General features: G+C 39.6%; 4 protein-coding genes across 6 annotated transcripts in view; 3 read left to right on the top strand and 1 right to left on the bottom strand.

Moving 5' to 3' along the window:
* The window catches only part of gabra3 (gamma-aminobutyric acid type A receptor subunit alpha3), a 48,192-nt gene extending 1,569 nt beyond the window's left edge, over positions 1–46,623 (top strand). Inside the window, exons 3-12 of the mRNA XM_071528167.1 lie at positions 302–327; positions 6,270–6,391; positions 10,647–10,714; positions 27,901–28,121; positions 33,168–33,250; positions 34,148–34,291; positions 37,081–37,233; positions 39,761–39,966; positions 46,127–46,165; positions 46,303–46,623. Of these exons, the coding sequence (XP_071384268.1) occupies positions 302–327; positions 6,270–6,391; positions 10,647–10,714; positions 27,901–28,121; positions 33,168–33,250; positions 34,148–34,291; positions 37,081–37,233; positions 39,761–39,966; positions 46,127–46,165; positions 46,303–46,623 (1,383 nt within the window). The remainder of the gene's footprint in view (positions 1–301; positions 328–6,269; positions 6,392–10,646; positions 10,715–27,900; positions 28,122–33,167; positions 33,251–34,147; positions 34,292–37,080; positions 37,234–39,760; positions 39,967–46,126; positions 46,166–46,302) is intronic.
* A 17,308-nt stretch (positions 46,624–63,931) lies between these two features.
* On the top strand, positions 63,932–88,937 carry LOC139651303 (transmembrane protein 164). Of its 2 annotated transcripts, XM_071528171.1 has the most exons (6): positions 63,936–64,756; positions 80,502–80,551; positions 82,936–83,002; positions 84,308–84,386; positions 86,637–86,737; positions 87,404–88,937. In XM_071528171.1, the coding sequence occupies exons 1-6, from the start codon at positions 64,319–64,321 to the stop codon at positions 87,608–87,610; spliced, it is 942 nt and encodes a 313-aa protein (XP_071384272.1). In that variant the 5' UTR covers positions 63,936–64,318; the 3' UTR covers positions 87,611–88,937. The 2 variants fall into 2 exon arrangements, with proteins under 2 accessions (XP_071384273.1, XP_071384272.1); XM_071528172.1 differs by lacking the exons at positions 80,502–80,551; positions 82,936–83,002 and having other exon boundaries at positions 63,932–64,756.
* Positions 88,938–92,988: 4,051 nt separating this feature from the next.
* Positions 92,989–115,809, bottom strand: ammecr1 (AMMECR nuclear protein 1). The gene is made up of 6 exons (XM_071528169.1): positions 114,506–115,809; positions 107,813–107,923; positions 105,240–105,354; positions 99,369–99,459; positions 99,157–99,253; positions 92,989–98,194 (listed from the first exon to the last, which is right to left on the bottom strand). The coding sequence occupies exons 1-6, from the start codon at positions 114,973–114,975 to the stop codon at positions 98,080–98,082; spliced, it is 999 nt and encodes a 332-aa protein (XP_071384270.1). The 5' UTR covers positions 114,976–115,809; the 3' UTR covers positions 92,989–98,079.
* Positions 115,810–121,982: 6,173 nt separating this feature from the next.
* Positions 121,983–142,264, top strand: LOC139651304 (chromosome-associated kinesin KIF4-like). 2 transcript variants are annotated; one of them, XM_071528175.1, is made up of 31 exons: positions 121,983–122,151; positions 123,916–124,060; positions 124,650–124,764; positions 125,179–125,369; positions 125,509–125,598; positions 125,802–125,968; positions 127,068–127,162; positions 128,139–128,258; positions 129,909–130,084; positions 130,248–130,309; positions 130,437–130,569; positions 130,852–130,910; positions 131,444–131,549; positions 132,012–132,119; positions 132,489–132,647; positions 133,123–133,226; positions 133,383–133,527; positions 133,761–133,871; positions 134,107–134,190; positions 134,450–134,563; positions 135,388–135,543; positions 135,688–135,785; positions 135,993–136,122; positions 136,245–136,415; positions 136,538–136,657; positions 136,787–136,864; positions 137,859–137,960; positions 139,482–139,649; positions 140,117–140,242; positions 141,010–141,129; positions 141,519–142,264. In XM_071528175.1, exons 2-31 carry the CDS (start codon positions 123,938–123,940, stop codon positions 141,726–141,728), a joined length of 3,741 nt encoding a protein of 1,246 aa, XP_071384276.1. In that variant the 5' UTR covers positions 121,983–122,151; positions 123,916–123,937; the 3' UTR covers positions 141,729–142,264. The 2 variants fall into 2 exon arrangements, with proteins under 2 accessions (XP_071384276.1, XP_071384275.1); XM_071528174.1 differs by having other exon boundaries at positions 132,465–132,647.
* Positions 142,265–144,179: the final 1,915 nt, after the last annotated feature.

Here is a 144,179-nt window from a genome sequence, read left to right as displayed (position 1 = left end):
ATCAAGGTTGAGTGGAGGAGCCACTTTCCTGCCTTCACGCGGCTAAACAGGGTTGATGGAAAGACCACAGCCGGGTTTCAAAGTCTTTGCAATCAAATGAGCAGCACACTGTGACCACACTGGGCCCCAATGCAAGAATGGAAACCTAGGCCCTTTGCTGTGGCCAAGGATCATTAGAGCCACAACCGTCCCTGAAAATAAAAAAAAAATAACAGAAAAATGCAGGAGTGTGGTTGACAATGGACCTTCGTTATGGAGTCCAACTACTCAAGTTAATAAAATATACACCCATATTACCCAGGGTAGCCTAATGATTGAAAGTTCAAGGTGCCAATGAATGAATGAACCTTGAATTTGATACCTTGAATTTGCTTATTATATAAGAATAATACCCTAAACAATAGCAGTAGCCTACATTTTTTGACTGTCATATAATTTGTGCTGTTAGTTTTTCCAAAAGAAAACATTTTAACTATCAGACTCAAACTATCAGACTCAAGATCTTATATTAAAACCATTTAATGGCTTAAATTTAAAATATTTAGAACTATGTCAGCAAAACTTTACATTTAGAACTATATATATCAAGTGATAGTAAGTCTTTTATGCATTTATGTAAAATGCAGTTTAACATGACTTTTTAAAAAAGCAATTTTTGTCACAGTTTTTTTCTTGCAGTTAACCACGGTTCAGCTCTCTTGCCTCAGGTTAACATTGTGCACTATTAGGTGCTTCATTAGGTTTGAGGTGTTGCCGGACTTGGCGGTTATACTCTTGTCAGAAATATTGCACTGTGTGCTGTCGCTGTCAATTTTATTAAAATATAGGCAGACCTTGGACCATGTCTGCAACATTGTGTACTTCCAAGACTTGAAGGTGTAGAGACGCCTGGACAAGTTTGTTTTTCCTGCCTGTGGCAACTAGTTACCTTGTGAGCCAATCAGCAGTCACTTTAGTAAAAGATCAGGTATAGTTAGTGGATGAAAGACCCAGCCCCACTCGGCTGATTAGTCCAATTCACACATGCATGGTCAAGTCTCATAAACTGCCTGATTATGCTGCTGAGTGACAGATCATGACAATGCAGACTAGACTTATTTCTCAGTGATTTCACAAGTTAAATGGATCTGTCCCTGAACTTGGGGTATTCTACTATGTAACAGAGTCTATAGCTGTATAGTAGAACGACTAATCATCCACCTTTTCAAATCAATGTCAGAGTCTAATAAGATGTGTTGAAATTGCTACTAATACATGATCTGTACCTGTTGTATACAAAATAGGACTTTATATGTCTTTGCAATAACAAAATATAGGCTCCAGTATTTGCTGCAACAGCCAATGCCTCGACATATCGTACTTTCTCACCTGGCAGGATATCTCTCCATGCCTACCTATCTCAGTTAACCACGGTTCAGCCCTCTTGCCTCTGTATCTTCTCTCTTCTTTTGAAATGTGTAGTTGATATTTGGCAATTTTACAATCTGGTTATTTCAGTAGACCTTCTGTTTTCTTTCTTTTGTGTTTTTTTGGTTTGTATCGGGCCTTTTGCAAACAAGGTTCACACAGCATTGATTACTGTCACCTATCTCATCAAATATTCACAATTCACTTTTAACCATCAAATAACTTCACAATGAGAATAATACAATCAGACAACTTGACAATTATTTAAATCGAGTATTATTTATACACTGAACCCATGACCAATATCAATATTTTATAAATGCAGGATATACATAATTCAACATGTAATTGAAATGCAAGCAGGTAACACGGCTGAGTAAACTGTAGTAATGCTGGGTGGAGTGAAACATTTGAGGCACCTGGCTTTGCACCTGCAGCATGCAACTGTCCTCACTGTTTATGCATAAGCCGTCACCTTCTCTGCTCCTATGCAACTTGTTAGAGAGTCATACAAAGATTAATTCAAATAGGGTCAGTTATCGTAAGAAAAAAAATCCATGTTTTGCTTTCTTCAACTGTGGTAAATTCTGAATGATATTGGCCAATCACTGAGATGTGGGCGGAGTTCAAGATTAGAATTACTTCTATTTTTGCTGATTTTACTCCTCTTAATGAGATAGTGAGAATAATAAAGGCGAGAGAGGAAGTAAAGGAAGTGGCAGGCTTGATTATTGAATCTATTATTGAAAATTGTGTCAAATTCAGATAGACTGTCCTATTTCTCTGCCTTCATCAATGGGCTGTGGGCTGGTTCGCTTAAAACGGCAGGCTGATATTGGAAGAGGTTAGGCTGTGTGTGTGTGTGTGTGTGTGTGTGTGCGTGTGTGTGTGCTGCAGTATGACAGGCAGATGTTACACACCACATGAGTACTTTTGTTTTTCTCAAGTGGATTTGTAGTGTGAAGCTGGCACTGCAACCAAATGGTTTTGTTAGAATGGTTTCTTAGAGACTAAAGGTTTCTCATTAATTTTTGAATTTTCCACTGCTGCTGTCAGAGAGGATATGGAGGCTTTTTGTTTAATATATGATTCATGGTAAGTGAGATATTATCTACTGCAGTTGTACTATTGCAAAGTCCTATAGCCATTTCTAGTTTTCTTGTGTGTTTTTGCGCCACTTCTTGATACAGTATATGAGGGAAATATAGAAATGTAGAAATATATATTTTTTTAAAAAGATTTCTGAATAGCAGTTGTTTTGGATTTGTGTTAGAATATTAGTGCAAAAGTTACATTTGAGCATATTTTTTTGCAGAACTTATACTTGCCATTTCACAATAACGTGACAATATATTAGATAAATGTTGTACACTCCACATCTGTCTTTAGAGAATAGGTTGACTGTTTGACAGCCAGAAGATGCCAACCTATGCCCCACTCAATAAGGTGCAAGTATTGATCAGCACATGCATTTAGAAAGGTGATTATACTTTGCTGGCATTAATTCAAAGTTAGTCCTTTAAAAAAAGTGTCAACATCCCAGGCAATAACAATTGAGCTTTCACCCAAATTGTTGTATAAATTATTATTAATTACTGTTAGGGCAGCAGGATGGCCTAATGATTAAAGAGGCTGCCACCCCCCCACCCCCTCTCCCATTCTCACACCCACACACATGCGCGCACACACACTCTCTCTTCCTGTCTCTCTCAACAGTGCATGTACTTCCTCCTTACCTGAAATAACACTAGATCTTGTCTTTCTATTTTGCGCCTCATACATCTTTTTGTCTCAGTTAATAGTACTGTACATCACCGCGGACCATTACAGGAGGAGGAAGCGAGCCTTGGGACATGAGGGAGCAGCGATGCTTAATTGATATTTATTTATCGCCCACAGAGTACATCCATTCAGAGATAATGGCCGCTTTGGCAAACTGACGGGGCTAGAGCCATTTGCAAAAATATCTCAGAATTATGATGGGCTTCCAACTGGGAGTGTGCAGGAATGTCATTATTAAATTCTCTCTCAAACTGCTAAAAATTACATTCAAATACATTTTAAGTAGTGACCTTTACTCAGGAGGTAATGTTTTAATGCATGGGGTTGTTGCTTAGATGGACTCTAATGTTGAATTATTATTATAGGATAGACTAAGTTACAGAAGGCCATTTTAGGTTGCCAAGTAATGACAGATGTAGTGTTTAGAACAAAGAATCTAGTGGAAAATTCAGATTACTCGCACCTGAAAATCCTCAAGCTCCATCCTTGCCGACCGGTACACGTCTGTTTCTGTGATGGTGTGTCAATACTTGGAGTGATTGTTGATGGATATTATAGGTCAGCTGCTCAGGGGATCTTGGTTTAATTAAAGATAGTCCTAATTAACTCATCAGCGTTGTGTCTACAGTATAGGGGCCTTTTCATCTCACCATCATCTTGGTCTGTGGGGAACTGTGGGCCCAGTAAATTAATAACCAGTGGCTGACAGCATATGATGAATTCTGTAACAAAATGTTACCGTATACATTTTTGAAAAGAATAATTACCTTAAATTCATGATTTAGTATTCTCTATAGATTTTGATGATCCAGTCTGTTAAAATGTTGTAACGAAAGGCTTAAATTACTTACTATTCCTTCAATAGTACCATAATTGTTTTAATTCTAGACTATTAATCATTTTTTAATAGTTGTCACTTTTTCATACGCAGGATCCCATTTGTTATAAGATGTTATTCAGAGTAAAAATTCATAGGCAGAATCCTTCAATCCTTGTGCAGTCATATTTTGCAAATACTGTCAGTGAAAAGGAATAAAATTATGATAACCAAGTTATGGGTATGCATCCTTTCTAGTAAGACCCCTGATCTATTGGCTAGCCTCTTTGAATGATCTGTTTGGCTATAAAGTCACCCAACAGTGAATTAATAGTATAGTGATGTAGCCATTCAAGCAGTTGCAAAACATACAAGAAAATGTATTTTCTTTACCGATTTGTATTTGTTGTCTTGTTAATCTGGTTTGTTAGATTTAACTTGTATACATTGTTCACTTCTGAGGGATACATCTCAAGTGCAGTGATTTCTCAGGATGTATTTGTTAATCATATGGTCTAGGAAAGTCTGATCAATTTTCAATTATTGTGAACAACTCGATCTCAAACCCAGAAACCAGAGAACTAGGATTTAATCCCGTGTTGTTATAAAGATGTAAAATCTTCAAAAAATTTGACTCGGATGAAGATTAAGATTCCGTTATTTAACATATCATTTCTCCTAGATACCCACATGCGTAGCCAATACACATTCATGTATTTGTTCAAAGAGGTGACAGCTGAGGGTCACCCACAGTGCAGAAATTAGGAATTCATTGCCTTGCTCAAGGGCATTTCACATTAAATTAACCTCTTAGAGCTCACAACCCATTTTTACGTTACATGTTAACTTACTCAGTTATGTTTAATATTGATAACTAGAAGTCCTTACCTATTCAAGCAAGGGCATAAATGTAATATACACAAGTTGTGCAACTCCATTAACCTCCAGGCCCCCTGAGGGTAAAACAGGCTCCGTCATTCAGTTTCCAAATGAATTTGAGTCGTAATGATTGATCTGGGTATTCTGAGTATTGATCTGGTAAATCTACTCAGTTAACAGTAAGATGTTCTTTGGTATATCCTATGCTAATATACATTAATACTGGTCAAATATTTCTGTTAGACTGTTAACTTATTATAACAGTTAAACGTGGGTTGTGAAAATGGGATTGTTGAATATGTAACCAAGTGTGAATTTTTAGTGAAGTCCACAAAGTGGTAATTTAATGCCAAAAATGTTGATATTGAGACCTCAGACTAGTTGTTTTGTTTCCCTGGGAAACTGTGCATGTGGGTTGTGTTTTCCCCACAATACAGACATGCCCCAAGATATCCTTAATTCAAACTTGCTTCTTTAACTCAGATTTGCAGTTTAAGTGTATTTTTAGATGGGCAGAATATCCTCTGAAGAGAAGATGGAATAAGGCAACCAAGCAGTATTTTTAAGAAAAACACAATCATGACTTTTCTGAATAAGAATAGGCCCTAAACTAAAATGGCTTGCTGTAGGCATGAATAAAACAACTCTGTTGATTCATGAAAATGAATTTAATTGATTTTTTACAAAACAGTATAATCCAAATATTGATAGTAGCCTAAGGCTATACAAACGCGTGGTAGCCAAAGGTAGATCACTGACTTGAGGATTGGATGGTGAGAAAAAAAAAAAAAAAAAAACTATCAAGTGGATCAAATTTACAGTATTAAATTATATTCGGATAAATATAGGCCTTAGCCTATTTCTAGATGAAATACTGCCTTGGCCATGGTCACAAATTAAAAAGATTCATCCTCTCACATAATTTATTCATACTTCAATAGTGCTACAGTATCTTCTGTATATCTCATATCATATCTCAAGTTGAGGCCAGTGGCAATATTAATAAACTTTGAACATTTTTGATTTGTGAATAAAGTTAGTTTAAGATCCAGCAAGTTATGAAAATGTGTGTTTTAATGGGCACTGTGTCCATACCATACAGTGGTACCATTGTATCGATTACAAAAGGATGTAACTTGATATTCTTGAACATCATGAAAAAGGTTTCGGGCCTCTAGTAATACAGCTGCAAAGCAAATAGAATGTGTAGAATGGCTATAAAAACCTCTAATGTGCAAATTGAGGTCATATTAATGCAGACTTTTTCAATAACCACATCAGTGTCAGTGTTTTGGAACAAAAAGTTTAACTATTTATTTTTAGGCTCTTGAAATGTTTTTTGGGGTTATTTTTGACTCCCCCTTCTTTCCATTTCCACCTGCAGGGCGGTAGTCGGGCACAGAGAGCCGTTGCCTGACGACAGTAAAGACAACATCACCATTTTCACCCGAATCCTAGACAGGCTGCTGGACGGATATGACAACAGGCTACGCCCCGGGCTGGGAGGTAAGCTACATGTTAGATGTCCCACAAACCTCCACACACCTCCACACACTGGACCAGGGGTCAGTGGGATCTGCACAGGCCCTGACTGCCCACTGTGTGACACTGCTTGAGCTCAATGACTTGGAAACACTGAGGATGGCCATAGATCATTGGGCTAAAGTGAAATATACACATTACAGTAAAAGGAAACATGTATATAATATCTTTACACATTATAATTGCAATTGTCAGATGTAATCAATTTTGAATTTGGCATAACATTTTTCTAATCATACACACATATATCTATATATATACATACTGTATATACAGAGAGAGAGAGAGAGAGAGAGAGAGAGAGAGAGAGAAATATATACCGCTAGGACCTATACAGTGTATTTCTCTTGCTTCAAATCAGTCATGCATCATTATACAACTGCAGGGCTAGACCTGAGTAAATTGGTCACTAGTTGTTTTTCCAGCTGATTTAGTTGAATTAACTGTTGTGGCAAAGGCAGCACATCTGGCTTGTTCACACAACCACTAGCTGCTTCCCCAGACAGACTGGCAGAGTTGAGAACAGGGCTACTGTATTCTGTCACTACTGGTAATAATTGCATTAGTGTTGCTAGGCCCTTAGATAACTATTTTCCAATTGTAGTTTTTATTGTATAGCTTGGCACATAGCTTAGCCTTTAGCTAGTCAGTTAGAGTCATGAGTCACAGAGTCAGGCTTCTCCAACTGGTTAGCTGCTAGCTAGCGTGTATTATTAGCACTCAGGTCACTTTGTGCAGTTCAGGAAATGTGCCCTCCCAGACCCTGGGGTTGAAGTCTCTGCTCAATCATGCCCAAATGGCAAATATGCACATATGTCAGTGGAAATCCCTCTAATTGATGCCATGCTATCCAAATATTTGGCCCCTAAGGACAATGAACTGCTGACCAGCAAGCCCACACACACAAGCAGGCCTTGCCATGTCCCAGCCACCCAGCTGGAGTGGTCATGTCTGCTCTAGTGCCTCTGCTGCAGCCATGAGCGTGGCTACCAGGCTGCAGACCCACCAGGCCGGCTGACCTGGACTCCAGGGCGGTGACCAGGAAGCGGCACCAGGCAAAAGACGCTTACATCTCCAAGGGCAAGGGCACTCATGCTGAGGTCCTTCATGGTGCAGTGACTTCACATACATGCCTATATGGTGCAGTGAAGCCAAGTGGGCTTTTCCACCAGGCCCTAAAGGCTGTCCAGTCTGTCTCTCACACTGCAGATATTTTGTAGGTGAATCGCTGAATGACATTTTCTTTCCATGGCAAGCTGAGGGACTATTGTGTCTTTCTACAATTCAAACAATGCACAAAACGCTCTATACCCAGTATTTCTTGAGGAGGTGGCCTTCCTGGCAAATCCCCACATCTAATTTTAAGTATTTGTCAGGAATAGCAGAACTCCAAGTAATTTGCTGTTTCAGATGGACCTAAATTGTGCAAATATATTGTAAAGATCTACACTTTTCTAGGTGACAACCTGTAACCCCGACCCCATAAGGCTTAGGATTTTTGGACCTCACAAAAAAATTTGCCCAGGCTACAGCTGTGCACACAGACTCACCAATGTTGGGTCTCTCCTTATTCTGCTCAACATGCTCAGTTCAAGCCTAGGGCCCTTCCCTGAAGAAAGCATTGCGCTGTCCCCTAGGTCAAGGACAAGACAACCAATCTTCATCCATTTGGCCACCCCACATAAGACCTCTACAATGCCCCCCAGCCAGAGACCCACTGAGAAACCCATCTCAGACAAACAGACTTGGTAGCAACTGGAAATCATCACTTAATTCCATTTTCAGCAGCATCTACAGTATTAGCTGGCTCCCATGCTCTGGTTCTCCGTTGTGCACATAAACAGAAAAGGGGCAACTCATTTTCTTCCCCTCCCCTCCTATGCCTGCCATGCAAACTGCTGACTTGGTGTTGTGATCATCACGTATTTGTGAGGGCCATTTGCGTCCCAGGAATGATTAATGTGGAAGAGGATCCCCTTTCTCAAGGGGGCCCTTTGCCAGAAGATTGGAGACTTTACCTGTGGGTGGTCTCCTAGATCTGGGACAGATTCAGAGCTGAAGATCTGTTCGCTTTCTGAGAAAACGCTCATCGCTCCTAGTCTCTGCACCGCTGGGAGCAGCTACTCTGTCTCACCAATGGCCCAAAAGCCTGCTTCACACATTTCCCCCAAAGGAGCTGATTCAGCCCACACTAAAGAGGCTACATTTTGATATGTCACCACTTTCTTGTTATGCTCTACTTAATGCTACACTATGTTAAAATCATTTGTAAAGTATTTGGTGTTCATTTCTGTAGAGCTCATGATTAATTAAGGTTCTTTTTTTAATGTGTCATGACTCACTTACTTTATGATGATCAATTTGACAAATGATCAAATCGACATCATCCTAAATGACAGAGCATTATGACAGAATAATAGTCATTCTGGAGCTCATAATGCATGCTGATGTCTAATGATACATGTAATAAATTATAATTTAAAGAAATATACAGGCCCTAGCAATATATAGTGCATAACAACCTCATAACACAGGCATGCCACATTCATATTACATTATGTCATTTTCTAATGTGATTATAATGTGCCTATGGTCCCGTATAATGGCAACTAAAGTGTTACCCTAAGTTGAATAAAGAAAGCATACAGACCCTGCATGCTAAATGCTGACATCCTGCATTTTATCCCTGAGCCAGTCCCTTGGGGACTGTTAAATGTTTTTGGGCCAGGCTAACTAAAATTATTTTGGGTCAAAAGGGATGTCTTCTCTCCAAGGAAATAGACCTGGGCCTGGCCCAAAGCAGATTTCATGCTGTTGTGGAGCTGAAAAACTGGCTTGACCAAAAACAGTTGTAGTTTTCCTGGCCCAAAAACATTAAACCATTGAAAAGCCTCTGTGAATTTGCTCACAGCACCATCTTTGGCCCCTGATTTGAGATTGAAAACTTTATCAGGCCAGGATAGTTGGGACAGCTGGAACCAATGCTATCTAGCAGTGCCTGAGTCTCCCTTTATAGGACATCTCTAATATTGGTGGCCCAAAATGATTTATCCATTGATATGTCATCACAAACTTGAAATTGAGGGAGTATGACATGATATGATTTTGACAAATGTTGATGCACAAATAAGAATCCATGTGTTCAGCTGTCCAGAACAGCATGAAATCTGCACTGGGTCAGGACCAGGTCTATTTCCTGGGAGACCAGGCATCGCTATTGACCTAAAAGTGTTGTAGTTTGCCTGGCCCAAAAACATTAGGTCTTATATATCTACTATGAATTAGCTTTCAGGACAATATTTGGTCCGTGACTTGAAAACCCAATTGTGCCAGGCTGGAACCAGTGCTATCTAGCTGTGCTTAAGGCTCCATTTAAGGGACACCTGTCATATTGGTGACTCAAAATAATTGAATCCTGGATATAGTGTCACAAACTTGTAACAGTGTGGTATTATTTCAACCTGACAATCTACCTTCAAAATAGTAATACTAGAAACATGTCACATATTCGACCACAAATCCCTTTGGGCCAGGCAAGAGGCAATGTGTTTTGAAAATATGTGAGCTTGTACTTATAAATCAGTTGTAGAAGTGGCCCAAAATGATTTAATCCATAGATCTCTGGTCTGAATACACTGATTAATATTGTGGTGATCATCTATCTCATAATTATTGATATATAACATAATATTTTACAGGGTTCCCAACAGATTTAGATTTCCCCTTAAATTATCAAATAAGATGTGAATGTTAAAAGGAGGACAGCTTGTGTGAGAATGACTTATTATTTCTCACCCTTTAAGTTCTCCAGTCATAGTGCCCACAGTAGAGCTGTGGGCCGGCCAGCGGTTAGCCAGACACAAAAATCACCCCATCATATAACCCAAATATGTTTCTTGTATTCTTATTATTTGCCATAGTTCTTGTTTACCTCGTGGCAATAATAAAACAAAAGCTTTCCCTGTAAGTAAACCTCACCAGGTAAAATACTGCAATCTCCTGAGAGAACTTAACCCTTGTTTATGTTCTTTTGTAGTTAGGTATTAAACATTGAAGGGGTTTTTTTTGGTGCATATTGAATTTTGGCTTTCTGAAATGCAAACTGGCTGACTTCCAGGTAAACAAAGACAGAGCTGCAGTATGGCTTTATGTATAAAGACTGCACTGTAATGTTTTCCTGACTCCAACCACCAGCTCTCTTCTCTCCTTTCACTGTCAGAGAGTGTGACAGAAGTGAGGACGAACATCTATGTGACCAGTTTTGGGCCGGTGTCAGACACAGACATGGTGAGTATCATCCTCCTCTTCCTCTTCTTCCTCTTCTTCAGTTTGTTGAAGAATCTGCTGCAATTTGTTTCATCTGATCTAAGCAGGTTATCGGTCTGCATTCTGTTTAACTTGTAATTGTATTCATGAGCTTATTGTTGTAGTTTGACAAAAAATACTTTGCATTGAGATGAATTGTCAATGTGCATGTAGGTCTTAAAACTATTACTGTTCTCTTTGGCTTGTGCAATAGATTAAATTCCTTCTCAGGATCAAATTTGGACTGAATTTTAGCTCTTGTTTTCCTAGGATGGTTCAGTTTGCAAACAGCCATTACTGCCTCTAATTGAACAATGTTTTCCCCACTGATGGAGCTTCTTTGGATGTTAGAGCTCAAGCACAGCTTCTCCATGCCATCAAAATATCACATTCATTGTCAGTGGAATAGTATTATATCACTTTAGACTTTTGGTTCTCTTGTCTATAGCTTTGGAAGAGAGCTGTTCACAGGATTGCTGCGTGGAAAATATGAAAATATATTAGAGCGACAGTCAAAGCCAGTTAAAATCTTTCTACATGAACTATCAAAGGGCTAGACAATTAGGGCTGGCTGATTAGACAAAAACAAACAAAAAAGTAATATCGATTTCACCAATCTTCAAATTGCATGAGTTGCAGTTATTTAATGATCCAGTGAAATGGATTGTGCCTACTGTGAAAATCATAGCAAACCAAGGCAAACTGTTGCCTTGGTGGCTGGTTGCCTTTCTCCTCGCTTTTTCACACTGTCCCTGGCTACAGTTTGACACACTGCAGCCATTTTAAACCAATATTCCTTTTGTATTCAAAGGAAACTGCCTTCTGCATGCTCCGTGCTCGACCTGTCCGCTTGATGTTGTTCCCACAAAGTTCCTTAAAGATGTTTTTGACACTGTTCTAGTAATTTATTTATTGTAAATAGTTCTCTGGCCACTGGCGCATTGCCCTCTACTTTCAAGCATGCAGAAGTTCAAGCCCTCCTGAACAAAGCTAGTCTAGATCTAGTCTTAACAATTACAGACCTATCTCTTTTTTATCAACAATTTTAGAAAAAGTTATTCTTATATCAGAGCACAGCCCTTCTCAAAGTTACTGGCGTCCTTTTAACAGGAGATGCAGGATATTGTGCAATCTTTGTCCTGTTAGACCTTAATGCAGCATTTGATACTTTTGATCATGTCACATTTAAGAGGGGTACATCGCTATGGTAACGCGTAAAAAAATAAATAAGCACAATATATAATTTTCTCCCGGACGGAGAGTAGATATCTAAAACAGTTTGATTTTGTTGGGGGGTAGTTTTTTGCATTAGTCCTTTTTCCACAATGACAGTTATAATACAGTATTTTGGGTAACTTTAGATTGACAATATTGTTTAACAATACAATAAGATTGGGAAATGCAATTCTCATTACGCTGGAACGTTTGAAAAGAAAATGCGCTTCGGCGACAGAACCGAAAATGATATTGTGGCCAGCTTCACGGAACTCCCCGCCTTCTGTCCTTTCCCACGTTGTGAGCTACTTCTGATTGCACAACGCAAGACCCGCCTTAATGGGATGACTGACAGGTGGACGCCTGTGACAATGTTAATGCAGTCCTCTCGAAAATGCATTTGAATCAGCGGTGGCGAGGGTATTAAATGGCAAAGACAGGAGGCGCTGTTTCGCTTTTTACATTTGGATAACCATTTACATTTTGCCACCTTTACAGCATAATATTGTCTTTGATAATGAAATGTAAAATGCCCTATTAGAGAGTGCAAAACCATATAAGGTAAATGATATATCAATTATAATTTTGACACCATTATTGCATAATCACATGAAACATATCTATGCAGTTCGGGAAATGCATTTTAATTTTTCAATCATTTGAATAAAGCTAAAAATAAAGCGAATCTCTGCAAATCTCTTTTTAAATTAAATGTCAATACTAATATAGGAAATGTCAAATGCAAATGACATTACTGAATTTGAATTTTGAGCCAAAAACTGCACATACAAGTGGCAAATTTAAATTCAAATGTGGGATTACATGGCCATTTTACATATTACATTTCCATCTGAATTATGCATGCGATATGCTTCCATACTTTAACAGTGCATGTTTGAAATAGCCTCCTATGGTGTTCTAGTATTGTGGAGAAAAGTTTTCATTATAATCAAACCAAGCAGATTTTAAACATTAGCTCCTATTTGGTCAGATTGTCCATAAACATAATGGCTCAAAAGCAAATCTGAAATAGCTTCTCTTGTCCTTCCCAACTAAATAAATATGATTCAAACTCAGTTTTGGCAAGCAGGTCAAGAGGGTCCTGCAGTCCTTCTGGTTCATTCAACAAACAAATACTTCCAAAATGTTTAGTTTAGTTTAGTTTAGTTTAGTTTATTATTATTATTTAGTTCATTTGTCAGGGACCATGTGCAAAGAGAACATTGATTTCAGATCAAATCTAACTGATGTGGAGAAGGTCATCCATGCTTTTATTCCTTCTTGTTTAAACTGCTGCCACTCTCTACACTCCTGCCTCACACGTCGCTTTCACACTTTCAGCTCGTCCTGAACATAACAGCTGCCACGGTTCTGTTTCCAGATGTGGAAACAACATCATCCTTGTTTTAAAATTCCTGCACTGGTTAGAAGTTAGTTTTAGAATTGAATTCAGGATTTCACTGATCACTACTGAGGCAGGGCCAGGTCTGGCCCCGGGCTACACTGCACACCTTTTCACTCTGTAAGTACAGAGGCACAGCATAAAATCCTCAGGCGCTGCCTTTCAAGCTTCTCTGCAGTCTAGACTAAAGTAAGAGATGACTGGGCTTTTGCCATCAGGGCCTGCAGTCTATGGAACAGCCAAGTCAGTATCATCTTGTAAATTACTTCTGAAGTACATTTTTACAGATTTCTATTTTTTATGCCATGTACTGCTGCAAATTTGGAAAATCAGGTCAAATCTAAATTGTTTTCACTTCTAAATCTTATTTTCTGGCTATTGCGTTATCAGTTTACTGTATTAAAATTTTCTGTACTTCTACATCACATGATTAACCATGCCACTCTACAGCTAACAGGAGAAATAACTCACTCAATACCCTGTTCGGTACATTGTTCTGGGAACAATGAAATATCTAGCTAGGCCGCTAGCTATGGTAACAGACACAGTCAGACCACATTCATCAATTGGCAACCACAGGCAATGCTAGTGACATTAAGTTTTGCTAGCATGGTGTTAATTTATCACCTCATAGCTTTTTTGGAAGCAGAAAACTACACCATTCCCATGTCATTACTACGGTGTGCAGTTTGCTGGAGTAGTCAAGTATTCCTAGTTTCCATTGTATTAAAACTTGAGAGAATTATGTTCCTGGAATAAATCTGAATCTCAGGTGTTAGCAGGGAAACAAAGCGTTAGCAGAGAATTGTTAGTGGACATTTTCCAGAGTTAATAAGCCCAAATCATGCTCTGTTTTGCGAAGAGTTTCTTTACCAGACCACGGAGCGGGGCCGGCCTATAATAGTATTTGTCCTTGACTGACTGACTGACTCACTGACTCCCCGTTGTTGAAACGCACATGTGCCGCCCCAGTATTGCTACAGCTGTTTGGTCAGTTTATAGAAATGGATCTAAATGGATCTCTCATTGGAGAGGTGTCAAACACATGTGAGTTTCTCCGATAGAGAATTAACATGAGTGCATTGTAGATACTGGCATATTCCCCCTGTTTTACCATTGGATTCCACCGGACACACTGCTGTCACTGTAGGTAAGGACAAGCAATTAATCCTATTGAAATTAATTGCTTTGAGTCTACCATATGTTTAGCTTCAGAGCACTCCAGTCCATTTTCCATGCCACATTTTATGTCACAGCAGCTGTTTCAGGGCACAGTGCATTGCCCAAGAGCCTGAAAATGTTGCCCTACGTCCCATTGACTTTCAGCAGGCAGGAAGAATCTTCTGGAACGTACATGAAAGGAGAGTCCAGTACCATTTATGCACAGAAAGTCTTGGGTCAAATGGCTTGTTTTTCTTTTCTTTTGAAAGTTAGACATTGCATAAGCAGAAGAATTAATTTGTCAGCTTTGCATTCGAAATGCGATTTATAGAGGCCTTTTGCTCATTTTCCTTTACTTGTATGCTTCAATGATTTACTTGGGTACAAGTCAATAAAGATTACAGACTATGCTTCAGAAGAGGGTACTGAGTTTCCATAGTTATTGTTACATTGTACCAATGAATATGTACCACATTTAACTCAATCAAAAGGAAAGAGTCAGTGTAAAAAAAAATAACTGTCAAGTTAAGTCAGTTCAAGTCAAAAGTATCAAGAAAGCACTCAGAAGAAAAAAAAACCTCCAGCAGAAAGTGCTTTACAGAGCAACTAAGGACACGACCAACACAAACAAAAGCAAGAGAGAGAAATCGCATCACATTTTTAAGATACAAAGCTAGAGCTTATGTGTGGGTGTTTGTATGATTATATGTATGTGCAGACACATAGGAAGCTCCCAGGCAACACTAGGACAGTCCACAGAAACGAACAATTTGTACCAGATTAGCAAAAGGAGCTCTGGGGGCCTTTAAGCAGAGGAGGGAAGGAATGGCTGTTATACAGAGGGAGCAAAGGCACACTGTAGGCTCTACTAATTAAATAGGTGTTGAGTCTGGACTTAATTAATGAGACAGTGTCTGAATCCCTGACATGGGTAGCTGTTTCCAAAGGGAGGGCACCCTCTGAGGGTGAGTGGGTGGGAGGGAGGGTGGCTCGGTTTTTCTTCTAAATATGGAGAATAACAAGGCATCCTGCCTCTCTGCTGCGGAGTGGAGAGCGGAGCAGGTGCAGGTAAATCGGTGAAGCACTGTGTAGTGAGGCCTTTTCATGCTTTTTAAATTAAATTTTAGACTTTGTAGCCACTTCGTTCTGCTACTGAGAGCCGACGAAGGGAAACCTACAGTAGATCAGGGTGGTGTGATCATGTTTTCTGGTTCACAAATATCCAGGCTACTGAGTCCTGAATCAGTTGGATTGTTTTTTTGAGTGTGGAGTGGGACAGCCCAGGAGTAGTGCATTGCAGCAGTCAGTTCTGGAGGAAACAAAAGCATGGACCAGTTTTTCTAGGTCAGTTAAAGGAGAGGAAATGCCTAATCCTGGAGGTATTTCAGAGGTGAAAATCTGCTTTTTTGGATATTGCCTTGATGTGGTTGTCAAGGGAGAGTTCTGGATCTGAGACAACAGATTAATTTGGGCTAACTATACAGATAAATAAAGTGAGAGAAGTGAGAATTTTACTGCTAAGGGCTTTAAAAAAAACACTTCAATTTCGTCTGCTTGTTACTGTTATTGTGTTTTTACTGCGTCATTCTGCGTCGTTCTGTCAAAGCTAGTTGTTTCACCATAGATTATTTTAATAAGCCTCTTTTATCTCTTTTATGAGCCATATATACCTGGTAGATAGATCATAAATCAACATAAAATAAAATACTATTCTATAAAATGCTACCATTGCTTTTGATGCATAGTTTTTCTACTGTCTGCCAGGGAACTGATGCCAAGAACTCCAGATTGGGCGAATATCTGTGGGTTTATCTCGCATAATAGTTAATGTTTCTGCATGTGAATATGCGAATGGATGTGAAGCTGAGCCTTTATGTTGAAAAGATAAGTGTCTGCCTCTATCATATTTAAGAACATACTCAAGTCAACATTGATTGATTCATACCAAGTTTTGGTAGGCTTTTACTTACCTTAAAGCTGGAAACAGACATGACGGGATTTATTCAAGACCTGTTTTCATATTGAATGGGACAGAATTTAAGGTGTGAAGGATGGGTTTGTTTTTAAAATCAGCCAAAGTCTCTTTAAGAGAAGTCAGTTCTTTCAGGCGTCTTCTTAATGCCTGCCAGGCAGTAAGTCTGTGACTAACAAGACAAAATCCCTATCTCTTTGAATGGGGAGCCATCTGTGTTTAAAGGTCTGTCATATATATCATCATTTGCATTTAATATTTAGGAACACTGACGAATTATATACAGCACAGAATGTTAAACTGTGTTCCAAAGGACAGTGTTGTCACAGAAAAATTTCTATTTTCCACTGAATGACGATTCTATGCATGCGCCACTCAGTGCCTCACTTCTCAAAAAGCTTTTACATTTGTAAGACAAAAAATTCTTACATACCATACAACTTAATTTGCTGACTTCACTTCATTAATAAGAATCTAAAATTATTCAGGCCGATGAAAGTCTTGCGTCCATCAAAGCTGTACAGGCACTGTGAACCTGAAAGTATGATTAGCAGATTATCTTTGTGATATTATGCACACAAAGGTGCGGCAATTGGCCGGTTCTGCTGACGGCATGCCTTGTGCCAGGGGTACTCAAAGTTTTTTATTGAAGGTCCACTTATGAATTTTACAGAAGTTCAAAGGTTTGGAACAATGCCAGGAAAACGCACCGACATAAATCAAAGTCCATCACTTGTCCATAACATATTGAATGTGTGTACTTAAAGTTATGTTTATGTTACATATGGTGGCTTGAATCAGTGGAGAAATGGCTGTTTGCCTGTAACCAGTGCCTTGAACCTGGGCACTTGAGCACTGACCCAAGTGTCCATTGGTCAAACTGTTGCTGTAGGAGTTTTTAACAATGTTCATCATGGAAAATCCAGATTCACATCGATATGTGGAACCAAACATGGTGAGCACATGAATGGCCACCTTCTGAAGGTGGGGAACATTTGGTGCAGTAACGCAATCGGCGACCCGCCTCGCTTTGAAAAAAGTGGCAGAAAGGAAGTGGAGCAGTAATGTGTTGTTTGTTGCCAGGCAACTAAAGTAGCGCTGAGTTGTCCTCTTGACAAGTGACGCATAACACACGGATTTTATCCGCTCAAGTTAAACTATTTTCAACTCTTTGCGCGACCAAACACTGCAGAAAAATCCGCGATCTGCTGCTCAGCCGGTGGTGAGGGTGGAATCTGCGCCCTTCCATAGTAAATAGTGGCATTTTGAGCGGAAACCATTCTGCAATGTGAATGCAGCCGTAGCCATCTTTCTCCAAACTGACGACGGGTGCTCTGCACACACAAACACACACACAAACACACACACAAATGGCTCAGTGAAAGTAAAAATCAAGGATGGTTAACTTGCGTTCTGCAATGTGTCAGACATGCGCTTGCGGCCTCGTGCACACAAGTGAATGCACGTTCAATCACACAACGCATCGGACACTAATGTGACACAAGGTCCGGTCCGGATTGATTTGTAGTTCGGTCTCGATCTGGATCTTGGTGGAGTTTGAGACGCCCTGCCTTATGCAGTCGGTGCCACCATCTTTAGCGTTACAGATTTTCCCATTCAAAGCTGTTGGAGTGCCCTGTCTCCTCAATGTAATGCTGTTTCTGGATCAGCACCTTGTTTGTGGGGGAGGGGTGGAGGAGATGCAGCTTACTAAGCCCACACACTACTGGGCTTGGCATTGAAAAGAAATCACCAAAGCTGGAGAGAGCCACTGCACATTCTGCAAAGGCCCTTAGGCTATTACTTATTAAAAAAGAGTGTCATTTACTGTATTATTTTGAGCACATTCACTGCATGAACTGCAGGTTACCGTTAACTCAATAACTCTTTGAGTATCAGAAGTATTTATTTAAGTAGTTAATTTCTTGAAATGGATTATGAATTTGGACCATTAAACGCTTGGAGAAAATGTTATAACTGAGATTTTCTGAGATAGAGGACAATGTATACCCAAGGCATCTCACAGTTTATGTCGTGCCCAAACAGAGGTCCAATTACCCATCTCTGTAACATCAAGTGTCCCAGAACTGTCTGCTCTTCCCCCACCCTGAGGGCCAGTCGCTCAGCCTTCACATTGGACCCCAATATGCCACATCTGCCTTTAGTGTCCCTCCATCGCAACAGGAGGGAAGTTAACTGCGTGATCAGAGCGAAACCTAAATATTAGAATAACGGGGCACAATATTCTGTATCGTCTGTATGGAGCAGTTACAGTATCTGAACATGGCAGATTTCCACACTCTCTGTCACATCAATCCTGAGAATGTGGGTTATGTTCTTGACGTTGATGTATGGAAAGTAGGTGGTTGTGCTGCTCCACCTCTAGCCTCCCCTTCTCTCTTTTTCTTGCTGTTTTTTCCTCTCTGTTTCTCCTTTTCTCTCTCTCTCACTCCCTCAAGGTTTATGGAGTGCCATCACATTCTCATGTCTGCAGTGTCGTGGCACATTTACCTGTTTTCTGGCAGGCCTTGACAGGTCTGGTCTGATGATATGGGGAGCTATTTAGCCTGTCACAGGTACTGTGTTGAAGCTTGCTTGACAAAGATGTCAGCGCTGGTCTGGTAGGCAGCCTTGATCCCACCATGTTTTGCTCTTGTTTCACAATCACTTGTCCTAAAAATTTCTGGAATATCTGGGTTAGGGTTAGGGTTTCAGCACACCAGTGTATGCTTAAACCTGCAATAAGTAACATCAGACCTTATAACCAATCCTGAAACTAACGTGTGCTATATGGAGATTTCACTGAGACATCATGATATAAACCAATATCCACACAGCAGCCAGCTGTGTTGCTGTTTTCACCTTTTTTATAAAAGCTTGTTGTCAAATTCTGCTTCGGAACGAAGCTCCTCCCGGTCCATTCAGTAGATTTTCATCTTTTTTTAAACTAGCTTGTCTCCTCCCTCGCTGTTTAAATGCGACCCTCACCCCCTCCCATTCCTTAAAAAAAAGTCTCATAATGGAGGAAACGATGAAGCGAGCGAGTAAACTTGTTGAACTAGTAAACTTGCCACCTACCTCTTCACTTGTCATTTTGGGACTTGTAACCCTAAAGCGACACTGGTAACCGGTGACACTTCTCAGCAGGTATGTTTAGCTTAGCTATTAGCCTTTATCCTTCCATTTGTTCGTAGGCCTCTGTAGTGAAGTGGCTTTGCTGTGTGTTAGTTACAAAAGTGTTGCGGTTTCTGTCGCCCTCTAGTGGTCAGAAAAATTGCTTTCAAATTCAGAAAACTAAGCTGCAAAAGAGTGCTAGTGCAAGACATAACAAATATATCAGGTCTCTACTTGTCTGTTGTTTTATTTACCTTCCTTTTACACTTTTATTTTAAAATAAATAGTTGTAGAAAAATGAGAACCATTGTGGTGAAAATGTTTTTTGTTTTTTTTTACTCTGTATGTACTTACTCGAATTTGCGCAAAATGTGTTGGACTGACTTATGGCAGTCTCAACCAAAACAGAAAGACAACTCACTTTGAATTGTGCTACTTGTTCGTACAGAAACAAATACACAGACAAGTACAGATGCTGTCCAGTCCCATGGCGCCTAGCCGTGCCTCAAGTATCATATTTCTGCTTATTCAACAAAACTATTCTCTTATTCATTCATTATTATCTATTAAAAAAAACAGCAACAACAGCAACAAAACCTGGACATGGTCCAAATTCCATCTACCAAATTGAATATAATTTTATAACCCTGTGATACCAAACACTAGAATACCTGAATTGTTAAAGATCCACTAAGGTCCTTCTGCATCAATCATTTTGCCCTTGTTCAAGGGGATGCAAGCCCAATTAAGTCCTTTTTCCGGAGAATTAAGTGGGATCAGGAAGAGGTGCATTTTAAATTAAAACCATTGCCTTCCAGTCTCCAGTACCTTTCAGGAAAACTCATCTGATGCACTCTTGAGAAAAATCTATACTCTTAAAATAGGGCTTGCAGGTCATCATGTCCCCCATTGTCACAACATGATTCATGTGCAGGGAGGGAAGGATTTTTAAAAGCAGGACAGGCAGAGTCTTTTTGCATCTTAAGAGTCTGTATTTTGTTACCTTATTTATACTTCATCAAGCCAATCTCAAAGCTGCACCAGGCAAATGGCAGCCACTGGTAACTGATTGAATTGAACTGTTTAGGAACTTTTCGCTCTCAAGTTTCGATTTGTTAGTTCCTGAGCACAGAGAAGAAATTAATTTGGGCAAACAGGGTGTTCAATGTTGTCTCAATTAGGGCGGATAGGATGCTCTCCTATGTTGCAGCCTTACTTTGTGATTTAGGCTAATAAGACGTGTAGTGGTTTCTACATTAAAGTCTAGTGCAGCTTTAAATCCATGTGGTGTAGTTGTGGTGCAACACAAGTCTCCCTCCCTCTGTTTCCCTCATAAATTCAGACTCTCAATTCAATTTTGCTTAGTCATTTCAATGATTATTTAATCTCTCATTTTGTTTTAAACTGTGATAATGTGAACTACTTCACTCTTTATGAGTATACAGTAGTATATGCTCTATGTGTATAGTCCACATACTGTAATTCCCTTCTACAATTAAGTAGTATAAGCAGTATAATCTCTATTAGAATGCAGTATTTGTACTGTAAGGCTTTGAAAATTACATTTTCCTAAATTGTCCTTGTGTTTTAGAGTCAGCTAAACAAAATCCACTGGAACCTGTTTGTGTTTTTTCCATTTCTCTGTTTGCATAACTTTGATGGATGGGAGCAATATGAGAGTATAATGTGATTTGCTCTGATCCAACCATACTTTGATCAATTCCTTCTTCAAGGCGTGATACTGGACCACTTGAAATATCTTGTTTCTTCCTCTCTGGAAGCAATGCTAAATCACACTGATTAAATCAAATAATGTGGTTAAGACCAAAAACACAATGTTTTAAAAAATGTAAATCAATCTATAAGTCAAGACAAGGTTATTTATATATCCCTTCATCACAACATGTTCAGTGCTCCACATCCTTGTTTGTTTGCTGCCATCTGAATTGAGGATGATTTTCATGTAACAAAATGGTAGCGTCTGAAGTCTGGAACCATCTACTGCTATTTCGTGTTTATGCCTCAGAGCTGCTGAAGCTGTTGAACACTGAAAATAATTGGGATGGGTATGGGATTCACAGCTCATCGCAAGTCTCACACAGGTTACACTCCCAGCAGAGAAAGGTGAGATGCACACAAGGAATGGAGCGAGAGAGAATAATTGACAAAGGGAGAGCCAGAAAGACAAGTAATTAAGGCATTAATCAAATCTCTGACTAATCATTACAGCGCTCAGAGAGTGAAGGAGTTCAGAGGAGCCAGACTAATGGCTATGCGGCCTCTAGCAAGCGGTCTGTATCATTGTGGAAACTCCTGTGGGCCTTGTGGGTCCTGACCTAGCTTTTAGTAACCAAGTCTGTTTTTTTTTTCTTTAATATAGCTGCAGGTTGCTGCAGGTAGTGAGAATGTTGGGGGTTGAAAAAGGCTACTGCTGTGACTTTGTCTTGTTTCAGTATAAAATACCACACTAGCCAAGGGTGGAAATAACTAATTACGTTTACTCACATTACTGTAATATTTTCTAACGTCAGTCATTTTACTTTTACTTAAGTACATTTTTGCGCAAGTATTATACTTTGCTACATTTTAAATCACATCCATTGACATCCAAATTGTGGAGCCATTCACAGTGAGAAGACAAATCTGGCTTTACTTTGTTTGTGCACTTCATTTTGTAATTTCTAGTTTTTCCAACTAAAAGAGTGTGGTTTGAACTCTGTGAATCTTTGAATTCTCTTTTCTAAAAAGTAACTCAGTGACTTTTACTCCAAGTGCATTCAGAATGAGATACTTTTGAATTTTACTTAAGTAGATTTTTACACCGGTACTTTTACTTAAGTAAAATATCAGCAAAGTAACAATACTTCTACTTCAGTAAGACATTCTAGCACTCTTTCCACCCCTGACACTAGCGAATCAGAACATCACTCCTGCTGTAGCCTCGTCTATCCTACAGCACCACTCAACACATGCACATAGTCTGTTAGATTTCTGCACTTAAAATTGTGGAAACAAGCTCTCTCACATGATACAGTAGCTTGCCAGAGGCGCTAAATTAAATCCACCAAGCCAGACAGTCAGCTAAACTAGAGATAAAGAATATGTGTCCCTCAAGCTGGAGCCAAGTAAAACATCAACATCACACAGTGAGTTACTGTGGTTGAATGCTCACTGATTTCAGTTTCCTGGACTGAGCAACTTGCCCAGGTGTGTCCATCCCTGCCTTCACTGTGCCCTCGGAGATGGCATTCGTTGTTTGCTGGTACATTTTAGAGCAGAGATGCACAATACTGAGAGCATGGTCAATAAGTGATATTCATCCCTCTGCAGAGAGCTTAACAAATGAGATATTTTCACTATATAGACAGTATAAGTTGAAAATCTTATCAGTCACATATGAAAATGAAATGTTAGTAACATGTTCTCAGTTTCAAGTAATTTCTCAATTAATGTATCAAGCAAGTCTCTAATCAAAATTACGACTTCTGTCAGGCTTGAGTCTAAGTCATAACTTGACTTAAATCCCCATCTATGCTCCCATAGACTACCATCCTCTGTCCTACAGCCAGTAGTTTGTTACGACTGCTGTCTATTTTCTAAAAAGACACTTATCTTTGGACAGCCGTATGTATGTGCCGGGTGCGTCGGAGGAGAAAGATTAAGTCAAAATCTGCAGACTTCTGCACACTGTCTTCACTTACAAGGGTTTCATTTCAAGACACAACGTTTCGGTCAAGTGACCTTCTTCAGGTATCTCTGACTTTCAGACTGCTGTCTGAAAGTGCAATTTAAAGATACATGCTGGGAAGAAAAACAGTTTTTGGAACTTTGATAGCTAACCTTAAGTCAAAATGCTGGTGTATTTTATTCCAGTGTTTTCGAACATTACAAATGTTACAAATGAGAAAATAATGTTTTCAATCTCATAAATCACAAAGCCAGTAGTTAGGTGATAGGACACCATATTAGAAATACAGAAGAAGGTCTTAATTTGTTTTAAATTAGCACAGCACTGCTCATATTATACAAGGGGATAATGTTGTGTCTATGCATGGCATTTTGTTTTTAAATTGGAAAGCTTTTGTGTAACCAGCATGGTACCGGTAACTTGATTTCTCATGCATATTCTTCAGATCATGCAATTCTATGCTGTTTTATTATGTGAAGTGTATTGAAAAATGCATTTCACCAAGCCTATTTAAGTGACACCAACAGCCATGAATTGCGGGTTGTGCAACATCAGTAATGTGTCCTGTTCTTTGCCTGCTTGATTGGCAAGTGTTTATAATTAGGCTAATTTTGAACATAATTTACATTTAATGGGCTAATACATTGTCCAGTCACTCCCACTTAACTAATGCTAATTAGCAAGCAAGCCTTTGTATAGACAGTGATGCAGGAATGGATTTATCATCCATCTATAAAGCTGTTTACCTGTTTGAAAGTGTTATAGAATAGAAATATTTCTTTGTTTGCCAAACTGCTGAGAGATAATGATGATCTTGGTAACACTCGATAAACTCTTCCTCCTCCTGAAGTTATGGAAAGTAATAAACCTATAGGCCTCCAGTATTTTCTACTGTCAATTTATAAAACAACAAGCAGAAGAGACAACTGCAGACTACTGATGAAAGTTGCAAAATTGACCTATCAAGAATGATGCTAAATGATCTTAGGCTGTGGACCGCTGTTAATTAGACAAGTTATTGTGTCTCACTGTTAATTTGAATATTGATTCATCCATGGTGATAAAATGGTAAAATGGTCAACTCAGACTAATTGTATAATGATTATCTGTAAAATAATTTGATTTAACGCATCCAAAGCAGAAATATTTGAAAGCAAACATGGCAAAGTGCATAGTGTGAGATCACCAGGACAGCCATAGCTGTCAATCAACTCTCCCTCATTTCATGTTTTCAATATATTTTTTTTTCTTTTTCAATGGGTTGAATTCACTTGTTTGTTTGTGTACAATGACCTGCTGTAGTTTGTTCATTTGAAAATGGAAAATGAATAGGGGGTTTTCAAAATGACATCAATTTACTTAGATTTAATGGGTAATTCACTCAAATGTGATGATATAGGCAGGACATGATGGCTGTAGAACTACAAGAGAGAAGTAGGACTGAAATAGATATAACAAGAAGTAGACTAAAATGTCCAGATCTGTTGAGTAAAACAAAATTAAAACTAAAAATTGATGACATTATTAAAATGTGACGTAATAACTAAATGTTCATAATTTAATGAACTCATTAATTCAAGTTAAAAGGCTGCATTAATATTATATCAGATACTAGACACAACCTTCCTGCCATTATCAGGGACCCAGACACTGCCTCATTTTTAAAGTCTAGACTCAAGACCGATTCATTCAGCACAGTCTACTATGTGACAATCCTATTTGTTAAAAATGCTCTGTAAACAAACTTCACTTGAAACATTTAATTGTGAAACATAAGAAAATAAGTGATTCCCACATCTCTGTGAAACATCAAATTCAAATAAACTAGATATATTTTGCTAAATTCAGATCAAGTGGCAGAAGAGACCAGGTTCATAGAAATCAATCAATGCATCACTGTTACACACTGAAGAATGTCATACATCTCTGTTTTTATTGTCTATATCCAACAACCAAGGTGATTCCATTACAATTCACCTATGACTTAAAAAGTGCTTAAACCTCAGTGATACAGTAGCTGAAATACTGCTGAAGTGGGCCAGAGCCTCACTGGGCAAAGTGAAGCTTTTTCACTGGAATATGTTGGATTTACTGTATGTCAGCTTATGCCAAAGCATATGTCTACAGAGAGAGCAGAAAATTGCAGTTTTAAATGAAAACACTGTCAAAACACTATCAAATTGTTTTGTTTAATTTGTAGGTTTCTGTCAGACAAATGCATCAGACTAGGCTACACTTGAATGTCAAGTCAGCTGTAAGGCAAATCTAGTCCAGCGTTTCTACAGCTGGAGGTTACACATTTGATGAGTAATAATGAATAGTTGTAACACATTTGTCATGACTGCACAAGGATTTCATGACAGCTACATGGCATAATTCATTAATACAGTTTCCATCCTTGTGTCAACATTAGGTTTTCAAAATATTTGTCATTTGTGAAAATCAGTGTAGCAGTGATTTCATTTACTGAGCAGAATTTCCAAAATAAAAATCTCCCTGGTGAGTGCGATGCTGATTGTTACAAACTACCCATTTGTATCCACATCTGTGAAAAACAGGTTAAATATGATGTTATATGTTTTTTACAGTGGTTTTGTACAATTATTGAATCTGTATTCAAGAATGCAGCAAGTATTTATAAAGCTGCCATTCAGGTGTCATAAATGTGTTATAAACTGGCATCTGAATGAAGTGCTACAGTACCACCCATTTGTGATCCTCACTCACGTTAAGAAGACAGGCCAACCCCAACCCTCCTGTTTCATTTGGGTAGATGCTCCGCTCCGTCTCCTCTGTTGAGGAGAAATCAATCACTCCATCCCTGGAGGAATACCAGCTGGCATTTGAATTGGGTGTGCCATTTGGCCCTGTGTGGTGATTGACTCTGCTTTTCCTCATTCTTTTCTTTCAGTCTTCAAATTAATCCCCCATCTTGACACAATATCCCTGTCCAAAAAAAACAAACAAATGATGCCTTGGCCCAGCTAAGCCAAACAGGAGTGCTCTATGTATTCATCAATGGATGTTGGCATTGGTTGGGATGAGAGAAGTGTTGTTGGACCTAATAAAGAAAAGGCAGAAAGAAAGAAAAATGATCCATAGCAGGAGTGTAACCTTGGCACCAGAAGCTAAAAGGGCCCAAGGTCTTTATGTGCCAAGATGTAGCAAACTTTCTTAGAGTGCAGCAGCTAACTCTTGGTCCAAGAGCAGGCATAACATTAAATCACCATGTGGTGTGTGTGCTAGCTCCTAATCCCCCGTGTGTGTGTGTTCATCGATCTTCCTTGTGCTGTGGTGTTTGCACTGGGCATCTACTTCATTACCACCTCAAGCTGATATAATTAGCATACAGCAGATAAATGACTTAAAAGGGATGAGCTAAATTCTTTTTTAAAACATTCTTAAAAAGCTAATAGACGTCAGGGAATAGCTCAGAGAGAACTGAAGAGAAAGTGCAGTTAAAAGAGGGAAATAATGTGGTATGGAAAAGAAGGAAGTGAAATCAGTTGAACCAACCATACCTTTGTCAAACTCACTACTTCTCCCTCTATTTCTGCTTTTTCTGCTTTTAACTGTCTGTGAAACTCTGTGGGCTTTATTTAGAGGGTTTGTGTAAAAAAAGATGAAGTGTAATTGTTTCTGCTAGTTCAGTTTACAGATGTCCATGTTAATATGGCTACACACCCGTCCTGATGAATATGATGGCTTGCTTTGCTAGACAGAGACACTTCTTGTTGTTGATGCCTCTGCAGAATGGCTTCATCAGGTTTTATGTCTTTGCTAACTTACTAGTGAACAGTATAGTAAGCGAGCCCATATACTGTACTTGCAAAAGCACAGAGCGAATTAGAAAGAAACACATCTGGGATGTTTTTTTATTGATTTCCAGTAATGTGTGTTGGTGCGTGAGATACAGACAGCTTTCTTCAGTCTCAAGAAGACTGCAGTCTGCCACAGCCGCAGTAAGCAGCTGATGAGGGAATTCTGTTGCTAGGACACCAAGTTCTATTGAATGAATGATGTGAAATAAGTTCACGATTGACTGGCTACTTCCTGAAAACAGATGTACTGTAGATGGAGTTTCATAAACCAAACTGCATGTGCAATGCTGATCTAAGGTTAACCATATAGTTAATCTTGGATAGGACAGGCTTAATATGAGATTAGTATTTGCAGTATTTTTTAAACCCAATTCAGGATTGCATTCTTAAAATTGGAACTAGTAATATAATCCACAGGCATTCTCAAACTCAGTAACATAATTGAATTACATTCAGTTCATTTGTGACTACATCACATGCAAAATCTATTGGAAAATCCCAAATATCCACAATTTGAATTGTGTTGCTGTCATCATCTGCAGCCATTTTCAGCAATTTTTTTCAGCAACTGCAAAGTTAAAGTCTACAATCTCACAATCTAAATGCCTTTTTTCCCTGCAAACATGCTTCCAAAAAAGCATGTTATAATCTGTTTGTAACAGTAGATTATAACATGCGAAGGTACAGTACATAAAATAATGATTACCTCTTTGTAATCAGTGCTCCGTCTAGTGTGATTTGTTGTTCCCCAACTCTGTATATTGAAACAGATCATTCTCCCTTTCTTTCCCTTAGGAGTACACCATTGATGTGTTCTTCCGTCAGAGCTGGAGGGACGAGCGGCTGAAGTTTGACGGGCCCATGCAGGTCCTTCCCCTCAACAACCTCCTGGCCAGTAAGATCTGGACTCCTGATACCTTTTTCCACAACGGAAAGAAATCTGTGGCCCACAACATGACAACTCCTAACAAGCTGTTGCGACTAGTTGACAACGGCACTCTTCTCTACACGATGAGGTGAACCACTGTTGCACTTACCCAACAATCCACACATTTGCTGGTTGCCATGATACCATTTCACCCGCTGCTACATGTTCTGCTAGTCGTCAGGAGAGAAAATCCACAGTAGGTGTCACCTGGGGTTGAGAATCAAATAGACCAATAAGGTGACCTGTACACAGATGTCCCTTGATAAATGAATTGGGGAATGGAGTTGTAGAGAGTCGATGCAGCAGCTACCTGGAGCAATGTGTCCGACTGTCAGAGAAGTGACTGGGATCCAATCTGGCCCAGCCACACAAACAGACGGGTAACTAGACTCAGTGAATAACACTCACTTGATCAAAGGATTGTCACTATGCGTATTCAATACCTTAAATACATTGTATATAGCATCAGGTACTACCAAGAGATACACATAATAACAATAATAATAATAATAACTTTATTTGTATAGCACTTTTCTAAAAACAGTGTTTACAAAGTGCTTTACAAAAAATAAAACGCAAAAGCTGCAACAATAGAAAATAGGCATAAAAGGTAACACATGAGGTAGACAGGTATAACCAAAAACACACAAACACACAGAGACACAACCAAAAACAGATCGAACTTTACATAAAAGTGTGTGCCGAATTTTTTTTATAAAGGAAGGAATAAAAGGTAATACAAGAGATAAACAGGTACAACTAAAAATAAACAAACAAACAGAGATACAATTAAAAACAGATGGAACTTTAAATAAAAGGGTGTGCCAAAACACAAGAAAGCAATAAAATGGAGATACAGGTACAAGTAGGCTACGCTACCGTTCAAGAGTACGGAACCACCAAGAACTCTCCATTCCCCCGAAAGAGACCGATACCCCAATCCACCAGGGCAGCACCGAACCGATCAGAAATACAGCCGAGACACTGACAATGCCACAAACCAATACCTCCACTCCAAACGACTGCTCCACTGCTGGATTTTCAAAACTCTGGGTAACAGCCATAATCTAGGAAGTCCATATATGCTGTGCAAAAAAATTTGTTGAGATTGAATCAATTTTGCGGGAGAAATAGCGAAAATAGGATTTGCATATAACTCATAATGGCAAAAAAAAACTATTGTGGCAGAAATGAAAAAGCGTGATCTGAGGGGGGGGAAATTGATTCTAGACCTTATGGTTCAGGAGTTATCAGCCAAAATGTAATCCCCCATCTGGCCGATCAGTGTAATCTTTGTTGTAGTGGGGGGGATTTGAAACCTATCCATCGAATTTGGTTGCTCTACGAGTTACAGTCTCTGATGCACAGATCGTTTTAGGGCAGGGAAAGAAGAAGAAGAAGAATCCTAACAAAAACAATAGGGATTGAGCTCTATGGGTTTTTTACACCCCCAAAAATAGAGTAACAGTAAAGTAAAACAATGCAAAAATGTACTGGTTTCAACCCATCTAATGTTTCAGTCAAAGCAACCTTCCCTCCACCTTTGCGTCAGCCTTGTGACTTGTAAACATGATGCTTATGATGCTCATCCAGAAGGTCAGTGCTGATTTTTAAGGTTGCTCATGTGAATTTAATTGCTTGTGCTTTACTTGAAACGGTGAAAGAATTTAATTCTTAAATATGTGAGGTCCCTCATGAGTTCATTTGATGTGGTGGCATTTCTGCCAAGGCTAGAAATAACATTTGATCTCCAATGGAGTATTGCAAGTCTACCCAGTTTGAAGCCACATTTCTGTTCTCTGTTCGGAGCTACCAAAAAAACATGAATTTCTGTACTAACCATTATATGTGTTTCTATTGTACTGGGGTTTATTCAGATGCTGTAGTTTATTCATGATGAATCAGTTTAATTATACAAAAATTCTTTTAGACTCTTGCCAGCTATTTCAACTGGAAAATGTAAGAAATATCATGAGAAATGATATTGTTAATACATATTATAAAATGCCTGAATCTGAACTTTTTTAATCAGCAATGGCAATCATTTTGTATCTATCTTACCTTCATAATGGAGCCTTAACTCTTCAATTATATGGGCCTGATTGTTCGAATTTAGATTTTGTTGTATTGATGCAGGTATTGGATTAACACTGTCACAATGACACGGAAAACATTTGAATTGTTTGAGCAAACATATATTTATTAGACTTTTGAAAATCCATCTATATGCAATCCTTATAGCAAGTTCATATTGGGTCATGTTAATGCATCACAATAGTACTTGGCCTTGATTGGCACGCCTCTCTAAGCAACTGCTTAAATCCATCTAATCAGCTTGTTTGCAGCATTTATATTGACAAATGCTCTGGAAAGCCTCCATTCTGCAGGCTTGCTTCATTTGAATTGAAGGAGCTGGTATTGTCTGCCAATAATGGTCCAGTGCTGTTCTGCGTGAGAGAATTTCTCACTCACATTCATTTCATATAACCTAAATTTAAGCCAAGCTATGTGTGGTTGAAATAAAGCATGAAACACGTTGTTGTTTCCCTGTGGAAGAGAATACTTTATAACAAATTTATGTAAAATTTAGAGTATCCCCTTCAAAGGCAGTGATATTTCTCTTTGGTTGAACATTTTTGTAATACACAACTTGCAGTGAAATACCTGTATTGGAGTTCATGGATGATCAGCCACCAAAAACAAATATAACTGTGTATCCATTTGTTGCAACAAATGGTTTAGGGTTATGAAAGTGTTTTGAACAATCTCAAGGTCCAATGGACCAGTAGTGAACCATTTAATGAATATTGTTGGATGTTGAATATACGTTATATTCAATATACTGTATAGGGAATAGAGTATACATAATGGATGTACTGTATAATCTCTCGTCTATAGTATGCCTTGTACTGTCCCTTTATACTTCATGTGAGGTTCTGTCATCGTTGCACCATGTGTGCACCTTCAGCTTCCTTTACTGTGGTCTGTGATCAAAGTAATTCTATTTCTGATCTGTATAATTTCATGCCTTTGTTTTGTTTCTGTCAGAATGTCAGTACAACTTAGTAATGAGATGAATTTAGTCTACCAGGTTTAAGTAGGATATGTGTGATGCATTGCTCTCATTTGATTTATGTTGTATTCAGTTAATTTGTGTAGTTACTGAGCCAATTATCAGTGATGAGGCTGTGCCAGAGACAAGAGGGCAGTAAGACAAGGACACTGTGTTGTTACAAGTGCAACACACGGTGCAAATTAGAAACAATAACTTAATTTATAACAATCTATTGTAGCTTTATTAATAGAGTGTGGCTGCATCAAGATTCACATGTGGGTCATTCTGCAACAGGAATCTCCTGGACTAGAAATGTCACCCTCTGGTCCCGTATGACTGAGACAGTGACGAAATGTCAGATTCTACACATTAGCTTGCTTCGTTTATCATAGTTTTCATGCAGTATATAGGTTTACATATTACATGTGCAGTCTGTACACACCACAACTACAAACAATACCTACGTGTAATAACTTTCTGAGTGCTCAAGCTACATTTTGCTTTCGAAATGAGGATTTCTAACAAACAGCTCTCAAATTTACATGCACAGATAATTCTGTTCTTAACTGGTTTTAGGTTGTTGCATGTACTGTAAACATAATTAAGTTCAAATAACCTTATACTCCAGTTATGAGAAACTATACGTAGGTTTTATAAGTTGACATTTTGTTTGAATTCAGCAAAAGTAATCCCCATGTTGGGTGAACAAGAAAGAGCAAGGTAACATGTCAGAATTTCTGCAATGCTGATAGTGCCATTGCTCTGCTATTTGCTTTCAAAGTAAATTTTATGGCTCAGACATCTGACCGAGCAGGAGGGCTTTGCTCTGAGTTGTCAATCACCTGCACACTCACCGCCGCTGGCTGACTGTGTAGGAGAGGGAGGGGAGCGGGGGGCTGAGTGCGTTCATCTTCCTGTTTTCCTTCAAATTTGCCTAAGATGCCTGGCTTACTCTGATATTAAACGTTTTACTGTGACATGTAAACATCTTACTCCTTTCATTTTTGGTTTATGCTGTCTGCACAAACTCAGACTTGCATAGGGTTATGGGTATATTTTGATGTCAACAAAAAACATGGCAGCGAGCAATCTTCCCTACAAGCTAAAGGCCAGGCAGTAACTGCATAAGACCAAGACAGAGTGAAACTGAGAATATCTTCATCTTCATTACCTCCAGGAACATTTACAATACAGTATTAAATAATTACAATGAGAAAAAGAAAAATTATGTAGTTTGAATAATTTGCGGGTTATTTAATAGCGAACATTAAGAAAAAATAAATGAAAAAAGAAAGATCTAAATAGTAACATGAACAATATGGAACAATATGGAAATCAATAAAAACAAAATTAATAAATACCTGCTTGCTGCCAGTTCCTCCCTAACCACTAAATCTTCCCTCTCCTCTCGCAACAGCTCCCCTCACCCTCCCATGTGTCCCGATGCGAACGCCTCCTACCTAGCCTGTCTTGCCCCACCAAGATCCATCCTCAACCCTCCATACCACTCATAAATCCTTGATCTCCCATAGCCTTCCCATATCTATTCCCATAGGATGCTGTACTACCCCTCCCCCAGCCCTTTCTCTCTCCCCTCTCAGCCCATAATAAACATCTCTTGATCTCTTGTCATGATCAAACACCCCAAGGGGAATGCTGTTTGCCTTTGTAGGGCAGCAATATTTGCTATTACCGTATGGAATATCATGTCTTTCCCCTGTAATCAATCTCAAATGGGGAGGGGGTAGCTGACAGCTGCACCTTTTATTTAGTTTTTATTTTATTCATTTTTTTTTTTTGCTTGTGAACTGCTCTGTCTATGGGCGGGACACCAGAGATGGACAGGAATATAGGGGACAATAGGGATGCTCCATGGTATTGTAGGATATCAAAGGTTTATGAGAAAACTATCATAGGTTTAGTTTTCTCATGTGACAGGTTGCATTAAAAACGGCAACCACAACCATATTGCAGCCTGACACTGTTTTCTCTCTCTCTCTCTCTCTCTCTCTCTCTCTCTCTCTCTCTCTCTCTCTCTCTCTCTCTCTCTCTCTCTCTCTCTCTCTCTCTCTCTCTCAGGTTGACCATCCATGCTGAGTGCCCCATGCACCTGGAGGATTTCCCAATGGATGCGCACGCCTGTCCTCTGAAGTTTGGAAGTTGTAAGTCAGTCCAGATGGTCACAACAAAAGACAGCCTAACATAAAGTCAGGCTGAGAGTGACGGTAGTTCTCCGCAGGTGCTGGGTGCCTTTCCTGTCCTGGAATAACTTCAGAGGGCTAATCAAACTGTAGTCGCCACTAAAGTGATGATACTGAGCGGTAACTGTCGTGCCACAAAGCTTTCCTTTCTTGAAACACTGTTCCCGCATGACAAAGTTCCCATCAGCATGGCAAGAGCCAACCAACGGCTTGAAGTCTGTGACAGTGGGAGTACGCACATAAAGATGAGCCAGTCCATAGAAAATAAACAACACATTTAATTAGCTATATTCTGTGCTCAGACAATGTGTGCAATTATTCACCATTGTTTAAAGGCAACTCTCCTGTCCTGATGGAGACCAGCTGGGTCGAAACGTTGATGTAATAAGAAAATACTGGGAGCGTTACTGCAGTGTGCAGCTTGTCTTTTCTTCAAACTCTGTAAAAAAAACAACATTTATTATAAATACTAAAAGCAGGTGTAAAATTCAAACGAAGCCAGAGTGCAGAAGTATACACAACCTTGTTTCATTTTGGGCTAAATGTGTGTTCAACCCTCATTTATTTCATTTCAAATGTTACTCAGTATATCTCAATGGGACTTTAGAGTGTCTACCTCCTAGAAGACAAAAGAAAATGATCACTCTTCCACTGCTATATTTAAGAGGCACAGGATGCACAGCTCAGTTTCACTTTTGAGCTTTTGTTTTGCTACAATACATTTTGATCATCTGCTGTAAAGCATGGATAGATAGAATAGTTATACATTGGGGTAAAATGGGAAAAATATGCCTCATATTTTGACTTCACATCCACATGTTTCCCCCCCTGTTGTTTTACCTTCTCTCTATTGCACAGATGCTTATACCAATAATGAGGTAATCTATCTGTGGACCCAGGGAGACGAGAGGTCTGTAGCTGTGGCGGAAGACGGCTCCAGACTAAACCAGTATGACTTACTGGGACATGTTATTGGCAAAGAAACCATCAGTTCCAGCACAGGTACACCACACACTGTCCTGCCTCAGCCCAGGTGGCGTTAGGCTGCTATCAAGGTGCTAATAGTGAAACAAAATCAGAATCAAAGTTTCGTGAGATGAATTTTAAGTCTTTTCAGTTTCTGTTTTGCATAAAAGTTTTGGTAAATTAATTTATCCTCCTTCCTCTCTGTTGGCATGTACTTGCACTCATTTTTTGCCTTTTTATAAAGTAATTGATCTGCACTGTTTGCAAGCTTCTGTCATCGGTTGGTTTCAGCTTTGCATTATTGGGGTCCAGAAAGAAAATGATGACTGTTTTCATTTTTAGGAAAACTATTCAGCAGATTTACAAAGATAATATGAGGAGGTTTACCGGAGGTGAAACTCTATTTTCATTCTGTTTTGGGCTGTAGTCCAGAGTCAACTTTAATAAGCACAGAATTAAAGGAAAGTCTGCCAGCCTGTACTTTTGATTAGACATTCATTTGATCTTAAATTCTCCTTGCCAAAACTGTTGCAGAGGCCCTTTATCTGTCACACACAATCAAATCACTTCTTCATTTCCCCACTGGGGGACTTAAAGCTTATGGTAGCACTTTAACATAAAAGGATGAAATAACAAGGTAAGGGCTGGGAAATGACACAGACTAGTGACAACAAGGTAATTCACAGTAACGATCTGGTAATATCTAGCAGGGCTTTACCACCTCAGAGAAGGTAGCATGTTGTTTCATTACAGTTATCAGTAGTTGCCTCATCATTTCCATGAAATGGTTAAAACTCTGCAGCAGCCAAATAATCTATTTTTTATGAGTTGTTGGTGAAATAAGTTGAAAAAAAAGAAAGATCTGTGCTGTTACTGACAGTCGGCAAGTAATTTTCAATGAAAATCTCTCAAGCAAATAACATTTTTCGATGTCAATTACTAGCTCTAGGTTACAGTGCAAGGAGACTGTAGAAAGAGCTAAAGTATCCAAGTACTACAAAGCTGTAGATAATAGCTTTCTTCAATGGGGCAGTTGGCAATTACTGAAAGAGCGCTTAGCTTACAACGGAGCAACACTGGCTCCCCAGTCCTGTGAGATTTAACCTCTTCTGGGAGGCTGTTTGCTTGGCTCTCAGGAGGGGAGCAGTCACAGAGATCTGCCTGACTTAAGGTGCGTTTAGAGACCAAAACCACGTCCAAGCATTGTTGGATGGTACTTTCCAGGTTTGCCCAGGTGATAAGATGTATGGCATCGGCTGTTGGAATGAGTGTACTGGTGTGAATCCACAGAGGACACTTTTCTCGAGCTCATCGGTATTGTTTTGCTGTTTGGAGATAGTGCATGAATTCCTTTAGCCAAGTGGACTGCAGAAGAATAACAGAACCTGCATCCAGCAGTTTGGGGGATTATTATTTTGCTGGTAGTGTCAACATGATTCCAGTCACAACACTGGTTCAGCTCCTGGATCTCAGACATTCGCATTCCTACTAAGACTTTAAACCCGATGGACTACGATTTCAGCCAGTTGAGTGGAAGGTTTTGAGCCAATTCAACCGTAGTTGGAGTCAGTCCAGAGAATCGTCTCAGGGAATGAAAGGCTGTTTCTCTCCTATCCGTGCAACACAGATTCCAAACATGGCATTGACAGCTGGTGCTTAGGGGAACGCAGAATCTGTCCATTGGCTGCAATGAGTGGAAAAATATGACTTGAAGGAAGGGTTGAATATCAAGGGTTAGAATGATGCAGACAGAGATTGTTTGCACATCTCCAGAAAATTAATCATCAGATCTGGACCCCAATTACACATCCAATTAAGATCCCTGCTCTCCAAAAGCATACTTTGCCATACCTGTGAATACCTACTATATATCCTTTATCACGACATATTAGCAGATAAGACTTGCACATTACAGCTGTTAGTCTAATAAATCTGTGTTATTACCCAGTTCTTGCCCTGTTCTTTTAGGACTATTTCTCAAGTGCTACCAAATCAAATTATTTTACCAGCTGTAGGAAAAATAGGTTGAACTGCAGATTACAAGTGTGTATTTTAAGACACAAAATCTATCTAATTGGCACTGCCTAATCTCTAGTTATCTGGAAGCCTGTTAGTGCTGGTATGTTATTGCTCAGTCCAAAATTATCCGCACAAGAATCAATATGAAGGCTAATGGATTTATTGTGCAGAGAGATGTGCAGAGATTTTGGAGATGAGCGCCCTTGGGCATGAGTGTTTTGTACAGCCTTCTTTTTTTCGCAGACAGTACCTTGTTTTGATACACATTAGCACTTACTGTCACCCATTTCCATTATGTGAGGAATAGAGGAGGTGCTCCTTGCAGTGACCTTTTAATTCCCTTGACAGAAAGAACAATTGGATCACCAAATCTGTGCAAAAGTCTTTCAAGTTAGCAATATCGTCTGCCATTTCAATCCTTCCAACCCTTTAATTTCCTCTCTTTCCTTACTTGCCTGAATTAATCATAGGTCAAGTTGAATTGAAGTGAAATGGAGGGAAGGGAAGTGGATTTTTCTTATACAAAGTGCACATCACAGCCTCACACTGGAATTTGGAATTATTTTTAGCACATTTTGTCTTTCTCCAGACAACATTTTCTGTCTTGTCATATGGTATAATAGATCCCCTCAGGAATTGAAGACAATCCCCTGAGCTGCTTTGATGATGTACATGCTCATGTATTAAATCTAATTTTGAATATTTCAGCCTGTGTTGTTCTGAACTGAGCATACCTGTATTAATAATTATGATCCTCTGCATCTCTCTCTCTCCGTCTCTCCCTGTTTTTCTCTTTTAACCCTCAGGAGAATATGTAGTGATGACAACGTATTTCCATTTGAAAAGGAAAATTGGCTATTTTGTGATTCAAACCTACCTTCCGTGCATCATGACTGTCATACTGTCTCAGGTCTCCTTCTGGCTAAACAGAGAATCAGTTCCTGCGCGCACTGTGTTTGGTGAGTGCCATCTCCTGCTTTCTACTTAACGATTCATTCAACCAGTCCAATAATTTAGTGACTGGCAAAAAAAATGGACCTATTAAATTATGAAGTAACAGCAAAACAACTGTGCAGTAATGACAGTGTGCATCACCAGATGCATTCAGCAGACTGGATGTGGAGAGTATAAAAATGTGTCTATGGAAAGTACTAATTCACATAGTGAGGTGTAAAATGGAGCTTGTTGCCCATTCAGGTGCAGTTGGGCCTGGGTGGGTGATGATTTGTTTTAATGTGCTTGAATTGCAACATTGCCGTGTGATTACCTCGTCAATTGCAAAACCACCTAATTAATTAAAGATTAGTGGGAGCAAAGTTGGAAAGAATGAGGTCGGAGAAGGTGCAGTGGCCCACTTTGAGAGGGGAGAGGTGATAGAGGGAGGTGTTGCAGTTACAGCTCTCGAAAGCAATCTTGGACTGCTTTGCAGACTGCAACAGCTAGCCAAGTTTTAAGGGTTATTGCTTCCTGAGCTCTAGGTAATTTTGGCAGGGTGTCTCGTTTTATCTACAACAGACACATCATTTTCAAAACACGGCTAATCCTGCCCAAATCACCACAGGGCCTTAGGAAGGGTCAGATTCCACTTCTCACCGTGATGGGACAAAACAAACCATGACCCACTTTGAGTCGGTGCGTTAAAGACAGAAGTTAGTCGATTTTAAGTTTAGCGGGAAATGACAGAGGAACAGAAACGCCCCAATCAGTCCTCTAAAACAATGTCATGTTAATAATGAAAGCACCAAAACATGAAGCAAGGAAGAGTTCATTCAAGGTTTATACACTACTACCTTCAATTTTCTTAAATACAAACATGTTTATGGCTATTACTTTTTTACTGGCTATTACTATTAATGGCTTAATTATTACTTAATTACCTACATATTTAACATTTTCTCTGTTCTGTCTGATTAGATTACTATACTCTACTATATTCAAACATAAGACTGTCCACATACAGTCATTTCAGTAATTTGCCCTTCTTTCGCTTCTTTAACGGAAATGTACAGTTTTGCTTCATGAAATATGAGTGTGCCATTGCAACCCAGTGCATCCCGCCACCCCACTCCCAACCCACGAGGTGTATTGACATTTTTTTGAATAATTAGTATTTTGAACAGGGAATGAATTGAAGCATACATTCTACATTACAAGTAGAAAAGCAAAGCAAAGGATTATTTTCAACAAGATGGTCAGGAAGCAAAAGCTGTAGTGTGCTGGCCTTTTCTAATGCATTTTAAATAACTAACTACAGCTTGTTCAATCATGCCTCCCCCTCCTACACACACACACACACACACACACACACACATTCACACACACCGGCGTGAACCCTTTTCATTGTATCCTCTGAGCTCATCGCAATCATTTCAGTGGCGCAAGGATTCCCCATTTTCAGAGTACAATTCCTTTCATATGAGGAAAGAAGCCTCAATCAATGTCATTATCTCAGTGGTATGATTGAAACATTTACTGTGAAGGATGCTGCTCCCAGAGGCATTGACATCTTACATTATTTGTTCTCATTGCCATATTGTTGGGCTGAAATAAGGATCTTTTCACTGAATTCTCCACTTTTGTGTGCTGCCATAACAGTCATTGCGGACTAAAAGTTTGCTAGATACAACCAGTTCTGAGTTGTTCAGGATTTAACAGCTGTGCAGCATTTTTAAAATTGATATTTAGTTAAACATTTGTTCCCTGGTAGGTTGCCCGGTTGTGTTTGGCAGGCATGACCTAATATGTTTTTGATGGATAATCAGGTTTGCAATTTTCTCATTTACCCAAGCGAAATGCCTGATTTATATTTATATGAATATCCTCATTGACATTACAAGTAGCTCTCCATTTCGTGTCTTAAAACTGTCCGATGGAAACCTTTATGCAACCTTTTTACTGTTAACATTTTGCGAATAGGGACTACCTTCCCTCTGGAATGATGAAAGGAGAAATATCTCAACATATATAACATAGCATACTATTAAGATGCTAACATGCAGTCAAGTTGGGCAATATCCAGTATCTGTATAATAAAGCGATCTCTATCCTTTATGAATGTGAATAGTGATCTATCAATCTTATGAGTCACAAATTCTGATTTCTCACCCAGGGATCACCGAAATGAGTTGACCTCCCTGCTCTGCAGCACAATATTAATTTTCAGAGCCTATTTTATTTTTCAACCAATGAGATGGGTGGGAACAGGTGAAGTGATTGCTTTTATCTGCTTGGATGGGCACCCATTCTCTGCTCCCCATCTCATTCCCAGCAACACTGAACATAAAGGCCAGGATGTACAATGATCTATGACAGTTTTCAAGTCTATACGGCAATGAATGAATTTCCAGATCTGTGATTTTTTTTTTCACTATCTGTGTTTGAGATTTGTACTAAATGAGTACTGCAGTACCATGGTGATTGTGTGTGTGTGTTTCTGTGTTTGTTAAGCATGTCTTCAATAGAGACTCTCTATGCTGATCTTTTCAGGAGTCACCACTGTCCTAACCATGACCACACTGAGCATCAGTGCTAGAAACTCCCTACCTAAGGTGGCCTATGCCACTGCCATGGACTGGTTCATGGCAGTGTGCTATGCCTTTGTCTTCTCTGCCTTGATTGAGTTTGCCACAGTCAACTACTTCACCAAGCGCAGCTGGGCATGGGATGGGAAAAAAGAGGGCATGGAAATAAGGGTGAGTGAACTTTTATTTGTATAGTGCTTTTCAAAACAAATGTTACAAAGTGCTTTACAGTGTAGAAAAAGCAAGTACAATTGCATGAATGAAATAGATGCATATGCCATACCAGAACAGTAGTAGTTAGAGTGTATTGCAGCACAACAGCACAACAATGCATCGGCATACCTCTTACATCTTGTTTTACTCTTTGTGCATTTGCTGGTGTTGCAGAAGTTACTAATCACAAACACGTCGCCATCCTCATTAATCTGCAGAATAGTTTGCCTCAAACGAGTCTGTCTCCTTGGTTCTTCTCCCTAGTTTTGAAAGTTTTTTTTTTTTTTTTGCTTATTCATTTCTAGATTAATTGCTCTCTATCTTTTCCCTTGATAACCTCGTGAAAAATGAGTATGCTCAAAGTTGATGGCTTAGAAATGCGGTATGGCAAGCTGAGAAAGCCCTCGTTTTACATTGGTGTAGCGATGGGGACAAATTGCACTTTGGAAACACTGATAGAAAGTTCCCTCCTTAAAACAGCCCTGAGTACTCTATAAAGACTATAAAGAGACCCTTTATTTATTCATTAACAGCCAAATGGAACAGGGATGGTGGGGCGGAGCAGCGAGAGCAGAAACAGGGGTAAACTCCCAGAGACAGTGGCCCTGATTTATGACGGCAGCCTGTGCTCCGCTCTTATCTTAAAATGAGTGTAGGCTCGTTCTCTCGCAAAAAGATGGTATTATGGCATCTAGTCTGCAGTCCACTGCATGTTATAGATGCACAGAATGACAAAGTGAGTGTGAATTACTTATTAAAACCTATTTGACTTTTTTTTTGTTTTAATTATATCATATATAATGATGAATTATAACTTACAGAAATTGAATTTGTGAATAGTCTGGGCTAATGCTGCCATCATTTTTCTTCAGTCACTTTGTTTTGTTTATGAAGATAGAGTATGGTAAATTAACTTCTTGTTGCATCAGTATAAGAAAGTAGAAGTGCAGACGGCTACTGAGCTTTGTTGACGTGCATGACTCTATTTAAGGATTGGATTTCTACTTCCAGCGTGTTTTTAATTGGAGGGAGCTGCCAAATGTTGGGTGTGGGGGTCCAAACAACGTGCTGCTCACTTTTGATCCTGCACTCATACTGAAGCTAGGAGGAAGTTTCATAAATAAAGCCTGACAAGTTTCTTATGATAATCTCAACGCTTAAATTTGCTATGATGTCTATGATGTTTTATAACTGATGGTTACTATGTCCATCAAATAAACAGGCTTTGATATAGATCAGAGGCATGAGGGAGTATTGAGGTAGGTGCCGAGATGTAGGGAGGAAAATAATGCACTTGGTACTGTGATGAATGTATGAATATACTCATTTTTTCTTGAATTAATTTAGATATAGTATACATTTAAAATAAGCCCATTCATTCCGTTATTGAAATGAACAAATGCATTATTTTCCCATTTTCATGTAGACCCTAAATGAAACAAATGTTGCTAGCCTTACTCTGGTTTCTACTGGCCAAGCTGAAAAGTCTACCACAAAATGTTTTTTTTTCCTGTCAGCAAATATAGATTAATATTTAATGGTTTGCCCAAAAGCTTTTTGAGATCAGTTGCCTATAATAAGTGCAAGTGCATTCGGTGGTGGAGGGAAACCAATGAAAATGTTGAAAATATGTTAAAGGATAACTTGAAATTGGTTCATATTTTCATTACTTTAAATAAAGCTTCATTTTACACAATTCCAGTTAAAGTAGTTGGTTGGAGGACCTTGTAATATTAGACAGCGTTTATTTCAAAATATTTACTTTGAAACTAAGTACTAAGACATAGGAAAAATAGCAGATATCATAACGTGATAAAAAACACTGGAAAATGATCCACAGTGATGTGAAACAGCGAGGGAATGCAGGAAATTAGCAAAAACTCCAATCACACTGGAATTGTCCTTTAAGTAAAACTACTCTGAAAGGATTCACATCTGCCCTCTATCTTACATTCATTTAAATTGAAAAGCCTGTTTGCACAGGAATCATGAAATTATGCCCTGTTTGCCCTCATCACTCTCATTCATTTGGTGAATGGTGACTAAATGTTGCCAATATTCCACTACAATAACCATATTACTAGCAGATCAAAAAACGGGAATACTTCTCTTAGCCACAGTCGCAGCATAAGGAAGAGCATACTCACCCACTGCCGCAGACAATGCAGTGCCACAAATCTATTTCCCGCTACTAATGTACAAAATGTTTGCAGCAATCAGTACAACTTCTCCAGTCCCTTTATAGCTTGACATTTGGTCCTCTAAATGATTGGCAGAACTGGATATTGCTGCCATGAAACTTTGCAGTCGGCAGGGATAATTCTCAGAATTACATTGCAGAGTGGAGGTTTTTTTTTCCCTTTGATGCCTTGTCTTAATGGCAACAGCCTGTGCTGTGTTCTCGGGGCTGTGCTGAGCATGCAGTTGTCATGATAGATAAAAAGGAATGGGGTCACAGAGGGAGACACGGCACTCCCATTGCCATCCTCACTAGTATAAGCTACTGGAAAGCAAGGGAATAAAACCGCACACGCTTTATCCTTGTTTGACATATTTTACATTAAAAAGTAGCCTATATGAAGGGAGACTAGAAGGATTTTTAGTGTTTTTTTAGGAGAGGCGTCGTAGCACAGTAAGAGAATATGGTGAGAATACGAGTCATACACAGTTATCCGAGGAAGGGCTTCAGCCACCGCTCTTACCGGAACCAAATGATGACTTCATTGGCCCCGGGCGCTGTCTTTTTTAGGCCTGAAATGGTGAGCCATAGCCGAGTCAATGTGAACTCATTTGGTGGTTATGGAGCTTCATTGCTTATCTTCCTCTTTTTTGTCACATACATCCTGTTCGACCAGCGATCTACCAAATTAGTTCTCCCCTAATTAGCGAAATGAGCTGGTGAGGAGTTCGGTTGGAATGAAAGCCTGGATACTCTCAGCCCTCCGAGGCACATGGGCATTATCTGGTGGTCTAATCCACTGAGTGAGGAGCCCTGTCCCATCATGCACTTAAAGTGATGTTGAACATTGGTAGTACCTTGGGTTGTGCAGCTGCCTGGCCATGATATAACCACAAAATCAGCAATTCTCTGTTACTTTTTTTTCTCTCTCCATTCACTGCCATTGTATGGCGAAACAGGTCTGAAAATCACACTTCTAGCACACAAACGAACGCGAACAAAGCAGATTCTGACAAATGGAAATAACATAGTCATGTTGCTGAATTTAATTTAATTTATTTTAAGTGAATCGCTTTCTTTATGGTTATTAAACTTTTTGGTTTGAACAAGTGTAACAGCGAAATCCGGCCAGAGGAAACTTATCCCAATGCAACGAAGAAAATAGTACATTTACCAATCAATAAAAGTGAGACTCATTTTTTATATATTGGCAGAATCTGCTTTGTCAAAGTCCTGTCTCCCGCCTTTTTTTCACCTATTTACAATTATTGGTAATTTTACTATTTCTTGTTCCATTGGTATAGGTTTCCTCAAGTTCAACATCACCTTAATGCTTTCTCTGAATGACGCAACTAGGATTAACAATTGCAATACAGTCATGTGAAATGATGTCACATGAGACAATGACTAATGATCCCTAAACTGTGATTTCATAGCACACTGTTTCAATGTCGTCATCAGAGGCAGGATTTAACCAATTCAGTGCAGTAAACTTGCAGTAAATACAAGTTAAACATTCTCTATCTGGTGGAAAACAGATACCTTTTTGTCAGTGGCATGCTGTTTTAGGAAGTGAAAGTCTTTGAGAGGGACAAAGAGGGAACAAAGGAGATAACATACAGGAACAAGTGAGAGGGAGCAGCATTTACCTTGATTTGGGATTTTAAAGCATATTTAATTAATGCGGGCCGACAGGTAGCCTGTAACACACTCTGCCCTCCGTGTTGAGACCAAGCTCAAGCCACCGCTACAGCGATCCGTATTCCCAGAAATGTTGTAGTTCAGTGCCGCTACACACACACACACTCACACACACACACACATTCAGAAACGGGGACATTCTGCCTCGATAAACAGTGTCCACATGCTCATACACACACATGCTCACATACTTAAGGCTATAAAATATGCCAACACCTCATCTCCAGTCTTAGACAGAGACAGACTGTCACAAGGTTTAGTTACACACACACACACACACACATGCACACACTGAGCTCAAAAAAGCAAGACATTGCACAGCACATTTAGCCCCAAGATACTTAATCACACTAATAAAGAAATTTTGATGTAACCATTTCCAGAAGTTACAAAGACAAGGTCAATAGATGCATTGTATTCAGGAGTATTTGTGCCTGCAGCTCGCCGAATGACTTTGAACAGTGCGTAAGAATATTTGGCTTGGAGTAAATTGTGTTGCGTCACATTAAGGTCATAAAGACATAAACACAGCCCGATGCTATTTGCAGTTTCCCTAATAATCAGGCCATAAATTGCCGCCGATGACGACCGCCGAGCCAAATAGCTTATTGACAGGAATGAGCTTCGTGGGGCTTGTATGTCGGGTTGGTGGGCAAAGAACATTCCTAATGCCAGGGATTAACGAGTTTAGGTGGCTGTGATTAGAGTCGTAAGACACGTTTTAATAGTCGGCCAATATTCCTGCTGATCTAAGCCGTCGCTGTGATAGAGGCGGCGTTGTTAGATCCGGAGGAATCGATATCGTACGAAAGCATCTAGCCATCCGGGGAGCATCACTGCCAGGATACTCTCTCCCTGCGCTGATATTGGCATGAGATAGACCCTTCAGACAGAGGCTCACAGTTTCTCTGTTTGATACAATCAACTTTCTGTAAGCTCTGTTAGCTCTCTGCCAGACCCTCCCTGGTTTCTGCAGAGCAGCACTTTGTGTGCGAGTGAGTCCAAGCGCAGTCGACTTCCTATTGTCCTGCTCTGTGACTCACTTGTTTTAGGGTGAAATTAATGCATTTTCCTCCTCCATCCAGCCCGCTTACCAGGTTAGATCGCTCCATTGTCCTTGACGCAGTAGTCTGTAGCTTCGGGTTGGTGGGAGATTTATAACACCGGTGTTATGACCTACTACACTGCTAATACTGACTTTTTCCGCTGCGTATCACACTTTAAAAGCGCTTTTCCCGTATGTTTTAGCACAATAGCAACACACCGGTTTTATCTCAACCACAAAACATTCTTGTAAATTCCTTGTCATATGTGAAAAACTCCATTCACGAATGTATGTATAATGAGTCTTGAGGATATAGACATAACAAAACAGTTGGCGATGAGCTGTGTGCGGAAAGAGACCCACCATGCAGCATTTTGGAGCGAAGGAGGGGCGGGGGGGGGGGGGGGGGGGCGTTGAGTTGAGGGAAGAGAGGAGATTAGTTATGCTAATTAAAAAGATGGAGCGAGAGGAAAGGAAAGGAAATTAAATGAGGCTGAAAAAGTAGAGCAGAATTACAGAAATTCTCAAAACAGTAGTGAACGTTGAAAGTGAAACATGACGTAGGCTGCTTTTATGTTGCTGCAGATCTTACGGTGACCACTGTGGGTGTGAATGTTGTGCAGAAGAAAACTCCCCCAGTATAGCCTCATACACTGCATGCCACCGCTCTCAATATGAAAGACAGTACAGATGATTTCCCTCCAGTAGTAAGAGGAAGCCAGTTTCCCCTAGCCAGTTTTATCTGTTTCCTCTCTTGCCTATAGACGCCCCGGCTGCTCTCACTGACACAGACACTGTGATTTTTGCTCTGTTTCTAATCCCGCTCTCTCTGCTACTGCTGCCAGTCTGCAGCATCAGACGGCAGCTGAGCCTGACCCTGCAACGATGCAAAATAGGATTGTTCCCATTTCCACGCTCTTAATTTTTCCCAGCCTGATCATTTTGTCATGAATTCTGTCATGGCCTTTTGTCACAGCTAAAGAAATATCTGAATTTAAAGAAAGATGTGATTATGATTAATGATATGATTATGTGATTCAGATTTGGTATGATGCAGATTTGGAGTGCTAACAGTTGAAAGTGCAGTACAACAGTAACATGTTGTGCTGTACTTCCAGGTAGATGATAATGAATGGAGTTGGGTCATTTGATATAATTGGTAAAACTTTTTTCTTTTCTACTTTTCTTTTCAGGAACCCTTTCAGAGTAACATTGCCAGGATTAAAGATATGGTTAGGCTTTGTTTTGTTCTCTAAGTGTGTCGTGTCTTGTGGTGTTGCTTCTATTTCCTCTTTATGAGTCCAAATGGAAGTATTGTTGAGTTTGGTGCTTCTGTCCTGACGCCCTTTACTGCTTCCTTCCTTTTCAGAGAAGAGAATCGGCCTCTTTGTCCAAAAAGGCAAACAACACTTTCAACATTGTTGGAACTACCTACGCCATCAATGTAGCTAAAGATCAAGGTTTAACGACCATTTCCAAGAGTGCCACCGCAGCGTCCGCTAAACATCACTATCTCCAAAAAATGGAAGACCCTTACATGGAGGCCAAAAAGTCCTACAACCGTGTCAGCAAAGTGGACAAGATATCACGTATCATTTTCCCAGTTCTTTTCTTCATCTTCAACCTAGTCTACTGGGCCACATATGTCAACAGAAAGCCCGCTATTATGAAGTCAAACAACCAAAACTGAATTTGACCAAGTAAATACGCTAGGTTTGATGGTTTGGTTTGGCGGTTAGACAGGTTTGCAAGAGGCCAAGTCCATTACATCCTATTGTGTGTGTATGTATGTGTGTGTGTGTGTGCGCGTGTGCGTGTTTTGTGTGTCTGTTTTTTCTTAAAAGTTTGATATTTTGCACGTCTGTATAGGTGGAAGGCAAATTTTAGCATAGATTCACATATAGTAGCGGACCTTGGAAAGAGGAAATCTTCACATCAAAATGTGTTTGTGTAGCATTTATTTTCCCCCTCCACACTGAACCCTTAGCTCTGGCCCTCTTCCCTGTCGTGACGAATCAAACATCGCTTTGCTGTATCTTGATCGCTTGCTGTTTTGTAGAATAGTCCAATGTATTTTCACTATATTTTGGACATGCTTGCGCTTCTCTTAGAACTGAGTTAGGGCGAGCATGTGTAGTGTGAAGTTTTCATTATAGCTCATTACAGATGATAAGGTCTAGACACATCCATTGAGTAAAAACCACACACACATGCATGTAGGCACGCACACAGTGACACACAGCGGTGCATCAGAAAATGCCAGCAGAGCCATTCGTAGGTTGCCTATTGCTATATTGCGCTCTCTTAGCTAGGGGCGGCCTGTATAGCTCCATAGGAACATCATTAATAATTGTCAGTGTCTGGCCTTCAGCTTGTGCTGAATCTCAACAGACCCGATGCAATATCATCTGGAATTGCTTTTGTGTCCCATGGGCCTGCCTATACATTTTCTAGTCCAGTGACTCTTATTGTTTTAACAGGCTGAGTATGTTCAACGACAGAGAAGCAATGTGCCTTTGTGAATACCCACATCATAAGGAAAAAAGGTTTTGACACACACACACACTCACACATGCATTTACAACACACGTACACACAAAGGTCTGTGTGTACATTACATGCAAACACATACTGGTGTCCGCAAGGTCCGTACGGTATGTGGCTATGTCTACTTCTGCCACCCCCCCACCCACGGCCCATGGCATGGTCACTGAGTGTAAAATTGCCCATTAGTGTGGAAGGTTAACAGACCTCTGCCTGTGAAACAATGAAGTAAAGAGATTAAAGGATCCACCATAGTCTCTAAAAATTCTCATGTGCATTTACATGTTTCGGCTCGCGGTGCTGCGTCTCCGTGAGCTGAGCGGTCATAAGAAACTGACGCCATTACCTCAGACTGAAGTCTAATTTTGATTCCACAGTTTATTAAGTTTTCCATTGGACTGAGAATGACATCTGATATGTTTTATACATAAATTCATACCAGATACGCTTTGCTTCTTTCCTTAAGTATTTTTTATGAAAGTTTTTCAACCCTGGTGCCTGCCCACGATTTCCTTTATTACATTGCTGTTTCTGTATTAGAAACTGTTATGGGTTAGATTATGATTTCTCTGCATTTCTCCCTTGTCACAGCCACGATTTTGATTCAGTTGTACTTTTGCTCTTTTTTAAATTGGTTGTGTAAAGTATATTGGTGTTGATTTATGTAAATTTTATTGTCTACATATGCTGTATTGTTTTTGTTGTTGTGTTTTTGTGTTTTGTAGTAGACAACAAAACTCAATATGTCACTGACATATTTTTAAACACATTTTGGAGACCCAGCTGGAGACACACATCACTGGAAAATGCTGTCAGATCATTAAAAGTTTTTAATTTCCACGTTTCCTCCAAAGGTAACAGAATAAACCTCATTTCCGTTGTTGTAATTACCTTGGAGGGCAAATTTATAGATTATTTTATTATTGTTACAAAGTTGCTAATCAGACGTTGAGATTGTTTCCAGCTGTCTCCAATTTTTGTTTACTTTTTGCAAAGTGACGTGTGCATTTCCGTTATGTGTTGAGTTTTGGTATATATTTATACAGATGTGTGATTGTAAAGTTTTTTTTGTTTTTGTTTTGGGTTTTTTTGCCAGATGCACTCTTTGGATAATTTGCATTCATTTGATTCTAGAGTTTATGAAGACCAATGTACTTTTCAGACCCCAACATATACAGTATTTGATCTCTCAAGCATCTCTTCAGACAGTCTCTTCAGCGGTAAGCACCCTTCATTAGGAGAATGAATGCAATTGTTTTGTGGCTTCTCTAAAGGTGTTAAACACAAACCATGTACAATGTATCAAACATAGGTTAATGCATGACAATCTGTACATGTGTATGTCTGCAACCTCCAATAATGATGTTTGTCACATTGAAATAGGGCTTAGTATCAATGTTTCTGTAGTTTATTCCAGTTACTCATTAAGTACCTGATCATAACTTGAGCAAGGTCTGCATAAACTCACTTAAGCTCTAGTTGTTTGTGGATATCGATGTGAAGTTAACACAATATGGCTGACACAAAGTTCTGGAAGTGTTTTTACCCTTCATTTTGTAGCACACAGGTTTTACCAGAGGTTTGGTTCAGTGTGGAAACACACATTGAACTGGCTCTACATCCAGATGGTCAAAGGACTTGTAACTCAATTTCAAAAATTAGATTAAGATAACAGTTTGTGTCGGTTTGTACCAGCCTAGGAGATGCATGACTTCCACAAACTATAGTACTTGTTTTACACTTTGTTCTGGTCGTGGAGTAATCGATGTAAAGACAATTCCCCGCTTCAGAAAACCCATTCAGGTCACATTCCAAACTTGTAATTGCAGGTTAAAACCTCAGGCTTTTCCGGTAAACCCTAATTTCTTCCTCATTGTTCCAATCATTGCAGAATTAAGGCTTATAATTCTGTTTTGTAGCTCGTTATCCTTCAAAACCTGAAACATTCAGAACTAATGGCCATTAGCGTAGATACTGAATTGCTGTCTTATTCAGTGGAAGACAGTAAATTAGACGAATGACAATTTATCAATTAAATGTGTTAGGTGGGGAAAATGCTTGACAAACTGCACTCTTGCATCGATTTTGAATTCATTATTTGACGTTTTAATCAATCAGACCTTCATCGGTAATGAAATGAAGCACACATCAGGAAGAAATTTTTAATCATTTCATCCAATCAAAAAATGGGTCAACGGTCATCATCCAATGTGCATGTGTAACATAGAGATCAGATAAATTCACAACATTGAAAACAGATACATATTCATTCTAGGACACACTCAAGAGAAAGATAATGCACATTATATATGAATACTAACTAGATAGACATTATAAACATAACAAAAATCAGATTTGGTTTGTGAGAAACTCATCAGATTGTTACATTACATTCAGATTAAATTCATCATTAAAGCCACTTGGTGCCAATGCTTGCAAGGCGAATATAGGGAATGTTTCCATTTTGAATAGCAATTTTTCAAAATTTCCACATTTTATTGGTAATTTTACTTTCTCAGCAGCATGGATGAGTAAGTTTGAAATGTCATGGTGAGTAAAATGCAGCGCTAAACTCCCTGTCATTCCTGTGACGTTCAGTTTTGCACTGTTTACGTGTGACGACTTGACCGCCTGTCTCTTTTTCAGGCTCAAAATGAGATGTTTGATCACTTTGACTCAAATTAATTGGTGTGTGATACACATCTATGGAGGGTGTTTAAAGTCTCGCTGCTGATTCAGGGTCAGATGACAGAAAGTGCTAATGCTTCTTTATGGTTCCTCTGAGTCGGTGTGATCTGGGGAGATAAGCAGTTATAGAAGCAGTTCATTTGCTCTCCATTTTGGATCTTCCTCATAAAGATCTGCGTGAGATTTGAGATGCATCAAGCCCATTTCTGCTGGTAACTGCAGTTGTAAAATAACCTCATGAGAGAATCGTCCTCTGACTGACATCCTTCTTAGTCTGCAAAATACACACACGTGCACTGCTTGGGTTGAGCCAGTTGACATGGTCAGTTTCTTATATAATATGGTTAACAAAGATCCATTCACATGAGAATTTCAGATCTTTGTTAAAAGTTTTTGTGTTATCAGTTCATTCAATTCACATTCATCACCAAGAACAGACAAAAAATTTAATCAAAACATCTGAACCATTTCCCCATGCATATTGTAGGGGTTATTTTCAGGGGTTATAAATACAGATTTTTTTTTAAAAAAATACTAAATTACTCAAATTAGGAGGGCAAATTTGTCCCATACAAATAATTCCTGAATAAAATAATTTTTTATAAAGGCTAAACATTTATGAATTTGGTCAACTTGCAATATCTTGAGTTAATATGTGCACTTTTTTGTCTCCAGGACATGATGCAAGATGGTTTACCACGAGATACTCATTCTATTCCATTTGTGATGTGACTGTTGAATGTTTACTACACTTACTATTTATATATTGTCAACATTTTAAATATATTTGATTTAATTTGAAGTCTAATGTTTCAAGTGTGTGGGATGATGACCTTTGACCCCTTTCTCAAAATGGTTATAAATGCCCCTATGTTGTCTGCTTCACTCCAGTTCTGATGAAGGTCTGATAGACTGAAATGTCAAATTATAAATTCAAAATCAATGCATGAGCACAATGTGTCGGGATTCTCATTTCTATGAAAGACTTTGACCCCTTTTGCCTCCTTTGCATCCCAAACTGCTGTCTGTGGGAAGCAAAACTGGGGAAAACACTTCCAGAGCCACACAACCACGACTTCTGCGCTCTGCAGCTGAACTACAGTAGAACCTCTTTCATCCAGACTGCTTACCTCAGAACTGACAAGACAACTTAATGGCCATAATGAACAAAATATGCAGTGATGCAAAAAATGTATGCTTTTAATTGCAGCGATTCCATTGAACAGACTTGTAATGGGAAAAATAGATGTTACAGGGTGTATTGGAAAGTATGCGCACACAAGTTGCATATTAGGACGAGGGTTTTGGTCTGGTATTTTAAAGTACTTAACGAATCCAAAGATTTTCAACCTCTGACTGACCTCCTCTCCTGAGGGGTTTTGATAAACAAGGTTCTACTGTATTGTTGCTGTATGGATTTGGTTCAGAGTGTGGTAATTCATCTGGGAAGGCTTCTCCTAACTGGGCCAGAGTTAGCTTCAGCAGAAACATTTCATTATATATATATAGATATATATATATATATATATATAAGATATATTAGAAATATATGAATATATTTATGCTAATCAGCACAGCATTAAACATGATATATGTTTTATACGACATAACCTCTACAGCATTGATGCAAATCTCTTGATGGGTAGAAAGCCGTAGACAAATAGATAAACTAAACAGATTATTAAAACTAAATGGCAACAATTCTAATTGCTCAGAATAGTGTTAATAAGTTGTGAATTTGTAGATATTGTGAATCCAATTCCAATAGTTTTTGTGAATATTGATATGTCAGGTCATTTATTTTTACATTTGATAAGTACTGCTGTCTTACATTCAGCTCTGTAACACTAAGTGTTATGGTGTTTTTAAACGTACAGTAGAAATAATACTCATCAAGCTACTTACAAGATCAGTACCTTGTGTGCACTTTTCAAACTCTAACTGTGAATTAGCAGCTGTCTGCAAGCAAAGTTGTACACACTGTTCTCTCTCCAGCAATTTCACTGCATGTCCCCAAGCATTGAGAGAGCAAAGACTTCCTCCGCAAAGAGAGCGCTACGGGAAGATTGTGGACTTGTTGTGTTTTTGTCGAGAAACCGCTCTCTATATGCTCAATGACTGGACGTTGTGTGTTGCATAACCCTCTCTCATCCATGTGCTTTACTGTATGAGATGTAGCAAACGGCAGTGGGGATTAAAAGGACGTTGTATTTTGTCTTGGAGTTACGTTCAAAGGTCAAAGGTGAAAATCTTCTACACATTCTGGTGGAGTCATCTGATATTCTTTTGGTGGCTCATTGAAATGTATTTCCTCTGATTCTTTGTGGTTTTCTCCATCTCCCAGGCTGTGCATGCAAGTCGTTTTGTTTGTGGTGTTTACACTGTGACTTATGAAAATGAAGCAGTACAGCATAAGGACATCCCACAGGGAACGGAACACACTGCACAGTCTTTATTGTAACGCTTGGTCAAATCAAAGCACAGTTAACCTGTTATTTTTGTGTGCTGCATAAACAATATGCAATCCAGATGCTCACAATATACTACAGTAATACCTGCGCACATTAAATACAAAACACATGAAATGGTCATGCCATGACACAACATATAACTTAAGATGTACAAGGAATTTTTCATAAGATCATTATTTCCTTATTAATATCTAATGGGGTGCCTCAGTATTAGTTACATACATCTTGATTGCTGCCCAATCGTTTACTATTTTTTTTGGAATGACAGCAGAAATCTTTTGCATGGGGATATTTTAAAGTTCGGTATGAGAGATTGAGTTTTCCTACCTGAAAACTGCTGGTAGATATTAAAGCTGGGATAGGTGGTCAGAGAGTAGATTTTGCATAGGCAGAAGCTGGTGAAATTTGGCTATATGATGGTGCAACAGCCATCCTTACCCATTTGACTTAATAAATGATTTAGCATTGCAACAAAAACACCACCCAATACTGCAACTCTATGAGAAACAAAAGGATATCCAAGTGACTTTGGTTTCTACATAGTATCAACTCTATTAATACAATAGATTCTCCAGTATCTGAAGCTGAGATACATGGACTAGCAATCAATTCAACTACAAAAAAAGACTACAGAGCATTGAATCAAGTAGAAGAATATGTGTGCATGCACATTTCACATTGGGAATAAGCTTTGGTCTGGAATATCAATACATTTCAGTATTCTGACAGGTTCTAGTCTGCAGACTTTGCCTTTTGTCAAGGCATAAGGAGGTTAGTGTTGCTCTCCTGCTCTGCCCTGTAGGCACCTTGGACCACACAGAAACTCTATTATGTTTAAAGCTAAATAACCTCATTTTTCTCAGCGCGCAGGGAAAGGAGAACTCTATAAAACGCCCCACCTGGATATATAAGGTTATCCAGGGCAGGATTTGTTTTTGCCTGCTTGTTCTTGCTATGATAAATGAAACGATCAATTACACATTTAGTGGCTATTTTTCATACCGGTTCGAGGACTGTGCTAATGCTTTGTGTTTGTGTGCCGTACCACCATCTTCTTGATCTCGAACATAAAAAAGCCAGACACAATTGAGAACCTCATCACAATACGAATCAAAATCTGTAGACATTCAGATTGAGTTGAGGCGAAAGCTGGGGCTGCTGTATCATTCGCCCTATTTGTACTGGGGCAGTATTACATGGAGGATTAATGGAAATGAGAAAACTCCCCACGTGTGTTTTCCATGGTATGTTCACAGGAGATAGATGAATGAATTTTACACGCCTCCACATTTGACTTGAGTCTTCAATACAGGACACTAAATTAAAAATGTTCTGGCGGTTGATGATGGCAATTCAGACAACTTCATAACAACACCACAACCAATGCCAGAAACAAATTTCAACTACCAGAAATAAAGAATATGGGCGGTTGTGTCAAAATAATTTTTCAATAACAAATCATATCAATATGTAGCAAGTTAAAAGGTTAATGAAACTGGTGTACATGTCATGCAAACCATGTTTCAACAATCAACAGTCAGAAGTCCAAGAGGTATGGAAAGTTAAGGAAAACCAGGAATGTGCCAACAATTACACACATTTGGATTTTCACAAGAGCAGCAATCTGATATGTGGGAATGTCTGCTTTTATTTAAAAAAAAAAAAAAAGCAAATTTAATGGAAATGTCTGAAAGTTTAGAGTTATGGTAATAGCACATTCATACAGGGATCAGAAAACTGATGTCCTCAGCCTTTATTAGAAGTGGATGGATGACCTCAGGTAATACTGAGCCTGTGCAAATAGGGCTGTTGTGCTTCTCTCTGACCTGCAGTTATTATTGTCAAGGATGGGATACAAAGTTATAAAACAAAACAACTGATCTACAGCCAGCATTCCTGACGTGACACTGACCCTCTGAGTGATGTGAGGACCGGGAAGTTGCGAGGGCGGTGCAGGGAATTCCTGCCAGAAATAAAGGTGTTTCTTCCTTTGTTTTTAACCTTTGTTTTGAAAGTGTTCACCTTTCTATTGTGAAGGTTTCTTTGTGGGGCCACTGACAAAATGTTGTTTTCCATCCCCTTGTCCAGGAATTGCTGTTCTTTACAGTGAATAAAGATGAAAGTGCTTTCATGCGTCTGTTATTGTGATTGAATGCTTAAGGAGTTCACAGCAGCTGTTGATTTTGGTCTGTAATTGACATGAACATTTCACAGAATGCTACAGCTCAAAATAGTGTCCGATGATAGTTACTGTAGCTCAAAGTTAAAAATAAATAAATATCTTGCACACGGTGGGGTCATGTAAGCATGAATCTTGATGTGTGCATATATACAGATTAATACTAACAATACTAACAATTTGCCTTTAAAATGTTCAAGAGTGTTTTTTTTTTCATGTTTACCATCTCATCCTACATCATTGCACCAATCACCATCACATATGGCACGGAGCATTTATAGTCCAAGCACATTAAAAGATGTCCATAGATTTTTCAGATGTTATTTTGCTGATATTAACCAACAAACTTGTAAGAACTTGCAAAAATATGTGGTACATCCCAAAACTACTCATAACTAATGTCAGTTTTTCCAATCATCATGAAACTCAGTCCAAATGTTCAGGAGGCTCCAGCAGCCCCACATTTCCAACTCCTATCACACCAAATTTGATGCAAAATCCATCCAAGTGTGGCCAAACGGGGGCACTTTGAGTGTTTGGCCATGCACTGTAATCTTAATATAGAAATTGATGCATATAGGTTATAACTACCACTTTGGCAAGATTTATATAGGCAGGACACATTTTTCTGACCATACCCACACCCCAATATGACACAGATATCTGTATATGGAGGTCAGTTATTAACATTACTAATTTATGAAAGTGCTCATCTCTCCATGGGAATATAGGTGAGATGATAGAGATGTTCTTACAACATCGGCATGACAACGGGGACTGACGTGGCTCACTGTCATCATCCCTCAACATCCTTCAACTCCACAGGGTTTTTTCCAACCTGACCTGACCTTTATGGCCACAGGTCTGTCTGAGACCCACATTAAAACCAGGATTATTAGCTTTAATGAAAGCCACATGATGAGAAAGCACTCCGCCATGTTTGGGTCTGTTTCTCCTCAATTTGCACCTGCAAGTTCTGACTATTCCCTCTAACCCAATACTCCTTTTTGGCTGCTCAGTTATCAGTTTCAAATATTCAAATGATTTTTACTAATTGTTCCACCATATTGTTCCACAGGTGCCTCTCAAGTTACTGACCAAGGAGGGATTACATTTGTGTGCGTGATCCTTCTCAACAATTCAGCCTCTGCCAGTTCCCGTTTCCTCTGCAAGCATAATGCGTCTGCTCAGCTTAATATTATTCTTTCAGCTACTTGTCATTTGGACAAGTGGAATAACCTTTTACTCGTCCAAGGGCGTAAAGAAGAAACGTGTCCGTGTGTCTGCACATTACAATGTGTGAGTTGTACTGCTTTCCCACTGACATGGTCTCTGTAGAATATTAGCTGTTGCTGCCAGAATCTGCTGTATAGACATATTATTTTGATGTGTTCTCAAAACTCCATAATAAGCTGTTTTTCTAAGACTCAGGTGATTGTGTCACATATTTGAAGTGTTGGTTAATTCACTCTCCACCTCCACGCCACATTCTGCAGCAGGAAAGTTCATTTTTCTTGCAGCCGGACCTCCGACAACATCCAGACATTTTTCACTGGCGCCATCAGTTGATGATTTAATGACACAGAGATTTTTTCAGAGATTGCTTCACACACAGTAATGCAAGGGCGATTCTAGAGATTGAACTTCAGAGGCGGCCTTGACCACTAAATATAGTTTTTGAAATGAGAACCTTGCTGAACACCTTCAGCTGCAACATCAGCGGCAGTCTGTTAGTGACTCAGCACATTCCAGACTCAGAAATGATTTGCTCAGAAATGTTTGTTCATTTGTGTTTGTCGTGAGTGTCAAGACACGGCTGCTCTGATGTGTCTTTGATGGCTTGTCATTTTATCTGTCTGAGAAGAGATTGCCTCGTGGTCGCTGATGATTTCTCAACCATACAAGAGCGGACTGGTATAAACATTAGGATGAGGCTATTCATCTGTCTCTCCATTCTGACATTACACTCCCCTACTTGGACAAGCAAAGGCCCGGCGGGTTCAGAACTATGAAAGACTATCAAATGGGTTCGGAAATAAATATGTTATGACCCAAAGATATCTTTTAAAGTTTACTTGCTTATTTACTTGCCTTCAATGAGGAGTACAGACTGGGTAAATGTGAATATTAAAGGGCAGCCTACATGAAGTGATGATACTGCATGAAGCTTTGGGGGTTTTTGGAGCAAAGGTAAACAACTGTATTTTGGAGAAAAAAGAAAAAGAGGGATGTTGGTTGTTGCTGGCATAATTAATCTCTTCAATTGTACATTTTCAATTGTACAATTGTTAATACAATTACATTTGCAAATAATCATTCATCAAAATGTTTAACCCACTTGGAGTATCACAGTATCTATCTGACTGGAATGTAGTGCATCAGTGAAATTAAATATTAAGTGTTAAGTCAATTTCATAAAAGTATACTTATGCGACTCTCATTTACTTTGCTGTGATGGTCTAAACTTTCTGTTACCCATTGTACTGTCCCATGTGGCAAACCATACCAATCTGACGTAATGCTCCTAATACCTGAGAACCTCTCATGATGTTTTTGTTACACTAATTCCTGTTTAAAGAAATATGTTATGAGTTGATAACAGTACCTGCGGTATCAGTGAAAAGCTTCCCGTTGCTGCACAATAAAGAAATGGATTAAAAAAAATATCTTTGCATAAGCAGCCTCATCCCCAGGAGTTGCATCTGAAATCCCACCTGGAATATAGTTTAGCATTCAGCTTCAGCTATTGTATTGATTAGTGATTTAAAATGGACTGTGTTTGCATGTTTCCGTTGCAGCTGGCACTCTTGACAGTCCTGGTGCAGTGGATTAGCCGCGGAGTGGAGAGCTGAGATGCCCTGTAGTCAGTGTGGGGAGCCTCACGGAGGAGAGGACTCTACAGCTGTACTCGTCCTTGGGAACATCACCCAGTGTGTTCAGTGGAAAAAGACAGGGGGAGGAGATATTTTAGAAAGGTGAATAGGGAGACAATATGATACAGCATATTGTGGGGAATGAGAAAATGCTTTGCCCCTGAATTCTGGTATTTCCAGCTGCTCGTGTGGCCTATTAAAATATGACTGGAGGATTAAGATGGCAGCATGATGAAGCACATTGACATTTAACGCACAAATGTTTTACTCATTTTTCCTGACACAGGAGACACAACTTTGTATTTGCAGGTCACTGTTTGCTGATTTCATTTTGGACCATTGCCTTCTTAGATCTAAGTTTTTGGTAATACAGATTATAGTGAGGTTCAGTGAGTTTTGCATAAAATTTGGGTTTTAGTAGCGCCAGCCTCTTCGGTTTGGGTTGTATTGTCTGTGCGCCTGGAGTCAGTCCATGTCCCATCTCCTGAGACGAAACCCTGACATACTTACCCAGTCACTCTCTCCCTCAAGCCTCCTACCTCCCTCAGGAGATGCATGGATGAGCAGGCTTATTCTCCTCGTGGGGTGTTCCCCATGCATGACTGATGTTTAGATTAATATCCTTGACTGATTCCTGCTCTGCGGTGAAGAGGAGTGTTGGAGCACAGCCGCCCCCTCAGGAATCCATTGATTTTAGCACCATTCTGACAAACATAAACCTCCCAGACTCACAAAATACTGTGTGTATCTTGTCCATTTAGCTGCCTTCTCCTTGGGCCCAGCAGCAGCCCACGCCTGCTTTTAGAAAACAGCTGTCTCTGTCCTCCAACTGCACAGGTGATGCTGCTGCCATGTATTTATAGAACCTGACTAATCAGATCTGCTTGGGAAAGGTTATGCAAACGAATGAAATATTTGGATGACCAAAATACAATGAAATGCAGGTGTGAAATTTGAAATATGAACCATGCATGTACATCTATTCTAAAATACCTTGTGCTGTCTTGTTGTCATTAGACGTACTTGATAAATATCTAAAAATGAGTTGCAGATGCATTTTGGCAGCAACGCAGTGTTGATTGGCTCCTTACTCTGATGCTTTTAACAATGTGAAAATGACACACTGACATGTTCAAGTGCAGTTTGCCAGCTTTAACTTTTGTAATTGGCCCCCCATTTCAGGATAGAAAAAGTATTTGGGCAGGTTAGGATTTGCAATCATGTGGTCATTTTTCAAATATCCTCAGAAATGCTTAATGTGGAATGACTTCTAAAAAAGTGGTAATGGTAAATGGTAATGTCGCCCCCTGGTGACATCGACTAGTCTGAGAAATATATAATTGTATAAGAGAATAGTCTTTTTCTAGTGATTTTGATAAAAATGAAACGTTTTTTGCAACTGCAGTCAAATGTATTCATAAACCTCCTGTAACAAAACACATATATCGCAAAGTTGTGCAGAGCAGCAAAGTACAGAAACTTTAAGATGAGAGACTAGATTTTGTGTGCGTGTGTTTTGTTTCTTGTCATGCAAAGTCCATGAAGTTAATAATTCATGGCAAATACATTTTGGATCTGTCAAAGGGAACATGAATGAATACATAAGGATTTTCATCAGGAATTGAAATGACCAGCAGGGACAGCCGTTGTCTCTTTCCCTCCATAAAATAATCACCAGAATCTTCATATTTCATTGTCAGGTTCTCTTCCCAGCGTTTCAGTGTCTATTAGGATTCAGGTTGTGACTTTGCTTGGCTTTTGATTTCTGCAGTATGGAGGGGTAAATTAGCACAAAGGTCTGAGAAATCAAACCAGCTTTGAATCCTAATGCTTTTGGTTTGGCTCAGAGCGGAAAACCGGACAGCTTTGACAGTTTTTTCTTTCTGATTTTCCTCAGGGAAATTTTCACTTTTTTCTTTAGGGAAATTTTTCATTATTATTGATTTAAAAAGCAATCACAAAGCCATGAACCTACATGAACATTATTATGGCATAACACAGGGCTAATGGAACGTAGAGCCTACAATTATGGGCTAAAAATCAACAAAGCCATAAAACATTAACTCTAAGACTAAGAAAATAGTCTTAATAGTGAAAAATGTGACAATAATAATTATTCTTTGCATACAGCAAAGTCTATGGAAAACCTTCATCTTCCCATTCTGATGTCTACTCAAACTCAAAAAGTGTTTCTGACATATGGGTACAGTTACACTTGACATGATTCTCTTTCTTTCTTTTTTTAGAGCTGATTCTTATGAGTCTCCTGGGGCAAGTATAACAAAACAAAAATGTCAATTTATGCATCTTTATTGAGGAAAATTATGCCAACGTTGAAAATGACACAGCTTGTTTTGTATTTTAGGCGGTAAGAGGTATATTATTCATATTTCTCCAGAATCCGTGAATCACAGCCATACATCCATAGTTCTTTTCTCTGCCAACTGTAGAGAGAGAAACAGTTATCACTAAACAGAAAAAAGGTTAAAGCTTAAAAAATATCCCGTCTGTCTGCACCTGAAGCTGTGCCACTTCTCTTTTCTCCCCCTCCAGCAGCAGGATCTTTTCAATCAGTTCCGCCTCCCACGTCTTCCACTCTGCTTCTATCTTATCTATCTTCAGCTGGCTTGGCGTCTTTCCACCAGAGCTGAGGGGTCTCCATTTTATTTCTCTGCCTGAATTCAGCCTCTCGAGCCTGGAGACGGCCTCGCTCTTCATCCCACTGGATGTGGTGGGAGGCCAGTTGATCTTTAGCTGACTTTCTGCTCCTCTCCACCTCCTGAAGTGAAGCCTGGACTCTGGCCAACACTTTGGTCAACTGAGCCTCCAGAGCATTTTCCCCCCTGAGACTGAGACAACATATTACTCTTTTAAGGACGTTCAAGGCAGGCTCCATTTCATTTTTCTAAGCGCCCCCTCCTTCTCATTGAGGAGAGTGTGTTTCGCTCTGTTCCACTGGATCAGCTGAAGCCTCAGTTGTTCCTGAATTGCTGCAACAACAGCCTTTCTGGTCCTCAGCTGACACTCTTGAAACTCTTAGATAGTGTTTTTTTTAGATGCCAGCTGGTTCTCTAGTTCCCAAACAGAGGCTTGACTCACCTCATCAACCTGTTTGGAGCTCTCCAGGTTGAATAAGGCCATCTCTAGCTGCTCTATGGTGTTCTTGCTAAAGGGGCAGGTAGAGGCCAAAGGCAATAGCCTGAAGCCTTCTGGACTTGGTTATTGTTTTTTTGTGTGTAAAAAGTCATTTTCTCCAAATATGGGCCCAAAGAGAAGTGATTCATCTGGGAGGTTGCTTTTGATTGGTCAGATCAAGTCACAGCAGCCGGATCCATGGTGACACTTGTGCCCGATTGTGTCCTCAACAGAGGGAAACCAGTGGCAATGGGAGCTGCATGAACCTTGAAGAGATAAGATAACCCACAACAGTAATTAGTCACAGAATAAATTTGGACAAAAAAAAAAAATGTAAATGCATGTTAATATATAAAGCTAATATGTCTTAGGTAGACAATATGCCTACACAGAAAGAAAAACAAAGCTAAGCACCATGCAGCTGAGTGTGCTGTTCCATAACAATACAGCCAGTGAAAGAGAAGAAACCACACTTACAACAGAGATAGTGAGTATGCTAATGCAGATATCACTGACCAAATATTAGTAACTTATCTCATTTCATAATTAGCCAACCGCATAGTTGTAAACAGTCAAATCAAACTTGCATAATGTCAACTAGATAGTTGACAATGCATTTACAGACAAATATATTTTAGTTGCAGGGTATGCACAACTTAGAAAGAGTATCAAAGCAAAGCACAATGTAACTGAGTGTACTAGCCTATGCTACAACAATCACACAATACAGTGAGTCTAACACATAGGGTGACTTAATATGTTGCTGAATATAATGTTAACTTGGTAGATTTCACAACAAGTAAACTAACTGCATAGCTGTCAAAGTCACAAAAACATAGTGGTGAGGATGTTCATATTGAACTCAGTTTACATCTAGTGGATAGTTGCATAGTAATAGCAAGCCCACTCACAGTATTTGTCTCATTAATTTCCATCGTAACAATAACTCACCTGCACATGTCAGGCGGCTTGTCCTGAGGTGACATGGGCAGAACGAGTGTTGGCACAAAGTTTTACTTCAATAAGCAAAGCAACTGGAGAGTGGCTTGTCGGTGAGTGGCATTAACAAATTAATCTTTGATATAGAACTTATCACTTATGCACGAACATTGCTAGAAATGTCATGTTTAGATACTCAGGCCCAAATTGTGGCATGGAACAGCATGCACTATATCACAAAAATGACCAAATCAGAATGCTATTCACTAACCAATTAGTGGTTAATTGCCCTGACAACACAATCTTATTAAATCTGGACCTGTTTTCCAACATACCTTGTGCTACACTGAGCACTAGACATACACCTAGACCAATGACATTATGTTAGGGAGTGGCTAATTTAAGAAAGAGGCGCGGCCTACCAATGCCACTGAGGAGCAAAAACCACTGGGTGTGTCCCAAAGCATTTTCACAATTCCTCCTTTCCTGTCCGCCCTAACCCAATCCACTCTGCCTCCATTTGTACACTTGTGTGAAGTGTTTGCCATACTGAATAGCATCCCAGACCAATTAGCGGGGAGGGGAAGTGGACTATGTAAGCCTCCCACAGCGAGTGTGCGTCAACGCTGACTTGCGATATCCCACGACCTCCTGCGATGACAGAAGTGCAACACCAAAGAGGCATGGAGGAAAATATCTTACAAATAAATTCCCTGTCCACTGTGATTTTGTCAAGTAGTACTGTGTTTTTTTGTAATTCACATACTGTACGTAACCAGGATTTGTAGCCTTTTCCTCACACTTAATAATGACTTTAAACAAAATTGCTGAATGTGTGGTTGGCACATTCTTCAGGGATTGGGAGAATACACGATGCTGTTGAGGCTCCATGCTTTAACTGTCAGAAATGAACGCAACTCTGTAGCAAGTAGCAACGGTAACTAAGGGAAAAATAATCCTACATACAGTTTTAGTTGCCATATTGTGAAATAGGCCTAGTGTAATACATCCATGCTGTTAGGAGACACTAGGAGAGCTTGCTGTTACCTTAACATAGTGTTCAACCTAGTAAACGACGGGGTTACCAGAGAAATGTTACCCGCTCAAAAGTTGCAAATGGTTGGTAGCCAGACCGTCGCCTAGCAACCTGCACCGGTTATTGGCACCATTCCACCATGGTTTTGCTGTCAAACATGATTTCTTTTTTTAGGGCCGAGGGGGGAATGTGTGCAGGGGCAAAAATCATCACAAATCAGTAATCACTCTTATAGTATTTAACACTGTTGAAAATGAAGGAAGGGGAATTAATGTCATTCTCAATGCTGTAAGGGATGAGTAGTTTGTTCCCTCTTATGGTGTACACAGTCATGAACCCTTGCCTTTTTTCCATTTTTCATGTTGTAAGCTTGTGATTCATCACGTTGCTGGTTGGATTGGTTCAAAGCTTAACACTGTATATCAGGATTTCCTGAAATGTCCATGGAGAAAAGTAGCGGGAATATATCTGGAACCAGAGCCACTGAAAAAGAGGGTGCGGATGTTTCACCTCTATAAACCTGTGTGCAAGGCAAGCATAGGCACGCCCAAAATCCTCAGCTCACATCCTCAAAATCCTAAAAGGAACAGCCCCAACATGAAGATCTCAGTCCATATAAGACCCATGGAACTTAACAGAGTCTGAATCATGCCTTTAATGAGTAATGGCGTGATCAGATGATAAAATTGCATTCCCTACATCAGTGGATCACAAGTTTTTCGTATCAGGGACATAGATAAACATCATAGGCCTACTACGGAACCCCAGTACAAAAATAGAACTGAATAACTAGAACTGAATAACTGTCTATAGCCTACCACAGATGAGGATGTAACTGTCAGGAGACAGGAACCATGATCAAAATAGTTATTATTATCCATTCTCACATAACGCTAACATGTGGTGACGGAAATATTAGTGAAATCAAATTATGCCTCATTTTGCTGGGGAACCCTTGAAACCCCCTAAAGGACGCCTGGAGGTCTCGAGGCGTTACTGTGTGTGGCAACCTCTGGCAAACATGAACCTGAACGCAACACCGAATCGGAAGTGTCCCAATTTCCCAGGTTTGTCATGAACACACCATCGGCTGACATCACGTGTTTTGGGTGTCCTCCTCCGTGCTCTCCTCAGCAGGGTAGCCTTGGTAGCTAGCTAGCTATCTATCGGGGCAAACTCGGCATTGTGGCTAACATTAACACGCTAACTGAACCCCAGCTAAACTGCTTTCTAGCTTGGCACGACTAAAACGTAGGCTGCCAGCGTACCCGCTTCATATAATGCTGATGCTAATTTGACTAGCTAAGTTAGCTTGCTTGCTTGAAGACTGTCAGAGGCTTGCATCTAACAGTAGCTACGGTTAGTCTACACAGCTACCTCCTCCAGCTAGCAAAGTTGCTCATCAGTTAATAGTAGGCGGAGCAGGTAGGTTAGTGTTTTAGCTAGCTTATTACAAGGTGGTGGATACATGTCTACCTCTCAGCCACAGGACGGATTACGAAAGAGAAATCTTGCAGTTCATGTTTCGCCAAGAAGTCGGTGCGGCGTCTTTCATTCCGTCTTGTTCGTATCTTTTCCAACACGAGAAGAGGAATATGTCCAGATATAACATATACAGTCTGTTGGACTGGGTCTATGGCGGTGTGGACCCGAAGTTTGAGGGCAACGGGGGCCCGGACTGTGCCGCCTTCCTGGCACCCCAACAGCGTATGAGTGAAAGCCTTGTCGTCGTTTTTATTTCCATCGTGGAGATTGTCTTGGCACTAAGGAAAATAAACATCTCGAAAGACCTCAAAGTGGTTGGAAAAGACTGGACAAGGACGAAGGAGGACAGTCTGGGCAAGAACCTGTTGCTGGTGGCTCTTTGCATGACTTTTGGAGTGGAGGTTGGGTTCAAATTCGCGACCAAGACTGTGATATACCTGCTGAATCCATGCCATGTTGTGACCATGGTCCAGGTAAGGATGACACTGCAAAGCCATGTCTGATTTGCATATTCTTACTATTTAGGCAACGTGTACTTGCACGCACTTCCCAGTGAAAACAGCTAACGTTAAAGCACTAGCCAACATCTGTATTGTGTCTGTAAATCAGCTGCTTTTCAACGGAACAATTAGCCATACTTGAGTGACAGTTTATGATCAGTTGCATAAGATGTTTGTCTGCTTTGGCGGTATTATTTTGCATTCACATTGCATTGTCCTTACCTCTTCCGCCTATGGTGAAACACCATATGTAGTCATTTTCCATTCAGTTTTACCTTATTACTTTTTGCTTCCTTGAGAAAATCTCCAAGACTGTCAGTTGAACACTACAGTACAGTGCTTGAAACTGTACTAAAAGCTTTCTAAGTATAGCAGCGCTGTCCAGGTTTTCATTTCAGAGTTGGTCAAAAACAGTTATCAATTTACATATATTTTACATGGAGTGGTTAGTAACAGCACAAGTTAGTTTGCCATTGCTTGGCTTATCTTCCCTTAGCCTACTCAGTCAATATTTAAGTCCAGTCAAAACCAGGGTATTTAATTTAACTAGATGCTTAATTTGGTCCTTTTTGGAAATGCCTAAAACTGTGTATGGAAAAGAGTAAACAATGGAATTTACTGTCTGTTAGTAAACCATATTATAAACAATGCTAACACTGCAATTACTTTACTCATCCAAATCAAGTCTGTGATGTTGGGGAGGTGTTTCTGACTGTTGAAGAAATCTCAGGAATGAGAAAGTTGGTACTTTGACAATTTATTCAATTTGCAGATTGGGAGTTAAGAAAACCTCAAACTTCAATTTTGTAGTGTTGAATAGTCATGTTTATGATAATACTATCACTACATTGGTTAAAGGTTACTTCATCATTATGCCGAGTGCCGACCAGTAACAATTGTTGAACGCACACTTTAAGAAAATGGTGAAATCCCTCTTTTCTGGTAAACACTCAACATAAACACAAATTATTTCCCAAGGCAGTCTTGTGCTAAGCACCCATAGTCTCAAAACTGGAAAGAAGGTCAAAGGTACAGAATGAATACACTCTCAAACGAAGTGGAAAGTTGTTACATCTGTAGTTTAGCATCACCTTTCCATCTCTCCAGCACTTCTGCTTTCACAAGATGGAAAGTGCTGCAGTGGAGAAAGCCCTGTTCTCCTAAGTTCAATCCTTGAGGTGGGGGTCAGGAGCTGGGTGTCATATGATGTGAGCCCATGAGACAGGTTATGACCATGGAAGAGGTCCATGAGAGAAGAGGCAGGGTTATGGAGGGCTTTGTAGCTAGTGAGGAGTAGATTGAACTGAATTTGTTACTGTACAGGGAGCTAGTGGAGATTTTGAAGGATGTGGAGAGATGGAAATGGACGCGGGCAATGTTGTTGCGGTGGTGGAAGAAAGTGCTGTTCTTTTTATTTGGCTAACATGCTGTTCAAATCGGAGGGTACGATCCAAAAACTCACAAAGGTTGGCTTGCCTTGTGTGGAGCTATCAGTGCTGAAAGAGAAGTCATGGCTGGTGCAGGTTTGAGATTCAGGACCAATAATCATGATTTCTCATACAGCTGAGATTGAGAGAGGTGGTTTGCATCCAAGATTTTATTTCAGTAAATTGGTGAGGGCAAGCGGGTGGCAGCAATGATGGACTTGGTAGTTATGTAGAGCTTAGAGTCGTTGGCATATGAGCGTTACTGGAGGCCATGGTGGCAGATGATGTGATCAAGGGGAAGAGTGCAGATAATACATGCCAGGCACAAAACCTTGTGGGACACCGTGGGAGACTCAGGTGAAGTCAGACATTTGTTGATGCTGATGTGTCTGTGAGAGATAGTAATTCATTCACGCCTTCAACCAGACAAGGGGTAACTTCTAGTGAAATCAGCTGGCGTAGTGTTTGGTTGGAATGAAAACCTGCATTTGACCCATGGCGGCACACGATTCAACACCACGGGTCTAGGCAGTAGGTTACTTTCCACTGTGTTTTAATTTGTATTTTACACAGGCATCGCAAGTGGGCCCACTCAAGCCAAGATATTATTGTATGCAGTCAAACTATTCCCCCTATTTGAACAAAGCCTGTCAATTAGCCTACTCCACTTCCCTCCAAAGAGCAGTGGAGCTATGCTGTCCACTCGCTGATGCTGTAACTTGCAGAGAGTATAAAGGACATAACAACATTAATGATTAATTCTGATTATTTCCGATTACATAGAGATAGGGGGTGATAGCCAGTAGACGGTGATAAGTTTCTTGCTGTGATGAGGAGCTGACTGATAGTAGGAAGAAGTCCTTGATGAATGAGCATCGAGGTCTAGATTATCTAGGTGTTCTTCATGCCTGTTAACACTTTTATGTGGTCAGAAAGGGAGATGGAGAAGAAATTAGAGAGGGCGGTTGGTAAAAAGGGAAGAGATGCACTTGGAGTGAGAAGGGGAGGAGGTGGAAACAGTCGGTTTGTTGTAAATTCATTAAAATAAATACAAAATATTACATTTTATTTTTATTTAATATTTTTAAATAAAAATAACAGGAAGGAGTTGTTTTTATCAATTCGGAGTGCTTTCATATGATCGCCTCCTGTTTAGAAGAGTTTATTTATTGTGGGGAATAAGACCAGGGGTCGATGGAGCCTGAGTGTATGATATCAGAAAAAAATGTGTGGAACAGGAAGTGTGACGAGCATGTTGCATTGTTGAAGGTGGTCTTTGTGCAGTATGAGGCCAGTTGATTTGCAGAGGTGGAGGTGTTTTCCACGAGGGGGGTGGAATTTAACACTTCCTCAGTGAAACAGAGGGCTTGGATCAGGGTTAGCCAACACGGTGCCCGTGTGCGCCTGGTCGCCCGCAGGGAGCCAATGAGTCACCCGCAGGGCACATTCTAAAAATAGCATGAATCACCGTTAGAGTTCGGTTTCTTTGACCCCATCTGGGGTCAAAGACGTTACGTCGTTACGTCGCGCATCCCCTCTTCTCACCTTCTCACTCATTCATTCTATGCCAGCTAGCTACGATGATGAGCTAACTAAGTTAGGCTATTAACTGTGTGAGCAATGGCAGAAAAGCGGAAGAAAAAACATACCACTTTCGCGAGCAGTAGGAGGAAGAGTTCTTCTTCACAACAGTGAAAGAAAAGAGTGTATGTCTCATTTGTGGGGCGACTGTGGCGACGGCGAAGCGGCACAACATAGAGAGGCACTTCAGTACACGCCACAAGAACTTCAATGTTAGCTACCCGCCAGGTAGCTCATTACGGGTAGAAAAAGCCTGTGAGTTAAAGGCAGCTTTGGGCAAACAGCAGTCTTTTTTCACTAGGCCGGTGAAAAAGTCCCAAGCAGCAACAAAAGCTTCATTTAGAGCTGCACATTTTTTGACAAAGAACTAGAAACCTTTTTCGGATGGCGATGTACTGAAAGGAGCAATGACAGTGATCGCAAACACCTTGTTCAAAGACGAGAAGAATGGGCCCGAAGTCATCTCCACTCTCTCCGACGTCCAATTGGGGGCAAGTACAATCGCCAGAAGAGTGTCAGCTATGTCCAAGAACTTGACAGAACAGCTGGACCGAGATCTGAGTAGGTGCAGGTGGTTTAGCATCCAGTGTGACGAGTCAGTGGACACCAGCAGTACGGCGCAGCTGATGGTGTTTGGACAAATGGTGTTCCATGATTTCTCCACGAAAGAGGAACTCCTGACACTACTGCCCCTGAAGACAACAACAAGGGGGGTTGATATCTACGACGCGGTGAAGGGGTATTTTGTGGAGAAAAAGGTACCGTTGGAAAAGCTGATGTCTGTGACAACAGCCGGTGCCCCCGCGATATAGTATGTAGCCTATATGTAGCCTATTAAATGCATAGTATTCATTATTTAAAGGTAAACTTTAAACTTTAAAAAATGTATATTATTCAGGAAGATTATACCAAACAAGTAGCCCTCCATATTACTCTCTACCCTTCAGGTAGCTCTCAGTCTCAAAAAGGTTGGTGACCCCTGGCTTGGATTTTAGATTATTACCAGACACATTAGTTAACTGTTAATTAAGGGTTAACTAACCCTTAATTAATGTACCCTTATTGTAAAGTGTTACGTAACATTTTTCTTTTTTCCTCTTATGTTGGTTCTTGACTTATTGGGTTTATTCTCCTTGGATTCATGTTTTTAATATTGCAGAAGTGATTTTTACCTTCAAAAAAACTGGTAGCCTAATCATAATTTGCTTTAAAAAAATAATGTAGGCTATAGGATATCTTATTATAGGTTACGATAATGATTGTGCTTCAGTTTTGCTAAGCTTGCCCTTAACCTTGTCATCCCATAACCAGCTGCAAAAAACATTGCATCTCTCAAAAATTCCAACATCATGGATGCATTTTTACATTCCCTGGCGAAACATAATGCATTGTCATGCATAGATTAGCCACTGCAGTTGCAAAGTCTACACACATTAGCCAGACTGTAACACCGGGCGAATGAGCATTACTCAGTACAAGGTAAGAGAGCGGCAGTTGGTGTTTGGAGTCAAGTGTCTGACCGACTGTCTGACTGACTGATGAGTTCATAGCTCACATTTGACAGTTGCTGGCAACACAGAGATATCTGCTATGTTTTCCTCTGCATGGAGCAGGAGCAGTCACATTGCTGCAGGGATGGTCTTCCACATCGCCAGTCAATAAGTCTGATTGACAGTGTTCTGACCCGATGGGGGGAGGGTGTCAACCTATTAGCCCCATCCTTGATATATAGGGTTTTAAGTTCTGATGACTGACCGACTGTCTGACTGACTGATCGATTGAATGACCTGAATTTGGCTCCCGATGCCCACATCTTGCATGTGGGGAAACAATAATGCATTTTCAGTTGCATCCCATGGATGTGGTCAGGGCACAAAAAAACAAAACCAAATTTGTTCTTGAGCCACAATCAAATGGATAACACCATGCGATATGGATGTGATGGAAAAATCAGGGTAATGACAGTGTTTTCCTAACTCTTTGAGATCTGATATGGTTGTCATGACACTTTCACCATTCAGACAATTGTATGCATTTTCTTTTCAGTTTGTTCTAATGGGTTGATTGATTGGTGATTATGTACCAGACCAAGGTTTCCCCACATCTTGCATGTGGGGAAACAATAATGCATTTTCAGTTGAATCCCATGGATGTGGTCAGGGCACAAAAAAACAAAACCAAATTTGTTCTTGAGCCACAATCAAATGGATAACACCATGCGATATGGATGTGATGGAAAAATCAGGGTAATGACAGTGTTTTCCTAACTCTTTGAGATCTGATATGGTTGTCATGACACTTTCACCATTCAGACAATTGTATGCATTTTCTTTTCAGTTTGTTCTAATGGGTTGATTGATTGGTGATTATGTACCAGACCAAGATGTTTTGGACTTGCTTTGGAATAATTTTTTTTTCTAAATGTATGAGAACAATTTTAGAGAATGCATCCCAGAATCCCTTTGTTATAAAGCTGTTACTGTTGATCATTGTTAAAAAAAAAACTCTTTCAATCTTTCAGCAATCATCACACCAATCAATCAATGAAGCCAACAAGATTTCATTTTGATTGAAAGGGTGATGAGGACAAACCGATCGGGGGGGGGGGCCAGCACATCTAAGTTTGACTTAGACATGCTGGTGGTGGGAGTCAGTGGGACGAATTTAATGTGAGGTGTGAAAGGTTCATCTGCCTAGACTAGATATTGTCGGCAGTCACCAACGTGTTATGCAATTACTGCCAAGCACATTTGGCATGCAGCTCATCTTGCGTCAAGGTGAATCACCACTTTAGCACAGAGAGCATTGTGAAACGCTGTGCGGCGATTTGTAGGCTTCCTGTTGTGGGGGGGGGGTGGAATCCAAGGTTTCACTGGCCTGATGGAGATGCATCAACGACACAAGCAAGACTACAAGGTAGGCAAGCAGCACTACGTGATTTTATAGCGACAACATTTAACATAATCATTTTTGATATTCATGTTTTCCAGACTTGAAACTAAACCTTATAATCTTTTCCCTTGAATATACTAGAGCTGGTCCACATACGGCGGTGCTGCCAAAGAGCTGCTCACTGTGAGAGAGCCTGCAAGCTGCCCTGGGACTGCCACTTAGGACCTTGTGAGAGCACCTTGGAGGACTCTGAACAACAATTTGATCCAAGCTCTCCTAATGGATGGATGGAGCTCAAAGGCAGGCATACAATAACCCTACAGAAGCTGCTGGATCATGACACGCCGTCATGGCTATATGATTTGTCCTATTTTACTGTGATTCATGAAGAAATAGCATAACTGTACTCTCTCCCAAAGACACTTCAGCACCTTGACAATGTTAGATAATTAAACAGATAGTGTTTTCAAAGAGGGAATTCAATTCATTACCTCTGGTCTCCTAGCCCAGACAGTATTTTCACTATATTCTTTACTTAAAACACATGTAAAACAAACTTGCTTCTTTAGGTATCTATTTACACAGCTAATATTGACACATTTGGAGTGTGTTGGTTTAACTAGGGAATACATGACCTGGACTCTGTGACATTTCAGTCATCACAACCCCAAAAACAGGATACTACTCATGAGAAATGGAAGCCGGAATGGAAGATCTTAGCTTTGTATACAAAGTTAGATTTATATATACATATTTTCAAAATAATAGTGATTATAGCTTAAGTGTTTTGCAAAAAACATTATGGATTTTGGATCATTTTTCCTGTTGTAATGGGTTTGGTTTTGGTGTTCAAAGATTTGAGGATTTGTGTATTTTTGTGTTTTTACACAGAGAAATGTCTGTAATGCCAAAATTATCTTAATGTATCTATGCTTGGTGTACACATACAAAAAACAACTTTGATCATTGTGAAATTACTGAACGCAACTGTGAATATATTCCAATGTTTATAATTAAGCATTTTTGAATTTTGAATGGTTGAATTTGTCATTATTGTTGAGGTGGCGTCCAGTTGGCACTGGCCTCCAGGTTGTCCTCTACACTAAATATCATTAATGGGAGTATAGACTGGTGTCATAGCTCATCATTTAGTGGATCTTAAGGGATGACAGATTAGGTCAAAGTAATGGAATTCTCCTATTGGTGTGTGTGTGTGTGTGTGTTTGTGTGTGTGGTCAGTGTTATCTGTCCAAATGACCCCTCGATTTGTGATAAAGTAATCACTAGAAAAAACCCCAACCCCCTTTATCAAGTGAACTTTATTCCCCTGAAGAACCTGCCACAGGTTTAATGTGCATAAACATACTGATTATTTGAAACACTGATACAGTAATGATGATTTTTGGTAGGGTGATGTCGAAAAATATTGCTCCAGGATCCCAATACCGTAAACTTTCAAAGGAGTATAACCACTGGAAACAACTCTTATCCTTTTTCCAAACGGGCGTTAGGTATTTCTGCAGTGGCTGTTAAGGGGTTAAAAATAGTCTAACACCTTGGTTATGGGAATAATGGAGCAATGAACATAAGGTCAGCAGCTTTGACCTGTATATCATTTCGACAATAACTGTGACCTGCACCTTTAACGTGAAACAATGACTCAGCTCTTTGCCTTGCAGAGCTCGTCTATAAATTGAAGCGCTGCACCGCTAACACGCTGGGTGCAAGAAACTCTGATATGTTACAGTATCTGTGTTACAGTCTACATTATCAATATTATCAGTAATGGTAGCCATATGTAGCAATAATCTTATCACCAACCAAATGGATTGTTGGCTCAAACATTCAGATAGCTTCCTATAAAAAGCACTAGCGTAAATCAAAAGGAAGTAATAACTCACCAGTAATGAATTGCTTAATCTGTAATGAGCCCTTGGTCACATTTTATGAGTAAATCTCCTTCACACAGGAAGATAACTTCGGGCCTAACTGGTGTAGCGTGTAGAGTCTAAAATATCGAATTTACAATTTAGTAAAGGTATGGAAACATGAAACTTTGATCAAGATATCAAATTATTCTGTAAAGCACTTTGAATTGCCCCAGTGTATGAAATGTGCTATACAAATAAAGCTGCCTTGCCTTGCCTTGCCCACTTTTCTCTGCAGAGAAGGAAATACAGAACAACCAACTTTATAGTGAATTAATATATTTATTAACTACCTACTAAACAAACAAACAAACAAGGTTCAATAATGAAATAAAATAAAATGAGAAGGAAATGAAAATAAAATGAGAAGGAAAGGAATATTGGAATGAAAATGAAATGAGAATTAGGCCTAGGGATAATTATTGGCAACAGTAAATAGTGTTATGTCAATTTAGATCAATAAACCGTAGAAACGAGGCGGGTCGCTCTAAGGGATCAATCAGACTATACTAACTTTCCTGATTGGATTAAGTGATAATTTTAGTGAAGCTTTTGCATCAACTCTCAGCAGAAAGACATGGAAAATGTCTTTCTGCTGTCTACTTGCCGGGTTCATCAGGAGGTTTCGACCATGTAGAAGCTGGTTTCCCGAAGATCAGCGAGTCTGGTAAGCTCGGCAATAGTCAGGTCGCCTGGCAACGGCAAACGATGGAGTTGGGGCAGGTTTTTTGAAAAAGTCACTCTTTCAGGTGGATGTCCTTGCAACTGGCTTTCCGCTGTCGACCGGACTCCAGGCAGGATGGAGCAGGAGGCTTCGGCAGGCTGGTTGGTGGTCAGCTGAGAGAGTTGACTGGAGCTTCTGGCTTCTCTAACTTTTGCTAATTAACGGATTAACAACTCGTTCTTAAAATAACTTTAAAATAACGGATAACAGTCTTCGTGGGTCTGGTGATGATTAAAACTTCGTAGTATAAATGGCTTGTAAAAAGGCAGGATCACATTAGTGACAAAGAGTAGCTACAAGGCAGCGAGATCTGAATCTCCGCTCGTGCTAAGTCTTGGCTTGTTGGTCTTGGAGTCGGTGTTGGCGTTCGTGGCCTCCGGCATAGATCTCGGGGCGTGAAGCGCATAAGGTGACAAAGAACTCAGAGTTTTATATTTTTTGCGAATTCCAAGGCGGGTTTTGCAGTGTAAAAAGATACTTTGCATGGTTTTGGAGATTCCGCCTACATTTCTTTGTTCTGGAGACAGGCAACGCCCGTGATAAGACAGAGAGACATATGAGGATACCTCTCTCAACTACTTTATTAACCAGCCTATGTAATGACAAAGTTCTGCGGAGAGAGTTGACTGGAGCTTCTGGCTTCTCTAACTTTTGCTAATTAACGGATTAACGACTCCTCCTTAAAATAACTTTGTTAACAGTCTTCGTGGTTCTGGTGATGATATCTATTAAAAAGCGAGGCTTAACTTCGTAGTATAAATGGCTTGTAAAAAGGCAGGATCACATTAGTGACAAATGCCGCTTTTCCACTGCATAGTACCGGCTCAACTCGCCTCGCCTCGACTCGACTCTACTCGCTTTTGGTAGTACCACTTTGGTTTTCCACTGCCGATAGTACCCCCTCAATGTGCCCCACCCCCAAACTGGTCGTCATAGCGACGCTGCATGAAACGCGACACACAACTACAATGGAGGATATCGAAGTGATAGTGTTCTTGATTCTCGGTATGTGGCTGTTAGTCACAGCAAAGAGACAGATTTTATTTCAGAAGAGGCTGAAGGCAGCGAGACAGCAGACTGCTCTCTGGCTGCTCAAGGCGACGCAAGAGGGTAAGCTAGCCTGGTAGCTAACGTTAGCATATACGTCCCGTGTCGCGATGGCGATTCTCTGACCAATCAGTGGTCTGCAGTGTTTTCACGTCACCTTTTGGTATCGCCTCAGCTCGCCTCAGCTCGCTTGGAACCTCGACGGAGGTGCTACGAAAAAAAGTACCAGGTACTACATAATATGGTACCTGGTAACTGGTACTTGGCCAGTGGAAAACCAAAAAAGGCAAGTAGAGTCGAGTCGAGTCGAGCCGGTACCATGCAGTGGAAAAGCGCCAAAAGAGTAGCTACAAGGCAGCGAGATCTGAATCTCCGCTCGTGCTAAGTATTGTTGGTCATGGAGTTGGTGTCGGCGTTCGTGGCCTCCGGCATAGAGCTCGGGGCTTGAAGCACTTAGTTCTCTAAGTTTGTATCGGCATCGTAGCTTCCAGTATGAAGCTCGGGGCATGAAGCGCACAAGGTGACAAAGAACTCAGAGTTATATAGTTTTTCTGAATTCCAAGGCGGGTTTTGCAGTGTAAAAAGATACTTTGCACGGTTTTGGAAATTCCGCCTACATTTCTTTGTTCTGGAGACAGGCAACGCCCGTGATAAGACAGAGAGACACATGAGGATACCTCTCTCAACTACTTTAGTAACTAGCCTATGTAATGACAAAGTTTTAGAATAACGTGTTTGGATTTTACATACTACCAATTACTGTTGTCAATCGGTGAACATTATGAAACCTGTAAACAAACACTTATGTTCAAACTTTGCTGTGAACTGAGTTGTTTTAGCAGAATAGCCTAGATACATACTTTATAATTTTAATATTTAAATCACGAATACATAGTAACTTTGGTGGTTGATATAGGGAAACAATGAAATGGAACATAATTATCGATGTGGGGACCAAGAATGGGTAAATATAATCAGACCTTAGGTAGCAGTGTGGTCCCAGGGGAATAACTGGGTCCAACTATTGGGAGGATAATTAAAACACTTAAGCATATATGATTAACCAATTTATTATATAATTCACACTATTCTAAAAACTCATTGGAGACATTAGGAAATACAAAGTAGAGAAGAGGACTAAACCAAGAATGAGAAGAATTTATGGATTTATGACTTTTATGACTTGTAAATTTCAGAAGAGTTGTCTGATTGGTGGAGGAGATCCCCCCTTAGTCTTGGTCAGCATCAAGGTGATACTTTTGTAGCTTTAAAGGTGAAGGGTCATTTTTTTTCCTGGGAAAGAATGTTACTCAGGGATCCATTTTGTCCTGTGGAGACCTGGTTCTGCTACACTGGCTATAAAACATTTAAATCGTTATACAGTCAGAGCTCTATCTGTGCTTTGAAACTGCTCTCAGGGCATGCAAAGATAATGATATCCCATTTTTGTCCATCATAATTAAGTTATAATATTTGCAATAAACACATGCCTATTGTGAAGGTAAGGTGGCGCAATCTTGCTTAATCTACCAAAAATGCTCAACACTGGCTGGTCATTCATTTTTTGCAGTGGAGTCTGGGCTTGGGAAATGTGATGATCGTGCTTTGTATTGGAAACAATACAGTTGTCATTCTAGCACCTGTTTGACTGGTCTCTCCCTGAATATCTACCTCTTCTTGTTACCTGCTGCTATCATTCTGATGAAAGCAGTCTTCACCTGTACAGTAACAAAATAGAGATACTCTCTGTTACAAGACCGCAACATTTTTTTTTTGTTTTCTTTTTTCACATTATTCCATGTCTTTTTTCACTGAGCAATAAATAGAAGAAGAGCAACTGGAAACACAGGAGAGAGATGATGACATACGCCACAGCCTGCTGTGTCACAGAGTACCTCCAGATAAAGTTATAATTCAGTTGAAAAATTTGTAGAGAGAAGCAACCATTAAAGTTAATTGTGTCTTTTAGTGCAGTAGCAGGAGCGTCAAGGCTGGTTTGATACTCATAACCTTATTTATGCACAGTCTTTGGTTGGGATAGTCTGAGCCTGATTCTTCATCGGAGCTGCAGAAGCTTGTGACGAAGAAGATGATGGCTGTTGGTTCAGTGGCAGCTGCTGGAGTATGTTGACCTCTTAAGACTTGAACACATTTCAGCCAATATAGCCCATTTTACATTTTCTACATGTTTGAAAGTCAGCATTTCACTATCCAGATAGTGCAAGTGGCTTTATCATATAATTGTTTCAATGTTTATTGATTGAACTTCTGTATAGATTGGGACTTGTGTTTGGAATAAGATGTTACCTTGTAATTTTGAAAATGTACGGAGGTAGAAGAACATGGGTAAAAAGAGTAAAAAGATTCTTACCATTGTTTGATTTACTACAAAATAATGATTCTGTGTAACAGGTCAATACATTGGAATTTCTTGCCAAACCATCTTTTCACAATCTATAAGAGGGGGAAACTTCAGACAAAATATGTATTTGTGTGATGTTGTCAGTTGCTAGTTCTTGAAATAGCTTAGCTGGTAGCACAGTAGGGCTGAACAATTAATCAAAATTTTATCAAAATCGCAATATGGCCTACTGTAATTTTCAAATCGCAGGAGGCGCAATATTTGTTAAAGAGATGTCCTGGCCTACACATCATATTCTACAGACTTAAGAAAACATCTTTGTTTGGTACAGATCCCCGCAAAAATCACACCATAATAATTTTAATACGTTTTTCAATGAAAATGAGAATAATGATGTAAAAATTATCATTCCCTCTAATATCGCAAATCATAGCACAATTGCAATATCAGTCAAAATAATCGCAATTAGATATTTTTTCAAAATCGTTCAGCCCTATAGCACAGCTGCAATAATCAAATCAGAGGAGACGCTGTCACTGACAGTGAATTTGTAATTCTAATTATTTTGGATAAGCAAATGAAGATGCTGTTTGAGGCAAAGCGCTGCTCAACACAAATGACTCAGACCGTCTGAGAGTAGAATGCAAATTTTCTCTTACCTTCCTGCTGTGCGTTTGAATTATAGAACCACCTTTTGAAACGACCACATGCATATCAGCAGATAACGGTTGGGAGTTTGCATACAAAGAATGTCACTGAATCTCCTTTCTTAACTGAATGATGCTGCTTATTTGTTAAGACTTGGGCAGATATTTTACTGCAGTTAAATTTTACTGGAACAGTGTAGAAGTGTGTGTAATTGGTCGTGGGCAAGTAGTAAAAACAAACTGTACCAAAGATGTTTGTTCTGATGTCTCAGGCTTAGATACAGTGGTTAAACCCACTACTTCACGTTGCTGATTAAGTCGAAGCTCAATTTCTTTCAAAATTTAGCTGTCTCACCACATTTTGGGGGATTTAGCAATGACAGTAAAAGCACACAGCAGGGAAGTGCTATTTCACAGTAAGTTTAACAGCTGCCATCTGCAATATCAGCTCTTGTCTGCCACTGCCAAAGCACTATTACACCCACATAATACAAATGGGTATGGGGAAAATCTCCATGAAATGACAAAGAAATGTCAGGTTTTTCAGGGTTAATGTGAGGAAAATAAAAGTATGCATTAAATGTATTATTTTTTTTGCAAGATATTTGATTGAATTCTATGGAGCGCAGCCCTTGTCACGTAGCCCATGACAACGTTTCCAGTGTTGTAGCTCGATGTGCTACAGCTGAAGAGGAGCAGAGCGGTAGATCAAGCCCTTTAGCTGACACAGTACTCGGTTTAGGTACTGTTTTGCATATGCTATATGCAAATTCATGCAAATTCCTCAATACATCAGATACACAAGTGTTGTGTGTTGAATGAAAGCTCAGGGTCTCCTCTTCCTTCTTGGTTCCAGTCAGTATGTGCCGCACTGGATTATGCGCAAGTAGTTCTGTTCAGGTAGTACTCGCTTACAGATAAGATCATGACTCCGCTCGCTGTATTTTTTATGTTATGTAGGTACTAATTTGCATATTTTAATTTTGAAAGTAGAGCTGTATGTAATTGGGTATAGTACCTAAAAATGCCAATCCTCATTGTGCCACTTCAAAATATACTTTGTTTAATTCTCTGCCATAAGACAAAGAATCCAACAAGTGGCAAACTTCTAGAGCAGTGGTTCTCAACCTCGGGATCGGGATGCCACGGGGGGTCGCAAGATGATCTTTGGGCGGGTCTTGAGATGATTTATGGGATAGGAAAAAAATATTTCTACTATACAAATTTATTTTGTGTATTTATAATTTTTCTCAACTTTATGCTTTTTTTTTCTTGTGAAATACTGTAGTTCTCAGCCTCCAGGCCTCCTCTGATAATAAATCAAATGAGTCAACCTGAAAAGGGAAAACCATTATTTGGTCGAACTGTGCACCACTCTGCATATGCAGCCTGTGGCATCGCTTCATTTTAAGGGTTCACGGGCCAAACAGGTTGAAAATCACTGTTCTACCGCATGGCAGCATAATCCCAAACATATAGGCTATAGCATAGTAGTGAGTCACAGTGAGAGAAACAACTCAAGATTTAGATCAAGCAATGACAACTTTCAACTTTGCCAAGCAATTTTCTTTCATAAAGTACCGTATATTATTTTTTCTCATTCCTCAGAAATAGAAATTATCAAACATCCATAGTTTGAAGAACACAGGGTCCATAGTCAACATAAACATAAATTTCAGGATTATACATAGTAGTAGTGAGTCTTGCAATATGTTCAGGTTTTTGTTTGTTACAGATGGCCTCTGCAAAATGTACTTAATACATATAAGAACTGAACATAAATAACTAAAGTTCTGTTCACATTGCAGGTAATTTTGGTTTGATATATACTGTATATACTGCAGATCAGTCTCCTTTTAAAGAAAAATCCAAAAGCTCCCTGCATGGCCTATGGGTAACGACAGGTCACAAATACATAGCTTTCTGGTCATTCAGTTTTCAACCTTTTCCATAGACAAACCATCTCTTCTTTGTGTCGAACCGTGTTTTGAACCAATCTACATTTGCAGTATCCTTTAGGCCGACGCCTAGAGGATACTGCAAGCCACATAGTCCATCACTGTGCATACATGAGACTTATATAACTGGTACTACGAGCCACGTCCAAGATCTTTACATCAATTTGTGAGCCGCTGACAGCACGCTCCCACCAGCAGATCCTGGTAGCGAGCTTATAACCTAAATGCTCATTCAAGAATAAAACTAGCACTATAATATGAACGTGTATGACAGGGAAATAGAGGTATGGAAACAGAAATTAAAATGACTTGTCTCCTTTCTGACTGTAACGGACAGTGTATCCTTTCTTCTAGAACATATAACTTGACAACTTTGACAGTAGCCTCTATTTTGAATACTAAGCTGAAAATATATAGGATCTTTTGTTAAATCATTTCTGATTCTGCTAAGAGGAAAGACCAGCATGAAGAAGTCTGCTGGGAATTTAACCTAGAATCTTAAGTCTGTGGGTTTTGTTTTGTAACCTCACAAGCAAGACCATTAACATAAAGGTCAAACAGTGCTGAGGAAAGCACAAAACCCTTTTTAACACTGAGCGGTTGGGGACCAACCAGTCCTGAATTAGTACACATGTCTGATGTATTATTCTGACAGGAATCGATTGCATTGTAGAACCTTCTCTCTCTTCCATAAGCAATGAGTTGCAGATAAAGGAGGTTTCTGTCAAGCCAAACAGTCAACGATCAATAAAATATATTTATATCAACAACTGGCAGTCATTTTAATGCTTTCAAATCCTACACTAATTGTGGTAGCATCCTCCTGTGTGCCACTCTTAGTCCTTGTGCTTACTCAGCACTTTTTTTTTTAATTAATTTTTATTTGTTTGGGCTCGAAGCACTTAACAGTTGGGTGTGGGATGCACTCTGTTCATGACTACTGCTGTTACTGTTAAACTATAGAAAACTCATTTAAAGCAGTCTCCTTTGCTAAAAGTTAAAATAGTTTTTAATTTATAGCACTCAGCGCTCTAACCACTGAAAACATTCTGTCCAATAATCCCTACAGTAATGGTGAAAATGATTGAATATGAGTTTAACTTTCAATGAGTTTAATTGACATTTCTCTTGTCTCTGTGCTTTCCTCACCAGATCTTCCTGCTGGCCTGCCCACCATGTAAAACAGCGATGGTTGTATTTAGGTGAGTACTCAAACGTCAACCCCCTCTCCAGCCAGTGAGAGGTCAAATTATTATGTCGCTCTCTGGTGGTTGCACTCAAAGCTTGAATTTGATATATAATTATATGACAGAGTGCACTGAATTAAACATGGATTTCATGTCCATTTAAAAGCATTTTCCTTAGATTGTAATTGATTGTAATTACTTACAGGCTGCTACAGATTGAATTGGGTTTTGACAGTGCTTTATTTCAATCAACTTTTTGGGGGATTATGACTTATGACATAACTTTTAACTTTATCTATCTAAACTATGGTTTGGGCAGTTAATTATTCATGAGAAATTATTTGTCAGTGGGGAAAATGAAGTGGGATTAGCTCAGGAATGAATACAGGCAGGGTCACTTTCCCTTCCTACAGCCCATGGGAATCAAACAGTGAGTGGCTGCTGCGATATCTAGGCAATCTGTTGCTGTCTTGCCGGAAATTACCATAAATCACTAAAAATAAACCTGTGATGAAACACTCCCCAACAAACCTCTAATGTGAGGAACATAAAATACTTAAGTGAGCCACCTCAGATGGTAAGATAAGATATTCTAATTATCAGGGCGGGGTCATCGCTCTCATGCTCTTTCATAATGCGAATTAGTTCATAATGCAGTATCAGCTTACCTGGTGTTTTACGGGGTTTCCCATCAGATTATTTCAACATGTACAATGGGTGCACAAGGAATTAGATCTGGTTCAGGAGACTCCCTTATGTCATTTTTAGCTTGTGTGTATGTGGCTTTTTATGTGCAGCTCAAAAATGCAAAATCAAGTAGAACTGTATTTGCACTTCAAGTGCCAGTATTTGCCATTACTAGCTAAGACGTCAAGACGTGACAAGCCATGCTCATTGATTTCAATAAGGGATGCAAACAACCACCTTTTTTAGGTTAAAGGGAAAGACTGTTACGTTACAGCTTTGGATATGTCATTCCTAAATGTCATGTTAGATTACTCCTGATCAGTAGGCTATACGTGTACTAAAAAGACTGCAGAGGTTTTTATAGAATGGGAAATGTGACGGTGACTAGGATGATTTTCTGGGGGAAAGATTAAATTATGGGTTTTTTTATGGTTGTTTAAGTGTTAATCAGTTCATAAACTCGGTCTCCTCTTCATCCAGTGGAGCGGCTCCAGCTTGTATATCAGTTTGACATCAGAGATTTGAGTCCTGGCTTCTGGCTTGCATAAAGAGTTGTTCATTTTCCTAAGTACTGATGACATTGGAATAGCATTTATACTTAGCTTCTTTTTTAATACCACATTTAATTTGTGAACGAATTCAATGTAAAAAAAACAAAAAACAAATTGTCTGTTTTGAAATAATATTTTCAATGTTTTTGAAATGTTCTGGAGGCCCCCAAAATGGCAGGTGGGGAATTTGAACACATTCCAGCAGCACTGCTGTGTTTTCCCAGTGTCCTTGGTTGTCACAACAGTTAATTTGGCTCATTAAGCTCAAGGACAACAAGAGATGAAAAGAACGGTAAAATCAGAGGAGATCGACTAAGGTCGAGACTTTTACACAGAAGGTCCTGGAGTTTTTTTTATATGCAGGTTATTGTTGATGAAGACAAACATCTATCCTTATTTTGGATGTGCAGCTCTGCAAGTTAACTAAACAAGCATCACACTCCCTCTGTCTGCAGGAGCAGACAGGCTGTGTGTGTATTGAATGGTGAGTGAGCTGGGAGCAGTGGAAGAATATGTGCTAACTAAAGGCTGAAATATGTGAAAAATTATACTAATTATGAGTGAATAACTAGAGTTACTGATTAATCAGAATCATGACGATTGTTGCAATTTTGTGTGATTTCTTAATGGATGGTAGAAATGTCAAGTCTCCAAAGCGTGCGCATAGAATGAAGGATTCAATTACCGCCTGTACGGTCACCAACTTGACTTTCCCCAATCAACACTTCCATGAGGATCTGACCCTGCAAGAGCATGCCAAGCAAACACTGATAGACAGCTGCCGCTAACAGCAACAGGGAGCTCTCTGATTTATTTTCAACAACACAGAGCATAATCTGCGCTCACATCCACCTATTACCGCGTGCTTATGAAGGCACTAATCAACCCTAACTAATTGGCCAAACTAATAAATCAGTCAGCCTCTAGTTGAGATGATGTGTGGAGTGTGGAAATGATTGTTGAGATTTTTTTCAGAAGTCTGAGGCAGATGTTGCCGAGGACATGAAGCAGATCTCCAGGCTGTTTAACATGCTGTCCTCTCCGATGCAGTCATGTAGTGTAGAGCACAACTAGTAGCCTAACATGCATTTGTCCAGAACTTGGGTGTGGACTGAATTCTTCAGTGTCAAGTGAACTTATTTTTTGACGTGTGTTTTTCAGGCTCCAGGTCCACATGTTGAATGGTGCGTTATTGGCTCTAATGTTCCCTGTAGTCAACACTAGACTGGTAAGTAATCAGTACTGGAAATAAATCTTCAATAAAACCTTTTTTTCAATCTCAATAAGCCTTCAACTTTTGTCCTGTAAGATCCGGTTTGGCAGCCATTTGCAAGTCTTCTCCATTGTGTTAGTTTCGGGATCAGACTATAAACATGGATTGCTTGTTTATAGCCTGATCCCTTTTATTGCATTTTTATTACAACTCAATATGACTCAAAGTTTTCTCCCTTAGCTTTGATACGGTCAAAAATCACATTTTATGTACTTATTTACAAATATGTCTTATGATATGTATATGTTTTGTGATGTTTTAGTACATTTAGTGTTTTAGTACATTTAACATGCAGAAGTCAAAATACTGGAGTACTTTGTGGCAGGCAGTATGAGCTCTCATGATTATAATCATGCAAATCTGCTGCATGAGTGGAGGCAAACTAGAGGGGATCATTCAAATCCTCCAACCCTGCCTGATAGGAAGGCTTTCTCTCTGCGATGGTTGCCAATAACGACCAGTTACAATGGATGTATGCAGTAACTTAAAAATCTATCCGGTCAATTTTGACAGTGTTCATTAACCAGTCTTCACATAAATATAGTAAATTTTCAGTTGCTAATATGATTCCTTTAAAGATCAGATGTTCCTACTACAGAAGAGAAACTGCAAAAAAATATTTATTTTAAAATAGCCATGAACTTACTTCCCTGTCAGTTAGTGAACGTGTAGCACTCTAAGAATAAAGGAAGTATGCCTTGAGAGACGCAGTGAGGTGTGATGGTGATGGTGCTGCATTTTTAGTGTTAGCTGCTTGGTTAGTCAGCTTTGACTCTCAAGATAGTTCATACACCAAATGTGCCAAACACAAGTCTGAGGTCTGAGCAGCAACATGCTCAGTTCTGATGTTAAATGGACTCAACTTTGCGTCACAGCCTTTATGAATGCCTGAGAACTTGCATCAGATCCCCAGAAATCTGCCAGTAAAACAATACATTATATAGAAAATGTACTAACAAGAATTACATAAAAGAAAATACTTCCTTATGAAGTATCAGTGATACCTCCAACAACATGAAAACATAGAAAGTCATAAGTCAGCTCTTAAGCAGCGGCATCTTCAACTCCTCCTTCACTATTTGTTTATGAAAGTAGAACTTATACAGACCCTCATATTGCTTCTGAACATTTGAGATCAATTTGAGATGTGAGCAGTTGCAGCTTGTTACTCTGCACATCTTGTCTTTGGGGGATCACAAATACGCCAACAGTAATGAAGGTTCTGCAGAATTTAGTTAGTTTTGTTTTTCCTTTCCTCAGCTGCCGTTTGAGAAGGAGATCTACTACATCCAGCACTGCATGCTCTACCTGGTGCCTCTTTACCTCTTAAGGAAAGGAGGTGAGTGCAGCTCTTTTGTAATTACACCTTTGTTGTCTGCAGTCACTGTCACCCAAGATGCCATCTTTGGTGATAAGCGGTCAAGAATTTAATAATCAAGAAGTTATGATTTTGAACTTCCAGTTTCTTTACCTGGACAGTGCAGTCAGTACTGTGGCTTTTTCCTTGGAGTTTCTGTAGGTACTGAACTTTTCTTTGTCTGTTCAGTCATGGTAGCTATCACTGGTGCTGCCAACTACCCAGTTCTTCTTCTGTTTACTCCAAACAAACCTCTGTTGTTGCTTCTGGTAACGTAAAATGTATCGCTTCCTTTGCACCAGAGGATTTTTGCCTGGAAAGTCCTACCTGCTACTGAGTAGAACAGCAAAAGCTTTCATGGACTGGGTAGAGGTTGAATCTCTTTTGTGTTCAATCAGCGATAGTAGCAAAATGAGAATTTATTTATATGAAAATGTCACAAATATTTATTTAAATCATCAACCAATCCACCGCCGTCTTTTTTTAAAAGGTTTTCCTGTTGTCACTACACTCAGGGAAATGTAGCTAAATCACTCTACAGTTGTGCCCAAAGAACAAATGCGTCATTTGTGTGTCAGGGGAAGGTCCCACCCTTCCTCTGGTCATAACTATACGAGGAAGTGCACACTCATGGACAAACTGGACCCCTCTCTCTGGTCCCTTGAACCTGCGAGGTGAAAACCCGGGGCCTTCCCTGGATGTAAAAAATGACTCGCTTGTCCTTCAGATGAGGTTGTGTAGAGCTTCATGTTCTGCAGTTGCATAATAATCCCGTATTCCATGAATTGCAGCTATTTTTCTTGTGTTAATGAGCCAGGATTATAGTCATAACCTGTCATTCTTCTGAGTGGTATGAGGGAAAACTATGTTGTACTATGACAGTAAAGACACATTTGCATTCACTGGGGACTTGCAAAATCTGCACCGTTACAAACCGTTGCAGGTTACATCATGATCTTGAACTTCTAGTTTCTTTACCTGTACGAGGGCAGCGGTTATTTCACTAAAGACTGAACATTGCTAATTTCCTCTGTTCCTCACCAACACTCCAGTAACTAAGGAAGTTGTTAAAAGCCTAGAGCTTCTATTTATTTAGCTCTAGTTCTCACCTAGGACTCAATTTAAGTTAGTCAATTGGTTTTAGAGGCCATTTTGGAATTTAGTTCAACGAGGGTTTTTCAAAGTGTATGCAAACATGGAACAAATTTAAAGTTTACACTGCAATATCTAACCTATCAGGGAAATGAGGCTGTAATGTGTAACACAGTTTTATGTTCCTCAGCTGAGTGAATGTTTATTGTCCTCAAGGAGTGATTACCTGGTGGGTGTGGTATCCCAGAGGTTAGAGAAGCAGGCTTGTGACTAGAAAGTTGCTGGTTCAAATCCCCAGGCCGGCTGGGGAAATGTGGGTGGAGAAAGTGAACGAGCAACACTCTCCCCTCCCTCATCAAGCAAGGCACTAAACCCTCTGAAGCAGGACTACAGTACTGTAGTTACATTGGGCAGCTGCCAGGTGTGAATTTGTTGAACTGTGTAAATGTGAAGCAGGGCGTTGCTGGAAAAAGTTTGAAGAATAAATAAAGGTTTAAAGAAGGCTTAAAAAGAGCTTACACATAAACAAGACAAAGTACAAACACAAGGACAGACAGGATTCCATTTTATGTCTCCTTGGTCACATCTGTAATTTCAAGGTTACTTCTTCTGCCTCCTGTGTTTTAAATTGGAAGAAGCCAATTAAACGTCAGAGTGGATTATCTGAGGCAGAGCAGACGAGTGGAAACTCTCCAGCAGTGCCTCAGTGTTCATTGGTAACATGATATTGGAGCACCACAAAAGGAAATATTCAACATGTTCTAGTTCAGCTGAAATGAGAAGTGTGTTGTTTCCGGATGTGTGTCATGACTCCCCTGGCATTACATGAACAAAGTGGTAGTCTATTGCCAGTGAGGAAATATGAACAGCATGTTTGCCACTGTATCTCCATTACATCTCCCTGTCGCCGGCTCTGCTGTAGTCGCACGGCTTTCGGTCTGCTGACTTAATTGACATGGCATGAACTGAACCGTATCAGTGAATGGAAATAGGCTTCTTTGTTGCCTTTTTATTTTTTTTCTCACTTGGCCAAGGTAAACAGGTGGCCAGCGTTGGCAGTAGAAGATACATTCGGTGCGCTTTCGTTCTCTTTAACTTAAAAATGAGTTCAAATGTTTCATGAGCATTTTCTTTTTGCAGGTGTGTACAAGCCGGAGCCCCTGGGGGACATGTGGTGGGCGCTGCTATCCACTGGCATCCTGTTCCTCTATCACTTCCTCTTCTTGCAGGTTCTGGGTCTGGTAAGACAGAGCCCTCTGCTGGACATATGTGATATTTCACCATGAAAAATACACACATCTGGGAGACATTCCTCAACAGAATGATGTGTACAAATAGCTTTAGCCTTCATCACTTGTTGTCCGTGTCACCAGTTTCATTTGGAGGGTTAACAATGAGACCGTTGTCCTTAAGTTAGAATAACTATTATAAAATGTTAACAAGCGGTTAGATAGCCAAATACAAACATCATAAAATGAAATAAATCATTCAATAGTCAGAGATCCAGCAATGTAAAGCAGTGATCTACAGTCAAATACTCACATTTATAAAATTACATGCCATCGACTCTCATCCTTCAAGTCTCCTTACTGATAAAGTAAGGTAAAGTAAGAGCAAAAATCCGGTAGATACAGATAAATATAGTAAGATATGTGGAGTGAAGTCGACCACGCCATTTGTATCAAAAACTCATTATCCAGTTGGGTAATACTTGTGATTAACATGATTGGTAGTAGTATAATTGATGAAATAAGCAGCCAGCCAGGAGCTGGGAGGATGCATTTAGTCAACCTCTCTCTCTCTCTCTCTCTCTCTCTCTCTCTCTCTCTGTCTGTCTGTCTGTCTGTCTGTCTGTCTGTCTGTCTGTCTGTCTCCCTCCCTGCTTCTTTCTCTCTGTTCGCCTCCAGGTGACTGAGGTCAATCTGAACAACATGTTGTGTCCGGCTGTGTCTGATCCATTCTACGGGCCTTGGTACCGGGTTTGGGCCGCGGGCCACCAGACCCTGCTGACTCTCATCCACGGGAAGCTGCTCACCCTCCTCTCCCAACACACGGGCCCCGTCTGCAGATACCTGCTGGACACTGTCCGCCTGCGCAGCAAGAAGGTCGACTGAATGTCCGCAAAGATGCACACAGACATCGCCTTTCACTCCAAATGCCTGCTCTTATATTGTTGATTTTTTCTTTTTTTTTAAATGAACATTTTAATGCATCTTTTAACCATCTGTTTTTACTGTAACAAGTGAGCATTTCAGGGTCAATGAATCAATGTGTCATTCTTTTAGTGTTATAGTTGGCTTTCATGCATGCACAAACATAATAGAGACATTTTATTAAGGCTGGTAGTCAACATTGTGGAGCTGGCCAGATTTAGCCTTCTTTTGGGAATAGAATTTCCAGAATAAGTAAGTGAATTTGTGAGAAATAACTTTATTTCTCAAGCTGCCTTTTTGTAAATGTATTGTTCTAAAGACAGAAAATGGGGCTAACCCAAACGTCACTACTGATCTGTAATTGTTACACTTTCAGTTCTTTATGTGGTAGTTGCGCTAGTTCATACGTTAGTGGGTAAAGTTGCCATTTTATTTGTCTCCAGAACATTTTCAAACAGATTGTGATATGTGAGCTGTTGTAAAAGTTATCACTTGTATATAGTTTGAAGAGTTGTGGTCCATGGTCGGAGTAGCTTTCTGTTAGCCATTTGTGATCACCTCGGTGTTGTCATGACTGAAAATAGAAACTTATACATGGTATCCTTCTGTCCCCACTTTACCTACGCAGGTGTACAGGTTAAGGAAGCATCACATTGTTAATAAGTGGCATCTCTTGCAGTTTCTCCCATCCAGCCCATGAGGATCATTCAGATTATTATGATCAGGGGACGTGAGGATGTTGTTTTGTGCTGAGATTCAAAGGGATGAACAAGGAGCAGTATGCTATACATTTACACTGGGATGTTGTTTATTATTTTTTCATTTTATTTTGTATTTTTGTCTCCTAGTGATCCTGGACCATATTCAATATGGTGTAAACTTCAATGCATTGTTGGTATGAATATAGTATGTTCGCCAAGATGAGGTAGTTCTTGACAAAATATTTATGTGGGCTGGAGTCACGCATCGTAACACTTGAATATAATTTGTTGCTTGACAGGACGTTCTAAATTCAGTCCAGCAGTGTCAGTGTAATCAAAAGATCTGCATGAAGTTAATTTGGGTCATTTATTGAGTGCCCATTTTAAAGAAAGTATTAACAAGCATTGAAAATTGGAACACTTCAATCATGGTATCTCATTTCAAGTATGAGGGATGTGTATGTTACTGTAGCATATATTTAACTATATGGAAAAAAAGGGATAAGACAAACTTTTGTATTTTTATGGGTTCAAGTGTACTGTGCTGTATTGACAATAAAAGTGATTTCAGTTGATCAATTGGTCAGGGTCCTCATCATCTATTTCACATTCATTTTCCCCTTAAGGATTTAGAGTGCATGTGTGAAAAAAGAGCAGTTATTCTCTTCATTTTAAATGTCTCCTGGCCTAAAACAGGCTGTTTATCATTGTAGACCAAATGGTAGGACTTCACATTATGGCCCCTAAATTAATGCTCAAGCACTTGACTAACAAATCAGTAACAAACCTTATGTTAACATAAGAACAAAGAAAAGAATTAAAAGAAGTCAACATACTTGTTAACATACTAGTACCTGATTGACTTTATACAAATTTAAAAAATAAGTACTCTCTTAGATTTATTGTTGCCATTATTGTATCTATGTTATAATTTTTGCAATTTGTATGTTTATTCATCCTCTATTTTCCAACCTGGGCAGATGTTCAGAATATATTTTGTCATTTTATTGTTGTCTTAAATATTTCACACATTGTGAAGCATTAATTATTCAAATCTCTATTACCTGTTACTCTTTATTTACCCACAGGTAAAGTGGGGAATCACACTAGTAACCACCAAGGAATAGAACTACTCTGTGCCTCCTTTAGCACGGTGGATAATCCTCTTAGCTTTACAAGTGATGACTTAGGAATGAACTGGAAGCTACTGAAACAATGCCGCCGACTTGGCCGAGAGTGTTAATAGGGATTCACAGGGGAAAACTGGCGGCTACAGGTTGACCTACAGAGCTGAAATACCCAGACACCATCAAAGTGACTACATTTGTGCCAGACATTGTGTTGCCATCTGACACAATAAGACAGATGGCTATGTACTGTATGTTTGGGTTTACTGTTCTCTGGAAAGATGGGATAGAGGAGTGTGTCCATTGAGTCTCTCTGCATGGCCTGTAGTTCCTGGGCGATCAAAACCATTACAAAGGCTTTAGAGAGAGCCTCGATATGACTGTGGATCAATAGCAGTAATATGTGTGCTGCACATGCTGCTAGGACACAAGCTTGGGATGGATCAACCTCAGCCCCAAAATATCTGAAACACCCAGAGACCCCAGGTTACATCACTGCTGATGTGTCCAAGTGCAATGGAAGATGTACTGGATAAAGTGTGACAGTTACTGATATAAACTGATTTGTAGAGAATACACAACTTCAAAAAGAATACAGCCTGGTGTGTCCTGGTGATTCAGCTGGTTAAGGCACATGCCATTTACCCAAATGCCATAAAAAAAAAAAGTATTTTCAAAAACTCCCATACAGAAAGTGCTGATCACATGCTGTTTATTTAGTCTGTGACTGCTTGATATGGTGATCTAAATAATCACAGGCAACCCAAATCTGTATTGCCCAGGTTTGTGATCACATCCATCATCTGCCATGTATACATTTCCCTGTGCAAATTATTTTCATAACACCTTCTGCTGGGTGAGGATAGTGGATTACAACACGTCTCGCAATCTCTTTTCTCACACCTACCACGACCAGGACCTGTTGTGAATGCAGAAACATACTGTGAATGTATGTGCAGGCTAGGATGAGTGGTACAACATCTTGGATGATATGGCATCGCTCTCAGAAAGTAAACGGAAGGAGGCTCCACTTTTAAAAAATTACAAGATTAGTGTTCACTGAGGTTAAATAAAGGTTTGGATGGATTAGACTGGATTGGAAATTGCAAACATTTTCTTTTCAGTTGCTTACTGTACATGTACTGCTGTAGTTGGATCTCACACAGCACAGGCAGCAGCTGACAAGGGTTGAATTCTCTCAGCTTCAGTTTGACACACTTGGCCAGGCTCATTATCAGCATAGAAATAATCAATGACACAAGGTCAGTGTGTGAAGTGAGGGGCGATGTGCTCCTCCAGAAACATGTCCTGACAGAGGACAGCAAGAGTAGAGGGGGGGGGGGGGGTAAGGGAATGGAGAAGGGGTTAGGATTAGGTTTCAACATTCCATAACACAAATATAATGTAAGACAATATAAAACAAATGAGGATTACATGGAACGGAAGTGGAAATATTGTGTGTGGTCCAATAAGTCACACTGAAATAAAAAATGACTGATGACTGATGATTTGTTTTGCCTTTTTCGCTCCTCATACCATACACCTATTTGACAATTTATGTCCCAAAAATGCAAAAACAAAAAAAATATGTGTAATGTATTTTTTATATCAAAATCTCATTACTTTAACTTCCTTGAAAACAGAGTATCTTTACTGGTGACTTTGTGTACCAGGAGGCGTACATAAAAATTCTAACCAATAAAACCATTACAGATTTTTGAACAATCCTGCCCCTTCGACCCTCCCATCTTTAAGGAAACTACACTGCAGTGTGTTGATATATATATATATATATATATATGTGCGTGCATGTGTGTATCTATGTGTGTTAATCTGGAAGACCTTGTAGTTGTTGCAGGTACAGCTGGACAGAGAGGTTGAGATAAAGGAGGAGGGAGAAGGGGTGATATGAAGTGTGGGAAGTGGAAATAAACATAAAGTTAGTGACAGCAAATACAATATATCTACTATCTAGCTGAGTTATCACAAGGCAGGCAGATGCTGTCAGTGGCCCATTGCTGTGAGAGAATGTTAAGGGTTAGATTGTTTTTCCATGTATTTAATTTCCCCGTATGCAGCCTTTAGCACATTTGTCTTTTTAACACTTATCAAAAGGAAAGAGGGCCGTCTGCTCACTTACCAGTATCATTTATTCAGACAGTTGGAAAGCTGAGTGAGAGACACAGGGGAGAAAGTACTGGTGGGATTCAGGCCAGCATTGCAGGGTACATGTGTGAGCGGCAGACTCAACTACCTCTGGTCACTTAAGTGCATTTTGTTAACTCACCCCAGAATATCATGTGACAAAGTATTTTCAGATGCACCTGCCAAGACTTCTCCTGCTCTTGCTGCTGGAGTGGGGTGGAGGAGTTGGGGGAGGGAGCGGCCGGTCTCCTCACCACAGTCCATGCTGCAGCTCAGACATGTAGCTATAGCTCTTGGGAGTCTTGCCAGTACAAAAGTATGAAAAGTAAAAATAAGAATGGTCAACCAACAACATACAAGTAAATATACAAAAGCAATGGAAATCAAGGTAACAAGTCCTGAAAGTTAAAATGTTTACAGTAGGTGCAGCCACAATATAAGTCCAGTTAAAAAAAATAAAAAAAAACAATTTACTGAAATTAAAAATGTATTCCAGGACAGGATCAGACAGACAAATAAATATCAATTTGAATCAATAGTAAGCCAGTATTGAAATGTTCATAGTGGTCTATTCAGTGCAAATCACAAGTAACATTCACCACGACTCCGCATCAGTACCTCCTGCTGTGAACCCTGGTGAGTTCAACTTCAATTTTCAGCTTTATTCGTCCCAATGGTAATTTGGTTTTGGAACACTTGTCAGGACCGTGATAAGTTTCATCAATCTGAAGTAGACCGTTACAAAATGTCTGTTCTCATGCCGGCTACGACAATTTGAGAGCGCCCACAGTCCCATCGCACCAAAAGTGATTACCATCTTCTATTGGCTAATCTTTAGTGCCAGATGATGTCACCTTCTATAGAAAACAACAGCTTGAGCTCTGTTTTCTAGCCCCAAGTGTCACATTAAAGAATGTTTTGCTGACTTTTATCATGCCAGACAATAACAATTGACAGACAATTTTAACATACCGGGTGGTTCAAAAGTAGGCATACATTAACAAAGTGTATTATTAAATATACACCTTTTATTTACAGACTACTGCATGTTGAATATTTTGTAAAAAAAAAATACTAAATACATTACAAATGACTGAAGTTATACACAGCTTTATTTTTCATAATTATAAATTGTATACTTACTTTTGAAACTGTATCTGTTGATGTGAGATGCTGACAAAGAAAAACACAACACATTTTTTTTTCTTTCAGTTGGTTTTGTATTTTTTATTGAATAAATGATTTTAAAAGGTAATAACAATGTTTAAAACTACATTATCGTCTTCACAGCCATTGCTTACGTACTCACTGATAACCCATCTATATTTTTTTTTTTTCACCTCCCCGACACATTTTTTTTTGTTTCTTTTTCAATTTTTCTTTTTTTTTTGGAGCCATACTATCATAATAAATGCCCATTTCAAGTCTCATCACACTAACAGCAATTCAATAGGGAAGGAAGGGTCTAGCTCTACAGGGGATGTATTTTAAATTCCCAGTTCATATTTTTCCATCAACATTTTCAAGTTACTAAAGCAGAGAAAGAAAGATCCAGAAAACAAAAGGAAAAGAAATAAAAGTTGGTATGAGGAGTTACACCAGGTAACCCTCCCAGCCCATCAGGCCACTGCAACAGAAAAAATTCATTTTGTACAGTGACACATCTTAGAACTCAGTGTCTCAAATATTCAGAACATAGAAAACCACTAAAATAATTTTGAAACTAGATCCAAAATATTCTTTTGAAAAGAATTTATTTTGATGTACAAAAACAGTCATTTTCTCTTTTTTTATGCATTTTTTCATTTTTTATTTTTTTAAATAAAAGTTCCAAACACAAGTTTATTGTAGTTCTTATTTCATTTGTCATTATCATTATTATTATTGATTCATTTATTCTTTTTTTTTGTTTTTTTTTATTCATCTATCAGTGCGATTGTATACCAGTGCAGCTACTGGGTCCAGAGTAAAGAAAACAGGCTTTTTCATCTTTAATGGCATAAAAAATAAGGAAAATCCATCTTTTATATAAAGTATAACTGCTGGTCTTTAGGGAAAAAAACATTTATAAACCCATAAAGCTAGGAGGCACACCATGGGATTTTCATTTTTGTAAATTATAGCAATAATACTAATAATAATAATAATAATAAACAAAACAAGTAACAACAATAAGATTCGCAACCATTTTTTAACCATCCTTGATGCCACATAACGGCTTCACAGATGGGCTCAATGAAAACTCATTGAAAAAAATGTGTTGCTTCATAAGTCAAGACAGTTGAGAAATCGCACAAAAAAATAAAACAGACGGAAATAAAGAACATTTTGTCATTTGCAGGGGTGTTTTTTGGAAGGACAGGAAGCCAGGCCTGAAGAGCAGCATTTGGGCATGGCCGGTGGCATCTTTGGTTCAGTCGAACATACAAAGGTAACATGAGCTTGAGCATTCCACAGCAACATATGAGTGACCACACTAGGAATGCTGAGGCTGAACTCTAACCCTGGTATGGAACCAAAAGACAATCTGCTACAACTAGGAATGCCTTTCCATAATATCCTATGAGGTATCAATACTTCAAACGGTTATCAATACAGAAGCAGGACTGTAGTCTGCGCGTTCACCGTGAAACAACATAACTAAATGTGTTCCATTATATGAGATGCTTAAATGAAATTGCGATCGGGAGGGTTGGGTGGGGGCAGGGGTGCCGAAATCTTTGAAGTAATTTGAATATTGATCTTTTGTGTGTAGCCACACTCGTTGAGAAAATGCTTCAGATTGTTTGGGAGAGGCTTTCAAAGCAAAAGTTGAGTGAAAACCTTTCCGCTGGGTAACAAATCAAGCCTCGTCATAGGATGGGGTCAAACTAACGACTCAGCAGCTAGAGGAAAACCCCGGGTGCGCCCTTAAAAGCAGCGCCCGATCTCGCAGTACGTCTTGTATCTTAGGAAGGCAACAACCACTTTCACTGCCACTATCTACTAAACGACAGACATTACACCTTGACGAACTAGGCCATGAGGTTGGGCCACAGTGTAGGGGGGAATTGAGGGAGGGAGGTTATGTGTGACTTCTTGTCCTTTCAAACCTGCAGGGGTGTCGACTTGCACTGGTAGGAAAAAACACCTGTTGAACAGATCTGCATATATCAAGGATATTAAAGGTAACACATGTAGGATTTTCTCTTCATACATCATTGTCAAATTGTGATAACGACCATTAACAGTACATTCCATAGCCCCTATGAGCTTCCTTCTTCAGTTGATTAACTTACAATAATATCTACCAGATGTTTTTCCCATGGGGAATGGAGCCCAAAATCACCCAAACTGGACTAAATCAAAGCGTACAGAGATTGTTGGGGCTACTGTTTGTATCCGTGACAGTCACATACTTTGATAGTATTAGAATGCGTCGTCATAACAAGATTTTACAGCAACATATTCAAGAGAAAATCCTACATGCAGCATCTTTAAGTATGATATGATCAATGAGTCCGCATGACCAGTCACATAAGCTGTGACCACCCCAACATGAGGTCCGATAGCACCATATTTGTCTTTTAAATCTCTTAATGGTTAATAAGAGTGTCTAAGCCATAGATCAAGCATATCATGGATAAAACCATAGGTCTCATAATCATACATACATGCAACAAAATACATTGCATGTGTATACAAAGACATTTATGTAAAAGAGCATGGTCAATTTGGTTTTGCAGCAGAAAAATTCAGGTTGTGCTGTACTAAATGGACCAGAAAATGAATGCCTGACTGTTCCACTTAGGAAATGTTTACGTAGTCCTATTTGTCATAAAGCATACAATTGACCAAAAACACTACATCGTCTTCCCATAATTTAAGTATTTGGGGAAACATACCATAGTGTGCAACATTAGCATATTTCCTTAAAATGTGTTTACTAAGTCTGTTTAACTGGAGCTTTAAAAAAAATGTGAGGAAACAGTGTTGAGGACCAGCAGCTGAGTTGAACGTGAGGAAACAGGAGACTGAAGGCATATAAGAATCTCCATATGCCTAACAAACTGTTAACAATAGCATTAGTGTGAGGAAAACATCTTTTTGGGCCCTTTCCTACCCTGTGGGGTGAGGATGATGTTAGAAAACAGCAGAGTATGGGATAGAGGAACACTCACAGCATCATGTACTGGTCCATCATTTATTAAATCATTCATTTAAGGCAACACAACTTAAATCTGGGTCATTTCGGGTTACTGTGGATGGAGTGCCAAAAGCCCTTGACATTTTGCATAAAGAAAAATAACCTGTCAGTTAGTAAAGGCTGTTACAAAAAAAGATGTTGGTCAAGTACAAGAACCTCTCAAAAATCCCAGTCAACAAAACTAAAACCAGAGTCTTAACGGCGGATCACATGAAGATCCTCAACAATTCAAACATTCTGGAAAAAAGAAATCCAACTAGCCCAGTGTGTGCGGATGTGACTCACAACAAGCAACATTTGGATGGGAAATGGCTTCTTTAGTCCTTACAAAGCCCTGGCTTATTTGTAGACCTCAACTGTAGCAGCCAGGCCCCTTGCAGAGACTCTGTTCAAACTAATTCAATTGTTTGTTTGCTCTAACCTGCTGCCTAACAGCTGACAAAACAGACCAAAAAACACAACATTTCCTGTGCCACAGACACACGGATCAACTGGTTCTCACTGAACAGCAGAACAGTGGAGCAGAACGGTGGTAGTGCGGTTTCAACAACGAAATCCATGAGCTGCATTACAGGAACTACTCAAACTCGCAGAATTTAAAAAGCACACTGACATGCAGTACTTAACGAAACGTCGCATAAACATTTTAATGTCACATGTTAATAGATTACTTCCTTTGTGCATCAAGTGGTATTCTGTCTTCATTCAAAATGCCAGCTTAAATGTATCATACGTGTAGACAAAATGAACACAGTGAGGGTATGTTAATACCATAATGCTTAGCTATAATCTGAAATATAGATACTCTCAAGTTGAAAAAGGCAAGACAATGTCTTCTCAATGACACAGGGGCACGATACAGGACATCCAATGCATGACTGAAACCGCCATGTTCAACAAGTATTCAGTGGTGTAGCAACGCAGCCCTGCCTGAGGCCGGCTGGTGTAAGTACGCATTCAGACTTTGAAGACCCAATATATTAGAGGTTACCAATTAAATGGCACTGAAAGCAAACGCTTCAAGCCAAGCAACCAACTACTCTTACAAAGCGTGGATTAAAAAGAGAATATGGCTTTAAGTAGTTATAGCATGTCCCTGTCAATAGACTCCCTGCCAGTAAACTCAGAAACCAACAGACGCAGTAAATAAAAATGTAAGCTTTCTTCACGCCAGGAAATTATTTCTGTGGACCTGCAGCAAAGCCTGCTCCCCCACCCCAAAGAATGGGCATGCACCCCCCAACTGTGGGGAATCAAACCCACTTGTAGTCCATTTTACACAGATAATTAACAGATCACCAGCTTTGACATGATTATCTTCAGACAAAATGGCTTCCTCCGCAATTATCTCATATTTGAAGGAGTAAAAAAAAAAATAAAAGAGGGAAAGTAGCTGTAAGCTCTAGCCAAACCAATTAAATTCAAGGTTTACAGGTTCCATCACAAGACACCACAACTACTCGGGGGGAGTATTCCCAACATCGCTGTAGGGAATCTTTAGGCATGATCCAATTTCTAATTTACTCTAGCGGTTTTCATCTTCTGGCAGACCAAGCCCTCTATCCACACACAGAAAAGCACACACATGATTGTGAGCTCAAACAAACACCGCCAGCAAATGCTGATCAAGTGGCATCACAACCCTACAATCTATACTTTGGAGTACACAGATCCCAATATCTATTTTCAACTACGACACTACAAGAGTTTACAAGGCCAAAACACCCTCAACAATCAATCCTTTTTTTGAGAGGAAAAGACACAGCCTTTTAGAACTGCAGTTGCCTTGCTACATGGTATACATAATGTCTGGCTATTAAGATACAGAAAAGAAACAAATTTTCCCAATAAATGTAAAACTGTAGCAAAGCCTAAACAATATAAGCGCGAGACTAATCCACCATAAGAGACTTCCTTCCATCCACAGAATCAAAAACCTGATTAGGTTTGCTGAAAAGACTAGTTTAAGAAAATCTAGTATTCGTTTAATTTTCAAAAATAAGAATGAAAGGGGTTATAGATATAGGTATATATATGCTGCAAAAACTTAACTGCAGGCGAATAAAAAGAAAAATGTTGATTTCTTGCCATAATCAAATGATGCTCTGTTGCCACCCGTTGCCATGTCAACGTCTGGGAGACGGCCAGCATGGCAACGGAAACTATCATCATAAAATGGTACAGTAGTAGAAATAGCTAGACCAGGAGGGGGCAGGCTCTCCTGGGAAAAGGTCCGCGGAGAGGTCCAATGATTGGTCATGCGGCTCGCTGTCAGGAATAATGGTTGTAGGGTGGTAGAGGGTGCCCAATGCCGTTCTGGTAGTGATGGTGCTGGCGGTGGGCGATGTACTCTGCATAACCCATTGTCATCTTCTCGCTACGGTACCTAAGAGTGAGGAAAGTCGAGTCGGTAAAGACTAGTTGACCCTCGTGCAGCTAGCACTAAGGAAGCTATGATCAGCCTCAGTCAGCACTTAAACACACAACCACACCTACTGTGATCCTGTACAATCTTGTAGGGGATCTTAGAGGGGCCAATACTGGAATTTGGAAGCTTCAGTCAGAACAACAAAATATTTCTAAGGTTTTTAATTTAACAGCTTTTGAGTGACTTCTCCTCACATATTCTTTTTTAGATGAATCTCCAAGGAGCAAGCCATTGAATTAGATCCCATTTCTGACCAGACACTTCTCTTGTGCTGTTAACATTCATGTCAGCTTTGATAGGTTTCAGCTTTTTTGATATATAAATCATATCAATTGCAACCAAGTCTGGAGTATTATTGTTAATACCATGCTTGGCTAGCAGGAACTCTTGCATACTAACGTAGCTAGCATAAGGAACAAAAGTAACAGCCACAGTACCTAACATTAGCTAACTGAGCAGCAAGTTAACCAATTACACAACAGTGATTATCTTTCTAATTAACTTCAACATTTGCATTTCTTGAAACTCTATTGGGTATTTGTTAGGCATCATCCAGATGCCATGATATTCGAAAATCTGGAAATCCAAAGTGGCACAGTTTCTCATTACTGGCATGCTATTCTGCTACTGCTATGTCCAAAGAGCCCTTACCATTACCAGATCAAGTGCTGAGTCACTTGAGAAGTGACTTTGACTTTGGTAGCATTCATTCAGCCTGATTGCATTAAAACCATTTGAAGACTGTGTATGGTAGCAAGTCAGATTTTAGCAAGCTGAGTTCAGTCAAATTTAGTTTTTTTGTTATATGCTTTGTGTACATGGATCTAAATGAAAGTGTGTGGCCAACAAAGAGGAGTTCGGGGGTATATTTGCATATTTGGAGAACAACTTCATGCAGTGTTTGAGAAATGTAATCTTACCTGGTTAACTTAATGGTCTTCCTGAAGTCATTTGTGATGGGAGCTTTGTAACCTCCCTTTCGTAGTAAGGAATCTATGGTCTGAATGTGGTCCCAACCTGTACAAAAGGGAGTTCATCTCTTTACATATTCCTGAATATCCCAACTTTCTGTAACAAAGTCCCTTATTAGATGAAGATGCTGCCGACTGGTTAAGGCACAAAAAGATCTCACCTTGCTCCTTTGCAACCTCTGGTAGGTAGGTGGCGGTGCGCTTTGATCCTTTTTCATTGAAAAACTCTATCCTAATACCGTGAACACCCACCTAGAATTAAAGTTAAAAAGAGAGAGGTAAGACATGGCAACAATGTTTTTATAAAATAAATAATTCTATCTTGATCACAGCGAGAAACACCAAGTATGTGAGATGTGGGGAACGCAGAGTTCTCCTGTTCACATCACCAGGTATCTTACAATCTTAGAACAAATTCCTTGATTCAAGATAATAAATTAGAACGCAGTGCCTGCCATAATGATTTATGGCCTCCTGTCATATAAATTATACCCTCTTCAACAGTGGTTCAGATATTGATACACAGTCCGCTGACTTATGATTGACAGCTAACTGCCTGTAGCGTGCTGGTGGCATGAGGACAGAGAGGGGTTATAGTGGGGTTAGAGGTAGTGTGGGTTGACTGCCATTACAACATAAAAGGACTACGGTTGTTCAATCATCATAAACTGGTGTGTTCACCAGAGCATGTCAGCACAGTCGAATGAAATCAAACCCTGGTTCCCGAACAGGGAGGCTGTGCAAGCAAGGCTTTGACGATGTAGGAATATTAATCAAGCAGCATCATTTTAGTAAACCACAATAATTTCCCTTGCACATTTAATAATATAAGTGTAGCAGAACCAGGTCTCCACAGCTCAAAATTGACCCTTGAGTAACATTCTTTGCCAGGAACAAAAATGACCCTTCACCTTTAAAGCTACAAAATTGTCACCTTGACGCTGACCAAGACTAAGGGGGGGATCTCCTCCACCAAATCAGACAACTCTTCTGAAATGTACAAGTTTTATCTACAAGCCACATCGGACTGCAGACCAGGATCTCCCTCACACACACAGACTCACAAAAATTAAAATAAGATTTCTTTTTATCTGGACCAGAAGACTGAGTTCTATTGAATTGATGTTGGACAATTAGTCACATTAGATAATTAAATGCATTTTGTATCATGTTACCAAAAGGATCAGGAATTGCTTTCTCCCTTCTCTTTTTAGTTCTGTAGGAGACCCCCACCTTTCTGGATAGAGCCATAAAAGTCATAAATCCATAAATTCTTCTCATTCTTGGTTTAGTCCTCTTCTCTACTTTGTATTTCCTAATGTCTCCAATGAGTTTTTAGAATAGTGTGAATTATATACTAAATTGGTTAATCATATATGCTTAAGTGTTTTAATTATCCTCCCAATAGGATAATTAGGGAATAACTGGGCTTGTTAGAATAGCAACACACCTGCTCTTTAAGGTAACGGTCACATGTGTAAGGCTATTCTGCCCCTATGTCAACAACCTGTAAGAGGTCTAGTATACTGGACGATATTGTAATAACTCTCTTTTAGGCTTGCATTACAATTATGTAGCGTGTAGAGTCGAAAATATTGAATTTAGAATTTAGTAAAGGTATGGAAATATGAAACTTCAAGATATCAAATTACACTCGTAGGGGCACCACCTTCATAGATGAAGGAAAAACAGTCCTTGGCTATACTAATCAGTCATCAATCTGAAGATCATGAGATCTTTACAGTTCAGGGATTGCTTTTCTTTGCAGAGAAGGAAATACAGAACAACCAGCTTTATAGTGAATGAATATATTTATTAACTACCTACAAGACAACAAACAAACAAATAACCATGTAATACATGCAACGGGTGAAATGTGTGATAAATGGACAGATGATAAACCAGAATAAAACACTAAACTATAGGTTGAATAATGAAATGAGAATGAAATAAAATAAAAATGAAATTAAAATAAAATGAGAAGGAAAGGAATATTGGAATGAAAATGAAATGAGAATTAGGGATACTGCTACCTAAGGTCTGATTATATTTACCCATTCTTGGCCCCCACATCGATAATTTTGTTCTATTTCATTGTTTCCCTATATCAACCACCAAAGTTACTATGTATTCGTGATTTAAATATTAAGATTATAAAGTATGTATCTAGGCTATTCTGCTAAAACAACTCAGTTCACAGCAAAGTTTGAACAGTGAAAGTTGTATTGTCTAATCATGTTTCATATAATGGTTTTATGCAACCCATAAGTGTTTGTTTACAGGTTTCATAATGTTCACCGCTTGACAACAGTAATTGGTTGAGTATGTAAAATCCAAACGTGTTATTCTAAAACTTTGTCATTACATAGGCTAGTTACTAAAGTAGTTGAGAGAGGTAGCCTATCCTCATATGTCTCTCTGTCTTATCACGGGCGTTGCCTGTCTCCAGAACAAAGAAATGTAGGCGGAATCTCCAAAACCGTGCAAAGTATCTTTTTACACTGCAAAACCCGCCTTGGAATTCGCAAAAAATATAAAACTCTGAGTTCTTTGTCACCTTATGCGCTTCACGCCCCGAGCTCTATGCCGGAGGCCACGAACGCCAACACCGACTCCAAGACCAACAAGCCAAGACTTAGCACGAGCGGAGATTCAGATCTCGCTGCCTTGTAGCTACTCTTTGTCACTAATGTGATCCTGCCTTTTTACAAGCCATTTATACTACAAAGTTTTAATCATCACCAGACCCGCGAAGACTGTTATCCGTTATTTTAAAGTTATTTTAAGAACAAGTTGTTAATCCGTTAATTAGCAAAAGTTAGAGAAGCCAGAAGCTCCAGTCAACTCTCTCAGCTGACCACCAACCAGCCTGCCGAAGCCTCCTGCTCCATCCTGCCCCATCCTGCCTGGAGTCTGGTCGACAGCGGAAAGCCAGTCGCAGAGACATTCACCTGAAAGCGTGACTTTTTCAAAAGACCCGCTCCAACTCGTTTCCCGTTGCCAGGCGACCCGACTATTGCCGAGCTTACCAGACTCGCTGATCTTCGGGAAACCAGCTTCTACATGGTCGAAACCTCCTGATGGGCCCGGCAAGTAGACAGCAGAAAGACATTTTCCATGTCTTTCTGCTGAGAGTTGATGCAAAAGCTTTACTAAAATTATCACTTAATCCAATCAAGAGTTAGTATAGTCTGACTGATCCCTTAGAGCGACCTGCCTCGTTTCTACGGTTTATTGATCTAAATTGACATAACACTATTTACTGTTGCCAATAATTCTCCCTAATTCTCATTTCATTTTCATTCCAATATTTCTTTCCTTCTCATTTTATTTTCATTTCATTCTTATTTTATTTCATTCTCATTTCATTATTCAACCTATAGTTTAGTGTTTTATTCTGGTTTATCATCTGTCCATTTATCACATATTTCACCTGTTTCATGTATTACATGGTTATTTGTTTGTTTAGTCGGTAGTTAATAAATATATAATAAATATATTCATTCACTATAATATAGATCTCATGATCTTCAGATTGATGACTGATTAGTATAGCCAAGGTCTGTTTTTCCTTCATCTATGAAGGTGGTGCCCCTACGAGTATAATTTGATATCTTGATCAAAGTTTAACATTTCCGTACCTTTACTAAATTCTAAATTCAATATTTTCGACTCTACACGCTACATAATTGTAATGCAAGCCAAAAAGAGAGTTATTACAATATCGTCCAGTATACTAGACCTCTTACAGGTTGTTGACATAGGGGCAGAATAGCCTTACACATGTGACCGTTACCTTAAAAAGCATGTGTTTTGCTATTCTAACAAGCCCCTTACCTGTTGTCAAAAGGCGTCAATAGTTTTGCAAGCAACATCATCTGACCCTCATTTTGCTTGGCATCGCAATAACCCATACTATTATGCTTTGAAAGCCATTAGCTAACATGGCAAAACAGCAAACATTAGCTTTCAAACAGTATCCATGGCACAACCCTGAATAATTTAGCCTAATAATATACATCCAAGTCTTGTCCCATGTGAGATTGATCTCCTTTCTAAAGAAAAAACGATGGTTGTTATATCCATGTAATGTCCTAAATACATTCTTTAGATTTGTATGCTCCAATTTTATTCAGTTGGTAGATGTCACTGTGAAAGATTATAGGAGTTGGGATGACAGTAACTCCTTGCAAGCATAAATGTCTATCAATTTAGGTTACATAATGTGGAATGGTTGCACATAGACATTTACGATAGACTCAGCCGGTAACAATTAATAATCATATCTGCATATAATGATTTGCATCGCATGAGGGGAAAACGCTGTTTACAACAAACCAGCTGATGAAAGATGCATTCTGTGTGCTCGCTTTCTTAAGTTTCTTCCCCCCCAAGAAATTTTAAGCATGTTCTGCACAAGGCCACAAATATTGACTTGGGCGGTCTTGGTACTGATAAACAACCCATCTAATATACTCAAGCTGTTACATTCCATGAGGTTAAACAGTCAAGGAGTCGACGAAAAGGTCCACGTTGTCCAACTTCATATGTCAAGTAAAAACAAATAGCCTCTCTTTATCTTTAGCTGTCTTTATCTGTGTACACCCAGCTTCTATATCAGGTGCAACTCCCCATTTACGCAAAGAAGCTCACCCCTTCAGACGGTGACTCACATAAATAAAGCATTAGTTTAAAACATGCAGACAGGTAGAATCTGAACACACTATGATCGTTGGGGCCAGATGTGCCGGTTCCAGCATCTCTGAAATGGCGACATGTTTACTGTTGCCTTGCTTCAGAATTTTATCTTGCTTTCCTCTGTTGCCAAGAAGCAAACTGAGTTACAGTTTTTCCACACTCCAGTCGGGCCTTGATGCGTCTATATGTGTATTGTTCGATGGAATAGAACTTAATGTAATGAAGGTCAACATACATAGAATTTGTTCTTAATTGACCTGCCTGGTTAAATAAATTAGATAAAAATAAAATAAAAAAGATTGTGCTGGTGATCCAATTAGTTTCCTGTGGGCAGCTTGTATGTAAGATGGCCTCCCATTGATTAGAGTGTCATATTGAGGAAGGTCAAGAGGCTGAAACATTTTATGTCTTCTTTAAGTAAGACAGAGCGTAGGAGTTTTTCCGCCCACACATTTTGTGATCCCTCTGGCTTGGAAATTGCATTTTATCAGCAAACAATAGACTTACCTATATAAAAAAAGATTGCACCAGGAGCTGTGGATGGTATATAAAAACCTATTTGTGCTGCCATAGCTATGCCATCACACGGTAAATTAAGACTCATATCTTAGTTCCAAGATGAGTTTTCATTCTTTGGCTCCCAGCTGCTGTCCTCTCTCTTCAGCCAGAGCCACTGGCTGCTCTTTTCAGCTGCTTCTGAAGCTGCCTTTATGGCCCGACATAAGCCATGACTACAAATCCCTAAATGGATGTGGCTTCCAAAGGGTGTACTTTGGCTTTCCAGCCTCGCCGTTGAGCCTCAGCTGCTAGCTCAATCTATCTAAGCTTCTTCCCCTCATATACCTCATCTACAGTGGCACCGTAACCTCTGCAAAGTAAACTGCTACTTAATGCTGGCCCAAGATAATGGGTCAGATCTGAAGACTGGTGTTCGCCATCTTTAGTGGACCCAGAGGTTGCTGGCCTTTGTTTACATGCATTTCCTAATCACTACCCTTCCTTGTACCTAGTAATTTGTTCTTGACATTTTCATCTTCCCATTCAAAGCCAATATAATGCATAAGGTTCTATCTCCTAATAAGTAGAGAATTGTTACTGCAGCAAAACACTTGGTTATGGAAGCAAGTGCAACCTTGGAAAAGACCAACTCGACAACCTGACAGAATGTGTCGAAGCACTGCTGTGTTGTAACACAGGAGAAAGGTTGAGACGTCTCTGAAAAAGCATTTAGGCTATGAAGCACTAAAACTCTTCAACCAATACAAATGAAATTCTTTTATGCGCAGTGACAGCTCCTATACTCTTCAAGCACCTCTTCTCAAACCATCTCTTACCTCCCAGTCAAGGTAATCACCGACGTCTTCAAAGTTGGTGAGAAGAGACACTGAGCAGAAGAGGCGAGGCAGCTCATCCCTTGTCATGGGGGGAAAGCGGCTGTCTTTAAGGGCACTGCAGATAAAAAAAGCACAAAACCAAAATAGGTGATTTAGAAAATATTTACCACAAACATTCAGGTAAAAAAAATCCTAATAGTTTGATTACAATAGTCTTTTAAAATCCTGTCTAACTTGCAGTAGCGAAACGCAAAACATAGTATAAGCTAGGCTTCCAACCCACACAGATGCAAAGATGTGTTATGGGCATCGGCAGACTAAGCAACATGGGTGTCCAAATATCCATGCTTTAATATCAGTGGAATCAATTTAGCACCGCACAACCCAACTGTGTAACAAATGCTGTAGTTAAAAGACATAGGATGCCAATGATGCTGTCCCTAATCATTCAAAACCATCATTGAACCCATAAAACTAACTAGCTTTATTGAAAACAAAAATTCAACTGCCACGCCTACACTTCAATGACACAACCACAGTACACCCTGCTACCCTACTCTAATCCTGTAAATTGGCTAACTTCAACTCAACACCTCAAAACCAACATTATACTACTTGACTTCTATATAATCAATTAGTATGTACAGCCACTCATGCAATATCTGGCAAAAAAAATGCCTTTAAATAATTACAAAATTAAAATAACTCTCCAATGTACAAAACTTACTATAGACCTGCCTCATCAGACACATCATCATGAAATAATCTGGCCCACATTCCTCAAAATCTTAATAGACCACCACAGTTAACCTACAATCAATGCATACAATAAATAACTCCTCACCTAAACAAATGTTTCATAAATCAAAATACATCTGTATCATGAAAGCCTTCACGAGTAAGAAAAGAATTCCAAGTAAAACATTAAGAAAATAGCACACAATTCAAAACACAATAACCTATGTAAATGTTGGTATTCAAAACAATCAGAAACCACTCAAACTTGCTACAACCTCATCTGATCTTCTTACCTAACATGCACAATCACTTATTAAAATACTTAACTTAAGATTGACCCATACACAAGCACACTTTATCACACATTCACGCTCTTTAAATTAGACTTATTTACAATAATCATTACATTTCAATTGTTATATAATAAATAAGATTATCAAGACATTTTGTTGTTCTCAATGCCCAACCTATTAATCTCATCAGTAGTCATGTTATGGAGACTGCAAACAAATGATTTGTAACACCTGTCTACTCAAACCCTTCTGTCATCTCGGTAAATGGTGTTGGTAGAAGATTAGAGGTGTTGTTTGTATCCATGACTGTTGCAGAAAAATACATTATTTGCCAAGACGCTCACAGCTGGCAAGCATCTAACTAGTGCTAAACAAGTCTTCATTCATTTGTCTCTTCCTTTCCTACAGCTTCTTTCAACAAATATAAAAATTGACTCATTGTAAAGTTGATGCCACTACTTTTGCTGACAAAACACAAGCATTAAAAGTATATGTGGCCAGATATATGTAGATCGGGGTTGCGACCGGGGTCAAACTCTTCTCCACTTGGTATCAAAGTTCCACAACTGTTTGGCTCATTTTTCCAGCACACAAGTGTGACATAGAAGGTGCATTACACAAGGGCGGTGTCTTCTGGTAGAGTCGTCATGGGGCAAATGCTTACATTAAGCTGTACAGTGTTAAAAGTTAACAGCGTTTGGTGACTATGTAAATAACATCAACTTTGCAACTTCAAAGAACAATGTCTGGAGAGTTGTGTCATCTGCCATGTTGAACACAAAATGTAAACTGATTTTCATGACATTATAAAGGTGACGGCCCATAGATGAGTGACGATTCACAAAGTACACTTGTATGTGGGGGGCCAGGTCTGGTGTGAATGGTAGCGACACAGGAAATTCCTGTTCATGAGCTTTGGTGTCAATTGCCTCCCAAATGGGATTGACCCGGATCAGTAAAATTCCTGGGTCGTGTGTGTTAGTGGGTAGAAAAGCACTATTGTATGAACCTCTTAACACAGAAGGAGCACTTTCGGGACACTCTCTCTTGTCCATTTTTACAACGGATGTCACTGAAGACTTTAGACAAAAAAACAACTGAAAGCGCACCCTCTGTTTTCACAAACAGTGATGGAAGGGCGGTAATTATTTTTCTTTGAAATCCCAGGAACCGGGATCAAAGTGGAACACTTTGCATTGCTGAAAATGTAAATATGAAGCAGACTACATGAAAGAACTGAAAGATTTTTTACAATCAAAGTTTTTGAGAGTAGTCCACTTAAAAAAATAAATAAATAAAGTTACATTTATTGCAGTCGTGCACAGGCTGAGTAGGGGTTTGGGGGTAATTTACTAGGTGAGGTTCCTGTCTGTGCTGCACAGAAGGGAATTGGAGTGAGCCTGAACAGTAGTTGTTCCAATATGCTCCTCATTCACATTAATTTACCATAGTTCCACTCCACTGCTCCAGGAACACGCTCTGTCACAGTACCTCGTCTACAGCCTTGCTACACAGATGAAATGACTGAATTTCGTTGCTTACCTGGTAAGGGTGTACTCCCTGAGTCCTGAGTGCAGATTCATGGCAGAAAATGTACCTATACAACCCCTCAACCGCTTGTCTCTGCCTATTTTCCATGTGACAAACAGCGGGCTGAAAGACAAGAAAGAACAAGAGGTGGCGTTTAAGCAATTTAACTTTAATCATGAAACTCAATGTAAAAGGCCCGTCTCCAAGTTGCCAGTGCCACCTCTAGGACCATATTTATGTGTCAGTGTCTCTGAAGTGAATATGTTCTTCCCTGTTGAATTGACTAAATTCTTAATCCAAGGGCTGACAATAAGGTATAATGTATATTATTAAGCTATAGATTGTTTGTCTATGTTGTTATTCTTTTTATCTGATTTCATTCAAATATAGCCTACCTCCCCCCTCCCCAAAGATAGTTTTTGTATGGAGATTAAAAAAAATGTCAACTGGTTTTAAAATCTCACCTCAAAAGCAACAACAGCAAATATTCAAACTAAATTTGATAACAGAAACGTAATACCCAACAAGGAATACTCCAGCAGTGTAAAACAAAATACACCAGCAGCAAATTAAATTCTCCATTTTCCTATTGTGGGCCACACTGGTGAGGCTCTTGTAGTGTAATTGTAGTGCCAGAGAGTCCGTCGTATGAAATAACGAGTCAAATTTCTCTGCATGTGGAAAAACTGTAATAGCTAGGGTTTCCGTTTTCTTCTTTTAACCTATATACGCTAATATGACGATTGATAAGGCTGGGCATTTCCCAATATGGCAGAAGCTCTGGGGTGTTTTCTCATGCCACATAGTGCATTGTAAACAAGGCATAGTCAGTAGTCTTCTATTTAACTACACAATGTAATCATTACAACTGTTCTGCAAACCTGCCTGTAGGTTTTCAAAAAACTTTGAATTCCAGGTTTCCGCATAGATCAATTTCAGCTGATTCTGCCAACATCAGATCCAAAATCCACATCAGAGGAACCCATTTGAAAGTGAATTACTGCTCTACCATTACAATGTTCCATACAATGCAATAAGCGACTGAAATTAAATCAAGCACTGCTGAAAATGTGAATATGAGGCACTTAAATTTCTGTGCGATATTGTGGCTTTACGTGTTTCTTTATGCAGTAATTGATGATGTGGAAAAATAGATTTTAAAAACAGACCATAGCCTAGAAATCAATATAACACAGAAATACTTCATTAGACTATCTTGAATATCTTGAATCTTGTTGTTAAAATCTTTCAGCTATTTTAAACAATATAGAAGTTTATGGTCATGGAAAGGTTTTCTATAGGTGGCCCAATTATCGATTGCTCATGTTAGTGAACGCCTTTTAACTCTTATCCTGTTATGTCATTCATTATCCGAAATGATGAATATGTCTTAATATGGTCATTCATTTTGTTGGTAACATTTTTCAGGTAATTTCATTAAAATCACAATGATTAATTAGTGTACATTATAAAGAATATTTGTTGCTTTAAGGGAGATTCTGCTCTGTACGCAGTACCTTTCACAATGGCATATGCAGTATGTGCCCGACATATTTGATCTATAGCCTTGAAAATGCTTTGTGCTTGCGGAAAATGATTTATTTTCCCCAGTTTTTTTTTTTTGTTTTTTTACAGCTCCACTAGGCAACTGTGCACTTTGGCAGTCCCAAGTGGCAGCGAGGGATAAGCGTTTTAATTTTTACAAAGAACTCATGTAATGTGATGCAGGACTGCACAGTTAGGGCTGATTATTTTATCAGATATTGTGATCAGAATGATTAGTCACGGTTATTAGTCTTAATATCAGGAACAAAATTATCTTACTGCACTTTTTGCATTTTAAACCAACACCTTGACTACTTTCAACTACAGCTGACATTCTAAATGAAATGAAATGTTTCCGTATTGCCATTCATTCATTCATTCATTCATTCATTCACTGTCATAAGGCTATAAAATCTTATTAAAATGTGTTTTACATGTTAATGTATATGTGTTAATGTGTTTTACGTGTTATATTAGGGATTCTGTTGCTTATGTTTTTTATGTGTTCTGTTCTACAGTGCTTGTTCCATGTCGTTTTTACCCTTCGGAGTTTCCGTTACATACATTTTGCAATGGCGGCCTGCCGCTGCTTTAGAATTTTATGGAATGTCATGAAGTCGCAATAACACAACTATGCAGAGGGCTTTAAATTTGAAATGATGGATACAGGAAGTGGCGACACCCGGCTGAGGTGAGGGGGAGAGAGAGAAAGAAGAGAAAAATTCACACCTATGGGCAATTTAGAGTATTCGATTCACCTGACCTGCATGTCTTTTGGATTGTGGGAGGAAACTGGAGCACCCTGAGGAAACCCACGCAAATACAGGGCGAGCATGCAAACTCTACACAGAAAGGCTCAGGGCTGAAATTTGAAACCCAGGACCTTCTTGCAGTGAGGCAACAGTGGTAACCACTGAGCCACCGGACATTGTGAAAATTATAATCGAAATATACAATTAGGCTACACGATTAATTGTGCTGCCCTAACGTGACGTCAGCAAACTGTGCACTTGGGGGTCTGAAATTTCTTCTTTTTGGTGGCAGGTATGGGTGGAGAGGGTTTTTTGGCAGCTAGTTCGGCTATTGTTGCCGAGTTCAGCTCTTTCTCTGGGCGGAGCAGTCGCTCGCTATTGTTTTGTATTTCATGCTTAAGTGTTGATTTGTCACTTCATCTGTGCCAAGAAGATTTCCCACCAGTGACCATACCCAACACCTGAAATTAATTCGGGCAATTGAGGCAGATCTCCCGGGTCTCAATTATGGGGGGTGGGACACTATTCTCTGTTGCAGCCCCACTTAGTGATTTGGCTAAGACGGGTGTATTTTTTAAATAAAAATCTTGCCTAGTACCACTTCAATGTTCCAGCGTTTTACTGCTGCCGTTTTATCAAATTAGCCTAGAGCTAAATGTAATTGCAGTGCATGAATAGATGTGTCTGCTTGGTGGGATGGATGGACGGATAGATAGATGGATGATAACATCAGCTAAATTTAAAAAAGATTCTGGTAGCTCTCATTTATGTAATTTAGATTGTAGAGTGTAGATTGCTTCAGAGTATGAAATTCTGAATAATGCTACAGGATACGTGGGGAGGATAACCATATGCAACGATTTCTTTTTATGATACAACAAATTTACAACATTTCAATGGCATAAATAAGTGCTTGTTTGACAGAGCTTTTGCAACTGCCAATGTGATATAAAATATGCTGATTCTACACTTGATTGTGTCCATATGGAAACATTGCAATTTAGTCCTAGTGGAGTCATCTAGTAGCCTCGCAAGCCAGACGAGTCTCGTGAGTTGATCACATTGCGAGACACGTCTGGCCTCCCTCCCTGATAGGAGGCTAGGAATAAAGCGGGTCCGGACACAAAATGGACGGTCCAATCACAGTTTTGGAGGCTGATCCAAGGGGGGCGACACAAGCGAGACACGGCGCAGCTGAATTGTAAACATCAATGGCGGCAGTGGAGTATGGCAGCGTTGGCTGTGTCGATGAAGCCATGTCTTCTGCCATTTCAGAATTCAAGGGCGTAAATGCATTTAAAGAAAAACAAGTAACTATACTGAAGGCATACCTTTTTGTAGGAGGAGAAGATGTTTTCACTCTTCTTCCTACCGGATTCGACTAGCTCTGTTGGCGGTGAAGATAAAAAGGCACGGAGGGAGAACCCAATACTCATCGTTGTGTCTCTGCTGGTTGCACTCATGGAGGACCAGATCCACGAATGTGCAAAACTGGGCATCACTCCCATGCAGCTTGGTGTTAAGAATGACTCGGATGTCATCCATGGAAGTTGCCAGATTTTTTCGGTAGCCTGGAATCTTGGTTGGTCAACGATAAATGGCGGAACATGCCATTTACATCTACATTGTATCAAGAAAATCTGATTGGGATCGCTGTGGATTAAGTTCACGTCACATTCAAATGGTAAATATTGCTCTCATGTGCTAAGCTACATAACATGGTTTAGCAGATAATCTAGCGGCGCACTGTGTCGACGTCATGAGACTCATTGCTCTGATTGGTTTGAGTATTTAAATAATGCAAGGCGGCAACGCCCTCGATCGAAATCACTCTCAGGGAGATGGAGACCAGAAGTTTCTCGCAGTGTGATCAACTCGCGAGACTCATCTGGCTTGCGAGGCTAGTCATCTAGAGCGACATTGGGGAAAATCTTGTACAGAGGACTCTAGCGGCTCACAAAAGAAAGATGTAGTTGTCAATGTCATTAGTGTGTATGTATGTGCAAAAATCATAAAGGCAATCACGTATGGAATCAGGCATTTCTCATATAAATTAATGCACAAAACATTTACAAATGTGCATGTCAAACGTGAGTTTCTTTGCATTTATTTACAGATAGTTGAATCTGCATTTCCAAATCATCTGTTACGTGTGGATATGGCTGCATTTATTTTCAGACATTTCTCCCGCAGTTTGGTCTTCAGATCAACAAATGTTTTGTTTTATTATATTCGCTTTAGCCAATCTGACTTTGAGACAGATTTTGTGCTTTATGGCCAAGTCACATCAAAGGGGATATTATGTCATGCGTGATGGGCCACTCGGGTAACTTAAAAACAACCATCAAATAATTATGTACATAAATGTATCATCTAGTCCTGCCTTATCCCACAGCATCTCTTCTTCGTCACTGCCATGATTAGAGACTCCTCCATGTTGGACTTTCTCTCAAGAGGTCAACATGACCAAAGCAGCATTTCTATTGGCCGGATGTGCGAATTGCAAAATCTGTCTCAAAATCTGATTGGATACAGAGAATATAGCTTAAAAAAATACATAAAACCATTTGCATTTCAGAAGACCAACTCTGCTTGAAGACTGTCTACAAAAATCGGAAAACAAATGCAACCAAATCCATGTGTCAGATGATTTGGAAATATAGATTCAACGTCTGTAAATAAATGCAAAGGCTGTTTTTTTTTTAATAACATGTACATTAAGCACTTGAAATGCAATTTTTATTGTATAAATATATTATTCTTGGAAATATATATATATATACATATATATATATATATATATATACACACAATGTGGAATTGTTTCACATTTATTCAGATGATAGTTGCCATTACGCAAGTAGGGTGGTATTTGTTTGCGTATAGGAAATTACATTTTTGATCACCATTGTTTATCCACAAGTCATAACATATATGTAACTTGTTTTATACACTTATTTATGTATGAGACATTCCTGATTCCATAACCATGTATTTTATTGTGAGGCATTCATCAAAAGTGGTTTGTATGGTCCAGAGTAAGCCTATCGGAGAACTTTTTAACATTATATTGTGGCTTATAGAAGTAAAACAATACTGCTCTGCATGTGTATAGACAATCCAGCAATTTCTTAGACCATGTACTTTTGAGGTATATTCATGTGTAATCCTGGACAATAGTTTTTCAGAACTTTTTTCACCCATTTTAAGTCAAAATACAGGAGTATTTTTACTCCAGCGTTTATAAACATTGCAAATGTAAGCAATCCTTTAACACCCTCAAAATGTATGTAAAACTCCAGCGGTCAGTCACATGCTATAACATACAATGCCTGTATAAGGTGGGGCGAAAGTGTTTCAAAGGAGGGCGCAGTACTGCAGTCACGGCCAGTCTAATTGGCACAAAGCATACATTTATTCATGATATCGTTAATGACATTGAAAAAGCTCACGTACGGCGCCTGCCACAATTACGAAAATATTACGCTTTTTGCCACTGCAAATACCCCAGTAAGTAAAAATTGACTGTCTGGCCCTTCGACTGTTGACCAGTTAGCAAGCAACCATCTTTTCTTTGTTGGTTGATGCTAAACACAGTTAATGTTTACCCACAGCTCGACAAGATACTTAACTTTACCAACGAAAAAAAAAACTGCACACAAACGGCGCTTTAATTGTATAGTTTCCATGATTCTCAGAGACACTTTTTGATAGAACTATCGTTAGTTAGCCGCAAGCTCATCATCGGCTGCTAATATAGCTACTAACGTTAGCCAACAAAGCTAAACCTGACTTGGTGGCAATCCAGAGTTCATTTAACACTCTGGAGGTAAATATTGTAGACCAACTCCCGGTGTTTTACATATTACATATTTGATTGGTTTGTGTTATTCAGCAAGGCAACTACTGTTATAAGGTGGTTTTGGTTTTAGCGAGTACTTAATCTACCTTGGTCCACAATCTTCCATTAAAGTGTTAGCTAGCAGCTAGCTAATATTAGCTGGTAGCAAACAGGCTTAGCCAGTCAATGTTACTCGAGTTGGCCAACAGTAAAGATAGTGGGTTCTCCGCTGCATACTTCGGCGAAATCCCAAATTCAAATGGCACACCATTCACCGATAGTTAACCTAGCTTTGATATCACATAAAACCATACTAGCTGTGTGTACAAGAAGGCCAGTGCAGGCAATCTCTTCGACAAGGCCCAAATTGCAACTTGGACGCATTCAAGTGTGATAACGAGCTTTTCAAATTAAATTGAAATAAAGTTAAATGTCATTTCATTTGAGTTTGTGTTCCTTACACTGGAGCAAAAGCTTAAGGCAAACTGATCAGTGTGCCACGAGACATTTGTTGGGAACACACCGGCCAGCTCTGACATGTAGCAACAACAAAAGACAAAAACTCACTAGGGATCGTTTGTAAACCTGGGTGTTCTCGGAGGTTGGTATCCATACAGATGGCAATAAAGCACGTCGAAACAGAAGCAGCACATCTCCGCCGAGACAACCATTTTCCTGCCTCCACTTCCCGAACCAGGTCCCGGGCTAAGATTCGGGGAGAGGCCAGATGAATTGTAACCGGCCGGGGTTGGGGACAACGCGTTTGTGCTGCTGCTGCTACTACTACTACTGCTGCTAACGTTACCCCCAGGTCCCCCCAGGCCGTTGGCTCTGCTCACGTTCCCTGCTGCAACGGTCGTGGAGGAACCAATCCCCAAGTCCGATCCACAATGTCCGGTTCCTGCCACCCCGCTTCCCGCCCCCACCCCGCCAGGACCCCCCGACCCGGGGGATCCCGACAGTTTCTGCTTCTTCACCCCGCAGCACCCGGCCGCCATCTTGGAACAATCTGCACCGACACACCGCTTCCGACCCATAACCGTCACCGCGGGAAGGGTGGGGGGGAACGCCGACCAGACGTAAAAATCCCACTGCGTTGATACGTATGACGGACAATACTCCACTTTCACTTTTTTTGTCGGACGACGAAATAACCGATGTGGGGGGAGACTGCAATGTCACCCTAGCGTTGCCTTTAAAAATGCGTGACTTAGTTACGCAAAATCCATAGCTGATAAGCGTTTTTTTCCTTTAGTAGTCAGTCAGCCAGTCCAGCTTTGGATCACGGTGTTTTAATGGATCACAGATAAGTCCTGGCCCAATATTCACCCCTTCTCCCTAACACGACACCCTCCGAAGCGATCTCAACCAGTTCCTCTTAAACATACAAGTTCAGGGACCGCACAGTCCGACCAGGCCGCAGATGACTGTAGCCAGGCAATCCAGATGTGAAGCCGACAGACAGGGCACTGTACCCCCGCAGCACGCCTCTCCGAGTGGAAGCCGGGAGCTTGAGTACGCAGGACCCATAAGCTTCAGCACAAAATGTGCACAATGCCTCGGGCAATGTAGCTTATCATTACACCAGTTTGTTTACTACTTTCTTAGGAACTTCTAATTACACGACAGGCCCAGTACATTGGAATTCCAGACGCTGGGATAACGCAGAGTAAAATGGCATCTGACAATGCAGGTTTGGCATGGCACAATGAACGCGTCAGCGTCGACCAAGTCATTTCAGTAGCCAACATTAGCCTACAACCGCTTCAGTTTGCACCTGCATAATGTCTGTTCTTGGACCTGGTTTAAAAATATCAATAACACCCCCGCGTCAAATGTAGAGCTGAAAGTTTGCAGTAGGTTTGTTTGGAGGTTGTCATCCGTTTATGGGGATTCATATAGAAGAGCTTTCTAGTCCATGATCCGTGTGAAATCCTCCGGGTTTGGCAACCCTCGCTCCGCACCCGTCTCTCAGCTGCTACCATTCAGTGCTGTTCGGGTAAAAGCCCTGTGATCATTCTGTAGGCACAGGCATCGTTGTCGTCTCCACGCCGAAAGTGGATTCAGAAAATACCTTGCGCCCAATTTCTACACATAATACGTAGTTTCGAGGGCTGTCAAATTTGTAATTCAGAAGAAATCTAGGATACTCAGAAAGTATGCGTGCGCATGACGTTGATACGCGCGTGCGTGCGTGAAAAAAGTACTCAGATCCTTTTAAGTAAAAGCATAATTACCCTTGAATAGCTGTTCTCTGGGACTACTGAGTTCAATATTCCACTTACTGACAGTGAATTCATTGAAGGATGGCCTACTCAATGTCATTTATGTTGCCCACTTAAGTTGTCTAAAAGTAAATGTATTTGCTCAATAATGTCTTCTTATTTCAGTGAGGTGATTCTTCCCTGCAGCATTCATCTCTGTGGGTTAAGTTAAAGGTGTCAGTGGTTTACATTTCTTATTGGCCTAACATTAGATTTGGCACAAATGTCCCTGTTGTTACATGGACTATCAGTCATGAATTAGTTTATCAGCAGAGTAGTATAGCCTAAATGCCAGCGATGAATAGACATCTTGAGATCAGCTGATGACCATGACTCATGATGCTGAGCGTGTTCAAATATGATATGCCTGCCAGAGTGAAATATTGCTTGGGTGGGTGGGGTGGGAGTCTGTGTCTGTACCTCAATTTGAGATTATAGTCTGTGAAGTTCCTTTAAGAGTTTGTTTTTTCCCACTCCCTTTATGCATTTCTACGATTTCTACAAGTTTTCAGCTACGTTTGTGTCTAACTTAGTCTGAAGCAGTACATGTAAAGCTAAATAACTACAAAGGTTTGAGTCATCAAGTCAGTCTTGCTCATGTATGTTGATTTAAGGCATGAATGACTTAGGCAGTTGTTTTTCACTTGAACACGTGGCAAATTAGTCAGGAGAAAATCTTTGCTTATCTTTAGGGTTGATAGAAGTAGCGACACGGTTCAAAACTGATTTGATAACTTCGACCATCATTAACTTGTAGTGATTTAGCAAACCATGTGCTCCATACTTCACAAGCAAAACTTTGATTAGACAGTTCCATACTATCTCCAGACTTTGAATTCCTCAGTGTAAATTGATCAGAGTTGTACACAAGCAGATACCTCACACTCTCTCTGTCACTCAGCATTTTGAAAGATCTGGGATGGCTCACTCTGGAGAACGAGTGGCCATGATAAAGATGAGAGTAGCTCACATTATCATCTTCAGTGCCACCCTTAATGAATTACTTTCCTTACTTTACATGCAGTGGTGATTCTCATAATCACAGGGCCAGAGCCAGTGAAACTGATGTAATTATCTGCAATATCCCAATGCCAAAAAAAGTGTCTGTGCTTATTGAACTACTTCTTTTGAGGTAAATCCATTCAATTTCCAGTTTCTAGAATAGACAATACATTTATCACCATTGTGTTTTTACCCTCATATAATGTCACTTCCAGACATATTTGAATTTATCTTATAGGTGAGAAAGCAGTAACTCCTGGACCCCCCTCCCACAAAGTGCTACATGACTAAGACCATCAGGGGCTCCAAGCCATTTTCTAATGTACAAGCAAATTATTTTTGCTGTCTTCATCAGCCTGAGCTGTACATAGACCCTGTATTTGTCTGGTAACATAGGCCTCTATACCCTGCAGCAGTATGCAGCACATGCTGGGCTAAATAACTACAGCTTAACAAAGGTTTGAGTCATCTAATCAGCCTCAAAACATCACGCTCCTGTTATTAAGGTTTAAGATATGCATGGATGACTTTGACAGTTGTTTCTCCCTACCAAACTTTCTGTGTTGAGCTCTGTTGGGAAATTAGTCAGGAGAAACAACCATTCCTGTAAATAAATGATAGGCAGAAAGCAAATCCTCACAGCTTTTCCTTACCCACAACCCATTTTGATGCCCAGATGATAACCTCCATCACCATTATGAATAATGATAATAATGCAGTTATACTATACAGAATATATTTTATTCTAAGCAGTAGCAGTATAAGGACAGAGGTCTGGGGTTGACAACATTCTTGTATGTCTTACTGCATTTTTCCCCTCTATAGGCTTTGGTAGGCCATCGTCCATTTGGTGTTCAGGCTCCTACATTGATGGGATATCTGGAGGAAGGCATATCTCCTTATGGGTTTCCCAATCCATGCGTGTCATTTTGAAATGATTTAAAATGGAAAATGTATGAATGTCATTGTAGTATGTGGGCTAATATGGTTTTTTTTTTTTTTAATATTTGCATACTATTCTATTTGCTGACTTCATGATCACGTTTAGCAGAAACTGGCAGAGGTTTGCACTTCATCTTACTGCAAAACATGTGAGTCCATAGAGTAAAGTTTGAAGATGTCTGCAGTTATGGTTGTAAGTTATGGTGTCTACATTAGGACTAATCAGTTGATTGATGAGGAATTTGAGCAATGGTTGAATTAAACTTGATCAGTATCACCAAATACCATGGTAACAAAAGTACTCCAGTTCACGTTAATTAACTTGCAATCATACTTCACAAACCTTATTATCATCTTAGTTACTTTATTTAAATAGCAATGCTTTTCATCAGTTAAATTCTTCATGGTTAAAGGGGAAACTCCATTGTAAAACATTTAGTCCATTTAGTGGAGCATGAAACTGGCATACACAAGGCTTAGTGCAGCTGAGCAGGGTGTATTCTTGTCAAAACCCCCATTCATGCAACCCTTGGATTTTAGGCGTGGGTGATGTCATTGCAATGCAATCCACCACATCCAGATTATCTTTTGAAGCTACAACAGGAAAGGGGAAGGCAAGCTGAGTTTCCTCCCATTCCAGTTCCATTACAGTATAGGGGTGTGCACTGCTCTTCAGCCTCAAGGTGGCTTTGAGTAAAGTGAACAGGCTGAGCTGAGAGCATTTATTGCTGCTATTATAAAACCCATGTGAAGCTTAGTTCAGCCATAGTCATTATTCCTTATTCAAGAAAAACTGACATGCGCTGTAATCCTTCATTGAATATCTGTGGATAAAATTGTCTGATTTGTTCCATTCATTCACTGTTCTATTCTGGGGAGCAGTGACAATCTGGCATGTTGTTATTAAGCCCTGTGGTGGAATTTCCCCAGCGGGAGAACTGACTCGCCTCTCGGAGAGCTCAAAACTGACTGAGGAAAGAGAGCAAGACATACTGATAGAGATCAAGTGAAAAATCTATCAGTTCATTAAAACTTTACAGGCACTTCAAAAAGTCATAAAAGACATAATGACAAAAACACCACCACCCATTTTAGGGAAAATGCAGGTGATACACAGTAATCATGTTCTGTCAGATGTTTGTATATGGGGTCAGCAACGTACAGGCCTATAGGCAGATGAGTCATTTGTTGCAGTGTGGCATTTATGTGGAATTTATGTGTGGTTTAACAGGGAAGTAAGTAAGATTTTTAATTCCCTGTAGCACAGCATGGCCATAATATATCTGCAGGAGGTTGATAGGATTGCTGATCAGTCAAAAGGGCTTTTCAGCCGGGGCCTAAGAAGGCTTCACACTAGCAAAATTCTTAAACATTCCAGAGAGGTTAAACCCCAACTTTAGCCCTGGGCGAGCTGGCCCTGGTCAAGAGCAGGGTTACCCCAATTTTTGGGGGTACCCCCAGAAACACGGTGCTGCAATATGCTAGTGTGAATAGGGGCCAATATAACCCGGTGTCTATTCTGAGCGTATAGCTAAGGTTAGCCCTGGGGGTAGAATGTGTAATGTGAAAAGGGCTAAAGATTACTTCACCAGGTGCTGAGAGTTCTGGCTTTCAAAACTCACTTTCTGGTGTTGCTACGAGCAAGCGACCAGCGTCATTTCAGCTACGAAGGCTAACAAGCCTCGTTTTCAAGTGTTCTCAAGCTAAAGAAGCAAATGACAAAGCAGTATTATTATCACAGTGTTTTGCATCTTGATATATAACCGCTTCACAAGACGTTTCTGTTGTATATCGGCTTTAAAATATGAAAATGTGACTGTCATTGATTGTGTGTGGGGTCACAACAACATACATCAGGGGAGGGGTGGGCTAAGGGTGCCAGAGCACTTATATGGTCCTCCTTTCAGAAAACCCTCTGTGTAGGATGCATTGGCAGGAAAAATCTTCGGTGAAGGAGAAACATTTTTGCTTAAAAATTGTGCATAGCAGTTTGGAAATTGTCTTGTGGATGAATATCTGAAAATATTCAAATTCTATTATCAGAATAGAGTTCATGTACAGTATATCACACAAATCCCATGCCAGCCCTGGCTGCTCAGCTCTCCTTTCCCGGCAGAAGCCCAGTCATCACTTTATCTGGACTCGGCTGTTCTCCCTCCTGGCTCCCCGGTGGTGTAATGACCTTCCTACTCCATCTAACAGAGGAGTCACTCCCATTCTTCCATTGTAGGCTGAAAAACTCATCAAGAGGATGTCATGTCATCCTCCTGTGTTCCCTCTCCCATATCTTCCTCTTCTACTTGCTCTTATCTTGAAGTAAATAGAAAATCCCTTCTACCTCTCTCCTGAGCTCTTATTTGTCTTATTTCTTTTCTTTCTTACATGGTCATTCTTGGGTCACAAGAATATTACCGGGACACTATGACTCTGACGCTCACACTCCACTCATACTCCCCCTTACTCTGTACTTTTGGTTGCTTGTCATGTTGGTGATCTAGGCATTGCAGCTTATTCTTTTGTTGCACTCATTGTAAGTCGCTCTGGATAAGAGCATAAGCAAGAAAGCCCATAATCCTGACTCCCTCATGACCCAAGTGGAGCGCGCTCATTCAGTCTCAATCAGTACCTCAAATACTTGGGATAAAACCCTGTCTGGTAACAACACTGACTCATTTCTGTCCTTTGCTTAGTCATAAAGCTGTGAAATTTGTGTTTCAACTAGGCAAAGTCAGGTCTCAAATCATTATGGTGAATTTGGTAAGCTTTGTCTACCCTGCAAACAATAGAGACACAGAGTCAGTAAACGACAAAAACACAACAAAGAGATTGTTTTTTTTCCACCATAAAATGGCCTGGAGTCACAATGCTTCAAGTCCAGCAGCCATGCAAAATATTGCAAGATCGCTCATGCAAGTGTCACTTGATTCATCAGTGCCAGCATTTCAGTAGGTCTGGGTTGCTGCAATGAAATTTGTTTTGATCTGATTCAGCAAAGTGAAATGCTTACTCATTCACTTACTGAATGATTGGGTCAGACAGTTCATTCACATGCAGGTCAAATGGCAGTTTGGAGGGTAGGGGGTTGGAGTCCTTTGAGTATTTAAACCTGGAAGTCTTAGAATTTGTGAGGTACCAGGTATATGTATAGCGCTGCTGTTTTGATATGGTCACATTTGTGAATCAAATTAAATTATTTATATAAATTGTATAAATTAAATCCTGATTTAAATAATTGCTCAAAAATAACAAGTATTTTGTGAGACAACTATCTCTCTTCTTTTGTGAGCAACTTGAGAGCATACTGTACAAGAGGGAAGCTAATGGAAGGGTGATAGAAGGAGGAATGGAGGTAGGAGGTTTTGAAAATACCACTGTTGATGAGGATTGTGAACAAAGGTCTGAAAAAAAGAGTCATTTGCTCTGGGTTTGAAGCTTGTGGGAGGGATTTTTTGCAATATCATTTCATATCCATATGAAGTGGTGCAGTGGGTAAATAGGAAACTGGGAGATGTCAAGTTTGTCAAAGTTACAAGAGGAAGTGGACTTAACAGTAGTTTGTTTTTTCTTGTAATTGATTCATTGAAATTTGCATACTATCCTGTGGAGGTCAGCAACACATCCGAGGCGCATTGAGTCTGCCATAAAATTACAAGAAGAAGAAGAAAGAGGAGCGGAAACCAGTCTCTACCGCTCCAGTCCAGTAGGTGGCGGTAATACACCTTTCAGTTGGATGTCAACAGCGTCAAAACTAAAGAAGAAGAAGAAGAGGAGGAGGAGCTGGGTGTTTGAAAGTGGCGGGCAATAACAGCATTCATCCCGAGGATAAGGGTGTAGTACATGGACGATGCATAATAATAGACTAAGTTAGCTGAGTTAACATTTAAAAAGTAAACGTTTTATTGAGGTTGTTCGCTAGTGGTGCTATTGACTGTTAACCAGAACCATTGCATAGAGTGGATTTCGTGATATTATACGTTGACACTGGAGGAAAAGAAGTAACGACTTGTAAGTATCAAAAGGGCAGCTGCGTTAATGCTAACATTAGCTTGGTTACCCTGACCAATAAGTGTGATTGCAAACTGGCAAGTGAACTAACGCCACCGTTATTGCTTTCGGTTGATGACGTTTATTTATGCGAGTAAACGTAATCTGACTTTAACGATTGCTAACGAAAAAATAGCCTGTTTGTCAGTTGCGCCGTCATTGAAATCACACTGTGAAGACTTTTTGTTTCCCACGTTAAGCTAATGTTAATGCCAACGTGTTTAGTTTGTGGCATTGTAACAAGACATAGTTGTCGATAATTGATTTACGGGACAGCCACAGGGCTTTTTTATATTATCAATTAAGGTGGAGAATAACTGTCATGAGGCGCCCCTTTTCCAGTATGAATCCTGGAACCATAGAGTAGCCATCTTGCCTGTTACAGTTAAAAAATATGCTATTATTGGATCCTATGGTGGTGGGGAAAAGAAACATACAGTACAGTGCCCGTTACTGTTTCACATTAAGCTTTCAATAACTGTTAAGACGTTTGCCAATTAACACCAGCCACCAACAACATGGTAGACAAGATGCATTACCAGTCATCATCAGTTGGAAGTATTGTTCTGTTTATAAAAATCTAGTTGATTAGTAAAACAGGGCAAATGACTGGTTTCTTTTTGGATAAACAATATTAGCCTTTGTAGCTTGTAGACAAATTAGTCTGTTTCTAATGTTTCTAATGAATTGCTTTCTGTGTGCAAACCCCTGAGGTGTCCAGCTTTTACAGTCACTGACATACATAAGACAGTAGAATAGATGTTCTGTTATTCGCTCCTGAACCCAGTCTAGTAAGCCAGTTTTTCTCTCTACTTTCATGATGTTGCAGCAGTTCTATTGCAGCATGTTCTTGCCTCATCAGTGGCATTTTGGGTACAATGTGAGTCAAGAGCCTGTTGTCCACTTTGTCAATTAGAAATAGTGCGGCAACATCTCAATCTTGGCTCAGCTGGTTTTGTCCAAGATGGCAGTGTGCCAGTGAATTATGGCCCACTGCCCAATTTTGAACCATTAGATTCTTTGCGACAATGACATATAACAATAGGATTAAATCTATCTATTATAGTTGAATTTTAAAAATGTGAAAAAATAAGGAAATTGGCAATATAGCCTATCTGATAGCCTGAAGGCTTCCTTCAAGACACTGCTGTTGTACATTTGTATTTACTTACACATCATCTGTCCCAATGCACTCAGTGCAAAATGTGTAGAAATCTTGACAATGTGCCGCTTGGTAAAAAGCATCTGATCAAAAACGGCCTCAGATATTATGCTTTCCTCCTTGGCTAGGCTATATAGAAACAAATAGCCTATGTAATGAAAAGTCTGTCAAAAATCAGTCAGTTGCATCTGCAAAGCATTGTTTGTACTGAGACACTAATTGTCTGCACTAAATTAAACCCTAACTATGAATCTTCACACATTAGCTGCACATTTTCGCACAAATCTCAATCCTCCGCTCGTATTCATAAAGTACTACTCTGTCTTCTCGATCTTTTACTACTCATGTCAACATTTGAGGAAAAAAAACATTAGACTAACTAGCTCCCTCTGCTATTGCAGCCAATGCTGGCACTATCAAATTTAATGTTGTCTGTCATTGATAATAATGGATTAACAGAGTCTGTGCCTGTCCATTCTAAATGTGTCATGGTATGTTAGCTAACCATATTGCCTTGTTATTACTTAGTCTCGTTTTGATAGCCCCTCTCTTGTTTTTCTTAGGTATTCATTGGCATCTTGCACCATGACAAACGAGGATGATAAGGTGATCCCAGTGCGGGTCGCCTTGCGATGCCGTCCATTGGTACACAAAGAAATCAGCGAGGGATGTCAGTGCTGTCTCACATTTGTGCCTGGGGAGCCACAGGTCAGCATCCAACAGCAGTGCCAGAAACTAGACACCAAAAAAATTTCTTTCTTTCTTTCACTTCTTTTGCTGATAAAGTTCAATAATGGTCTCATCAGCCTCATTATGCTTATTACTACTGTTTTCACATCACAACAGAAATTGATAGCCAAAGGCTATATGTCACGATGTGGCTTACTTGTAAAGGAATATGTAAGTGTGAACAGAACAGACTAGGATGACATCAGGACTGAAGTAAACCATAAAAAGAACTCAGTTTCAATAGAGGACTATGTGAATCTGAAGAGTTCATTTTCTCTTGGTTCTCTTTTTGTTGAAGGTGCTACAGATGGCTGTTTACATACACAGCTGACATAGACTCTCCTGTGGCATGAACAGTGTATCAACAAAACAGTCTTGAAAAGGGCATTGGCTAATTTAGTAGAGTGTGCAATATAGCCAGGCTGAAATGACATGTATCAGATTATTTTACTGGTTAAAACTCCTGACACAGATACCATTATTTTAGCCATTTATTAGTTGATACAATGTGTTTGCTGACATATCGTGCTAGTGTGTGTCTAACAGGTAAAGTCTCATCTGTTTTCAGGTGGTTGTTGGCACAGAGAAGGCGTTCACCTATGATTATGTTTTTGATCCCACTGCTGAGCAAGAAGAAGTCTTCAGTACGGCTGTGTCACCCTTGTTGTGTGGGCTTTTCAAAGGTAGCCATATCTCTTTAATGTGATACTTTATTCATCCCTGTTGCTTGCACTCCCTCCACGGGGGTCAGAGGTCAGCTACAGAGCTGCGCCCCTGGAGCTGGTAGGATTCAGTGTCTTGCTTGAAGGCACTTCAGCAGGGCAGGTGCTTGTCAACAGGGGGTCTTGAATCCAGGTAATTCAGCTGAAGGATGATCTCTCTTACCTCCAGTCTACCCTGCTGCCAAGTGCAGTAACAGTTTTTTTTATTGATTGTTGTCGCCATATCATGTTATTGGCAAATATAGTTTTATTTATCATTGGTTATCAGACCGTCATATGTTGTTGGTCAGTTGATTTGCCAGCACAAAGTATAGCCTAGTGTTATTCATTTGCACTTAAGTTAATGCCGCCTAACAGTGTGCGATTTCCTTCTAGGTTACCATGCCACTGTGCTTGCATATGGACAGACTGGATCAGGGAAGACTTTCTCCATGGGAGGAACTTACACATCTGCTCAGGAGAATGAGCCTTCAGTTGGAGTTATTCCAAGAGTTATCAGAAGGATCTTTCAGGAAAGGGAGAAGAAGGCAGATTGTGAATTCTCTCTGGCAGTATCTTACCTGGAGGTCTGTGGAAATATTTTGTTTCCTTTTTTAGATCATTGCCTGTATGTAATTTACAAATTTACTGTGGCTCAGGTCCTAACATTCAACAAATTGCTTGTCATTGCAAGATTAAAGTAATTTGCTTTCCCTTTAATTGTAGATCTATAATGAAGATATACTGGACTTACTGTGTGCATCTAAAGATAAACCTTCCCTCAGTATTCGGGAAGACCCTAAAGAGGGCATCAAGGTGAGTTACTGACATGTTTCAGGAGAAAAAAAAACATTGTCACATTGTTTGAGGACATATAATGAATAGAAATGTAACCCTGAATATTTGTTCATCCCAGTGAATTGCATCCATCTCTAATCACACACCTTTTTAAATGGTGTGTGGTATACTTCAATCAGTCAGCTTTTTAGTTTTATTGAATATATCTTCCTCTCTTGTAGATTGTGGGCCTGACTGAGAAGGAGGTGTTGTCTGCCCAGGAGATGGTGGGCTGTCTGGAGCTTGGAAACTCGGCTCGCACCGTGGGCTCCACAGCGATGAATGCCGCTTCATCACGCTCGCATGCCATTTTTACCATTACACTGGAGCAGCGCAGGGGGACAGACAAGTCAGTTGGCTCATATTCTCTCCCTGATTTCTTCCTTTATTTCTGATAATATTAGTCCCCTCTGTCTGGACAAAAGTGTATGGTGTGTTCATTCATATTGTGCTTGTGCATAGCGATGTGAGAGAAATTAATAGCTTTGACACAGAAGGCATGCTGGCTGTGCTCCAGAATGCATGCTGGCTGTGTGATGGGTAAAAACACCAGAAATATTCAGGAATGCATTGGATTACCATTATAATTGTGGAGACTTTGGAAGTAAGGATAATGGAAAATGTGAAGGAAAATGGCTGCATGTGCTTGAAGAGCATACCACTGTTGCTGATTAATAGCTCAGCTATTAGACAACTGATGAAATAAACGGAAGAAGGGATGAGGGGTAATTGTAATAATTTGCACAGTGGAAATTATAGGAAAATATAGGCTTGTATACTGCACTCTGAGAAACATGTGTTATCCAATCAAAGTCGGAGCACAATGTCACGTAAATCTGGGCCTGTAACCTACCTAAATAGACTTGGCAAAAACCTATAGATACATTAAATATAAATTATATTAAATACTTTAAATGTATTTTTTGTATCCATTTGTCTAGGCTATTGCCTTGTTCCAGAAATGTTAAATGTCATGGAATATTGCATTCTGTAATCATTTTTTTGCTGGCATTTTCTCTCTGAAATGCTTTAGGCCATAGTCATATTATCAGATTGGAAAATATTGGAATCAGCTTCAAAAAGCTATCTATGCCCATCCCTAATGGATAGTGAAGTACGGAGAAAGGGTTTGGGGTTTTCTGAGGTGAAACGCAATAAATGAATCTGAATTAGAATCAGAGATAGGATATTTGTTATGTAAAGGATGTAAAGAAATTACTTCTTATTCAGTAAGTCAGGGGAAAAAATATTAAAACTTGAGCACAACTCGCACATGAAATGGATGGTGTTAGATTTTGAATAAAACTGACCTGCATGGATTTTTTTGGACCTCTTTGTTGCGGTCTTGTACAAAAATGAAATTCCTGTAACGCCTTGTGATGTTGTGTCACACATTAGTTTTTCATAATTTTCTACAAGTTGAATGTTTGCTCTATCTTGCGTTGCAGAAGTGACTCGGTTGTGTCAAAATTACACCTTGTGGATCTGGCCGGTTCTGAGAGGCAAAAGAAAACCAAAGCAGAGGGAGATCGTTTGAAGGAGGGTAAGCCAAACATGATGTGTTTTTATTTTAGAACATCTCCGTATTCTCTCCACATTTATTTATTTTTTTAACCTTTAGTACACCAGGGAAAGTAGACTGAATACGCATGGTCTTTTCCAGAACCACCCTGTTTCACATAGTCACACACAGTTACACATGTTCACCCCAGCTACGCACCACAAAATGAACAACACAACATACCACAAAGTACAGCAAAATGTAAGTAGCAGCAAGTGTATAATATGGAACATTACAGCTGTGTCTCCATTTGAGAGGATAATTCAGACCCACATGTATCACACCCAATAGTGGAGAGTCGAATAAGGTGATATGCAGTATTCTATAATGAAATAAAATCTGGTTCTTTGTGGTATGTTTTGTGGCTCTGTGTGGTACTTTAATGGCGATTACTGTACCTGTCACAGTCTACTGTTGGCTGTTGGAGCAACTGTGGTTTAACTACCTTGATAGAAGATGTTGAGGGAGAGGAAAGCATTACTCATTAATTTCCCAGGTGGCCCAGGGATTCAAACTGGCACCCTTACTTCAGACTCTAGAAAAGGATTTTCCTCTCTGTCTCTGGGCCAATCCACTCTTTTCCAACTTGGCTTGTCGCTACGTTTTTCCAAAGATGGTCTATGTGACGTTTCTCTATTTCTTTCCAACCGGAGCTGCCTGCTTCTCCATTTTAACGTTTGTTTCGGTCTCCCTTCAATTCTTTTAATACACCAGAGAAGTGACATTTCGAACAACAGTGACGTGCTTGAAATGTCACTTCTCTGGTCTGCTAGACAAGTATTCAAGTTGTCACACTTAAATTTGATGTCAACCCTTGACCCCTGAAAAGACAATTTCTTATTTAGCCCATAATTCTGTAGTTTGCAATTTCTGTAAGCCATGTGTTTGTGTTGTAATAGTGTAATAGCTCCATTAATAATAGCATTTCTGTTCTGATGCCATTCATTTTTGTCTTCAGGCATCAGCATCAACCGAGGCCTTCTGTCTTTGGGTAATGTGATCAGTGCCTTGGGGGACGAAAGCAAGAAAAGCACCTTTGTTCCTTACAGAGACTCCAAGCTTACACGCCTGCTGCAAGGTAAGCCTCAAATAAATGCCAGGAGAGTCATACCTAACAGCAACTCATGTTTGAAAACCGTATGTCAAAATATGGAGCTGTTGTTAAACTTTCGTTACAAGGCTAAAGAAGGAATCCTCAAGTGAGCTAAATCTCTCAAGAGAACTAAAATTTATAGTAATATGGATATTTCCGGACAGTGTGTTCCACAATGCCGACTGTATATGTAGATACTGAGCCGCTCCCGGGTGGTTACATGTTTAACAGTTGTGGTTTTCATGCGTGCTGCTTCTCCCGGCTCTGGTCGTCTGATGGGAAGTCTTGCTTGTCTCTCCTGCATCTGTTGCATTACATCCAATTGATTCTTTGCCAGTCCAGTCACTTTGTGTGTAATGGTGGTATGTGCTGAACAGGATCTGTGTATAACTTCACATTTATTGGTTTCCTTTTTTTTACCACAAAAGTGGCATAATTATTTGTTTTAACATACAGTACATCAAAGCATGCAGAGCTTCAAAGCAGCAAAGATGCAACATTGCAACAACTAGCACCAGCCATTGGTTACAGCAAGTGTTGAGTAACAATGTCAGTCACATCTCTTCACAATTTTGCTGGCCTGTTATCACTTTATTTACAATGAGCTTGTTGGACTATGTGTTTGTTAAATACAGTAAGTCCTCAGACAAGGTGCAGTGCCTTGTGTAACTTACTCATTTCTACCTGCAAGTTTGAGCATGCCCCCTAGCTTACTTGGCTAACGGTAAAGGAAAGACTCGGTACTGTATTGTCTTTCAAGTACTGGTGTGACAAGTTCACTGTAAGCCAATGTACTGTCTTTATATCACAAACCTAGTCTGAGAGAAAACAAAACGTTTTACTGTCATAATGTTTGAGCAGGGTTCCTTCGCAAGTCTGGAAAAGTACGGAAAACGACTGATCATTTCCAGGTCTTGAAAAGATTGGTACTTGGACAAAAAGTTGTGAAAAATGTGGGAAAATATTGTTGCTCAGTCCTGATGCACATTGGGCTACACACTTTATATAGTTGTACACACTTTATATAACTAATCATTTCCAGGTCTTGAAAAGTACTTGGACAAAAAGTTGTGAAAAATGTGGGAAGATATTGTTGCTCAGTCCTGATACACATTGGACTACACACTTTACATAGTTGTACACCTCACTGCCATTTTACATATTGTGGTATTTGTTGTTGTGAAGAATAATCTTGAGATATGGAGACATGTGGCCTAGTGGACAATCATTGTCCAGCCACTAACACCATACTTGATATTTATCACCAACCAACACTATCCATTTATCCATTTCTTATCTTGGTTTGCACTGAAAATGTTAACTATTCATTCATTGTCTTTTATTCCTGATACATACCTGATCTGCTGATCAGAAATGCAAACTGAGAAAAAACAATTCCAGACAGTCCAGCAACTCGATGCTGACTTTTCCATACAGATCACATCTTGATGGCTATTCTGCTTTTTAAACCATGCCTCATACTAAATAGAAACGCTAACTGACCATTATTTTCCTGGCAGTCTTTTCTACATATTTTGTAAGCGCACACTCCTTGCATCAACAGGAATACACAAAGAAATACACAAGCACTTTTTGTCATTTCATTGTCCACCATTTTTCTTGCTTTATTGTCAGATTCTTTGGGAGGCAATAGCCACACGTTGATGATTGCGTGCATCAGCCCTGCAGACTCAAACATTGAGGAGACGATCAACACACTGCGGTACGCTGATAGAGCTCGCAAGATAAAAAACAAACCTATAGTCAACGTCGACCCCAGAGCTGCAGAAACAATGCGCTTAAAACAGCAGGTATAGTAATTAAACCACATAATCAAATTAAATGATTGTCAATTCTCTTGTTTTGTGGTGCTGGGCTTGCTGTATTACAACAAAGTGAAAACAAATGTCATGGACTCGTATCAGTTTTTGAGTGTCATGTATTATTGAGCTGCTTCTCCCTGTGGGCCCACAGGTGCAGGAGCTGCAGGTGATGCTGCTGCACGCCCGTGGAGGAGTGGTGCCAGTACTTGCTGGGTAAGGTGTCAAAAAGCCAGACTCCCCGCTGGTCTAATGTCCTACTAACGTGTAAGATAAATGCATCCAGGGTACTCGGTGCCCCCTAACAAAAGGCCATAACCTTTACTGAGTCCCTCCACTACAGGCCGGAGTCGACTGAGAACGTGACGAAGCTCTTGGAGAGGAACCGCGCCCTGCAGGATGAGAACAGTAAGCTGAGCAGGGAGCTGAGTGAGGCAGCTGGACAGACCGCACTAATGTTTGAGAAGATCATTATGGTGAGCTGGACTTGCAGTGTTTTGTCATTATGGATTCATTTGTGTACATTTACATAGAAATCTCAGTCCTTTTTGATTTCAAGTTGCACAAAATGTGGGTTGAAGCGGAGGCTGCCAAGGGGCTTGAATACTTTCTGAAGTCCTTTTATACAAACGTTAAAAAAAAATTTAAAAGTAAAAAATATTCTTGTTGAAGAAAATTAATGTCCATTTGAAATTTTGCTGTTTTGGTTTTATCCATAATGCTAATCACCCATTCTGTTTATTTATATTTTTTTACAGACAGAACAAACAAATGAGAAACTGCAAAGCAAACTCGAACAACTGCGACAACATGCAGCGTAAGTTTATAAACCCGTGAAGCCAGGAGGGTTGCTGAAGGTTTTGACAAAGCTTACAGGAGAGCCAAAACACTTAAGCTATTCCTATTGAAGGCTTGTTAAAATGTTTGATATTGTGTTGCTGAAGTCAATTTTGGTCATGAATTCAGCAATTTGATGTTGTGCTGTATAGATCTATTCAAGCTTTAAGAGTAAAACAGACTTCAATACCAAACAGCTACATTTTTAGTGAAAAGCATTGAGGAAAAAGTGGCAAAACACTGGAACTGCAATTGATCACTAAAGTTAACTTCAGCTGGTTCCCAGGTTTGCCTATCGTTTTATCTATATCTTTATGGCAATAACTCATTAATTTATATTATTTATGTACTAATCAGCTGTTCTCAGAACCAGTGATATAGAGATATTATTCTCGGTTAATTGAGGGAGATGCTGTCAAACAATAAACTACAAAGCAAACTCGAACAACTGCAACAACATGCTGATTGTCACCGTACGAATTATATTGAGACCCATCCTTCTCTTTATTTCAGATGTAAAGTGGATCTTGAGAAAGTGTTGGAGACACTGGAGGACCAGGAGTTGAAGGGTAAAGTTGAGGTGATGAGGAGCCTGCAGGACATCATCTTGGAGCTCCAGGTATGGACACCTGATGGGCTCACATAATGTGTACTTCCTATTCTTGTGTTCATTTTCATCTCATGTCATTTCTGCTGTCCTTTGGCCTCTCTTAGTGATTCTGTAAAGTGCTTTGTAGCTTTGTTTTGAAGTGCTATATAAATAAAATGTATTGTTATTATTTTCTTGATTTGCATAATTGCCTTGTATTTTAGAATTGTTTTTGTTTCATGTGTAGAGGGTACAGGGACTCAAAGTTGGCATGGCATGTTCAGCACAACTGCCACAGCAGTGTTCAATGAAGTGGTCCCTTTGTACTCCACACTACCTCACAGTACCAGACAGTACTTCAGTCTTATGCAACAAACCACTGTTCATTTCAGCTACGACTTTTATGGCAGCAGTTTTAAATGTACCAGCTGTTGATTTGAATGGGAATATCCTTTCTGTTCATTCACTGGTTTACTCTGTCTGCTTTCTCAGAATGAGAGCGCAGGCATCGCGGCCTCCATTGATGCGATGGCCTCAGGAGAAGATGCACCTGACGGATCAGGGAATGGCAGTAGAAATTCAACAGATGGCTCCCCATCAGTATGTTGACACTTTTATTTATATTTTTCATGTTTACATTAGATGACAACAGTCATCAACAATATATCAAGGGCACTTAGGCAAATACTAAAGATACTAGACAAGATTCTGCCATGCCTTGCTTTCAGTTGTTTGACCTTATACACTAAATGTGCATTTTATACAGTTCTCCATAGGATGCTTTTACTGTTTGAATCATTGTGTCTCTTCTTCTCTATGCACTCAAATTGAACTGATTGAAGAGAAGAAAAGAAAAACCTCTCCTGTATTTTTCTTCTAAGCTCTGATTTTATTTATTTGTAAGTGTAATTTAAAGTGTTTCCCCTCCTCCATCACACTAAACAGGATGTCACTGCCATTGTTGATAAGGATGCAGCAGAGGGCTTTACAACCCATCATGCACTGCGCCAGGCCCAGATGTCCAAGGAACTGATTGAGCTCAACAAAGTGTTGGCTTTGAAGGAAGCTTTTGTCAAGAAAATGTGCCAGAATGACAGCCAGCTGGAACCGATGCAATCAGAGCACCAGGTAATAGGATTCTACATCTATTTTAGACTTGCACAAAATCGTCAAAATTTAATTGGGATTTTTTTTTTTTTCATGACCTTACCGAAATTAGTGGGAAAGGGCAAACATTTGTTACTTAACATGCTGTGCCATCCAGTCAGTGCTTAACATTCTGCAGTGTTCCACCTTGAGCTCTTACGATATTATCTCTGAACCTGTATTGTGGTACCAATGTAATCACTGGTACTAAAATCCAAATGTTTGTACTGTGACAACACTTAACAGGGTTCTGTGAAGATAATAATTGACGAGATGGGTTGAGTTGAAAATATTTTCAATAGTTTTGAGCGTAACACAAGTCCTCAATCTTGGCCTTTTGTGGTGGTGTTTTCAAGCTGTGTGGTGCACTTAATTCCGAGCCATATTCTCAAATTGCCTGACTGTCTTTTGTAATGTAGATGAATTTTGAGCTTCTGGGCATTTTGTCCCTCTACAGAAAAACATACACAGTCTGCAATCATCAGTGGATTCTCTGCAGAAGGAAAAGGAGGACCTCATTTTGGCCCTCCAGTCTGCAAAGAAGGACTCCAACCAGGCTAAGTAAGGACAGACATTTTGGCTGTGTGCCTCAAGTAATAATTCAGTCTAAATATAAATGAATAGATGATTTCTTTTGACGTAAAATGTCAAAGTATTCTCTGTCAACCCCTTTCTTTTCATTCCTGCCTTCACACCCCACTCACCATCTTCTATTAGGCTGAGTGAGCAGCGTAGGAAAAGGCTGCAGGAGCTTGAGGGCCAGCTTGTAGACATGAAGAAGAAGCTTCTTGAGCAGTCCAAACTTCTGAAACTCAAAGAATCCTCTGTTCGCAATGTGACCAAGCTCATGCACGAAATACAGGTAATCTCATTGTGGAGAGGTAAAATTCTTTATATAGACAGAAAAATATTAAATCTTTTGTAAGTATTCATCTCTCTCCAATTACATGGCATCCTCCCATGTACTTGTTTGAAGATAAACATTATTTCAGCACCATCATCAGCATAGAGCCTTGTTAATACCCTTGTTAGTTTTTGGTATCAGTTAAGGCCACAGATACCAAGTATGAGCACATTAGTGTCTTGTCCCCACAGGCTATGAAGGCCCAGCGTGTGCAGCTGATGAGGCAGATGAAGGAGGACTCAGACAAATTCAGGCTCTGGAAGACCAAGAAGGACAAGGAGGTGCTGCAGCTCAAGGAGAAGGTCTGCGTTGATCATACTGTTTTTGAGCCACTACCGGTCCATATTCTTGAACCAGCTATTTATTTCTCATTTATATGAAATTCTCTCAAACACAGCCTGCTGCTCTTTTATTCCTTAGAAATTTTGTATAAGCATTTTTACAAAGTGAAACAAGACATTTTGTATCAGAGGTAGGGAGTAGGAGCATCGTTTTCTTTTGCTCCTTCAATGCCCTTGTTTTTTACCTCTTTTACAGGATCGTAAACGGCAATATGAGTTGCTGAAACTTGAGAGGGATTTCCAGAAACAGGCCAATGTCCTGCGTCGCAAAACTGAGGAGGTTAGGGCTCTTGCCATATTGTTGCTGCTTTTTCATGGTTGTTTTTTGCTGTTTGTCTATGTGTGAATATGTTGGACTGTTTATTTCAAGACCTACACTCTTAACACATACTTTCAAATATAAGGTGTGTAGATCAGATGTTTTGGTTAAATGTTGAATGTTTGTAGCGATGTTGCTTTTGCATTGTAGGGGGGACACTTCACAATACTCTATAGCACTGAATACGGTAAGTAGCAGCTCATCAGTTGTTTCCCCACAGGCTGCAGCTGCAAACAAGCGGCTGAAAGATGCTCTACAGAAGAGAAGTGAGGTGGCGGAGAAACGCAAGGATGTCCACAACAGAGGAATGGATGGGGCTGCCGCAAGAGTTAAGGTGCTAAAACCTTTTTTGAGGTTTTTTTCTCTACATCATTTGTGGCACTATCCAGTTCACCATGTAGACAGTCAGAGTGGCCTGATGGATTGGCTAATTTATTTTAAAGTTATATAAAATCATGTTAAAGGCTCAACCACATGTTGCTCATGCGTTGTGGACATAGAAGAAAGAGTCTTCTTACCAATAAATGTTACAGCCATTATCCATGATATGTAATATGAAAGCAGACAAGAATCTGGCATCACAGAAGTTGGCTATCTTAAGCACATACAACTTGTATACCATCACAGTAGTTAACAACTATCTTGCACAACAGATTTGCAATCCTTTAAGTTACACTGTGCACAGATTGCATTTTTCACTAGTTGGAGTCAGAGTAGCTGAGTGGCTCTCAGGTTGCGCTGCAAGATCATTGGAACAGCTCCTTAATAAAACAGATATTCATAAACCGATTTTGTCAGTCAACATCTAAACATTAGTAAACAATGCAAAATGAATTGACCCATGCTAGAAATTTTCCCTTACTGCAAGAAGAGATATAATGTAAAAATTATTTTAAAAATATTATCCAGTCTTTCCAACTTGACCAACAGTTTTAAATGTATATTAGGCTGTGAAAGGTTTCTGTACATTTGTTTATGAACATTTGAATGAGACAGACTTATATTTTGAGTTATGATGGCCAACAAAGGTCACCAGATTATTTTATATCTAAAATTAAAACTCTTTGAGAACATAAGTGAATATACCCAAAAGGGATCTAAATTAGTCAAGGAGAGTTTTGCTGCGTTAACTCTGTGAATCTGCATTTGTGTGGTCAGACGTGGCTCCTAAATGAAGTGGAGGTGCTGGTTAGCACGGAGGAGGCCCGGCGCCACCTGAAGGACCTGCTGGAGGACAGGAAGATCTTGGCTCATGAGATCAACCAGCTCAAGCAGCAGATGGAGGCAGGGGAGCGACCTGCTGCCAAAATCAGGGTGAGATGAGAGCTTTCCATTGTTCAGGATGTACTGGACACAATTATTTGCAAAATGAACAGTATATGAGACATCCAAGGCACTGGGGAAGTTAGAATATAAAAAGTAATCAGACCTTTGCTTTGTTTGTTTCCTTCCATGCAGCGTCGGACACTGATCATCTCTGAGCTGGAGAGCCACGGGGGGCTGGAAACACCTCTGAGTAAACAGGTGGAGAACCTGGAGACAGAAATGGGCCTCAGGTAAGACAAATCGACTAAACAGTTCATTTGTTTTACATTTTATAAATTTTGACTACACATGGTGGCATGGCTGCTGCTCCAACTGGCCTCAAATCTTCTCCCTCCTGGCTCCCAAGTGGTGGAATGACCTTCCCATCTATACAGTATTCATTGATACACAAAAATGTTTGATAGATCCTTAATAAAAGTCTACTTTTACTTTAATAGGAGTGCCCAGATAGCTGACCTCCAGCAGAAAGTTCTTGACGCAGACAACGAGGGGCGCTTGAAACAGCGCTGGGACAACATCACAAGCATAGTGGACGCCAAGTCCGCCCTGAAGGTCCTGATGTCTGAGGTGAGCAAACTGGCTTCATTTGGGAGATCTGAAACAATATCATTCCATATTCAAGTCGGTGTGTTGTATTGCTGCCAGTTACTTGTATATCCAAAAACCATCACATTTTCTCTTTTATTTAGCTGGTGTCTGCTAAAACAGCCAGTGCCAAGCTAGAGAGCGACCTCAAACAAGAGAAGGGGAATGTGCAGGATTTAACGAAGATGCTGGCCGACGAGAGGAACGTCATGTCAACCATGGACATGGAGCACCAACAGCAGTTAGTGGAACTAGAGCAGAGGCATCAAGAGAAGGTGCTCATATCATTTATTTAGATTCCAATTTGCATCTCTTTTTTGTGACGCTGTTGTGTCCTTATCTTTTATTTAATGCTTTGCTCCATATACCTGATTCATCTCTCTCTTTCTTCCTACAGGTCCTTTACTTCCTTAACCAGCTACAGAACAAACCCATATGTGGAGAGTCGGATGAAACAATGCAGAAAGATGAGGAGACTTCAAAGGAGAGGGAGCTTCTGGAGCGCCTCAGATTTCAGGTTTGTCTCCACTAGCTGAAGAACAGTGAGTGTAACCGTTGACTCCACCTTTTACCCCTTGTTCTAGGAGTAATGGTCCAGAATTATCTTGAAATGATGATAATCCAGTTGTGTGTACCACAATTTCAGGAAGAAGAGATTGAGAAACTGCGGGAATTGAGTGAGCAAAACCAGAAACTGCTGGATGAGAATGAGCAATACAGACAGGTAAAAAGACTAATGCTTGCATGAGTCAAATAATTAAGCATAACTTTGTTCAACTTTATTGGCACCATATCAAGTTTTGTTTTGGAATTGTTGGTTTCTTGCGATATCAATTTGAATTAAAAATGATAACTGCTATGCTCTGGTTTATTACACATTCATAGCACCTGTGGCTTTAGGTCAGGAATACCTGAAAACAAACAAAAATCTGAAAAAGGGTTGATGGTCCAACTAAAGAATTTGTAGAGCAAGTTTGGCTGTGTTGTTATTCCAAGTGTCATAGTACCCATGGTATGGGAGTTGAGGCCTTTTTAAACCTTTCAAATTTGATCTTAAATTATAGCCACCCTGCCATGGCAAGGCAATTAAGATTCATTTTTATTTTATTTTAGAAAAGACAGAAAGGCAAAATAGCCTGCAGTAAAATGAGAATTTGCATGGGAAATTTTTTTAAGTTTAGTATACACTGTAATCCCAGTTGCAATTAGAAAGCTGACCGCCTAAGGCTCCCAATAATGAAGGCTAGAGATGCAGAAATGCAATTCAAAGTCCATTTATTATTACTTCCATAATGCTTTCCATTCCACATGGTATCTGCAGTGTATTAGTAGTAATAACCAATGTTCAGTCATTAATCAAAGTTAATTTCAAGAAATAATTTCAAATTCAAAATGTAAATCCAAAAATAATAGCCTACTCATGAAATAGAGCATGCATTTGGCAATCACTTGTGTCCACCTTGGATGGAGTGGAATTATTAAAAATTGGGTGTAGACCCTGTAGGGGCAGCATCACTACTCAGCACTATGAGGAATTCACAATAGACAAGATGACAGATGATTTTAAAGAGTGCAGAGTACATTGACCAGCACTATAAACATGGATCATCCACCATGGTACAGCACAAATGTTAGTGTGGAATATAGATGTCTTTAGTTAAGCAGTTTGTTAAACATAGTGGCTCAAATCCATCCGTTTCTTGATTTGTTCTCCACAGAAACTAACACTGCTCCAGCTGGCAAGTGGGAAGAAAATACTTGTGCCTACATCAAACAGTGAACAAACTCCAGATGACTCGTTTGATTATGTTCCGCCAAAGGTGAGCTTGTTGCAGATATTCTGCCTTCATCTTGCACTGTGTATTTTATACTCAATCGCCTCAGTTTTTAAAATCAAATTGATCCCAAGTAGTTTCTTTTCCCATTGCTGTTGAGATATTTTAAATGTCAGGGCCAAAATATGGCATTCATGGACAAACCTCTGAATGTGTTTGATTTGAATAATAATTACTACTACTTATACTACTACTACTGCTACGACCTACGACTATGACTACTACGAGTGGTGATAATGACAATAATTACGAATAGTAACTTATCAGTTCAATAAACATAGCAGTATCTTTGGCAGCCTTTTAAGGAGTGCTTTAGGGAGTTCCTGCTAAGGATCTCCCCAATTACTTGGAATGAGTTCAGGTAGCGAGGCAATTAAATATTGCATAAATTATTCTGCACTGGGGCTTTGATGCAAATTAAAAACTATTTTAATGCAAAATCATCAGTGCATTCAAGAACAAAAAAGAAAAATATGCATCATGCATAAAGCTCATCAGCAAACGTTTGCCTTTACTCTCAATGTCTCAGAAAACCCTGTTGCCTAAATGAATGATGGTAGCTCAGCCCACTGAGTAAAAGCAGAGATCAGCCTGACCGGAAACGTTTCTAACTGGCAAACAGGCATTACTGTTTAAACAAACAATATCAGGCATCACTGCACAGTGAATGAACAACAACTGCAGTGGCACAATACAGAGGAAAAAGGTTTAAACTGAAACAAAGCCTCACGCCAAGGAAATGAATGTTCCTGTCAGCAGTATCCCAGCTGATATAGTGCAAGACACGTCTATTTGTAAATGGCCTGTTAAGGCCTTATTATAGCAAACAGTCAATTGTCTCTCATTGAAAGTGAGTATTTCTGCGAACTTGTAAAAGCAGTCAGTCTCAAATGAAGCACGGTGCACTTTCTGCAAAAGCAATCATTGTTTCGAATTTGGTTGGAATATCCAAACACCACATTATAAAGTTCAGTGGACTTCTTGTCATCTCAATATTCATATTTTCCCAGCTGATGAGTATCATATTTATGTTTGTACATACAGTATTAGTCAATGTAAGCTGCCTGTGCACTTGCGTGTGTGTGCAGTTTAGAGAAAAGTGCTGATTCAGTTTCTATTACACTGCTATGCAGCAGATTGCAGATTTTTTTTTTCCATTATATGTGTGACTCCCAGAATTGTAAATGGGTTTATTTTCTGGAAAACTCTGACTACAGGGCTGTTGCTACGCTCACATCTTACAGGAATGTAACAACTTGTTAGGCTACTACTTGGAAGTTAAAGTGGCTTTTTCAAAGTGTGTAGATTGCTCAGGTAGCCAATCAACTTTCTGTTTATTGGCAAAAAAAATGCTTTATTGTGAGACATAAAATCCTCTGCATCATAACATTGCATTGAAATCAGCCTACTATGCTTTCATACCTAAAGCATAAATGCTTTAGGTACATACTTTTAAGAGTCGAAGCTTGTTGATTTTTCACTGGTTGTGTTCTCTACTGGCGGAAGCCTAAAGGGAAGCGCTTCACTACAGCTAAAGCCCCGCTGAAGACGGCCATCAACGTGGAGGAGCTGATGTCTGCCTCCGAGGATGAGAATGAGGAGGAAGAGGATGAATGGCGTCCTGAGAAAAATGAGAAAGGTCGCAGGAATTCAAAGAAATCAAAGGCGACTGGGGTAAGATTGGGTTACATGTACAGTTCTACATTTTAGGGGTCTTTTTGAGTCGAGATGGATTATGAAAGCTTTTTGTAGAAGAACACATTTGAGAATCTACAGTTGTGGTCATCATTAACACCATAAAACTTCTTCCTTACTCTGATTGTCATCATTACAGAACAAAAAAATGACTCAAATATCACTGAACTGAAAAAATGAAGATGGTAATATTACCCTAAAATTCAGCACTTACTAAAACCTCTTAATCATGGAAATGTATAATGTGTAATGGATTTGTCAGACTTCATTTTTGAAGAGATGACTATAATTGCAATGTGTGCAACTAATTGTTGCCCCCCCCCCCCCATCTCAAACGGTAATTAAGGCAGAACCTCTTAGTGGAAAACTCATGAGTTTATCAGGATTACACATCATGCAAAAGAAATCCACCACACCGTGATGCTAAGTAGTTTTTCTTTCCTAAGTGTGCCTGTAAAGGCCGCTGTAGCAACAAGCTCTGCAGGTGCCGCAAGGGAAAGATGACGTGTGGGGAGAACTGCCAGTGTGATCATGAGAAATGTCGTAACCTGGACATCCAGGCGTCTATTGAGGTGAGTTGGCATCTACTGACTCTGTGTGTGTGTGTGTGTTCTGTGTATGGTGGTGTCATGTTCAATGTACAGTCATCTGGAAGAAAAGCTAAGAGGAGCAAAACAAACCATTTTTTCATCCTTTACACCCTTTTTTGCATACTGAAAGGCCTTGTGTTTTAGGCCTTTTAATTTAAAAGTTGTTTGATGATATATTTCCAAGATAACACCGCTCTTGCCATTCAAATTTTGCATAACTTGAGAAGCACACCAGCCTTTTTCAACTCTTTAAGTGGGCTAAATATGAAGGTATTTTCCTTCCAAAATTATTTCAGCATGGCAAATTGATTTGTATTTTGAAACTATTTTCAAAGGTTTGACCAATGAATTGAGAAAGTGTTAAAATATCTGAGCAAGAATATGTATTTTCAATTTGTTGTTAGAACACTCATTTCAATTATATTTGTACCCTTGCCCACATCAGTGTTGCACCTGCAGACTTTAATGTAATTATTTCCCAGATGTTAATACCCCACACATTACATTAACTGGCAATTATTACTTGATTAAAGGTGGTTTAACTGATGCTCTAATAATAATATCCACTAATCCTTTAATAACTCATGAGAATTAGAATCTAATCCTTACATTATTAGTCAGTGTTGTTATTATATCATCAGTTGCTGGTTAATCTAATAATGTGGTATTATTACATTATCTAGCAATGTGTTACATTAAGAGATTATTACATCAGCCATCGTTTGGACTTTTATTCTTCCTCATTTCAGGACTTAAATCAGATAGACGGTGCGCCCAGAGATTCAGTGTCTCTCCCTCAGGACCCCACAGCCATCAGCCCTGGCAACACCACATTCTTTAAGCCACCGTCTTGTACGCCCACCAAGAAGGTAAACATTTTAATTTGTGAACACTTATCAACGTAAACGATAATATAAATTAAATCTTATGTTCTTGGCGCCCTTGAGAACTACTGGCATGCATGCTAAAGATGTGTTTTAAAAAGTGGAAAGAGATGCTGCGTAAATATTTTCCATGGAGAACATAGAGAAAATTACTCTGGTGCAGTTGTCCAGGAAACAAACATGGGTGATTATTTAATTCTTAAAGATGGTTTTCTCAACTATTTACTACTTTTGTTGTAAATAGTTGGGATTGGATGCTCTTCTCTATTCCAGCCTGACTTTGTGATTTTAGGCTCTTATTTTCACTTAAAACTCTTGCCTAGTGCAGCTTGAAAGCGAAGTATGTAATGCAACACTGATGCATATCGTTTTAGGTGCTCAAGGAAATTGGTGACATGGGACACACCTCCACAGACCTAAAACTAGACCGGAAGCCCGTCTTCCCAGAAGGAGAGGAGGAGGAGGAGGAGGAAGATGCGGACGAGAGAACAACAGCCAGTTTCCTCAAGAAGAAGAAAAGGATTCTCACAAGTTTTCAGAACAGTTTTTTCTCAGGATGCACGCCGATCAGGGAGGAATCCTAAACGGGACAGAGCAGAGTAGGGCCTTCTGCCTTAGGCGTCCTCTGTGGTTGGTTAAATATCTTTGTCAGTGTATTTGTTAGTCTTTTTTTTAAATGTCATTAAAATGTTGTGTTCTGTACCTGAAATGTAGCTATTGATTCAGAAAGACTGTTTTCGTTGTCTGTAGGGATAGAGGGTAACAAACTGTGAATTGCATTGAATCGTCTACTGGAATGCACAATGAGATGATCAAGACGCCTTCATGTAATTCTTTGTTTAGTGTAAAAGGATTGTAATCACAGAGTAACGCTGAGTTTACACCACTAGAATGTAAAATCACCAGTCAGCCAATCTACAATTGAGCATTTCAACGTAAGTATTATTCAAAACATCACTATTACACGTTATCTTGGGGAGCACCCTTTAGGTTTTCTCACACAGTTTTTAGTATCAGACATTAATAAAGTCTTACAGTCAATTCTTGTTTTTAATGAAAAACCAATTAATTTTTTTGTCCCTACCATGAGTTGTTAGAAAAAGTAATTTATTTCATTCAGTAGTCGATTATGATTCATGTCTTTACTCACTTTTGTTGCTGCTTCTGAGAGGCAATTAATCTTTAGGGGAAAGGTTATTTTACATTGAATTAAAAAAATGAATCTTAAACCGGTATGCTGCATTAATTTCATGTTAATTTACAGGTGTAGTTTTGACAACGGCAAAATAGTTTTTCCTTGCTGTGTAGATGGTGTGGGATAAGTGATTTTATTTTTATTTTCTTTTGTTTATGTTTTTTTGCTTGGCCACCTCCTGTACCTTGCTGTCCATCAAATGCTTGCTGGGAGATTTTGAATGGGTCGTTCTGTTCATTCACATTTACTTGCATCCTGAGTCCAATTACAAACAATACAAAACCAGGGAGGAAATCTTGACCACAAACCATGAGGCAAGCAGCTGGTAAAACCAGGCTGTGATGCAGTGGCTTCATCTGGGAGCGTGCAAAACAGGTCTATGTGGCAAGTAAGCTCTTTTATCAACATGCTGTTGAATGCCACGAAAAATGGTTGCAGATGCATCTTTTTTTGTTCATTATTTCGTGCCCTACAGTGGTTCTGAGATGATGAAAAGCTCGCTTCTACTGTCCATTAAACACTGCACAAGCATTAGTATTCACCATATAGCACACTAGTAAAGACTGGATACACAGATGAAACCCCCCACACACACAAACACACACGTCCTGACCCCTGACTCTGTTGCCCTGTCTTGAACTGTCAAATAAGGATTAGAGGTAAGTAAATAAAAACCTGAATGTTCCAAGTAAAAATATAACCATCTAGGTCAGATTTTAGAGGGAAGAGTGGGGAAAAAGTGGGAAGGTATTCCTCACAAAATGTCAAACTTGAAAATATAAAGCAGTAGTATTACATTGGATCTCTGCTCTAATGACCTAGCTTACGTGTTTCTAATGTGAAAATGACTGTCAGGGGCGCTTTGCCAGAGGCCTTGTTGCAATTCCCACTGGTCATCAATAGAGGTCATACAATATCTCTTTAGTAGAGGCTCACTCTTGCTCAGTGGATCTTTCAACACAGAATGAGCTTGCAGATGGTCAACTCCAACTGAGCTTATCTGCATCAACAGTGTCAACTTCAAGTGCTATAGTAGATTTGATTGACGGGTATACACTCACTCTTTGGTGGAGCAGATGTTGGGGCGGAGATGTCTTCACCATAAGACCCACATGTGCAGTTTAATAATTGCTTTTATGTGTCATGATCAAGTAAGCTAGTCAAAACCCAAACACAAACATTTCTGAATAAGATCATATCATAATGTAAATACTTACATTTTCACTGATAAATAGTACTTGTCGACTCTTACTTGCAAGGACGGTAAAAAGAGGCTTTTAATTTGTATTTTTAATGCATTCTTTGATATTGTATTTTACAATATTAAAATAAATTTCCACATGTATATTTTTAAATAAATCATTTCTAAATAAAAATTTCCCACTGATTGTCTCCAAGAGAAACTGACAGTGAGAATTCTCGTTCAAAAATATCTCATTGAATTGTCACAATGTGAATTGTGACAATGTCACAATGTTAATTGTCACAATGTCAACCAGCCAAGCTAGCTGATTTTAGAGGAAAAAGGCATAACTCAGACACTGTCTTATTCAAGAAATGAAAGAAGGGGATTGATGAGGAATAAATGTAATTTTTATCCCGATCTTTTGCTAAGAAACATGGGATATGTATTAGGAATCCTAGGCCTATATCTGTTAACAACTTTGAACATTTACATTTTTCAACACCTATCCTCTCATCACATATCAGTGGGTTGCAAGACACTTCCAGTTGGTAGGTAGGCTAGTACTTGTATTAGTAACATGTTTAGTACTTTTTGAGTATGCTGTAAAACAGATTTTTGAACCTATGTGGCCTAGCCTCCCCATCTAAAGGGATG

The sequence above is a fragment of the Centroberyx affinis genome, unplaced genomic scaffold (genome assembly GCF_046629955.1).
Source record: "Centroberyx affinis isolate AG114_WGS23_722 - 3 ecotype Tasmania unplaced genomic scaffold, CSIRO-AGI_Caff_v1 ptg001629l_1, whole genome shotgun sequence".
Classification (NCBI taxonomy): Eukaryota; Metazoa; Chordata; class Actinopteri; order Beryciformes; family Berycidae; genus Centroberyx; species Centroberyx affinis.
Note: the sequence above shows the minus strand (reverse complement) of the source record. Positions and strands in the feature narration are given on the sequence as shown.

What these genes read in the sequence shown, in the direction of transcription:
- ammecr1 (XM_071528169.1), bottom strand. Translation starts at nt 114,975, where the DNA reads ATGGGTCGGAAGCGGTGTGTCGGTGCAGATTGTTCCAAGATGGCGGCC. An exon ending in AGGTTTACAAACGATCCCTA is followed by an intron (nt 107,924 to 114,505) that starts GTGAGTTTTTGT and finishes CTTGTCTTTCAG; the next exon opens with CCCGCTGTTTGTCACATGGA. An exon ending in AGGGAGTACACCCTTACCAG is followed by an intron (nt 105,355 to 107,812) that starts GTAAGCAACGAA and finishes TTTTATCTGCAG; the next exon opens with TGCCCTTAAAGACAGCCGCT.
- LOC139651304 (XM_071528174.1), top strand. Translation starts at nt 123,938, where the DNA reads ATGACAAACGAGGATGATAAGGTGATCCCAGTGCGGGTCGCCTTGCGA. An exon ending in TGGCAGTATCTTACCTGGAG is followed by an intron (nt 125,370 to 125,508) that starts GTCTGTGGAAAT and finishes CTTTAATTGTAG; the next exon opens with ATCTATAATGAAGATATACT. An exon ending in CAACTGCGACAACATGCAGC is followed by an intron (nt 130,911 to 131,443) that starts GTAAGTTTATAA and finishes TCTTTATTTCAG; the next exon opens with ATGTAAAGTGGATCTTGAGA.
- LOC139651303 (XM_071528171.1), top strand. Translation starts at nt 64,319, where the DNA reads ATGTTTCGCCAAGAAGTCGGTGCGGCGTCTTTCATTCCGTCTTGTTCG. An exon ending in ACAGCGATGGTTGTATTTAG is followed by an intron (nt 80,552 to 82,935) that starts GTGAGTACTCAA and finishes TGTGTTTTTCAG; the next exon opens with GCTCCAGGTCCACATGTTGA. An exon ending in CTGTAGTCAACACTAGACTG is followed by an intron (nt 83,003 to 84,307) that starts GTAAGTAATCAG and finishes TCCTTTCCTCAG; the next exon opens with CTGCCGTTTGAGAAGGAGAT.